Raw genomic sequence first — 125,194 nt, forward strand, 5'->3', positions numbered from 1 at the left:
TTCTGAATGATTCTTTACACAAATTTCTGAATGCCGTTCGTATGTTGGCCAGCCTGGCATATGCCGCTGATGTTATCCTCTTGATATGTGCTGCAGGAGACAGGTCTGGCGTGATATCAACTCCCAAGTCTTTTTCTTTCTCTGACTCCTGAAGAATTTCCTCTCCCAGATAATACCTTGTATTTGGCCTCCTGCTCCCTGCACCTATCTTCATTATATTACATTTGGTTGGGTTAAACTCTAACAACCACTTGTTCGACCATTCCTGCAGTTTTTCTAGGTCTTCTTGAAGCCTCAAACAGTCCTCTTCTGTCTTAATCCTTCTCATAATTTTGGCATCGTCCGCAAACATTGAGAGAAATGAATCTATACCCTCCGGGAGATCATTTACATATATCAGAAACAAGATAGAACCGAGTACAGAGCCCTGTAGGACTCCACTGTTGACTTCACGCCAATCGGAGGTCTCACCCCTCACCGTAACTCTCTGCTTCCTATTGCTTAGGTACTCCCTTATCCACTGGAGCACCTTACCAGCTACACCTGCCTGTCTCTCCAGCTTATGTACCAGCCTCTTATGTGGTACTGTGTCAAAGGCTTTCCAACAATCCAAGAAAATGCAGTCCGCCCAGCCCTCTCTTTCTTGCTTAATCTGTGTCACCTGGTCATAGAATTCTATTAAGCCAGTCAGGTAAGATTTACCCTCCCTGAACCCATGTTGTCGATTTGTCACGAAGTCCCTTCTCTCCAGATGTGCTAGCAGTTTTTTTCTCACGATCTTCTCCATCACCTTGCATGGTATACAAGTTAAGGACACTGGCCTGTAGTTCACTGCCTCTTGCCTGTCGCCCTTTTTGTATATTGGGACCACATTCGCCGTCTTCCATATTTCTGGTAGGTCTCCCGTCTCCAGTGACCTACTATACACTATGGAGAGTGGCAAGCAAAGTGCCTCTGCACACTCTTTCAGTACCCATGGCGAGATCCCGTCTGGACCAACAGCCTTTCTAACATCCAGGTGCAGCAGGTGTCTCTTGACCTCCTCTCTCGTAATTTCAAACTCTTCCAAGGCCGCCTGGTTTACTTCCCTTTCTCCTAGCACAGTGCCTCACCTTGTTCTGTTGTGAAGACCTCTTGGAACCTCTTGTTGAGTTCATCACACACCTCTTTGTCATTCTCTGTATACCTGTCCTCGCCTGTTCTAAGTTTCACTACCTGTTCTTTCACTGTAGTTTTCCTTCTGATGTGACTGTGGAGTAGCTTTGGTTCGGTCTTGGCTTTGTTTGCTATATCATTTTCATAACTTTTCTCTGCTTCTCTTCTCACCCTGACATACTCATTCCTGGTTCTCTGGTATCTCTCTCTGCTTTCTGGTGTTCTGTTATTCCGGAAGTTCCTCCACGCCCTTTTGTTCAGTACCTTTGCTTCCATACATGCCCTATTATGCCATGGATTCTTCTTTTGCTTCTCGGATTTTTCCTTTTGGGCCGGGATGTATCTGCTTACTGCCTCCTGACACTTTTGGGTGACATGGTTCATCATATCTTGTACAGACTTATCTCTGAGGTCTGTGTCCCAAGGTATTTCCCTTAGGAAGCTTCTCATCTCCTCATAATTTCCCTTTCGGTATGCCAGCCTTTTGTTTCCTAGTTTATTTTAGGGGGGATAATTCCTAGCTCTACCAGGTACTCAAAGTTCAATACACTGTGATCACTCATTCCCAACTGCTGGGGGCTGTGTTCTGGGGGCTGAGTGTGCTGGGGGCTGTGTGTGCTGGGGGCTGTGTGCTGGGGGCTGAGTGTGCTGGGGACTGTGTGTGCTGAGGGCTGTGTGTGCTGGAGGCTGTGTGTTCTGGGGGCTGAGTGTGCTGGGGGCTGTGTGCTGGGGGCTGTGTGTGCTGGAGGCTGTGTGTTCTGGGGGCTGAGTGTGCTGGGGGCTGTGTGCTGGGGGCTGAGTGTGCTGGGGGCTGAGTGTGCTGGGGATTGTGTGTGCTGGGGGCTGTGTGTGCTGGGGGCTGTGTGTGCTGGGGGCTGAGGGTGCTGGGGGCTGTGTGTGCTGGGGGCTGTGTGTGCTGGGGGCTGAGTGTGCTGGGGCCTGTGTGTGCTGGGGGCTGTGTGTGGTGGGGGCTGTATGTGCTGGGGACTGTGTGTGCTGGGGACTGTGTGCTGGGGGGCTGTATGTGCTGGGGACTGTGTGCTGGGGGCTGAGTGTGCTGGGGGCTGAGTGTGCTGGGGGCTGAGTGTGCTGGGGGCTGAGTGTGCTGGGGGCTGTGTGCTGGGAGCTGAGTGTGCTGGGGGCTGAGTGTGCTGGGGGCTGTGTGTGCTGGGAGCTGAGTGTGCTGGGGGCTGTATGTGCTGGGGGCTGTGTGTGCTGGGGGCTGAGTGTGCTGGGGACTGTGTGTGCTGGGGACTGTGTGTGCTGGGGGCTGTGTGCTGGGGGCTGTGTGTGCTGGAGACTGTGTGCTGGGGGCTGTGTGTGCTGGGGGCTGAGTGTGCTGGGGGCTGAGTGTGCTGGGGACTGTGTGTGCTGGGGACTGTGTGTGCTGGGGGCTGTGTGCTGGGGGCTGTGTGTGCTGGGGACTGTGTGCTGGGGGCTGTGTGTGCTGGGGGCTGTGTGCTGGGGGCTGTGTGTGCTGGGGGCTGTGTGTGCTGGGGACTGTGTGTGCTGGGGGCTGTGTGTGCTGGGGACTGTGTGCTGGGGGCTGTGTGTGCTGGGGGCTGAGTGTGCTGGGGGCTGTATGTGCTGGGGACTGTGTGCTGGGGGCTGTTGGCTGTGTGCTGGGGGCTGAGTGTGCTGGGGGCTGAGTGGGCTGGGGGCTGTGTGTGCTGGGGACTGTGTGTGCTGGGAGCTGTGTGTGCTGGGGGCTGAGTGTGTTGGGGGCTGTGTGTGCTGGGGGCTGTGTGTGCTGGGGGCTGAGTGTGTTGGGGGCTGTGTGCTGGGGGCTGAGTGTGCTGGGGACTGTGTGTGCTGGGGGGGGGCTGTATGTGCTGGGGGCTAAGTGTGCTGGGGGCTGAGTGTGCTGGGGGCTGTGTGTGCTGGGGGCTGTGTGTGCTGGGGGGCTGTATGTGCTGGGGGCTGAGTGTGCTGGGGGCTGAGTGTGCTGGGGGCTGTGTGTGCTGGGGGCTGTGTGTGCTGGGGGCTGTGTGTTGGCTCTGAGTGTGCTGGGGGGTGTGTGTGCTGGGAGCTGTTTGTGTTGGGGGCTGTGTGTGCTGGGGACTGTGTGCTGGGGGCTGTGTGCTGGGGGCTGTGTGTGCTGGGGGCTGTGTGTGCTGGGGGCTGTGTGTGCTGGGGGCTGAGTGTGCTGGGAGCTGTGTGTGCTGGGGGCTGTGTGTACTGGGGGCTGTGTGTGCTGGGGGCTGTGTGCTGGGGGCTGAGTGTGCTGGGAACTGTGTGTGCTGGGGGGCTGTATGTGCTGGGGGCTGTGTGCTGGGGGCTGAGTGTGTTGGGGGCTGTGTGCTGGGGGCTGAGTGTGCTGGGGGCTGTGTGTGCTGGGGACTGTGTGTGCTGGGGGCTGAGTGTGCTGGGGGCTGTGTGTGCTGGGGGCTGTGTGTGCTGGGGGCTGTGTGTGCTGGGGGCTGTGTGTGCTGGGGGCTGTGTGTGCTGGGGGCTGTGTGTGCTGGGGGCTGTGTGTGCTGGGGGCTGTGTGTGCTGGGGGCTGAGTGTGCTGGGGACTGTGTGTGCTGGGGGCTGTGTGCTGGGGGCTGTGTGCTGGGGGCTGAGTGTGCTGGGGACTGTGTGCGCTGGGGGCTGTGTGTGCTGGGGGCTGTGTGTGCTGGGGGCTGTGTGTGCTGGGGGCTGTGTGTGCTGGGGGCTGTGTGTTCTGGGGGCTGAGTGTGCTGGGGTCTGAGTGTGCTGGGGGCTGTGTGCTGGGGGCTGTGTGCTGGGGGCTGTGTGCTGGGGGCTGAGTGTGCTGGGGGCTGTGTGTGCTGGGGGCTGTGTGCTGGGGGCTGAGTGTGCTGGGGGCTGTGTGTGTTGGGGGCTGTGTGTGCTGGGGGCTGTGTGTGCTGGGGGCTGTGTGTGCTGGGGGCTGTGTGTGCTGGGGGCTGAGTGTGCTGGGGACTGTGTGTGCTGGGGGCTGAGTGTGCTGGGGGCTGAGTGTGCTGGGGACTGTGTGTGCTGGGGGCTGAGTGTGCTGGGGACTGTACTCACCTAGTTGTACTCACCTAGTTGTGCTTGCGGGGGTTGAGCTCTGGCTCTTTGGTCCCGCCTCTCAACCGTCAATCAGGTGTACAGGTGTACAGGTTCCTGAGCCTATTGGGCTCTATCATATCTACACTTGAAACTGTGTATGGAGTCAGCCTCCACCACATTGCTTCCTAATGCATTCCATTTGTCAACCACTCTGACACTAAAAAAGTTCTTTCTAATATCTCTGTGGCTCATTTGGGCACTCAGTTTCCACCTGTGTCTCCTAGTGCGTGTGCCCCTTGTGTTAAATAGCCTGTCTTTATCAACCCTGTCGATTCCCTTGAGAATCTTGAATGTGGTGATCATGTCCCCCCTAACTCTTCTGTCTTCCAACGAAGTGAGGTTCAATTCCCGTAGTCTCTCCTCGTAGCTCATACCTCTCAGCTCGGGTACTAGTCTGGTGGCAAACCTTTGAACTTTTTCCAGTTTAGTCTTATGCTTGACTAGATATGGACTCCATGCTGGAGCCGCATACTCCAGGATTGGTCTGACATATGTGGTATATAATGTTCTGAAAGATTCCTTACACAAGTTTCTAAAGGCCGTTCTTATGTTAGCCAACCTGGCATCTGCCGCTGATGTTATCCTCTTGATATGAGCTTCAGGGGACAGGTCTGGCGTGATATCAACCACCAGGTCTTTCTCTCTCTCTGACTCTTGAAGTATTTCATCTCCCAAGTGATACCTTGTATCTGGTCTCCTGCTTCCTACCCCTATCTTCATTACATTACATTTGCTTGGGTTAAACTCTAACATCCATTTGTTCGACCATTCCTGCAGCTTGTCCAGGTCTTCTTGAAGCCTCAAGCTGTCCTCCTCTGTCTTAATCCTTCTCATAATTTTGGCGTCGTCAGCAAACATTGAGAGGAATGAGTCTATACCCTCTGGGAGATCATTTACGTATATCAGAAACAGGATAGGTCCAAGCACAGAGCCCTGTGGGACTCCACTGGTGACTTCACGCCATTCTGAGGTCTCACCCCTCACTATAACTCTCTGCTTCCTATTGCTTAGGTACTCCCTTATCCACTGGAGCGCCCTACCAGTTACTCCTGCCTGTTTCTCCAGCTTATGCATCAACCTTTTATGGGGTTCTGTGTCAAAAGCTTTCCGACAGTCCAAAAAAATGCAGTCCGCCCATCCTTCTCTTTCTTGCTTAATCTTTGTCACCTGATCATAGAATTCTATCAAGCCTGTAAGGCAAGATTTACCCTCCCTGAACCCATGTTGATGGGTTGTCACGAAGTCTCTTCTCTCCAGATGTGTTACTAGGTTTTTTCTCACAATCTTCTCCATCACCTTGCATGTATACAAGTTAAGGGCACTGGCCTGTAGTTCAGTGCCTCTTGTCTGTCACCCTTTTTAAATATTGGTACTACATTAGCAGTCTTCCATACTTCTGGTAGGTCTCCCGTTTCCAGTGACCTACTATACACTATGGAGAGTGGCAAGCAAAGTGCTCCTGCACACTCTTTCAATACCCATGGTGAGATTCCATCCGGCCCAACAGCTTTTCTCACATCCAGCTTCAATAGGTGCTTCTTGACCTCATCTCTTGTAATTTCGAACCTTTTCAAGGTCACCTGGTTTGCTGCCACCTCTCCTAGCGCCGTGACTTCTCCCTGTTCTATTGTAAAGACCTCCTGGAACCTTTTGTTGAGTTCTTCACACACGTCTTTGTCATTCTCTGTGTACCTGTCCTCGCCCACCCTAAGTTTCATCACCTGTTCCTTCACTGTTGTCTTCCTCCTGATGTGACTGTGTAGTAGCTTTGGTTCGGTCTTGGCTTTATTGGCTATATCATTTTCATACCTTTTCTCAGCTGCTCTTCTCACACTAACATACTCGTTCCTGGTTCTCTGGTATCTCTCTCTACTTTCTGGTGTTCTGTTATTACGGAAGTTCCTCCATGCCCTTTTGTTCAGCTCCTTTGCTTTCATACATTCCCTATTAAACCACGGATTCTTCCTTTGTTTCTCTGTTTTTTCCTGTCGGGCTGGGACAAACCTGCTTACAGCCTCCTGACATTTTTGGGTGACATAGTCCATCATGTCTTGTACGGACTTGGTTCCGAGTTCTGTGTCCCAATGTATATCCCATAGGAATTTATTCATCTCCTCATAGTTTCCCTTTCGGTACGCTAGCCCTTTGTTTCCCAGTTCTTTTTGGGGGGTGATAATTCCTAGCTCAACCAGGTACTCAAAGCTCAATACACTATGATCACTCATTCCCAAGGGGGCTTCCAACTTAACTTCCCTTATATCCGACTCATTTAGGGTAAATATCAGATCAAGCAAGGCTGGTTCATCCCCTCCTCTCGTTCTTGTCGGTCCCTTGACGTGTTGACTTAGAAAGTTTCTTGTTGCCACATCCAGCAGCTTAGCTCTCCATGTGTCTGGGCCTCCATGTGGGTCTCTGTTCCCCCAATCTATCTTCCCATGGTTGAAGTCTCCCATGATTAGTAGCCTGGATCCGTTCCTGCTAGCCACTGAAGCTGCTCTCTCTATTATATTGATGGTGGCCAAGTTGTTTCTATCATATTCCTGTCTGGGTCTTCTGACATTCGGTGGGGGGTTATATATGATTACTACTATAATTTTCTGTCCTCCAGTTGCTATGGTGCCTGATATGTAGTCACTAAAACCTTCACAGTTCTGAATTACCATCTCTTCGAAACTCCAACCTTCTCTTAGTAGCAAAGCTACACCACCTCCTCCTCTCCCTTCTCTCTCTCTTTCCTCACTACATAGTAGCCCTGTGGAAACACTGCATTTGTTATGGTGTTTGTTAGCTTTGTTTCTGTGAGTGCTATTATGTCTGGGTTTTCTTCTAGTGCCCATTCTCTGAGTTCACTGGTTTTATTTGTAATTCCATCTATGTTAGTGTACATTGCCTTGAAGCTCACTTTCTTCAGTTCATTTTCTTGTCCCTTTCTTGGCGAGCATTCTGCTGGTGTGGGAAGCTTTTCAGTGGGTGAGATGATCTGTGAGGTGGTTTGCAGGGTTTCAGGGGAGTTTGGGGTGAGGGGTTGGGGTTTCATGGAAGGGGGGACAGGTAGGGTCACGGTCACCTGTACTGACCGGGGGACCAGTCTCGCTACCTACGCTAAGTACCTGCCATAAAGTTTGAACAAAATAACACACATAATATTACAAATATACGGCATACATATAATATTATAAATATTAAACATATAAATATATATACATATATATTGTTACAAATATACAATATACTTATAATATTATAAATATATAGATATATACAACAAAACAAGGCAATATGGGAGTAAATAAACAAATTTGTGGCCACTATAACAACTCCTTAAAGACGAAGGTAACGGGAATTGAATGTTATATCTGTAAGACTAGATTCCATTCGGCTTGTACAGGAGTGAGTAACACTACGGCACTGAGAGATGGCCACTTGCTCTGGGTGTGTAAAAATGACCTGCCAGCTTGGAATATCCTAAAAAACCTTCTAGATAACATGACGCATGAACGGAAAACATCATTCATTGGAAGCCTACCAGCCATCCAGAAGGAGTGGGAAAGGAACAACAATCCTAATATACAAGGGGCGGAGGCTATAGTCAGGGATGAAACTGAGGCTGAAACTCAGGAAGTTGTAAACTCTGACTCAGTAGGCCCGGATGTAGATGACAGTAAACTAGAAAGTGTAACAGACAGCACTGACAGCTCGATAGGTACAGACACTACGACGGTTCCCGATAGAGCAATTCAGAACAGAAGGACAGACTTATGCAAATTTTATGCAAAGAGCATATGCAGACATAGATATGCTGGTAATAAGAAAGGATTAGAATGCAGTTACCAACATCCCAAAAAATGTTTAAATATGCTTAGGAAAGGTGAGTGTCGATTTGGATCAATATGTAGGTTTTTCCATCCTGACATGTGCCAAACCTCACTGGAGGACAGAAAATGCTATGACCTCAGCTGCCCACACTTTCACGTGAAAGGCACGGAACGCTACATAAAGAGTGGCAAGCAGGATAATGAATTTGGAAGAAACTCTATAAATTTTTTTATACCAGACCGGCAGAGAATTCAAAAGGAGCAGCATGGAGAGTATGGAACTGGATGCCAGATCCACTTGCATTCCAGAATTACAGATACAATTACCCACCGAAAGGGAACTACAACTACGACAGACAACTGCCCTACAACAATCAGTACTGGTCAGAACAAACTCATTATGTCCACGAATAATGGGCTTGCCGAAAAAGTCTCCCATTCAAACTATCACTAATAGAGTAACCTCATTCATCTTTGCCAACATACAAGGACTGAAAACAAGAACAAACAACAAAGTACAGTTCATAAATGGCCTCCTCACGGAGTCAAATGCAGTATTTGGAGCTTTCACAGAAACCCATGCAGGGGAATTGTTGGACAGTGAGATCTGGATTCCAGGATATAACCTATACAGGTGTGATAGGAAAATTAGGTCACATGGAGGAGTGGGTCTGTATATTAGGGAAGACCTTGTATGCTCGGAGCTCCTTAACGTTACAAATGAGGTGGTAGAGATACTGGGATTAAAAATAGAGAAAATAAATTTAGTGATTATTCTAATATACAAACCGCCAGATGCAACGGCTGAGGAATTCACAGAACAGATAAGCAAAATAGAGAATAGCCTTGATAATTTGGAGAACCCGATACCTGATATTATCTTCCTAGGTGACTTCAACTTGCCTAGTCTCAGGTGGAAAATAGCAAACAATAATATTATACCAGGAAATCTATCAGGACCTAACCAACCACATATTACAGAACTACTTAGATTCTGTGACAAATTTTCACTCAATCAGCAGATATCGGAGCCAACGAGAAATGAAAATATTCTAGATCTGGTCTTTACGAACAATGAAGACATTATCAGAGACATTACGATATCAGATACCACATATTCAGATCACAAGCTCATTGAAGTGCAAACGACCATCAATACTCAGAATAGACCTAAAACGTTGATAAAGCGAGAGGGGCTATTCAGTAAATTCAATTTTAATAATAAAAGGATAGACTGGGAGATAATAAACAGGGAACTTACAAACATTCCATGGGGAACTGTTCTAAGTAATACAAGTCCTACAGAAGGAATAGAAAAACTGACTTCAGAAGCGTATCAAGTCTGTCTGAAACATGCTTGAGGAAAGCCAGAAAGAGATCTAACGTAGAAAGAGAACGCAGACGACACTATAAACGCAGGAAAAAAATAACGGAACTGCTTATGCAGACACGAATTTCCCGTCAAAGAAGGAATAATTTAAATAGGGAGATTGAAGAAATCGAGCGGAAATTGAAACACTCATATGAAACTGAAGAAAGACAGTTAGAACAGAAAGCCATTCAGGAAATAAAGAAAAATCCAAAATATTTCTTCTCATATGCGAAATCAAAAGCAAAAACCACTGCCAGTATTGGACCTATTCGTACAAGTGAAGGTTCATACACGGAGGATGACAAAGAAATTAGTGAAATCCTAAAAAAGCAGTATGAGGACATGTTTAGCACTCCAATAAACAACATGAAGGTGGGAGATCCAGACAATTTCTTTATGCGGGATATTCAAACCCCGGTAAATATAACTGATATAAACACGAGCGCACTAAATTTTGAAAGAGAAATTGAAAACATGCCCATACACTCGGCCCCAGGTCCAGACTCATGGAATTCAATATTTATAAAGAAATGCAAAGTGCCGGTAGCACAGGCACTCAGTATAGTGTGGAGGAAGAGCTTGGACACGGGGGAGATACCAGATGCACTTAAAGTAGCAGACATAGCCCCTCTACACAAGGGAGGGAGCAAAGCATTGGCAAAGAATTATAGACCAGTTGCACTAACATCGCACATCATAAAAGTATTTGAGAGAGTGATTAGGAGTCAGGTCACCAATTTCATGGAGACCAATGACCTTCACAACCCAGGCCAACATGGATTTCGTGCGGGAAGATCGTGCCTCTCACAGCTACTTGAGCACTACGACAAAGTCACTGAGGCATTAGAAGAGAAACAGAATGCTGATGTGATATACACGGACTTTGCAAAGGCTTTCGATAAATGTGACCATGGCGTGATAGCACACAAAATGAAGTCAATGGGAATAACCGGTAAAGTAGGACGCTGGATACTCAGTTTTCTGTCAAACAGGACTCAGCAAGTAACTGTCAACCATATAAAATCTAGTCCAAGTGCAGCGAAAAGCTCTGTACCTCAGGGTACAGTCCTTGCACCGCTGCTTTTCCTTATTCTCATATCAGATATAGACAAAAATACAAGTCACAGCTTCGTATCATCCTTTGCAGATGACACAAAAATCAGTATGAAAATTACCTCGGCTGAGGACATTGAAAAACTTCAAGCTGATATTAATAAAGTTTTCGACTGGGCATCAGAAAATATCATGATGTTTAACAGTGATAAATTCCAGGTACTCAGGTACGGTAAAAATGAGGACCTTAAACATAATACAGAGTACAAAACACAATCAAATGTACCCATAGTAGGAAAACAGCATGTAAAGGATTTGGGAATAATAATGTCTTATGACCTAACGTTTAAGGAGCATAACCAAGCAAATATTGCGACAGCCAGAAAAATGATAGGATGGATTACGAGAACTTTCAAATCCAGGGATCCCATCACAATGGTTGTACTCTTCAAGTCACTTGTGTTGTCCCGTCTTGAGTACTGTTCAGTACTCACTTCCCCTTTCAGAGCAGGAGAGATTGCTGAAATAGAGGGAATACAGAGAACATATACGGCACGCATAGATGCAATAAAGCACCTAAATTATTGGGATCGTCTCAAAGCCCTTCAAATGTACTCACTAGAAAGAAGACGAGAGAGATATCAAATAATATACACCTGGAAGATACTGGAGGGCCAAGTACCAAATCTACACAGTAAAATAACAACGTACTGGAGTAAACGATATGGAAGAAAATGTAGAATAGAACCAGTGAAGAGCAGAGGTGCCATAGGCACAATCAGAGAACACTGTATAAACATCAGAGGTCCGCGGTTGTTCAACGTCCTCCCAGCAAGCATAAGAAATATTGCCGGAACAACCGTGGACATTTTCAAGAGGAAACTAGATTTATTCCTCCAAGGAGTGCCGGACCAACCGGGCTGTGGTGGGTATGTGGGCCTGCGGGCCGCTCCAAGCAACAGCCTGGTGGACCAAACTCTCACAAGTCAAGCCTGGCCTCGGGCCGGGCTTGGGGAGTAGAAGAACTCCCAGAACCCCATCAACCAGGTATCAACCAGGTATCTAGGGTGTGGGTTAAGGAGATAGGGGGGACATGGAGGATACGGGATGAGGGGGGAGGAGGGATAGGGAGGGTATGGGATGAAGGGGGAGGGGGGAAAGGTGGGAGGGGGGACATGATGGGAATGGGGAAGGGATGACAGGGTAAGAATGGGGTGGGAGGGAGGGTTGGGTGGGGGCAGGTAGGGTGAGGGGAAGGGAGGGTTTCTATGCAGAGGGGGGGTGGTGGGGTTGCCCTCCCCTCTGGTGTTGCTAGGATGCTGGTTTTGGGTTCGCCTCTTGTCTCTAGGACTGTTGTGTTGGGGGCTGTAATTTCCTGGTTTGCTTCTCCCTCCCTGCGCTTCCTCCTTGCCTCTGCTGCCCTGGCTCTCTCCTCCTTCGTCCTGTCCCTCTGCAGGAATACTTTCTTGTATCCCTCCACATGCTGCAGTCGACTCTTCCTTTCGAGAATATCCTCCTTCGTGGTTTCGTTTGTAAACACCACCTTTACAAGTCGGTTTCTGTCCTTGTTGTACCAGCCCAACCTGAAAACCTTCTCAATGTTTCGTTCAGCCCCTTCCATCTGTAACCCCTTCAGTAGCCCATGTACTGCCTCTCTATCCTTGCTATTCCATTCTTGCCTGTTGGATCCTTCCTGTTCTTTGATGCCTACAACTACCACTGATCTTTTTCTCTCCAGCAGCTGAGTGGTGCACCTTGCTGTTTCCTGTGAGGTGGCTGCTTGCATGGCTACCTCCCTCACTGTGTCCATTGCTTCTGAGCTCTTTTTCAGTATGTCTGCAAATGTTTCAGGTACAGAGGCATTTCCTTCCAACGTAATATTCCCACCTTCCCTTTGGATAATAATCTGATGCTCGGTCTCTTTATTTTTTTCTGTGAGGGATTTGATCTCCTCCCTTGCTGATGTCAGCTCACTTTGCAGGTTGTTAATTGTAATCCTCATTTCCTGCATCTCCTTCCTGAATCCCTCCAGAACTTGGGTTAACATGTCCCTCGTTTGATCAATTTGGCTGTTCCCTGTGTCCCTGTTGCGTCCACCTGCCATTTTGCCCTTGTCAAGAGAGAGAGAGCAAGAATAGTCCTAGTGTGAGTGGGTGTGGTGGGGGGGGGGGGGTGTTTTGGGAGAGTGGGAGTGGTGGTGGGGGGGGGGAGTGTGTTGGGAGAGTGAGATGGGGGTTAAGAGATGGGTGAGGTGTAGTCTTCAGATTACGGAGGGTGGGGGAGGATTAGCGGCTTATCTGTGTTCCCAGTGAGCTCACAGTTGCTGTCCCTGTTACCTGTCTACCACGATTGTATTATTACGATTGTATTATTGAATGGAATGCAAGTGTCTATGATATGATATTATATAAACCTTGTACACTGTGTGTGCTGAGGGCTGAGTGTGCTGGGGCTGTGTGTGCTGGGGGCTGAGTGTGCTGGGGGCTGAGTGTGCTGGGGGCTGTGTGTGCTGGGGGCTGAGTGTGCTGGGGCTGAGTGTGCTGGGGGCTGTGTGTGCTGGGGGCTGTGTGTGCTGGGGGCTGTGTGTGCTGGGGGCTGAGTGTGCTGGGGGCTGTGTAAGACTCGCCTATCTGCAGGTTGACCCGTTAACAACCCATTGTATCTTGTATATAAATAAATACAATAATTAGAGAGTATAGCTGGCGAAACAACGACTTCTGGGACGCGGGTTTCTTCTCCCAACCTCTGCCCAGCTGGTTACTTCACATGCTTGTTAGAAAAATGCAAGATAGTTCTCGTGTGATTAAGCCCAAAATACCATCACAGCGTGTTGTTATACCCTTGACCTTCTACACACGCCCCCTTCCCGAGCGTGACCCAACAATGGCCCCTGGTGATTATACAACAGCACAAGAGAGAAAGAAGTCGACTACATGCTCCATCGTGGACTCGTGAGACCAAGCAGCAGCAGTTGGAGTAGTCCTTGTATTTTGGTTCCAAAGAAGGATGGAACTCAGAGGTTGGTCATTGACTACCGTAAGCTAAATGTAATGACTGTTCATGATAACCTGGTTGATACCTGGTTGATGGGGTTCTGGGAGTTCTTCTACTCCCCAAGCCCGGCCCGAGGCCAGGCTCGACTTGTGAGAGTTTGGTCCACCAGGCTGTTGCTTGGAGCGGCCCGCAGGCCCACATACCCACCACAGCCCGGTTGGTCCGGCACTCCTTGGAGGAATAAATCTAGTTTCCTCTTGAAAATGTCCACGGTTGTTCCGGCAATATTTCTTATGCTTGCTGGGAGGACGTTGAACAACCGCGGACCTCTGATGTTTATACAGTGTTCTCTGATTGTGCCTATGGCACCTCTGCTCTTCACTGGTTCTATTCTACATTCTATAACTATATTCTACATATTCTATAACTTTCCAATACCTAGATTAGATGATTGTATAGACAGTGTTGGTAAAGCCAAGTTTGTAATCAAACTAGATTTGTCAAAAGGGTACTGGCAAATTCCTTTAACACCAAGAGCTCGGGAGATGAGTGCATTTATAACTGTAGATGGCTTGTATGAATTCACTGTAATGCGTTTTGGGCTGAAAAATGCCCCAGCAACTTTCCAGTGTCTTATGAACTTAGTGTTAAAAGACATACCACAATGTAGAGCTTACTTGGATGATATTGTAATTGATCACAATAACTGGGAGGACCATATGAAAGGTTTGGCTAAACTATTAAAATGCTTAAAGGAGGCTAATTTAACTGTAAACTTACACAAAGTTTTGCCAGAGTTAGAATTTGTTACTTAGGATATGAAGTGGGAAATGGGAAAATTTTACCACTCAACAGTAAAATAAATGATATATTAGATTACCCAGAACTCAGCTGTCAGTACCCAGGGGCCTGACTGCTGAGTGGACAGCGCTTCGGATTCGTAGTCCTGACGTTCCGGTTTTCGATCCCCGGTAGAGTCGGAAAAAATTGGCAGAGTTTCTTTTAAAGTGATGTTCCTGTTCACCTAGCACTAAATAGGTACCTGGGTGTTAGACAGCTGCTACGGGCTGCTTCCTGGGGATGTGTAACAAAAAGGAGGCTTGGTCGAGGACCGGGCCGCGGGGTCACTAAGCCCCGAAATCATCTCAAGATAACCTAGTGTTGACTAGCAAAGAGGTACAAAGATATCTAGGAATGTGTGCTTATTTTAGGAAGTTCTGAAAATTTTTGTGCAGCAATTGCAGCTCCTTTGACAAACTTGCTATGTAAAAATGTAAAGTTTAGATGGTCTCAGGAATGTCAGGATGCATTTACTAAATTACAAGGAATGTTGTCATCTGGTCCAGTGTTAGCTACTCCTGACTACTCTAAGCCATTCAAACTATATATAGATGCTTCGGACTGGGGTGCTGGTTCTGTGCTAATGCAAGAAGATGATGAGGGTATTAATCATCCAATACATTATTATTCTCAAAGGTTTACCAAATGTCAACACAATCACTCTACAGTACTCACCTAGTTATGCTTCAGCTTGGAGTTGAGCTGTGTCTCTTTGGTCCCGCCTCTCAACCGTCACTCAACTGGTGTATAGAGTCCTGAGCCTACTGGTTGTTGACTAGCAAAGTAGAGAAAGAGGCTTTGTCATTATTACTAGCTGTTAAAAAATTTGACATTTATGTATCAGTCAATACTGTTGAAGTGTTTACTGACCACAACCCCTTAACATTTATTGCTAGCATGAAGAACCCCAACCAGAGAATATTAAGGTGGTCTTTATTGCTGCAAGAGAACAATCTGGTCATCTAACATATTCCAGGAAAATTAAAGGTACTAACAGATGCACTTTCTAGATTACCTAAACCTGGGGTGACTTAGGGCTGTACCACTGCAAGGAGATGTATATATTATTGTGTAAATGTGATCATTAGTTATCATATACCATTTGTGTAAAATTATTATGAAATCTATTTAGGGCGTTGAACCTATATAAAAAAAAAAGTGAAATTTATTTATGAATTTCTCATTTTGTTTTGTCCACGGCTTAAGAGGGGTATTACGGACCTAATTACCTCCTGTGGAGGTTAGTTTCTATTATATATTATTTATTAACACAAAGGAGTTGATTAGAGAATGTTTTCTTGAAAGATATCTGCAGCTGGCAGCTGGGAGGCCGCGAGTGACTATTATCACTCCGCCAGTAAAGTAGTCCCAACTGGAGATGGTTCATATATAATGTGTATTAGAATAGTCAAACTGGTTTTTTTTTTTTTTTTTTTTTTTAGATATATACAAGAGTTGTTACATTCTTGTACAGCCACTAGTACGCGTAGCGTTTCGGGCAAGTCCCTGGAATACGATCCCCGCCGCGAAGAATCGTTTTTTCATCCAAGTACACATTTTACTGTTGAGTTAAACAGAGGCTACAGTTAAGGATTTGCGCCCAGTAAATCCTCCCCGGCCAGGATACGAACCCATGACATAGCGCTCGCGGAACGCCAGGCGAGTGTCTTACCACTACACCACGGAGAGTGCTGTGTGAAGGAAAGAGTGAACTCCTGTGTGAAGGAAGAGTGAACTCAATCAAAAGACATGAATGGGGGGAATGTGGGTTAATAGAGTAATTAAGGGGTTTGATTAGGAATGTTGAAGAATAGAGTATTAAAGGGCAAGGACGCAACCGAGGGGACGGACGCCATTTTTGACCTGACGCGGAGCAGCAGCTACTTGACCGACCATTGTTTTATGAGGGTTTTCTCCAGCCGTATCATAAGATAAGACACACTGTTGTATTTACAGCGTTGCAAGGTCGAGTACAATATTCGGATAGAGCAGTTGTTTTGAGAGACTCCAGATTTCTTAGGGGTTACCTTGAGGTTACCTTGAGGTGCTTCCGGGGCTTAGCGTCCCCGCGGCCCGGTCGTCGACCAGGCCTCCTGGTTGCCGGACTGACCAACCAGGCTGTTGGACGCGGCTGCTCGCAGCCTGACGTATGAGTCACAGCCTGGTTGATCAGGTATCCTTTGGAGGTGCTTATCCAGTTCTCTCTTGAACACTGTAAGGGGTCGGCCAGTTATGTCCCTTATGTGTAGTGGAAGCGTGTTGAACAGTCTCTGGCCTCTGATGTTGATAGTTCTCTCTCAGAGTACCTGTTGCACCTCTGTTTTTCAACGAGGGTATTCTGCACATCCTGCCATGTCTTCTGGTCTCATGTGATGTTATTTCTGTGTGCAGGTTTGGGACCAGCCCCTCTAATATTTTCCACGTGTAAATTATTATGTACCTCTCCCGCCTGCGCTCAAGGGAGTACAGTTTTAGGCTCTTTACTCGGTCCCAATAGTTTAGATGTTTTACTGAGTGGATTCTAGCAGTAAAGGATCTCTGCACGCTCTCCAGGTCAGCAATTTCTCCAGCTTTGAAAGGGGCTGTCATTGTGCAGCAGTACTCTACTCTAGAGAGCACAAGCGTTTTGGTCAGCTTTCAGCCTCTGATTCTGCTACTGAGTTCAATAGGTTCTTCTCTTCCATTGGTTCATCCCTTGCAAATGATATTCCATCTTCCAGTACAGACATTAATGACTATCTTTCAGGTAACTATCCACAGTCTCTGTACCTAAAGCCTATTAATTCCACTGACGTCAATGAGATAATCCTTTCCCTTAAAACCAAGTCTGGTGCCCTTGAGGAGATACCAACTTTAATTTACAAAAAAGCCTCCAGATCTTTAGCCCCTGCTATTGCTTTGCTCTTCAACAAGTCACTTGAACTCCAAACCTTCCCAGATATTCTAAAAAAAGCGAGAGTAACGCCTGTCCACAAATGTGGTAATCTCACAGATGTTAACAACTACAGACCTATATCTATCCTGCCAAACTTGTCAAAAATTTTTGAAAAACTAATCTATAAGCAGCTTTACTCATATCTAGCCAAACTCAATATACTTAGCCCTTGCCAATATGGCTTCAGACCCAAAAAAAGCACTAACGATGCACTTATTAGTATGCTTAACTCGATTCATACAGCTCTTGATAAAAATGAGTTCTCTGTTGGGTTGTTTGTGGACCTGCGTAAAGCTTTTGACACTGTCAACCACCAAAACCTTCTTCTTAAATTACATCATTATGGAGTCAGAGGACACTCCCTGCAATACCTCAAATCCTACCTTACTGACAGGCTCCAATATGTTTCTGTGAATAATACAATTTCTCCCACCCTACCCATCAACATTGGTGTTCCCCAGGGCAGCATACTTGGCCCTCTCCTCTTTCTCATCTACATTAATGACCTTCCAAATGCCTCCCAACACCTCAAACCAATTCTATTTGCTGACGACACAACCTTCATTTACTCCAGTCCTGATCCCCTTGCTCTAAATGCCACAGTAAATACTGAGCTAAATAAAGTCCATCTGTGGCTAACTGCCAACAAACTCACCCTTAACATTGACAAAACCTTTTATATTCTGTTTGGCAATAAATCCTCTAATCAAATAAATCTCAAAATAAACAATACCCAAATTTGTAACAAATTAGATGGCAAATTCCTTGGCATTCTCATTGACCACAAGCTGAATTTCCAGGGACACATTCTAAACATATCAAAAAAAGTTTCAAAAACTGTGGGCATTCTTTCTAAGATCAGATATTATGTACCACGCCCTGCCCTGGTGACTCTCTATTACTCCCTTATCTATCCATATCTCAACTATGGTATTTGTGCTTGGGGCTCTACTACCCAAAATCACTTACGTCCTCTAATTACTCAACACAAAGCTGCTATTAGGACAATATCCAATTCTGGCCCCAGACATCACTCGGTACCCCTACTTAAATATCTGAATATGTTAGACATTAAGTCACTGCACATTCTCTCATGTGTATTATACATATATAAAACGCTAAACTATAATGCCAATCCTGATCTCAAAAGCTTCATAGAAGGTTGTATCAGAACCCATGAGCACCACACCAGAAATAAATACAGTTTTGATATTCCTAGAGTACGACTTAATCAAACTAGAAATGCTCTACAAATCAAGGGGCCCAGAATGTGGAATGACCTTCCCAACCATGTTAAAGACTGTACCTCTCTCAACCAGTTTAAGTTAAAAACGAAGCTATACCTAATAAATTCCCTGTAACCTACCTTACCCTTCTATTGTCAACCAATGTCTGTTTTTTTCTTTAAAGAGCGCTGTTTGTCGACATAATTGTATTTGTGCTGCTTTTTCATCTATGTTTTCATTTCTTGTTTTCATTCTACTCATTATGCTCAATTAGTATTAAGCTTGTCATTTAAGTTTATCATGCCCGAAACGCTTTGCGTAATAGTGGCTTTAGGCATTGTATGTACTAGCTATACCTATAAGTCAACCAATCCTTGTAAAAATTTATTGTATGTATGTACCTTACCTAAATAAAATTGTATTGTATTGTATTGTATTGTATTGTTTTGAAAAGTATCATCATCGGTATAGCATCTCTAGTGTGAAAAGTTCTTGTTATCCAACCTGTCATTTTTCTTGCAGTTGTGACGGCTACTTTATTGTGTTCTTTAAAGGTAAGGTCTTCCGACATAAGTATACCCAGATCCTTTACATTGCCTTTTCGTTCTATGTTATGATTTGCCTGAGTTTTGTACGTGGTTTCCGTTTTTATATTTTCATTTTTTCCATAGCGCATGAGCTGGAACTTATCTTCGTTAAACACCATATTATTTTCTGTAGCCCATAGAAAGACCTGATCTACATCTGACTGGAGGTTCGCCGTGTCCTCTATGTTGCCTACTCTCATGAAGATCCTAGTGTCATCTGCAAAGGATGATACAGTGTTATAGGTTGTGTTCTTGTCTATGTCCGAAATGAGGATGAGAAAAAGTACTGGAGCAAGCACAGTACCCTGGGGGACTGAGCTCTTAGGGGGTTTACATATATGTATGACACCGGCCGACAGATGTAGTCCTGGAGTGGACAGTTCCAGTGTTGGACTAAGAGCTGCATGGGGGACCTGGGGCTAGATTCACGAAGCAGTTACGCAAGTACTTACGAACGTGGACATCTTTCCTCAATCTTTGACGGCTTTGGTTAAGTTTATTAAACAGTTTACAAGCATGACAACTTGCCAATCTACTGTTGTTATTGTTATAAACAGCCTCCTGGTGCTTCGGAGCTCATTAACTGTTTAGTAATTGTAAACAAAGCCGCCAGAGATTGAGAAAAGATGTTCAGGTTCGTAAGTGTTTGCGTAGCTGCTTCGTGAATCTGGCCCCAGAACCTGTTTGGGTCATAAGAGACACGGTTGCTTTCCTTTTGAATGCATTGATTTATAAGGAATGAATTATGTAATGTATTGTCGCGTGTGTTTTATATATATACATGTCATATATGTACTTAGTTGTTTCCCTGCGCCTTGCATTTCCCTTGGCGCAAATAAAAGCTTTATTCCCCCTAGACAACATTAAGATATATGACGACCCATACGTGACGACGACCAAAAGGTGACGACGACCACAAGGTGACGACGACCACAAGGTGACGACGACCAAAAGGTGACGACGACCACAAGGTGACGACGACCACAAGGTGACGACGACCACAAGGTGACGACGACCAAAAGGTGACGACGACCACAAGGTGACGACGACCACAAGGTGACGACGACCACAAGGTGACGACGACCACAAGGTGACGACGACCACAAGGTGACGACGACCATAACGTGACGACGACCATAACGTGATGACGACCATAACATGACGACGACCACAAGGTGACGACGACCAAAAGGTGACGACGACCACAAGGTGACGACCATAACGTGACGACGACCATAACGTGACGACGACCATAATGTGACGACGACCACAAGGTGACGACGACCACAAGGTGACGACGACCATAACGTGATGACGACCATAACATGACGACGACCACAAGGTGACGACGACCACAAGGTGACGACGACCAAAAGGTGACGACGACCACAAGGTGACGACCATAACGTGACGACGACCATAACGTGACGACGACCATAATGTGACGACGACCACAAGGTGACGACGACCACAAGGTGACGACCACACGGTGACGACGATCGCGAGGAGACAAAGACAGTAGTAGTGGAAACCGGGCCATAACGTGTCCGTTTTGCTTTTTTCGAGGGACAGGTTATGGCCCCTCATGGTTTATGGCCCTTATGGCCCGAGGGACACGTTATGGCCCCTTATGGCCCGAGGGACACGTTATGGCCCCTTATGGCCCGAGGGACACGTTATGGCCCCTTATGGCCCGAGGGACACGTTATGGCCCCTGGGTTTTCAGTAACATTTGACAACGGACACGACGTGGCCCGGGCGTTTTTTCCGTTACCTCGGTCAGGAGGTAACGACCGTTCTGCATGCCCAATACAGCATGCAGAACTTAAATGTGTCAATGACCCGTAAATAATTTCTGTAAACAGTGTAGGTGGGCCTCTCCCCTCACTCCCCTACCTTGCTTCCAGAGCGGTACATACCCAGCACCATCACATGACCACACGCCCACATGTACCCACATAGACATGAGGATCTCACCATATGCCAGCAGACCACATGGGAGCGGCGTGAGCACTTTGACGGCTCGCGTTAAGGAGGTGCTATGTGTCGCACCCTCTCCTCCCCTTACCCCTTACCCCTTCCCCATTCAGGTAACAGTTATCAATTACTCGACAATCCCCCACTTCACATTTCCTCAGTCCAGCATAAACGAGGTAAAAAATAGTTAGGGAGAGTAAAAACGTTATATATGTCTCTGTATTCATATCAAATAATGTCTATAGCCCAAGGTAGAGATCTTTTAATTTCGCTTGGACTCTGAGTAAGGACCCTCATCGTGTTAAATTATCGACCCTCAAATCAAATCACCTGTTGACATCTAAATAGCATTTAGCATCAGTCAGTCACTCAGTAAAAGGAGTCACTCAGGTAAAAGTCAGTAGGCGTTTTTTACTGGTGGTAGGAGGTAGGTGTTTTCCACTATGTGGTGTGACCCTTTCGACGGGCGGCGAGGCAGTGGATATGTTGTCGTTGAGTTAGGGGCGACGACGATCGTGGGATCGGATGCGCCCCGACGTACCCGTGAAGGGTGAATCGCAAAGCCAGGAAAGGCGAAATGCCAAGCCAAAACGCGAAACGAGTGACGCCAAGCACTAGAAACTAATATGCCACACGGCAAAGCTACCCACAAAGGGAGAGGCAGAAGCACATAATAGAACAGGGCAAACAAACAGCCAGAAGGGCACACAGCATGTCATAGAGCAAATACACAAGAAATCAGAGCACATACTTGCCCGGGAACTCGGTCCGCGGGAATCTTACATTGAACGCCTTCCAGAGCACCCATTGCCAAGGGTCTCGTCCATCCACCGGGGACGCCATAACATCCGGAACCGGGGCAACAAACACCTGCAAACTGGGGACCCAGATGGTAGAACTCATGAGGCGAGAAGTCGCCACTCGCCCCCACAGGAAGGGAACTTGCCCCCTTACGAAAGCACTCCGGTCCGTCAGACAGCAGTAACTCGGCAATCTTCGACCAGTGACCCGGTGGCATCACAGACGCCGGCAACACGTCCCCCAGGGCCCCAACGCGCACCCGCACCACAGGGGTACTCGCGGCCCCGGGCACACCACCAGACGACAGGAGGGAACCCGGACGGCGCGCATCTTTCCGTAACGTCACCACCAGGCCACGCCCAGCACCAGAGTCCACACCATCCCTGGCAGCGGAAGCCACCACCCCCCACTGTGGAGAGTCCCCCCCGGCGGAGAAAGAACCGAAGGCACGTCCGAGACACGGGCACCAGCACCGGCAGGCACATGGACCTCCGCCACCACGAACCGCGGAGACATCGACGCATCCGTATCCACACTGTCAACATCCGAAGCCCCACAGTCACTGAAGTCACCAACGTCGGCCCAGGAAGAAGACGAACGCCGGGAACGTTTGGGCACCGGCCGGATATCGTCAGAGCCGGTAAGTGATCCAGAAACACGGGTACCACGAGCCGAAGGAACCGACGCCCGACACAGAACGGCAGCAGCCTCTACCACAGGGGGAACCGGGCCACACACAGCAGGAGGCTCCGCAGCCACCCCAGCACCAAGCACATCCGGGACCCGAGTCACGGACACAGGGCCAGGCGCAGCATCAGAAGACGAGGGAGAAGACAGCGACGTCACACAGGGAGCTCCAGGAAGGCCCACGGGAGCAGCTGGGACAGCGACAGGATCAGGCAGACCAACCGACGGTACCTCAAGAACCGGAGGAGGGACGGCAACAACCGGAGGAGGGACGGCAACAACCGGAGGAGGGACGGCAACAACCGGAGGAGGGACGGCAACAACCGGAGGAGGGACGGCAACAACCGGAGGAGGGACGGCAACAACCGGAGGAGGGACGGCAACAACCGGAGGAGGGACGGCAACAACCGGAGGAGGGACGGCAACAACCGGAGGAGGGACGGCAACAACCGGAGGAACAGCAGGCGCCGCCGGGGAAGCTGCAGCAGTGAACGGGACGCTCACCTCCTCACCCCTGGAGTCCTCTTCCAGAGGGAGCGGCGGGAAATCCTCCTCACGGAACAAGTTCACAGGAGCGACCGGATCAGCAGTACACCCGGCAGCCTGATGCCCCAACAAGCCACACCGGAAGCAAGTGCGGGGTTGCGGGCATAAAACACACGCACGTAGTACCCCAACAGCCGGACAGAGCACGGTATGTCCGACCTCGGTCGCATCCCGAGGGTCCGAATGTTGGTCTTCACACCCGAATACGTGCCAGACGACAGGGAGTTCATCCGCACACTGACGACGGAGCCGTACCTCTGGAAGAATCGCCGGAGGAGAGTCTCAGGAAACTCCATGGGGGCGGCATGAACACTGACATACGTCACAGCACCACTATGGTCTGAAATGGTCACAGACCCGGTGCCGTCCTGTAACTGCAAAGTACGTCCCTCGTACCTCCGTAAGAAAGCACGGTACACCGCCTGACCCACAAACTTGATAACAACACGGTGAGCAGTTACCAGCTCACTGCCATATACGTCCCCAACCGGGACACGAAGCATGGCACTCAACACCACGTCCACCAGCGGGTAACCAGCACGGCCAGTAAACTCCAATCCGATGGAGTTTAACCGCACGACAGCGGGAATAGGGCCGCCCATCGCAAAACACGCCACGTCTCCACCACCAGGAACAGCAGGGAGGGTAAACACCCCCACACCCCCTGCTGGCGAAAACGGCAATGACCACAAACTGCCGGAGCGGACAAGCGACACGTCCTCACTCAACGGCAGCGCAGGTGGACCGAGGCAGTGGATACATGATTGTTGTGACCGTATTATGACACCATTAGCCGGGTGCCCAATATTGTTACTATGGCGGTGTGTTCACTCACAGGATGAGTGACGCTGCCCAATATTGTTACTATGGTGGTGTGTTCACTCACAGGATAAGTGGCGCTGCCCAATATTTATTTATTTATGCATATACAAGAAGGTACATTGGGAATGTGAGGATACTGTGACGTGAAAGTGTTGGAGTGTTGATGTTCGGCAGTCCTCCAATGGCAGGTGTCAAAGCCTGGTCACACTTAAAACAAAAATATAGACTGCTTGCCTGTTGTCTGTGGTAAGTTAGAGGGAGGAACACGTAAAACACAAAGTATGAACAATGAAACTTTAATATATTTACTTTAAACATAAATGAAAATAAAGACAAATCTCAGGGGAATAAAAGTTCAATGAAATAACAAAGATAAATGCAAAGACAATGTGAGACACAATAGTACAAAAGTGAAATGTTAAAATGGTGCTGAGAATATCGGCTATGGCTGAAACCTCCCTTCGTATACAAGCCAATAGCTAGTATGCCAGAGAGAGATGTCAACTCTAAGAGCACAAAGAATATTCTGAAGTTGATAGCTGGTCAGGCTCCGACATCGACTCAGGTAGATGGCGCGGAGGTGCAGTGTGCAGGTGTGCGGTCGGTGAGTCACCAACCAGGAGCAGGCAGGCTGGAATGAGTAGTTTGCTGGTTGACGACAAGCCGACGTGGGGGGTGTGTGGAGTAGGGGGTTTCTTGGGTACGTTTTGCCTCCTGGTCAAAACGTTTTGTGCTACCGGTGACGTATCTTGAATGTAGCATCTTATACTTGTATAATTGACGTAACTTGAGGTAGGGAAGAGCAGGCTCAATCTCTCTAGAAAAAGATTATAGTCACAATACATAATATGGTAATTACAGTCTTGTAAAGCCATTAGTACGCGCAGCGTTTCGGGCAGGTCCTTAATCCAAAAAAAAATTAAGTAGGTAAATACTTGCAAAATTTATAGAAAAAAAAATGATAACAGTTACATGGCAAGAAAAAAAATGAGAGAAAATTGTAGGTACAGTATATTAAAGCACATAGGTAGCTAAGATTGATTGCAATGACAGCTTGAATGGTAGTTGACAAAAATTGGTAGGCACAATACAGTGTTATGTGTTCACTCACAGGATGAGTGGCACTTTCCAATACTGTCACTATGGCGGTGTGTCCACTCACAGGATGAGTGGCGCTGCCCAATATTGTCACTATGATAGTATGTTCACTCACAGGATGAGTGGCACTTTCCAATACTGTCACTATGGCAGTGTGTTCACTCACAAGATGAGTGGCGCTGCCTAATACCATCACTATAGCGGTATGTTCACTCACAGGATGAGTGGCACTTTCCAATACTGTCACTATGGCACCGTATCCACTCACAGGATGAGTGGTGCTGCCCAATACTGTCACTATGGCGGTGTGTTCACTCACATAATGAGTGGCACTTTTATTATATTTGGTGGTGTTGCGGCCCTTCCAGGCAACCCACCAAAATCTCTAAAGAGTGCTTATACTCTGGTCAGGAGAGCACCCTGTATACGCTTCCTGCTCTTGGAGAGGGGCTCTGCGTCACACATTAAGGGGGTGCGGCTCCAACACTGGCCTTGTTGTTACGTGCACACACCCAATTCGAGCCGCCGTGACTCCCCACTCTCTCCTTATTTGGTATGACCTCCTCAATCCCCCTTTCTTTGAATTATAGTTCTGTACCACCCCGTCCACAGCCCTGGTTCTTTTTTCTCTCTCTCTTTCTTCTACTTTCTGGGAAGCCTCACTAGGACAAGGGCCAACACCTGCTGGTCATAAACATTTAATATACAGAGAACATATACAACACACACAAGATACAATAATAGCTCCAACACTCTATGCTATTATAGTCAGGTTGCATTCCACTACCATCAGGACTCTATCAGCTGCTTGTATCAAGTGGTAGCCCAACTCCTGGCTCACCACTTATGCTACCAACCTCACCAAGTGGGTTAAATCTTGCAATACAATAGGGCACTATCAGCCCTAGAATATACACAAGGAAATCCAGCCTATGGCTGTAACACTATAGACACCAGTATAAACATTCCTCTATACCAAAAATAGTCACTCACCTCCCACTGCGTCATGCACGCCAATGACACTCAAACACTCCATCAACTCCCTATAGGTAAACAATAATAACCTCCTCTCTACGCCTGGAGGTTCACTACCCTGAACGTCTTGAGGCTCCTCTACAATTATCTACCAGGGTCCTCTACAGCTCTTCCAGGCTGCTACACCATGAAGTTTCCTCCAACAGCACTGGTGTTTCACCACTGGTATTACAGAAGCACGTGACACTCCTCCTCACAGCTCGAGGTCCTACTATTCACTGTGGAGCTACTCTTCCTCAGAGTACACTACTCCTTCAACAGCCTTGGAGTCTCTTCCACTAACTCCCTCTACTGGCTCAAAGTTCTCAGCAACTCCTTCCCCCAGACAAACCAGCAACCCATTGACATGCCAATAAATATGTTTCTCTACAAACATATAACTAAAATATACTACACATAATAAATGTCTCCATCCGACATCTCCCTGCATCCCACATACTGTGAGGTGACTCACCCACATTTGGACGGGTCCATCCTCCGCCCTGGAAGACTTGCCAGGCGCTGGCCGCTCAGTTGCCTCCATGATCTTGAATGGAGAGGACGCGCAGTTCCTCCCTCCAGCTGTCTCCCTTATCTTAATTCCCTTATTTAAGCTTTCTGCCTTATTAAAACATGCCTAGTAGGCATCCTTCAGTCTCTGGAGACTATGGAGTTGCGCCCTAGTTGTCAATCCTGGTGCAGCGTCTGGTGTGACTGATGAGGCCAATCCGAGAGTGGCAGTCCATCCCACACCGAGCACAAACGACGTCCGATTCTGGTCTGTCTTCCTGGCTACCGGCTTTCCTTCTCTGTCTCTTTGCCTCCAATTTCTTGGCAAGTGACTCCTCGAACTTGGAGAGACCTCTTTGAACAGAATGCCTCCAGGCTGAACGGTCTGCAGCCAGTGTCTCCCATATAGCACTATCGACGTCCATGGCTTTCAGGTCCCTCTTGCATACGTCTTTGTACCGTAGCTGGGGCTTGCCTGTTGGACGCTTTCCCTGCATCAGCTCTCCGTACAGGAGATCCTTGGGGATCCTGCCGTCGCCCATTCGCACAACGTGCCCGAGCCAGCGCATTCGTCTCTGTTTCAGCATTGTGTACATGCTGGTGATTCTTGCTCTCCCCAAGACGTTGTTGTTTATCACCTTGTCCTGCCAGGTGATGTCCAAGATGTGTCGAAGGCAGCGCATGTGGTAGGCATTCAGCTGTCTTTCCTGACGGGCGCGGAGTGTCCAAGACTCACTGCCATAAAGGAGAGTGCTCAGGACACAGGCTCTGTAAACCTGAATCTTTGTATACTCAGTCAACCTGTTGTTGGCCCACACTCTCTTTGTCAGTCTGGACATGGTAGTAGATGCCTTACCGATGCGTTTGTTTAGCTCCGTCTCAAGATCTAATCAAATAATCCGCCTCTAATCAAATAAATCTCAGAATAAACAATACCTAAATTTGTAACAAATTAGATGGCAAATTCCTTGGCGTTCTCATTGACCCAAAGCTGAATTTCCAGGGACACATTCTAAATATATCAAAAAAAGTTTCAAAAACTGTTGGCATTCTTTCTAAGATCAGATATTATGTACCCCGCCCTGCCCTGGTGACTCTCTATTACTCCCTCATCTATCCATATCTCAACTATGGTATTTGTGCTTGGGGTTCTACTACCCAAAATCATTTACGTCCTCTAATTACTCAACACAAAGCTGCTATTAGGACAATATCCAACTCTGGCCCCAGACATCACTCGGTACCCCTACTCAAATCTCTGAATATGTTAGTTTCTGACCAGGGGGAGAAAGATACTGGCAGTATGGGGCGTTAAAGTTTATTGAAGATTAAATTCTGCAGAACATGTAAATATATAAAGTAAGTAATTATATAAAGTTTATATTAAACACGGTTTGTATTATAGTCTTATAACAAAGTTGATATTATATTAAACTTAATATTGAACATGTAAATATATAAAGTTTTCGAATATAAATTAAGTAAATATATAACGTTTATATTAAAATATATAAAGTAAATATAAAGTAAGAATTAACAGTAACAATTCCAAGTCCGAGGACTAGAATTAACTTAAAAGGTACACCCGTAGTAAGTATGAGACCTTAGCCTATAGTGACATGGAAACTAATTCTGCAGAAACCTAAAGGTTAACTGGTACTAGAATTAAGGCAGAGTGCAAATGTGTAGTAATTATATAACACTAGGATATAACAGGCAGGACACAAAGAATAACTAATAAGTGAGAGACCACATAACACGTAATGTACCCGGCCAAGAGGCCGTAAAAGACCTAATGGATAAGGAGAAGGGGGTTGACTACAAGTAGGGCTTACTAGCACCTAGACTGGGCAAAGTATTAGCTGCGGACAGCGGGACACTTGGGGACCGGCGCTGCACCCCCACCGCAGGCCAGCGGCCGGACCCCCCCCCCCCCCCCGAAGGGCGAGTGCCAGCTGGCCGCGTGAGGCACTCAAAGTAGCAGAGCAACAACGTCCCGTCTGACGTAGGATGTGAGCACTACTCTTCCGCCTGCCGTCTGCCATTATTTCTGATGTGGCGAGCCCGTCCCGAGACAGCTGGGTGCGGAGCGTAGTCATCTGAAGTCAAGCCTAGCGCCGAGAGGGCAGCGCGTAGGATCCTGGAGAAATCTCGCCTGGTGACAGGAGCGCTTGTAGGATCTGTGCTTGTAGGATCCGAAGAGTGTTGATTCCTGACCATGTAAGCGATACCTGGTCCAGTCGGAGCGTGCGTCGATTTTTTGTCGCGTAGCTCACCTCCCCCGGGCTGAAAGATATAAGGCAGTAAGGGTGGGCAGAAGCGGCGTGCAGTGTTATCGTGACAGGCAAGAGCACAGACGAGAGGGAAACCCTAGCTGAATCAATACGGAGACGAAAAAACGGGGGAGGGAGCCCGGCAGCAGGAATTAAGAGAAACCTTAACTAACAATCCTGGATGAATAAAGAGCATCCGAGAATTATACTGTAGCAATGAAGGGGGCTAACAATTCTAAGAATCTTCCAGCAAACGGAAGGGGGAAGTACCTTTGCTAAGAGCAAAGGTGGGAGAAAACCAGTAGGAGAACAGCAAGGAAGCACAAAGCAACTATAACAGGGTAATACGAAACACTATAAATCTTGAATATAAACAATACATATACCAAGAACTGGTATAACAACTAAGCAACATATACATAAACAATAAAATGGAATAAGAACCAATTCTTAAAGCCAAATCTATAACATGCTTGTGTCCTAAGCGGATGTAGAATGTGAGCGGGGAACATTACCCTTGGTCTCTATCCCATCTCTGCCTCCAGACGGGTGATTGGGCTGGATAGAAGCCAAGGAGTCTGCCTTAAGTGGCCGCTGAGTGTAGTCTTGTGTTGTCAATGAGCGTCTGCGAGCCGCAGCTAGTGCGCCGTGAACTTCGTCAACATCTTTAGAACAGGAGCAAAGTGAAATCGACGGCAGGGAGCTGCCATTCAGTAACTGTAATAAGGATAATAATAAGAATACAATGTCGTAAATAATCGTACAATGAAGAATACAATGTAATATCGTAAATAACCGATGACGGCAAGTGCCGCAGAATGGAAGAAATTAAGAAAGCAACGCCAAACCATAATAACCATTTATATTTTAATAAAATAATACTGGAATGACAGTAACGATACGGAATAATATTAATACTATCATATAGCCCAGCAAATAAAGGGAAGAAATAGTATTAACGTAGGCCCTGGGCGGCTGCATCCCGGCACCGCTGCGTGCGTTGTAATGGTGATCAGAGGAATATCCGGCTCGCGTTCTCTTCCTCGCCGCAGTAGGGTGTGGAGGGGGGGGGGGGGTTCCGGCTTGTCGTGGCTGCGAATAAAGGGAACAGAAGAAGCCGGCGTTGAGCGCCAAGCGGGCAGAGCGCAGTGGAAGGAATAGCGGTTGGAGGTAAGGGCCCCTAACCTAATGATAGATGAGGTAAAAATAAATAGAATACTATTACGTAGTAGGAAACAACAATGGCGAAGGAACAAGAAGAGTAAAATAGCCCAGAAGGCCGGATGGCCAAAGAACGTTAGCGACCGTATGGCCAACAGCATGCTGGCTGCGCTGGCCAACAACAAGCTGGCCGACGTCATGCTAACCGACTGGCTTGAGCTTGCCGAAAGGAAGGCCGAATGGCCAGGTTTTTGCATGACAGCGTGCGCGAGGCCATGCTAAACTTCTCGGTAGCATCCGAATGTAACTTAATGTACTGTCGATACGATGAAGAATGGGTGGTCAAATATAATGCACAATATTCAGAATATAGAATGTGGGAACGAGTGTAATAGGACGAAATAACCGGAGGAAAAAAAAAATTTGTGGGGGGGGGCCCCACCCGAATGCACTGCAACTAGCGTACCCTAGCTGAAAATAGCTTAAAGGCCCAGAGGCAAAGCAATAGATTAATACAAATCCTAATTGATAGTCCCTTAATAACAAATTGAACGTGAAACTTAAACAGAGTACATTGCGGGAGAAAATTTGCCGTAATAAATACAAATCAAATTGCGAGTCCAACAATAACAAATTTAGCAGAACGCAGACGTAGGAGGAACCAAGGGGACGTTTCCCACAGTCGAGCCCGCCCGGCTGGGGGGGGGGGGGCGGAAATGACAGAGGGCCGAAGAGAAGATAACGTCGCCGAGGCGCGCTGGACGGCACACAACCCGGTCTGAGAAAGGACATAGGCCCAAAAGCGAGAGGCGATAACGTAGAATGGGATGGAAGAATGCGGAAGTAAGCGGGCGAGACCGAGTAAACAGGGAACCAGGGGGGGGGGCGACCGATAAGCCGCGGCTCGCGCACCGCTAGCCATACCTAAACATACCTAGACAGGAAGGGGAGAAGCATAAAGGTAACCCAGCAAAAGACTAGTAATTAGTAATTAGTAACTCTGCAAATAGCACATCCTAGCTGACTTTACTTAATAATTTACTTAGTAACTCCGCAAATAGCACATCCTGGCTGACTTTACTTAATAATTTACTTGGTAACTCTGCAAATAGCACATCCTGGCTGACTTTACTTAATAATTTACTTAGGAACTCTGCAAATAGCACATCCTGGCTGACTTTACTTAATAATTTACTTAGTAACTCTGCAAACAGCACATCCTGGCTGACTCTACTTAATAATTACATAGTAACTCTGCAAATAGCACAGCCTGGCTGACTTTACTTAATGACGTAAGGCAAGGAAAATGAACAAACATACTGAACACAGCAACGCAAAATAAACAAGCGACATGAGCAAAGCATCAACTGACGGAGTAAATTAAGGTAGGCTGTTTGGGAAAAGGAATCCGTGGTAAACTGAAAGCAGGAGGCATGTTAGTGCTGAAATGTAGAACGTAATTAAGAGGAAAGGCAAGGCATGTCGCGAGATGTCTGCCAGTACAAAATTGCGAGGGCAGCGGCGAGGGCAGGCGGAGTGAGGCAGAGCCCCATTGTGCGTCCGTATTTATACGGCCCCAAACTGCCCGCGCAACGCCGCGGGACGCGCTGCGCAATTGTTTCTTTCTCCCCCGCCAGAAACATCCCCGCTTGCGACTCAAGCATGCAGTGACCATATATTAAGTCACTGCACATTCTCTCATGTGTATTATACATACCTTGAGGTTACCTTGAGGTGCTTCCGGGGCTTAGCGTCCCCGCTAAGCGTCCCCGCTAAGCGTCCCCCGTTGATCAGTCCTCCTGGTTGCTGGACTGATCAACCAGGCTATTGGACGCGGCTGCTCGCAGCCTGACGTATGAGTCACAGCCTGGTTGATCAGGTATCCTTTGGAGGTGCTTATCCAGTTCTCTCTTGAACACTGTGAGGGGTCGGCCAGTTATGCCCCTTATGTGTAGCGGAAGCGTGTTGAACAGTTTCGGGCCTCTGATGTTGATAGAGTTCTCTCTCAGAGTATCTGTCGCACCTCCGCTTTTCAACGGTGGTATTCTGCACATCCTGCCATGTCTTCTGGTCTCATGTGATGTTATTTCTGTGTGCAGGTTTGGGACCAGCCCCTCTAACATTTTCCACGTGTAAATTATTATATCTCTCTCCCGCCTGCGCTTAAGGGAGTACAGATTTAGGCTCTTTAGTCGGTCCCAATAGTTTAGGTGTTTTACTGAGTGAATTCTAGCAGTATAGGATCTCTGCACGCTCTCCAGGTCGGCAATTTCTCCAGCTTTGAAAGGGGCTGTCATTGTGCAGCAGTACTCCACTCTAGAGAGCACAAGCGTTTTGAAAAGTGTCATCATCGGTATAGCATCTCTAGTGTGAAAAGTTCTTGTTATCCAACCTGTCATTTTTCTTGCAGTTGTGACGGCTACTTTATTGTGTTCTTTAGAGGTAAGGTCTTCCGACATGAGTACACCCAGATCCTTTACATTGCCTTTTCGTTCTATGTTATGATTTGCCTGAGTTTTGTACGTGGTTTTCGTTTTTATATTTTCATTTTTTCCATAGCGCATGAGCTGGAACTTATCTTCGTTAAACGCCATATTATTTTCTGTAGCCCATAGAAAGACCTGATCTACATCTGACTGGAGGTTTGCCGTGTCCTCTATGTTGCCTACTCTCATGAAGATCCTAGTGTCATCTGCAAAGGATGATACAGTGCTATAGGTTGTGTTCTTGTCTATGTCATATATAAAACGCTGAACTGTAATGCCAATCCTGACCTCAAAAGCTTCGTTTTAGGTTGTAACAGATCCCCTGAGCACCACACCAGAAATAAATACAGTTTTGATATTCCAAGAGTGCGACTTAATCAAACTAGAAATGCTCTACAAATCAAGGGACCCAGAATGTGGAATGACCTTCCCAACCATGTTAAAGACTGTACCTCTCTCAACCAGTTTAAGATAAAAACGAAGCACTACCTAATAAATTCCCTGTAACCTACCTTACCCCTCTATTGTCAACCCATGTCTGTTTTCTTAAACAACGCTGTTTGTCGACCTAATTGTATTTGTGCTGCGTTTTCAGCCATGTTTCCCCCTTTTTTTCTTTATTTTTTTTTGTTCTCAACACATTTTATTCTTTATACTCAATTAGTATTAAGTTTTAGTCATTAATGTTTTTCCTGCCGGAAACGCTTTGCGTAATAGTGGCTTTAGGCATTGTATGCACTAGCTCCATCTATAAATCGATCAAATTATGTAAAATCTCTTGTATGTATGTACGTTACCTGAATAAACATTTTATTTTATTTTATTTTTTTTTATTTTTTTATTTAAGAGAGAGGGAGTCAGAGATTGTGGAGCCCAGGTACACGAAGTCGTGAACGACTTCCAGTTTGGAATCAGAGATGCCGATGTCAGGTGGGGAGTCCACTCCCTGTCCCATGACTTGTGTTTTCTTCAGACTGATGGTGAGTCCGAAAGCCTGAGAGGCCTCGCTGAAGCGGGTTATGAGCCGTTGGAGGTCTTCAGCTGAGTGGGCAGTGACTGCTGCGTCGTCGGCAAAAAGGAAGTCGCGCAGACACCTCAGCCGAACCTTCGTCTTGGCTCTCAGCCTGGCGAGGTTAAAGAGCTTTCCATCCGACCTGGTCCGGAGGTAAATGCCTTCCGTGACAGATCCGAAGGCGTGCCGCAGCATAACTGCGAAGAAAATCCCGAATAGGGTTGGAGCCAGTACGCAGCCCTGCTTTACTCCACTTCGGATGTCAAAGGCGTCTGATGTTTGGCCATCAAAGACCACGGTGCCCTTCATGTTCTCATGGAAAGATCTGATGATGCTGAGGAACCTGGGTGGGCATCCGATCTTGGGGAGAATCCTGAACAGGCCATCCCTGCTGACGAGGTCGAAGGCCTTCGTCAGATCTATGAAGGCTGCGAAGAGTGGCTGCTTCTGTTCTCTGCATTTCTCCTGCAGTTGTCTGAGGGAAAAGACCATGTCGATGGTTGACCTGTTAGCTCTGAATCCGCATTGTGATTTTGGATAGACTCTCTCTGCAAGTACTTGGAGCCTCTTCAATGCGACTCGAGCAAACAGCTTTCCGTCAATACTGAGGAGGGAGATTCCACGGTAGTTGATGCAGTCGCCCCTGTCACCTTTATTCTTATACAGCGTGACGATGTTGGCATCCCTCATGTCCTGTGGCACCTCTCCATCTTCCCAGCAGAGGTAGAGAATTTCATGCAGCTCCATGAGCAAGTTACCTCTGCAGCACTTTAAGGTCTCTGCAGGAATGCCATCTTTGCCGGGAGCTTTGCCAGAAGCAAGGGAGTCTAGGGCATCGCTGAGTTCTTCCAGGGTAGGTTCGCTGTCGAGCTCCATTAACACAGACAGGCACTCAATGGCGCTCAGGGCGTCTTCGGTGACCACATTGTCCCTGGCGTATAGCTCAGAGTAGTGCTCGACCCAGCGCTTCAGCTGCAGTGTCTGGTCCTGAATCACCTCGCCAGTGGCAGATTTCAGAGGAGCGGTCTTCCTCTGGATTGGGCAGAGGGCCTGCTTGATGCCGTCATACATTCCCCTTACATTGCCTGTATCCGCTGCAGTCTGTATCTGGGAGCAAAGCTGGAGCCAATAGTTGTTGGCACATCGCCTGGCGCTCTGCTGCACTTTGCAGCGGACGGCCCGAAGGATCTGTAAGTTGCGCTGACTTGGGCAGGCTTTGTAGGCTGCCAAAGCGTTTCTCTTCTCTTCGATGACAGGTGTCATCTCTTCCGAGTGAGCCTCGAACCAGTCTGCCGACCTGCTGGTCTTCTTGCCAAAGGTGGAAATGGCAGCGTTGAACACAGCGTCTCTAAAGTGCTCCCATCTTTTACGGGCAGTGACCCCAGCTGGGTCAGGGAGAGCTTCCTCGAGCACGTGTGCAAAATCTTCCACCTTGTCCTGGTTGCGGTTCTTGGTGGTGTCGATGCGAGGTCTGCCCGCCTTTTTCGAGTGATGAATCTTCTTTGGTTGCATCTTGACCCTGCTACATACTAAGGAGTGGTTGGTGTCACAGACAGCACTCTGGCAGCTACGCGTAATCTTGACGCTGGGTAGACTTGCACGCCTGGTAAGAATCAGGTCAAGCTGGTGCCAGTGCTTGGATCTGGGGTGACTCCAAGATACTCGGTGTTGAGGCTTTGTGCCGGTGAGTGTTGGTGACACAAAGACCATGAAGGCAGCAGAGTTCTAGCAGACGTTGCCCGTTCTCATTCATCCTCCCTATGCCGAATTGACCCAGACTAGTGGGCCAAATGTTGTGATCGGCACCCACTCTGGCGTTGAAGTCGCCGAGGATGAACAGTGGCTCCTTTATAGGGATTCTCGCTATGACTCTGTTGAGGTCATCGAAGAATTTTTCCTTTGCCTCTGCTGGAGAAGTCAGGGTTGGTGCATATGCACTAATTACATTGACTGGTCTTGTTTGGGAGTGCAGTTACAGAGACAAAATTCGTTCGGTTTCCCCCATCGGTGGCCTAATGTTTCCCAACAGTGCATTCCTGACGTCAAATCCCACACCATGTTCTCTGGTCTCATCTGGAGGTTTTCCTTGCCAGAAGAAAGAGAAGGTCCTCTCTCTCACAGATCCTGATCCTGGGAGCCTGGTCTCTTGGAGAGCAACAATATCCATCTGCAGCTTGCTCAGCTCCCTATCGATGATTGTTGTTTTTCGGACGTCATTGATTTCTTGCAGGTCGTCAGAGAAACCTGGTGTCAGTGTCCTGATGTTCCATGTGCCCAACTTTAGGGCAGTTAATATTTTCTTTTTAGGTTTGGTATTGCTTGGTGCAAAGTTGTCGGGCCGCTTGTCGGTTTTCACCCTAAACCCCACGCACCCAGTGAGGTTAACGGACCGTGGCGAGGCAACACCTTATTGGCTGGGGTTTGCCCAGCTTGAGGCGGGCAGTAGCTGCCCAGTGGGGCAGCTACTGACCCCTCCCACCATCGGAAGCAACCCCTGGCGTCACACTCTTTGAGATTCAGATTCAGATGTTTATTCAGGTAAGGTATATACATACAAGTGATGTTACATTAATGGATTGATATATAGATAGAGCTAGTACATACAATGCCTAAAGCCACTATTACGCAATGCGTTTCGGGCAAGAAAAACATTAATATCTAGAACTTAATACTAATTGAGCATAAAGAATAAAAAGTGTTGAGAACAAATACAAATAAAGATAAAAAAAGGGGGAACATGACTGAAAAAGCAGCACAAATACAATAGGTTGACAAACAGTGTTGATTAAAAAAAAAAAAAGAAAATAACAGACATGGGTTGACAATAGAGGAGTGAGGTAGATTACAGGGAATTTATTAGGTAGTGTTTAGTTTTTATCTTAAACTGGTTGAGAGAGGTACAGTCTTTAACATGGTTGGGAAGGTCATTCCACATTCTGGGCCCCTTGATTTGCAGAGCATTTCTAGTTTGATTAAGACGTACTCTAGGAATATCAAAACTGTATTTATTTCTGGTGTGGTGCTCATGGGTTCTGTTACAACCTTCTATGAAGCTTTTAAGATCAGGATTGGCATTATAGTTTAGCGTTTTATATATGTATAAAACACATGAGAGAATGTGCAGTGACTTAATATCTAACATATTCAGAGATTTGAGTAGGGGTATCGAGTGATGTCTGGGGCCAGAGTTGGATATTGTTCTAATAGCGGCTTTGTGTTGGGTAATTAGAGGACGTAAGTGATTTTGGGTAGTAGAACCCCAAGCACAAATACCATAGTTGAGATAAGGATAGATAAGGGAGTAATAGAGAGTCACCAGGGCAGGGCGTGGTACATAATATCTGATCTTAGAAAGAACGCCCACAGTTTTTGAAACTTTTTTTGATATATTTAGAATGTGTCCCTGGAAATTCAGCTTGTGGTCAATGAGAATGCCAAGGAATTTGCCATCTAATTTGTTACAAATTTGGGTATTGTTTATTTTGAGATTTATAAGACTAGAGGATTTATTGCCAAACAGAATATAGAAAGTTTTGTCAATGTTAAGGGTGAGTTTGTTGGCAGTTAGCCAAAGATGGACTTTATTTAGCTCAGTATTTACTGTGGCATTTAGAGCAAGAGGGTCAGGACTGGAGTAAATGAAGGTTGTGTCGTCAGCAAATAGAATTGGTTTGAGGTGTTGGGAGGCATTTGGAAGGTCATTAATGTAGATGAGAAAGAGGAGAGGGCCAAGTATGCTGCCCTGAGGAACACCAATGTTGATGGGTAGGGTGGGAGAAATTGTATTATTCACAGAAACATATTGGAGCCTGTCAGTAAGGTAGGACTCGAGGTATTGTAGGGAGTGTCCTCTGACTCCATAATGATGTAATTTAAGAAGAAGGTTATGGTGGTTGACAGTATCAAAAGCTTTACGCAGGTCCACAAATAACCCAACAGGGAACTCCTTTTTATCAAGAGCTGTATGAATCGAGTTAAGCATACTAATAAGTGCATCGTTAGTGCTTTTTTTTGGGTCTGAAGCCATATTGGCAAGGGCTAAGTATATTGAGTTTGGCTAGATATGAGTAAAGCTGCTTATATATAAGTTTTTCAAAAATTTTTGACAAGTTTGGCAGGATTGATATAGGTCTGTAGTTGTTAACATCTGTGGGGTCACCACATTTGTGGACAGGCGTTACTCTCGCTTTTTTTAGAATATCTGGAAAGGTTTGGAGTTCAAGTGACTTGTTGAAGAGCAAAGCAATAGCAGGGGCTAAAGATCTGGAGGCTTTTTTGTAAATTAAAGTTGGTATCTCCTCAAGGGCACCAGACTTGGTTTTAAGGGAAAGGATTATCTCATTGACGTCAGTGGAGTTAATAGGCTTTAGGTACAGAGACTGTGGATAGTTACCTGTAAGATAGTCCTTAATGTCAGTACTGGAAGATGGAATATCATTTGCAAGGGATGAACCAATGGAAGAGAAGAACCTATTGAACTCAATAGCAGAATCAGAGGCTGAAAGCTGACCATCGTTATTAGACAGGAGAGTCGGTTTGTTATTTAAAGATTTCTTTGATCCCAATATTTGTGAAATTGTGCTCCAAGTTTGTTTAATGTTGCTCTTTATTTGAGTAAATTTATCTTCGTAGTATTTAGTTTTGGCTCGTCTAATTATCTTAGATAGCAATAATGAGTAATTCTTTGAGAATTCTTTGGAGACAATTCCTAACCTATACTTCTTCTCAAGGTCGTGTTTTTTGTTAATGGATTTCAGTATTCCCTTTGTAAGCCAAGGATTGTTAAGCCTTTTGCTTGTGACTTGTTTTGTAAGCCTAGGACAGTGGGTGTTATAAAGGCTAAGAGTTGTTTGTAGAAAAGATTGCACTGCTAGGTTGATGTCCCCTATGTTACCTAACTCGGACTCCCAGTTGACATTATCAGCAGCAGTTATAAAATTGTTTATAGCAGTTTCATTGTGCAGCCTAAAGCTTAACTCCCTTGTTTCTAGAGGTGGTTTGCTAATGTTAGTTAAGAGAAATGTGGGGTAGTGGTCTGTAGTGCTATCGGTGATTATACCTGAAGTAAGCGGAGAGGTTATGTTGGTCCAGATGTGATCTAGAGTCGTGGCAGTGCTATCAGTGATTCTAGTAGGTCTAGTGATTAAGGGTATGAGGAGGCAGGAATTCATACAGTTGAGGAAGCTAACAGCAGTAGGGTTTGCCAATCGAGCAGAAGACTTAAAACCGGTAGACTGTCGCTTCCTGTGTTGGTTCGACGCTGTGAGGCGAAGCTGGAGTGTCCTCTCCAGGGCGCAAAGCCTGGGTAGGTAGATATGGAGGAGAAGCTGTTACCCATGCAGCAGGTCCCCCTCTCCACATTGCTGAATTTATCCAATGGAAAGGCAAATGCCAATACACATTGTTCCAGCACCGTCGCAGGAGCTACCAGAACAAGGTCGAAGTCAACAACGAACTGCCTGAGGGGCTCAAACTCCGGATTTTTCCTCGAGGTTGACTCCTGAAGCCTTTCCCAAAAAAAGGGATATGACCGCAAGGTAGCGGAGCTTTAAAATCAGGGTTTTCCTTCCCCTAGATGGGCTGCCTTCCCAGGCTATCGAGTCCCATCCACCTGGAGCAGCTGGTTTTAAGGCTCCAGAGGCACGCCCTCGCCCCTTCTTCTGTCGGTAAAAGCAGTTCCGCCGGACTTAAAGACTAAGCCACCCGTGCAGGCCAGGAGTTGGACTTGGTTGTCAGAGGCTATTTGAGATGCACGCCATATAGGAGCTTTTTATAGGTCATGGGAGCTCATCCCCCATTACCACCCCCTGGCTATGACAACCCCTTGGAACCCAAGGGGTTATCATAGCCCCTTAGGGTATACCCATGTCAAGGGTATACAAGTCAACACCAAGCCAAAACAAAGCAGAACCACAAAGTTGCAGCTGCCCAAAGAGTCCTGCCATAGAATCAGTCGGGCCACAAATAAAAGCCTGCACCAGCAAATAGACAATTAGAGCAAACCACACACACACACACACACACTTAAGGTACACATCATCATTTAAGAATCTAAACACAGAGGTTTTCAAGTCCTTACAAACTGCCTGTGAGACCATTACTTGAGGTTTGCAACTAGATTAGTACCAGAATTGAGAGGCCTCAACTATGAGGGCAGATTGAGAGAACTCAGCCTCACAACATTAAAGGAGAGAAAATAGAGGGGGGATATGTTAACTACATACAAGATCCTGAGGAACACTAGACAAAGTGGACAAAGGAAGCATATTTAAATTAAAAACGAGGTTGGACTGGGGGAAATCAATGGAAAGTGGAAATGCAATTGAGTTGATGAGATGTAAGGAAAGTCTCATTCCTTGTACAGGTCGTTGGCAAGTGGAATGCATTGAACAAAGAAGTTGAAGGCAATTCCATCCAGAACTTTAAGTGATCTAGACAGCTAGACAGCTGGAGTGGTTCAAACACAAGTAGTCTGGTACAGGATTATAACAACAACAACATTGCATATACAGTGGTACCTCGGAATGCGAGTGTCCCTGTATGCGAGTTTTTCGGAAGACGAGCAGGATTTACTCCAAAAATATGTCTCGGAAGGCGAGGGTTACCTCGGGACGCGAGTTTGTTGATACGTGTACAGGCCGACTGGCGCGTGGTGGCATGGCGATCGCGCCTCAGTTTACCAGTGTCTCGTGTCCTGTGACTATCCCACCTGAATTCTTCACAAGGATTTACAGTTTTTTATCGTTTTTTTGGCCATTTGAGCATAAAAGTTGTCATTATATATCTTGCCATGGGTCTCAAGAAAGCCATTGGTAAGGTTCAACCTAAGAAAATAGCTGTGACTAGAGGCAGTAGAGGATGTCCCTTCTTGATTAAGAAAATGTGTGAAGTATGGGAAGAACTGCAAAGTTTTGTTGAAAAAACTCGCCCAGATAAAGCTGTAGCAGGCTGTTGCATTGACCTTTTAAATGATAATGTGATGTCTTACTACAGACAAGTGTTAAAATGTAGGGAAAAACAAGTGTCATTAGACAAATTCTTAGTAAAACGCAAAATGTATGCATGCAAAATGTGGCAGAGTGTGCATACCAGTGAAGTCCTCACTGCCTGATGTGATAATGGAAGGGGACTCCCCTTCCAAACAGTAACTCCTCTCTTCCTCCCACCTCCTCACCATCTTCCATACGCCTACAGCAATCAACAGCAAGGTAAGTAATAACTTGAACATAGTTTTGTAGGTTTATTTAGATGAATTAGGTATAAAAATTTAGTTTGATGTGGGGTTTTTGGGGTAGTCAGGAACGGATTAATTCATTTCCCTTTATTTCTTATGGGGAAATTAGCTTCGGAATGCGAGTTTTCGGAATACGAGGCGTTTCCAGGAACCAATTAAACTCTTAAACTGAGGTATGCCTGTACAGTAGTTGAAGAATTTGATATCGTGTCTACTGACATATCAGTCAAAGGCTTGTATTTTGTATATCAACATACACATTAGTTTAGGGATTTTAATAAATGGTTTTACAAAAAACTTAAGATTTATTACTTATTGCTTACAATATTACAAAGATGCACAAGTTTGTGACTAGAATTACAGAGCAGTAAAAATTAAATTTCGCTGACCAAATTTAACAGTTTGGCATTGTGGAGCGGAGGGCAGGTTTGCCCCTCTTCTTGTAGGTCACCCTCTTCGGCCGCTCGCTCACTAACAAATTCAATAATTTAACGCAGTTTCTATATGGGCACCTAATTGTGGGGTAACACAATGTAGTGTGAAAATGTTCAGATACAGATATTCTGGACACAAAGGACCAACAAAATTGAATAAACAGTGTTGCAGGAGAGGCACTAATCACTTTACATAACTTTATAAACATTTCAACATTGCACAGTTATTTATACTCGTAAATAATTGTTTATGTAAATGCAACCCATCCTCTTGTTTAGATAGTACCTAATGTTGTGATGATCGTCAATAGTCAGAATTCGTACGTTTGTAGCTTTTAGATAGTAGTATACTGACTAGTAAGGAATTCTTTAAAAATAAATGAAGCTAAAACACAAACTTAAATATTCCTAGGCCTAGTATACCATACATATGTACTATATTAGGCATCAAATATCGTGTATTAGGCCTGGGAAGGTTAGGTTAGTTTAGTTTGTCAAAGCAACACAAGTAAAATATAGTTTTCCTGTTTGTCCAACTCAATAGTTCAGATTTCTACGTTCTAATTTCATTGTACGTCGGAATATATACATCGTTACTTTAAGTACTACCAAAACACAAGGACGGGCTGGTAAATGTGCACAAATTATCAATGTTTTACCGTAGAAGGAATGTGAAAATTATATGAACAATGTTTATTCAATTGTGAAAGTAAGGTCAATTTTGTGTGGCAGCATCACCTGCAGATGCTGCAATATATCACTTGTACACATTGCATGTTTGCAAGACTATTTACTGCCAAAGAAATATCAATGATTTTAGTTTCAAACTGTTTAGATAGGAACATACTAAGAGTGTGAGTGCTGTCAAAATATTGGATAAACATTGCCGGGTGTTTGAGGCACCGCTGTCAAAACTTGATAAACTTTCATACATTAGTTATTTATAGGCATAACACATTTGTTTTATATAACTATGCACATAGGATTGAGCCTATATTGCTCTAGAAAATGAATTACTTGAATAAAGTTCATTCAATCCCATTTAAAGTGAACCATAATTCATGTGCGCACACAACAACTGCAGCTGGCAAAATGTTAAAATATTTATACTAGATTTTGGTTTGTGGAACTATTTAAAGGATTAGAACATTGATTATGGTATCAAAATGCTTTAAAATGAACAATCTTCAGATGCAGTAAGAGATCACTGGAACATGGACCAAAATGTAGCAGGTGATGCAGTTACGTGTCATCGGAACACCAAAGTCTCAAATATTCCAACATAAATAATAGGTCCATTTTGTACAATGCTCTCCTTAAATGGCAGCAAATATCAACCAAAATTTTCTAGTTAGACATTTCATCCACTGCACAACAGTTTTTCCATTTAAAATCATCATGCAAAAAATTAAAATAGCCTTCAGTGTTTAGCATGGGCTTAGTATATGAGTCCACACCATGAGGAACATATTTCATTATAAGCATAGAAAAATACCTGTTTCCACACACTGTGCACAGGTGTATTACGCACTGCAGAATAACACCTTTATCGTTTAAGCGTTATGTTACTACATCAAAAGAAACAAAATACCTTTCTCAGTTGATTAAACAGTCCTGGCTCAGATTCCATACACTACATATTTACATTATTTCTAAAAGATGTTTCATATCTGATTTTCACCCATTTTGGTAATGCCCAAAACAACACAAATTTGGCATGTGGAAATAAAAAAAATGGCATTTAAACTGGGTCAGTTCTTACTTTATAAACAGAATACCCTGGAGGAACTACAGCTACACAAATAAGTTATGATCTAGATGTCCTACAGATATAACTATGCAAACAGTGCAGTATGGACCATCCTCATGCATATATGCCACTCAAAATAATGACAATATATAAAAAATTTCACTAAGGGTAAGAAGTTTGTTCACCTACAAATGCCTCTACAGCAATGAATCATACAAAAAACCAACATTGAATGTAATGAAACACCATTTTCTGGGTAAGTCCCAGAGACTCCCCGGAGCTATCCAGGCTGACATGGATATCAGCTTTCTGACATCAGTCAAAGTGCATGGAGTTCGGCCTACCGGGGACCATGAGCCAGAACCTGGCCCTCTCAGATGACCCACAAAGAGCAATAGCCTATAAAAAAAACAATGCGGTTGGGAGCATTCTATGTCTGCCATCGACCGGGTCTGGCACCCAGAGAGGTAGGCGCCCCAAAACAAACCCCTATTCTGGTGAAAATATAGCTACCGAAAGCCGAACGAGTGGACAGAACTCCCCCAAACAAAAAGTAGCAAACAAGCATGACGTTATCACATTGCCAAACTGCTGTCTGCGCAACCCCCCCCCCCCTCCCCGGGAGGCGGAAGGGAGAGTCCCAGTCCCCTTGCGCTGGCAATCCAATCGACAGTTCTTAAGCTTGATGTCAAAAACACGCAAAAAACACCGCCAACCGGACGGTCCTGAAAAACCACGAAAGGAAGGACAAAACAACCATAGCAGAGACCAAAGTACACCTACGCAGGATGGAAAGCCGGAAGGACCGTTAGGAAACTTCACACTGCCGCCGAGACGAAGTATGCAGGTGGGAGACCAACAACGAAGCCACCTGCGCCCCATACCCGATGATGATAAACCCGAGTCAGAAACTCCAGACGCGAAGACTCAAGGAGAAGAACGAATCAGCCTAGTACTGGGCTGGACCGATCTCCTAAAAGAAGCAAAGCCGCGGGAAAACCCTTGGATTCGGACACTGAGCAAGCAGTGTCTGAAACCAAGGCTAGGCAGGCCACTAAGGAGCCAGAACAACAACTCTTCCCCCTGGTAAGTCTCCGAGCGAGCCAGGACCTGGAGCAACAGCCGAACCAGGGGGAAAGAGGTATAGGTAACCCCACCTCATCCAGTACAGCCAGAAGGCGTCGACCCCAACAGCCTCGTAGTCAGGGAAGGGCGCCATGTATACTGGGAGACGCCTTGACAATGCCGATGCGAAGAGATCCACTTCCGGAGGCCCGAACATCCGGCAGAGCCAACTGAACGAGTCAGCATCGACTGTCCATTCCATGGAAAGGGGAATGAACCGGGACAGGCTGTTCGCCAGGACATTGGACACCCCACAAACGTGAACCACCAAGAAAGCCAAACCCCGAGAACTCAGCAGACAAGTCACCTGAAGCGACCAGCCCCAAAGAGCCAAGGACTGCAGCGAACCCCCGCAGTTCAGGCAATGAACCACTGGGGAACAATCCAAATGTAGCCTGATCGTCGATACACGAGAGACCTGAATCCTCCGGAGTCACATCCACATAGCCATGAACACCCGCACCGTGCTGTGAGCTCGACTGAAAAACAGACCCCAACATTCCTGGGCGGACTGAACAGTCCGTGAACACATCGATCGAGAGCTCGGGTAGGCGCCAGGGCACTGAACCCCGAAAAACCCAAAGAGGAAGCCGGCAACTCAGTAACTGATGCAAAGCCCCAGGTGGCCGAACCCAGCGGTCGCGAGAGGCGGAAATCACGAAAGGCACACAAAGCGTGGGACCAGGCACGAGCAAACAAAGCGAGCCCCAACCCCGCACCGCCCTGTCAATAGGACGAACAACAAAAGGGCCGACGCATCTTACAAGCACCTAAACAGCACACTGGGCAATCTCCATGCCAAACAGAAACAGATGGCACCAAAGGTTGCGCCGGCACCGAATCTGACACCACAGGCCTACCACGATGGGAAAACCACGAGCCCACACACTGAGGACCAACAATTCCTGACATAGGACAGCAACTAGCCGAAGCTGCCTGCAGATACTGCACAACAGCAAACTCTGCAAACAGCAATGGACAAAAAGGGAAGACAGTCTGAGTTAGGGCCCAAGCGGATTCAAAGGAAGAAACAAGCACTGCCTGCTGACACGCGACTCAAGAAGCAAAAAAACTCAAAACCACATCCTGCAGGAGCTGCACGAACAGCTTCAACAATGCAGGCGACACACTCGCTGCCGAGGGCAACGCACCAGACCCAGAGGCGGCCACAAGAACCTCCACATCCACCTGAAGCCAGTCCGAGGACAGTTCAAGGAGGGAGAGGAAACGCAGGGCCGAAGCCAGCAGGCCATGTGTACGTGAATCCTCGTCGACCAAAGCAGCCGAAAGGAAAGGAACCTGAACATAAAGCTGCATCACCCCAACATCCAGTGGAACGGGAGGGGCAAACAAGCACGCATTAAAATGCTCAAATTCACCCCCCAGGAAAACCTGCAAAGCCGTCTGAGCCTCCTGCCACTCAAGCGTACGGGATCGACAGACTGTATGCCATGCCTCCAAGAGGGAAAGTGAGGGCAGTCTGCAAACCAGGACTCCTGAACTTCATAACGAATTCAGGAAGGACACGAAGATCCATACACGAAGGAATACGGATCCATCACGAAAGCATAATGTGGGTCGGCAGGAGGTATGGCACATGCAGCCCGAATACTGTGGAACATTACTCCTGGCTCACACACCACCTGTAGAGACGGACCACACCACAAGGCAAAGAAACTGAGACCACTTCAGGAGCCAGAGGCACATGACCTGCCAGTATCACATCAGTCAAGAACTGTCAGTTGGATCGCCAGTGCGAGGGTCTGGGGCTTCCCCCTCCCGGGATGGGGGCCATTGCGCAGACAGCGTGGCGTGGCAACGTGATGACGCTATGCTCGATTGCTACTTTTCATTTGGGGAGTTCTGTCCACTCATTCGGCTTTCGGTAGCAATATTTTCACCAGAATAGGGGTTTGTTCTGGAGAGCCAACCTTCTTGGGTGCCAGATCCAGTCAATAGCAGACATAGAATGCTCCCAAACACATGGGGATTTCAATAGGCTATTGCTCCTCGTGCCTCGTCTGAGGGGCATGAGCCAGAACCCGAGCCAGGTTGTGGCTCGTAGTCCCCGGTAGGCCGAACTTCATGCACTTTGAATGATGCCAGAAAGCTAATATCTATGTCAGCCTGAATAGCTCCGGGAGAGATGATGGAGCTTCCCCCAGAAAACTAGTGTTGATTTCTAATATTTAATATATTGCTGAGAAATACTTTACAAGTTCACATGGAAATATTTTAAGAGTATGAGATACTCCTCATTATTAAAAAAACTAGCATTGAATGTAATGAAATGCCATTTTCTGGGTGAGTCCCAAAGACTCCCCGGAGCTATCTGGGCTGATATGAATGCATAAGACCTTGGCATCAGTCAAACGAATGAAGTTCTAGGCCTACCGGGGACCACGAGCCACAACCTGGCCCGCTCAGAGGCACTAGGAGCAATGGCCTCCAGAAACCCCATGTGGTTGGAAGCATTCTATGTCTGCCATCGACCGGGTCAGGCACCCAGAAAGGTAGGCACACCAAAACAAACCCTATCTGGTTAAAAATTTGCTACTGAAAGCCAAACTGTTGAGCAGAACTCCCCAAACTAAAAACGAGCAAACAAGCATGACGTCACAACCGTCACCACACCATTGTCTGTGCAGCTCCCCCCCACCCCGGGAGGGGGAAGGGGAAGCTCCAGACCCTCCTCCCCTCGCTGGCTATCCACCCCCATTTCAGAGGCTGGATGTCAAAACCACTAAAACTGCCAACCGGAGGGAGGGAGGGAAGGTTGTGGGAAGCCTCTGGGTCTCACCCAGAAAATGGCATTTCAGTGACATTTTCAGTGGCATTTTCACCTAGAAAATGGCATTCAATGCTGGTTTTTGAGGGAAGCCCCTTCAGCTCCCCAGAGCTACTTAACCAAAGATAAAACAAAAGGGACTTACCAGGGAAGCGGTTGCCACTCGCTCCTCAACTGGAAGTTGAGACAACTGGCTGCAACCCCTGACCCAATGCGACGCACGCCCGACTAGGGCCAGAAACATTAACTAGGTAGCGAGCGGCCAGGACCCTGTTCGACCTCCAAAAACCCCCGTGTCTGAATGTCACCCCAAGACATATTAGCAAAGACGGCAGTCTATGCAGCAAACTTACGATTGTCATGGGCACGAGGATAGACTACAGGCTGGCTGGACCAAATAATCCTGCAGACGACCTGGGACATCCTAACCCCTGGAACAGGGAAGAGGAGAAACTGGGTCAACCCAAAATGCGTCCCCGGTCACCGAGGCCGTGGCGCGCATGTAACGCTGAAGAGCCGCAACCGGTCACAACACATGATGCATCCCCGGCCGAACCACCTAAGCATCAACAACCCAAGAATCCCTCCGGAAAGCAGGCGTCTCATTCTTTGCCAGAAAAGACGGAGACGGCTGCAACCGAACAAACCTATAACCACGACCAAAAGAGCAGAAACCCCTGCGCCGGAGAAGAGCATGAAGCCCTGCAACCCGACCCCCAGAGGCCAACGCCAACAGGAAAAGAGCCTAAGAAAAACAATCCTGAACTGAAGGGGCCACAACAATCTGAGAAGAGAGAAAAGAGAAAAGAGAACACCCTATCTAATGACAAGGACAGCTCAGGCAGTGCATAAGCAGGCCAGAGAAAGCTTGCAGAATGGAGCAGAAGTAACTTTCACCCTGAATGCAAGCTGAAGCGGCTCCGCCAGAGCAGAAGGATACGAGGTGACAGTATTTGACATTAGATGACGGTCCTGGAACAACCAAGAAAGGAAGGACAAGACAACCTAATCCGAAACTGAAGAAAACCTACGGCTAGACAACAAATAACGAAAGAACCGACAGGAAACTTCATACTGCTGCCGAGATAAAGCACGCAAGTGGGACACCATCAATGAAGCCACCTGCTCACCATACAAGTGGTGATAGACCCGCGTCAGAAAGACCAGACGCGAAGACTTGAAGAGAAGATCGAACCCGCTATGTAATGAACTGGCCCGATCTGCTGAAAGAGGTGGAGGCGCCGGAAGACCCCCAGCTTCGGACACTGAGCAAACAGCACCTGAAACCAAGGCTGGGCTGGCCACCAAGGGGTCAACAGGACTACTTTCCCTTGGTAAGTCTCCAAGCAAGCCAGGACCTGGAGCAAAAGCGGAACCAGGGGAAAGAGGTACAGGTAACCCCACCTGGACCAGTCCTGCCTGAAGGCATCGACCTCGACGGCCTCGCAGTCGGAGAAGGGCGCCATATAATTTGGGAGATGCTTCGGCCACGCCGATGCGAAGAGGTCCATCTCCGGGAGCCCGTACCTCAGGCAGAGCCAATGGAACGAGTCAGCGTCGACCGTCCATTCTGTGGACAGGGGCATAAACCGTGACAGGTCATCCGCCACAACGTTGGACACCCCTCGAATGTGAATGGCCAAGAGAGCCAAACCCTGAAAACTCAGCAGACGAGTCACTCGAAGCGTCCAGCCCCAAAGAGCCAAGGACAGAATCGAACCCCCGTGGTTCAGGCAATAAACCACAAGGAGAATGGAGCCGTATCGTTGAATCTCGAGCGACCTGAACCCTTTGAAGCGACGTCCACATGGCCGTGAACTCCCGCACTGTGCTGTGGGTCCGCTACCCGTTCTCGCAAATTTAATAAGTCAATATTGACTTATTTAATATGTGCATAGGTGACATACTTAACATAATAGATACCCTTAAAAAGATTCATAGAAAACACCGACCTTACCTAACCTTGTTAGTATCTTAAGATAAGCATCTTATTGCTTCGTAATTACAATTATTACCTAACCTATAATAGGTATAATAGGTATAGGTTAGGTAATAATTGTAATTACGAAGCAATAAGATGCTTATCTTAAGATACTAACAAGGTTAGGTAAGGTCGGTGTTTTCTATGAATCTTTTTAAGGGTATCTATTATGTTTAGTATATCACCTATGCACGTAGTTAATAAGTCAATATTGACTTTACGAATTTGCGAGAACGGGTTGGGGTCCGATGGAAGAACGGGCCCCACCGCCCCTGGCCGGCCTGGTGAGCACTGGTTACAAAGCCCCAGCCAAGAGACGACGCATCCGTGAACACATCGAGTGAGGGCTCAGGTAGGCGTCAAGGCACTGAATTCCAAAAAAACCTGAAGAGGAAGCCAGCGACACAGCAGCCTACGCAACGCCCTCGGAGGCCGAACCCAGTGATCGCGAGAGAGGCGGAAGGGACCAGAACACCTGACGAAGCCAAACCCGGCCCAGCAAGTAGACCAACATGGCAAAGTTTAGACTCCTGCACAAACCCAGGGACACCATCCAAGCATCTGGCCCTAAAAGAAGATGGACCTGGGACAGAGTTCTCTTCTGAAAGGAGGGGCAATAGACCCAGGGGTTCAGGTGGAACAAGTCTAGAATGAACGGCAGGTCCATGCAGTCCTGTTTCAGAACTGGAAACAGGCGGGAAACCTACCTGAGGGACGAGGACATTTCGACCATGCCCAAGCGAACCCTGTTAAAGATGACCCGACAGAGTGCAGAAGAGGCCCGCCCCGCCAGCTCTGAACCCCCTGAAGGGGAAGGGGCCCACTCATCACCACCGCAGGCCACAAGAAACGACCTAACAAGCCCACAAATCGTGAGACTAGGTGTGAGGAAACAGCGTGAGCTTCCCCTCCAATTGCCCCGTCAATGGGATGAACTGTGAAAGGGCGGACACCCCCTTACGAGAAGCCGACCAACAAGCAGAGCGAACACTGCACCTACCAGATGTCGCCGGTTACGAAGACTGTACCGGCTCAGAAACTGGCACCACTGGCAGGATGCGGGAGGCCGAAAACCTTTCGAAGAAAGGGACTGAAGAACCCAAGGGAACCTGGAACCGAACCTGGGTAGGAGCCGATGCTATATCAAACTTGTACAGGAAAGTTAGATAATAAAACCCCACCCCCAGTAACAACAAGCCCTGCTCAGAGGGTACCATCACCCAAGCAGGGTCAAATGGGTGCCCAAGCCCCACCAAGCCAGCCCCTCCCCCGCCTCAGGAACCTCCACACCAGGACCCGGGGCTGGGCCGTCCTCCTAACTCTCTGCCTCAAAAGAAAAAGCAGAGTCCACTGGAAAAGCAGGAAAGAAGGGGGGGCCCCACTGGTCAGACCCAGAAGCATCGGCTAGAGTAACAGGCTCAAATGACTCCATCGCAACACCAGATGGGCATCCCCGAAACTGCCTGAGTCTCACCACCAACTAAACCCTGCCTTGACTCCAAAAACATCAGATGCTTCGGAGCCGGGTGCAGGGGGGGAGGAAGAGGACGAACAAAAGCAGGGGAAGGACAAGGTCAAGGGATGAAACCAAAGTTGAGGCAACTAATGCCCCCCCAAGTCCGGGTCTCTATAACGAAAATGGGGCAGCCTCGGGGCATCTGTGTGAGCAACCAAGTGCCCTACAGCAATCTAAAACTCGCGTGTAACGCCAAAGCTTCCTGCACGAAAAAATCAAGACAGTGGATTTGATAAACTGAAGTACAAGCAAAGAACTCCATTCACAGCCCTCCGGGTCGAAGGTGTGATTGTCACCCTGAGACAAGGGGACAGAGCAACCTTCAAACTCACACAAAGTGAGATAGAACCCAGGGGATGTATCCATTGGATGATTGAGCCCCAGTGGGGTTTTCCAAGGCCTGTAGACGCTCTGCTAAGGGAAGCCCAGGCAAGGTACTGCTAATTGGCGCCCCAAACTACCAAGCAAACTACTAATTGATGAACCCATGTGACGTGTACACTCACTGGGACCTAGTGGAGGACCACCAAGAATATAAATAAGGGTCAACAACATCAATGGTCAGAACCCCCACCAGGCAGCAAACAAAAATATACGAAAAACCCTGAAAGAGTACAATGTCTCCAGGCGGAACAGAGCCAGCCGCTATGTTATGGTGAAAACTTGCTACATAGCACCTTGCATACTACCAGTGACGAAACTACCCCTACCCAGAGGCAGACAGACACATGAAACACCCCAGCTGACTCCAAGTGCTCCAATCTCCGAGCAACAAAATACCCCATGAAGGTAGGTCCCAAGCGACTTGTGGAAGGTAACCCCTTCCACAGTAGAATTTACAGGGCACCTAGGGAAGGTAACCATAGGTGCATGCAGCCCGAGTACTGGTGAAATTACTCTTGGTCCCACACTACCACAAGACCAGACCACACCACAAGGCACAGCACTGGACAATGCCAAGGACCAGAGTCGCACGACCACCAGGTCTCACATCAGCCTCAGAACTGAGGGTGGATGTGGACGAAACGCCCGCTCGTGAGGTCTGGAGCTCTCTCTTCTCTCCCCCTGGGAGGGGGGAAAGATGTGCAGACAGCGATGTGGTGATAGTTGTGACATCATGCTTGTTTACTCGTTTTTAGTTTGGAGAGTTCGGCTTTCAGTAGCAAACATTTAACCAGATAGGGTTTGTTTTGGTGCGCCCACCTTTCTGGGTGCCTGACCTGGTTGATGGCAGACATAGAATGCTTACAACCACATGGGGGTTTCTACAGGCAATTGCACCTTGTGCCTCTCTGAGGGGGCCAGGTTGTGGCTCGTGGTCCCCGGTAGGCCTAGAGCTCCATTCGCTTGACTGATGCCAGGGTCTAATACATTCATATGAGCCCGGATAGCTCCGGGGAGCTGAAGGGGCTCCCCCCAAAAATCTCTTTCCATTTGTTGACCAGACTGAAATGATTTATTCAATTAGTTGTGATGAAGAATATACAAGCGAGAAAGTCTTGGGCAAATATTACCATGGTGAAAGTGACCACAATAAATGGCATTACTTAGCGGTGGAAATGCAAGACATGCAGGCACTAGTGTGCTGCACTCAACACCATCATCACTGCACAGCTGACTAAACATACTATTCTCATCAAGGATCTCTAGGAAGCTAGCATTGTATACACTTAAATTATTTAATGTAATTAAACCATATTTAGAATGAGTATGAAAGGTCTCCCTATCAGATTTTTATGACAACTGTCATAAAAAATTATGAGTCCCGGTAGTATAGTTGGGTTTGTTCTCAACTCCCATTCGAGAATTCCAGGCGTGACAGAAATGGCTCGGTGCACTTTCTATCACCTAATGCCTCTCTTCACCTAGCAGTAAGTAGGTACCTCAGGAGTTAGTCAGCTTGTTGTGGGGTTGCATGCTGGGAGGGGGGGGGGGAGGGTCTGTAATTCCACCTCTGGACCTCGATATAAGCCTAACGTGTATAAACACACCCTGACTGCCTGTTCTCTGACACAATGAATTATTATAATAATACTCATTAATACTAGACCTTAAACATGTTTGCAAGTTATATACACTTTAATTGTTTTTTTTCTGGAAAACCTGTTAACCTCTTTGCAGACTGGATATTTTTTTTAGCATGAATAATATTCAAACAAAAACTTGCTTATACTTAAGTTCATGTGGTAAGTTCACCAAGCAACCAGACACCTTATTTACTCAGTACTCATCTTCTCAGACACTGATACTGTTAACTGGAGGTGCAATTATTTGAAGCCGAGTTTGTTTCCCGGGCAGGACGAGATGTTTAGCCACATTTGCTCGCACTAGTAGCCTCTGTTTACCTAGCAGCATATCAGTACCCAAGAGTTAGGTGACTATTGTCAGTTGAGTCTTGATCTAGGCGGACCTCAATGAATGTAACAGACTTGTGTTACCGACACTGGGAAATAGGAAAGCCATGCCAATAAGATAGATCCAATAACACTAATGGAACGGAATTTGTCCCAACATTCCTAACAGAAATAGATATAACTTGACTGCTGATATTTAGTTTATAATTTGTATTGAAAATAAAAGTTGTGGATTTACCAGTATAAGAACCATTTCATGTATTTGTGGTTATGCTTTACATGTAACTGAGCTCAATATTTGACAGCAGCCAATAATGCCCTTTGACAGGTATTTGATGCATCATACTGCAAAAAGTTGATCATTCTTTGATTTGGTATGAAAACTCTAATTGATATTTACACTTTATATTTACACAATGGAGAATATACATGCAGGCAAAATGTGGTGGTGCCACGAGGGATCTCTTCACATGTGCGTGACACAGCTGAGGAATTTGCGCACGACTCCACTATTCTATATACAAGTAGCACGAGTTCTGTAATAAGTGTGCCCCCCATGGTTGTAATAGCTGTCACTACACTACTCCAATGACAAATTGCCAATAAGAAAACTGACCAGTTTTTTTACAGTACAAAAATATATATTTTTAACATTAAAGTGAACTCACGAACATGATGTATCTCTGTATAATCCCATACAATAACGTTGTGTGTGTATTTGCAGACATAACAAGATACACACAAATATATACACTTGCAGCCTTCCTGCGCATCATTGCAGCTTTAACTATTAAGTAATATTTAAGACAACAAATCATTTAATTGTGCATCAGTCAACTGTCTATAGAGAAACCTATTAACTTGACCTTTAATAGCAATATATTCAATCTTTTGAAAACTGTGTCAGTTTACAGATGCATAAATTAGGAGTACCAGACCAGTGTACAGTGAGCCAGACTGTACCAGACCAGTGTACAGTGAGCCAGACTGTACCAGACCAGTATACAGTGAGCGAGACTGTACCAGACCAGTGTACAGTGAGCCAGACTGTACCAGACCAGTGTACAGTGAGCCAGACTGTACCAGACCAGTGTACAGTGAGCGAGACTGTACCAGACCAGTGTACAGTGAGCCAGACTGTACCAGACCAGTGTACAGTGAGCGAGACTGTACCAGACCAGTGTACAGTGAGCGAGACTGTACCAGACCAGTGTACAGTGAGCCAGACTGTACCAGACCAGTGTACAGTGAGCCAGACTGTACCAGACCAGTGTACAGTGAGCCAGACTGTACCAGACCAGTGTACAGTGAGCCAGACTGTACCAGACCAGTGTACAGTGAGCGAGACTGTACCAGACCAGTGTACAGTGAGCCAGACTGTACCAGACCAGTGTACAGTGAGCCAGACTGTACCAGACCAGTGTACAGTGAGCCAGACTGTACCAGACCAGTGTACAGTGAGCGAGACTGTACCAGACCAGTGTACAGTGAGCCAGACTGTACCAGACCAGTGTACAGTGAGCCAGACTGTACCAGACCAGTGTACAGTGAGCGAGACTGTACCAGACCAGTGTACAGTGAGCCAGACTGTACCAGACCAGTGTACAGTGAGCCAGACTGTACCAGACCAGTGTACAGTGAGCTAGACTGTACCAGACCAGTGTACAGTGAGCCAGACTGTACCAGACCAGTGTACAGTGAGCCAGACTGTACCAGACCAGTGTACAGTGAGCCAGACTGTACCAGACCAGTGTACAGTGAGCCAGACTGTACCAGACCAGTGTACAGTGAGCCAGACTGTACCAGACCAGTATACAGTGAGCCAGACTGTACCAGACCAGTGTACAGTGAGCCAGACTGTACCAGACAGGTGTACCACGAACAAGACTGAACAGACTGCATGCTTCATCTCTTCCTTGTGCACAAGCCAAAAAGAATCTTTCTATGTTCAAGATAAAACCCGTTAAATACTGTACTGTAGTTAAACTCTCTTACATTTACCAATGAAAAATAATAATTTAGAAGACAGGAATACAATAGATACATATAATAATTACACCATGAAAAGTGGCATATTTCAATGGAAAAGATTGTGCATGACTTCCACCCCTTTATGCTAGAATACAACATAAAGATAATCCAGGCCAAATATACAAAATTTAATAAAAATCACTAAAAAGGATTGTACAGTGCGCACAAACTTGCTGCTAAACATTTCACATGAATTCTTTTACAATTCTCTAATTATTTTACATAAATATTTACGAGGTTATTTACGATCCAACTTAAATTGATTGGAAAGGAAGAATTTCTTAAAGTTATTCAATTATTATTTACAAAATGATTGGGAGATCAATAAAAGATTTATTAATATTATCCTTCTGACCACACCTTACAGTATGGCAGTCTTGTATAGCACTGTCACACTATATGGCAGTGTTATATAAGGTGGCAATGTTAGAGTTGCCACACCATATAGTGTGACAGTCCTGTACAACACTGCCACACCATATAGTGTGACAGTCCTGTACAACACTGCCACACCATATAGTGTGACAGTCCTGTACAGCACTGCCACACCATATAGTGTGACAGTCCTGTACAGCACTGCCACACCATATAGGGTGACAGTCCTGTACAACACTGCCACACCATATAGTGTGACAGTCCTGTACAGCACTGCCACACCATATAGGGTGACAGTCCTGTACAACACTGCCACACCATATAGTGTGACAGTCCTGTACAGCACTGCCAGACCATATAGTGTGACAGTCCTGTACAGCACTGCCAGACCATATAGTGTGACAGTCCTGTACAGCACTGCCACACCATATAGTGTGCCAGTCCTGTACAACACTGCCACACCATATAGTGTGACAGTCCTGTACAACACTGCCACACCATATAGTGTGACAGTCCTGTACAACACTGCCACACCATATAGTGTGACAGTCCTGTACAACACTGCCACACCATATAGTGTGACAGTCCTGTACAACACTGCCACACCATATAGTGTGACAAAACTGTCAGTCGTGAGGTCCAAGAGCATTTCACTCCTTTTCTTATGTTTTAAAAGAAGTAACTCCTCATAAGGTTGAATATACATCTTTACCAGGCAATACATACACACAACTCATCATCTATCATCAGTATACATGGTCAAGTAATACATTATCTATGATCAGTATACATGATCATCTATGATCCGTATACATGATCATCTATGATCCGTATACATGATCATCTATGATCAGTATACATGATTATCTATGATCAGTATACATGATCATCTTTGATCAGTATACATGATCAACAAATAATAAAGGCAAGGTGTAGTGTATCTGGTACTATGTTGTACTCTGTATTAAAAACTGACTAACAATATTTTTCTTAGGCAAAAGGAAATCAACATTGATTGGTATAAAAAAAAAATAAAAAAAGATGATGATCAAGATATTCAATAAATCATAACAAAAATATATCCCAACTTATCACGGTAAGTCAACCATCAGAGTAGTTATTTTAATCCTTTTAAATCTTCTTTGATTCTCCACTGCATCAGTTTCATGCAGGTGAGAGCGTCCTCAGCACTGTCGTGGCCTGAAACTGTAAGGCAACAAGGATTACTAAATATTGTCACAGGCTGCACAATTAATGGCCCAAAATGCTGTGGCTTTTGTTTTGGCTTTAGTCATAGTATATATACCAGCTCTATCTATAATCCAACATTATGTATCTAACTTAACCCTCAAACCGCTAGGGGCCCAAATGGAATTCACACCCACAGGCGCAACAAAAAAAAAAAAAATCCAAAAAATTCTTTCGTCTTATAGAAGTGTTCATTTTTGTTCCCTGATCACGGAAAAAATAACAAAAAAATCGTAGGTGGCATATTTTAGTCGCAATAGGGTAGGGAAGTGTGGCAAAAAACCAGCGTTGAATGTAATGAAACGCCATTTTCTGGGTGAGTCCCGGAGGCTCCCCGGAGCTATCCCAGGCTGATATGCTAATGTCAGACTTTGGCATCAGTCATGTGTATGGAGTTCTTAGGCCTACCGGGGACCACGGCCAGAACCGGGCCCCCTCAGAGAGGCAAGGGGAGCAATGGCCTATAGAAGCCCCCGTGTAGTTGGAAGCATTCTATGTCTGCCATCGACCGGAACAGGCACCCAGAAAGGTAAGCGCCCCAAAACAAACCCCTATTCTGGTGAAAATTGCTACCTAAAACCGAACTAGTGGATAGAACTCCCCAACCGAAAACAAGCAAACTAGTGTGACGTCACACACTGCCGCGCCGCTGTCTGCGCAGCTCCCCCCTCCCCGGGAGGGGGAAGGGGGAGCCCCAGACCCCCCGCGCAGGCTACCCACACCTCAGTTCTTGAGGCTGGATGTCAAAAACGCGAAAAACCGCCGACCGGAGGGAGGGAGGGATGCCGGGGAGCCTCTGGGACTCACCCAGAAAATGGCGTTTCATTACATTCAACGCTGGTTTTCTGGGGGAAGCCCCGTCGGCTCCCCGGAGCTAACTACCCACAGACAGAAAAAGAGGGACTTACCCGGGAGGCGGTCGTCGCTCACCCCTCAACTCGAAGCCGAGACAACTGGCTGCAACCGCCGACCCAAAGCAACACAGGCCCGACGAGGCCCAGGGACATTCACAAGGTAACGAGCAGCCAGGACCCTGTTCGGCCGCCAAAATCTCCGCGCCCGAATATCAGACCAAGACATATTCCCAAAGACGGCAGCAAGAGCCGCGAACTTACGAACGTCATGGGCACGGGGATAGACCGCAGGCTGGCTGGACCTAATAACCCTGCGGACGACCTGAGAGACCCGAACCCGCGAACAGGGAAGAAGGGAAACCGGATCAACCCACAGCGCGTCCCCGGACACAGAAGCTGTGGCGCGCAAATAACGGCGAAGCGCCGTAACCGGACACAAAACATGATGCACCCCCGGCCTGACCAACCAAGCATCAACCACCCATGGACCCCTCCGGAACGCAGCAGTCTCATTCTTCGCCAGAAAAGAAGGAGACGGCTGCAAACGAACAAAACTATCACCACGACCAAAAGAGCAGAAACCCCTGCGCCGGAGGAGAGCATGAAGCTCCCCTACCCGACCCCCAGAGGCCAAAGCCAACAAGAAAAGTGCCTTGGAAAAACAATCCTGGACCGAAGGGGCCACAACGAAACGAGGAGATGAAAGGAAAGCGAGCACTCTGTCCAAAGACCAGGACGGCTCAGGCGACGCATGAGCAGGCCGGAGGTGAAACAATGCACGAGACAGCTTGCGAAACGGCGCAGACGTTACATCGATACCGAAAGCAAGCTGAAGCGGCTCCGCCAGTGCCGCACGATACGAAGCGACAGTGTTAGGCATAAGATGACTGTCCTGAAACAACCACGAGAGGAAGGACAAGACCACCCGAACAGACAAGGAGCTAACACGACGAAGACGCAAAAAGAAACGGAAGGACCGCCAGGAAACTTCATACTGCCGCCGAGAAGAAGCCCTCAGGTGGGACACCAACAAGGAGGCCACCTGATCACCATAGAGATGATGATAGACTCGAGTCAAAAAAACCATACGCGAAGACTCGAGGAGAAGATCGAACCAGCTACGTGACGTACCGGCCCGATCTGCTGAAAGAGGCAGAGCCGCGGGAAAACCCTCGGGTTCGGACACCGAGCAACCAGCGCCTGAAACCAAGGCTGCGCCGGCTACCAAGGGGCCAGAAGGAGAACTCTCCCCCGGTAAGTCTCTAAGCGAGTCAGGACCTGGAGCAACAGCCGAACCGGGGGAAAGAGGTACAGGAACCCCCACCTCGACCAGTCTAGCCGAAAGGCATCGACCCCGACGGCCTCGCAATCGGGGAAGGGCGCTGCATAAACAGGAAGACGCCGCGACCATGCCGACGCGAAGAGGTCCACTTCGGGGCGCCCGAACGTCTGGCAAAGCCAACGGAAGGACTCGTCGTCGACCATCCACTCCGTGGAGAGGGGAACGAAGCGAGACAGGGCGTCGGCCAAGACGTTGGACACGCCCCGTACGTGAACCGCCAGGAGAGCCAAACCCCGAGAACTCAGCAGACGAGTCACCCGAAGCGACCAACCCCAAAGAGACAAGGACCGCATCGAACCCCCGTGGTTCAGGCAATGAACCACTGGAGAGCTCCAGACCCTCCTCCCCTCGCTGGCTATCCACCCCCATTTCAGAGGCTGGATGTCAAAACCACTAAAACTGCCAACCGGAGGGAGGGAGGGAAGGTTGTGGGAAGCCTCTGGGTCTCACCCAGAAAATGACATTTCAGTGACATTTTCAGTGGCATTTTCACCTAGAAAATGGCATTCAATGCTGGTTTTTGAGGGAAGCCCCTTCAGTTCCCCAGAGCTAGTTAACCAAAGATAAAACAAAAGGGACTTACCAGGGAAGCAGTTGCCACTCGCTCCTCAACTTGAAGTCGAGACAACTGGCTGCATCCCCTGGCCCAATGCGACACACGCCCGACTAGGGCCAGGAACATTAACTAGGTAGCGAGCGGCCAGGACCCTGTTCGACCTCCAAAAACCCGTGTCTGAATGTCAGCCCAAGACATATTACCAAAGACGGCAGTCTATGCAGCAAACTTACGATTGTCATGGGCACGAGGATAGACTACAGGCTGGCTGGACCAAATAATCCTGCAGACGACCTGGGACATCCTAACCCCTGGAACAGGGAAGAGGAGAAACTGGGTCAGCCCAAAATGCGTCCCCGGTCACCGAGGCTGTGGCGCCCATGTAACGCCGAAGAGCCGCAACCGGTTACAACACATGATGCATCCCCGGCCGAACCACCTAAGCATCAACAACCCAAGGATCCCTCCGGATCGGGGAAGGGCGCCGCATAAACAGGAAGACGCCGCGACCACGCCGACGCGAAGAGGTCCACTTCGGGGCGCCCGAACGTCTGGCAAAGCCAACGGAAGGACTCGTCGTCGACCATCCACTCCGTGGAGAGGGGAACGAAGCGAGACAGGGCGTCGGCCAAGACGTTGGACACGCCCCGTACGTGCACCGCCAGGAGAGCCAAACCCCGAGAACTCAGCAGACGAGTCACCCGAAGCGACCAACCCCAAAGAGACAAGGACCGCATCGAACCCCCGTGGTTCAGGCAATGAACCACTGGAGAGCAGTCCGAATGGAGCCGAATCGTCGATCCGCGGGCCACCCGAATCCTCCCCAGAGCAAACCACACCGCCGCGAACCCCCGCACCGTACTGTGAGCTCGACGGAAGGACGGATCCCAACGCCCCTGGCCGGCCTGGTGAGCACTGGTCACAAAACCCCAGCCGAGAGACGACGCATCTGTGTACACATCGAGCGAGGGCTCGGGTAGGCGCCAAGGCACTGAACCCCGAAAAACCCGAAGAGGAAGCCGGTGACGCAGCAACCGACGCAAGTCCCCCGGGGGTCGAACTCTGCGATCGCGAGAGAGGCGGAAGGGGGAACCCCGAAGGAACCAGAACAGCCGTCGAAGCCAAACCCGACCCGGCGGTTAGACCACCATCGCGAAGTTCAGGCTCCCGCACAGCCCCTCGAGCAACCGCCGGGTGACCCGAGGGCCCTCCAGAAACAGACGAAGGCGGGACCGCAGCCGCAGGAGAGACTCCGGAGGGAGAGACAAAGAGGCGGTTCGAGAGTCCCACACGAGACCCAGCCAAGTCCGAACCTGAGAGGGAACCAGATGGGACTTCCTCCAGTTCACCAAGAACCCGAACCCGGCGAGCTGGGAAAGAACCAAATCCCTGGCTAGCAAGCAAGCTGACTGGCTGGGAGCCCAAACCAGCCAGTCGTCGAGGTAGGCCAACACCCGAACACCTAGGAGACGCAAACGAGCCACCACAACCCGTGTAAGGCGTGTGAACACGCGAGGTGCCAGGTTCAACCCGAACGGGAGACAACGAAAGCAGTAACTCAGACGCCCCACTACAAAACCGAGCCAGTTCCTGAACCGCGGATGAATCGGGACATGCCAATAAGCGTCCCGGAGGTCCAGGGACACCATCCAAGCTCCCGGCTCCAAGAGGAGACGAACCTGAGACAGCGTAGTCATCCGAAAGGAGGGGCAATGAACCCAGGGGTTCAGACGGGACAAGTCCAGAATGAACCGCAGGTTCATTCCTGAGGGCAAACCCATCTGAGGAACGACATCGTTTCGACGACGCCCAAGCGTACCCACTCCAAGACGACTCGACAGAGCGCAGGGGAAGAAGCCTGCCCTGCCAGCCCCGACCCCCCAAAGGGAGAAGGGGCCACCCAACGCCACCGCAGGCCGCGAGACACGACCCGAAAGGCCCACGAATCGTGGGACCAGGCGCGGGCGAACAGCGCAAGTCGCCCCCCCATCGCCCCGTCAAGGGGGCAAACCACGAAAGGGCCGGCGACCCTTACGAGACCCAGAACCCCGCACAGCGCGAACACCGCGCCGACCAGACGAGGGAGGGTCCGCAGGAGGAGCCAACCCCAAACCTGACACCAGAGGCCTACCACGACGAGAGGAACCCCGAGCCCTGGCACGACCTTTCCGGGAAGACCCACCCCGGGCCCCCCGGAAAACTAACAAGTCCGACATCGGACGACAAGCCGCCGACGCAGCCTGAATAAACTGCGCCACGGCCGACTCCCCAAACAGGAGAGGACAAAAAGGTGAAGAACGCCTAAGAGCCAGAGCCCAAGCAGATTCCACGGAGGAACCCAGCACCGCCTGCTGACACGCGAGACGGGAAGCATAGAACAGGGAAACCGCATCCCGCAAAATCGGCGTGAACAGCTTCAACAAGGCAGCCGACGAACGCGCAGCCGAGGACAAGGTGCCGGACCCCGGGACGGACCCAAGCGTCCCCACATCCTCCACGAGCCAATCCGAAGACAGCTCTAGGAGGGAAAAGAACCGCAAGGCCGAACACAAAAGGCCCCGGGCGCGCAAGTCCTCCGCCACGAGCGCCGCCGAAAGGGAGGGAACCTGCACATGGAGCTGAATAACGCCCACATCGCGGGGAAGGGCAGGGGCAAACAAGCACTCATTCAGGTACTCAAGTTCACCCCCCCAGGAAAACCTGAAGCACCGTGGAAGCTTCCCGCCACTCCAGCGTGCGGGAACGACAGAAGGAATGCCAGGAATCCAGACCAAACAAGGGGCAGTCTGCTAGCCAGGACGACTCCGGAACCTCGTAACGGAGCCAGAAAGGGAACGAAGTCCCAAACCTGAACGTGGACGGATCCATTTCCGAGGCATAATCCGGGTCACGCAGGAGGTAAGCTGCAAAGGCCGCTCGCACCACACCAGGTTGGATGCGATAAGCCGAAAACCTCCGGAAGGACGGAACCGACGTACCCGGGGGAACACGGAACCGAACCCGGGGAGGGGCCGACACCAAATCCAACTCGTACGCAGAGGGGGGAAAAGAAAACCCCACTCCTTGTAACAATAAGCCCCGCTCAGTGGGAAGAAAAACCCAGGCGGGGTCCAGCGGGGCCCAAGGCCCCCAAGTCAGCCCCTCCCCAGCCTCGAGGTCCGTCACCACAGGACCCGAGGCCGAGTCCTCTCCCCAAGCCCCGACCCCACAAGACAAGGACGGAGCAGCCGGAAAAGCTGGAGGAAGGGGGGCCCACTGGTCAGACCCTGAAGCTTCGGCCGGGAGACAAGACTCGAATGCCTCTGCCGCCCCCCCGGAAGGGGCAACCCCCGAAGCTGCCCGAGTCTCGAGATCAAGTAACCCCTGCTCCGACCCCGAAACCCTCAGACGCTTCGGGGCCGGAAGCAGGGGCGGGGGACCAGAACGAACAGAAGGGGAAGGACGAGGAGGTGCGGACTGAACCAGGATCGAAGCGACCCCCACCCCCAAGTCCGGGTCTCGAAAAGCAAAGCGGGGCAGCCCCGGGGCATCCGGGGAAGCAACCAACCGAGCGCGTTGCAACAGATGAAACCTAGACTGCAACGCACGTGCCGCCCGTACCCGAATAGAATCATCAGAGGATTGGGTAAATTGAGTCACAAGCAAGCAGCAACACTCACAGGACTCAGGGTCGAAAGTATCACCGACCCAACAGGCAGCGTGGCAGAGGCAAAAACAATGAGGGTCACCCTGAGACAAGGGGACCGAGCAACCCTCAAACTCGCACACAGCGAGTGGGGACTCCGGGGTCACATCCATCGGACCCACGCGCCCCCTAGGGGATTCCCAGGGTCCTGAGCGTTTACTTTAAGAGGACTCGCGCTCAGGTAGTCCCAGGCAGGGTGCTGCAAACCGGCGCCCAAAACTACCAAGCAAACTTCTAAAGCTGAACCCCAGGGACGTGTACACTCACGGGGACCTAGCAGGGGGCGCCACCGAGGAGAACAGTGGAAGGGCAAAAACAAACTGAATAAAATGACAGAACCCCCCACCAGGCAAAAACAAAAAGAAAAACAAAACCCCGCAAGAGGACAGCGAACCCCAAGGAACAGAGCCGGCCGCGATGTCGGGAAATACAAGCTGAGCAGCACCCTGCGCCCCTACCAGTGCAAACTGCCTCTTACCTGCCGGTAACAAGGGAGAACAGAACACCCAAGAGCCCAACAGGCGGCCGAAAAACCGAAAGGTAAAACGGACCAGCAGAGGCAGACCCGAGGAGCCTGTGGAAGGTGGCCCCAAGCCCCAAGGGCAGTACTTACAGGGCACCTAGGGAAGGCAGCCCTAGGCGCATGCAGCCCGAGTACTGAAGATAACTCCTGGCTCTCGCACCCACAAAACTAACACCACACGCAAAGCACAGTGCAGTAGCGACACCGGAGCCAGAGCACACGACCATCGCCTATAGCATCAGCCTCAAGAACTGAGGTGTGGGTAGCCGGCGCGGGGGGTCTGGGGCTCCCCCTTCCCCCTCCCGGGGAGGGGGGAGCTGCGCAGACAGCGGCGCGGCAGTGTGTGACGTCACACTAGTTTGCTTGTTTTCGGTTGGGGAGTTCTATCCACTAGTTCGGTTTTAGGTAGCAATTTTCACCAGAATAGGGGTTTGTTTTGGGGCGCTTACCTTTCTGAGTGCCTGTTCCGGTCGATGGCAGACATAGAATGCTTCCAACTACACGGGGGCTTCTATAGGCCATTGCTCCCCTTGCCTCTCTGAGGGGGCCCGGTTCTGGCCGTGGTCCCCGGTAGGCCTAAGAACTCCATACACATGACTGATGCCAAAGTCTGACATTAGCATATCAGCCTGGGATAGCTCCGGGGAGCCGACGGGGCTCCCCCCAGAAAAGGGGCGTTGGCAGAGCCTTCGCCAGACGAGGTCTACTCCGCCCGAGCTGTCAGACAGCAGTTGCCACAAATATATTATTACCTAATTATTTCAATGTCTCTGATTGATTTTTTCTTAGTTTTTTTTGCAGTAATATTATTCCATACAGTGAATTGTGGTATATTTATATTATAAAATGTGTGAACCATCGCTGTACTCAAAATTATGGTGTGCATATTAGTGATTCAATTATTATGTTCTTAAAACAATAAACAAATAGTTTTGCTGTTGTTACACTATATACACAGGTTATATATAAGTATTTGCATGTTTTGTACACCATAACGAACTACTAAGTTGGTCTTGTGAGTCAAAAGGCAACGAGGAGTGACCGCCAAACACCAGCGAGCCACTCACTGCCACTCCCTCCCTCAACACCTCCTCACTCACCCTCATTTACCTCCCACAATACTCTTTCTGTATTTATTCACTATACACAGACGTTATATATACGTATTTACATGTTTTGTTCACCATAACTGTACATCTAAGCTTGTATGGTGAGTAAGGCCATAAGACGTAGCTACTCACACAGTCAGCTGATCGGTGGCCGCCCTCAAGGCCAGACGCACTAATATTTGTCCTCCAACAATATTGTTTGTGGTGTTATTACGCTATAAACACACATTATATATAAGTATCTACCTGTTTTATTCACCATACCTGAACAAATAAGCTGGTATGGTGCCCAAAGATCATAGTGGCCACCAGTAAACAACATGCCAAGTCGTGCAGACGACGCTCCTCCCTCACCAAAATGGCGGCTCTCAACCTACTCCTCTCTCGGTTATCTCACACTATACACACGTTATATATAAGTATCTACATTTGTGTTCACCATATCGAACCACTAAGCTGGTATGGTGAGCGCAGTCAATAAATGGTGGCCACACACAGTCAGAAAACGACGCCACAACCCTCCCTCCCACAGCCTTACTCCTCCCTCCATGGAGCACAGCGCTAAATACCACCACAATCCTGCTATTATCAGAATCCTGGTCAGTTTTATCACAGTCAGGGGTCTTCAGTAATACTATCACTGCTAAATAATAGCAGTATCATTTATATTATGGTATTTGTAGGTGATGCTGTGGTCACATGCTGAACAGCGGTGCTGTGAGCTTGTGCTGCGTGCGCCAGCCTTGGTGGCTTGCTCAATACTGACGCTGTAACACCCAAGAATGTTGGCCTGGATTTTTTTTCTAGGTGGCATCTGGCAACTATCGGTCGTGGCTGTACTATAGCTGCCCCTATCCCAGGCGGGGCATTTAAATTATAGTGCTAGACACGAAATCATATATAAATGATGTGCGCGGTTTCGGTTTTGTCACTGATATCATTTATATATGATATGCGCGGTTTGAGGGTTAATATGTATTTATGTACTTTTACCTAAATAAACTATTTATTAATTTATTTATAATAATTAAAAGGATCACCAAGCCGGCAAGATTACTTAACATCTGGGAGCAATATATATACAGTATATTCAAAGGGTTCTATGAATCACTGATGATCTCAATATGAGAGCAATACACCAGCATTAAATATAATTAAACACCACTTTCTGATGGGTCCTTGGTACCAGCTAACTACCCAATTCAATCCATGCCAGGTCCTTTTCAATCAATGTTAGCCTAACAAGTCCCAGAGGCCACAACCCTCTAAAGCAACCTGTCCTCTTACAAAGAATGCCGCATTCCAATCGTATGTATTACATAAGGCCAAAAAACCAGCGTTGAATGTAATGAAATGCTATTTTCTGGACGAGTCCCGGAGGCTCCCAGGAGCTATCCAGGCTGATAGGGATAGTCCTAACTTTTGGCATCTGTCGATGTGGGTGGAATTTTAGGCCTACCGGGGACCACGGCCAGAACCTGGCCCCCTCAAGAGGCACGAGGAGCAATGGCCTATAGAAACGCACATGTGATTTTGGAGCATTCTATATCTGCCATACACTTGGGCAGGCACCCAGAAAGGTAAGCGCCTCAAAACAAACCCCTATTCTGGTGAATCCAACAAAAATAAGAAAACAAGGAGACAGAACTACCCCAAGGGAAAACGAGCAAAAAGCATGACGTCACATGAGCAGCGCCTTATGTCTGCGCAGCTACCCTCTTTCCCAGGAAGGGGAAGGGGGAGCCCCAAACCTCTGCGCCCGCGATCCTCATCTCCAGTTCCGAGGCTGGATATCAAAATACGTGAAAACCGCGGACTGGAGGGAGGGAGAGTTGCCCGGAAGCCTCCGGGACCTAACCAGAAAATGGCATTTCATTACATTCAACGCAGGTTTTCTGTGGGGAGCCCCCCTACAGCTCCCTGGAGCTTCATACCCAAAGAGAAGGAAAAGAAAGGGCTGACCCGGGAGGCAGTCGCCACAAACTCTGCAACGCGAAGCTGAGACAACAGACTGCAACCTGTGACCCAAGGCAACAAGAATGCACAGGAGCAGATACGGGCATAAAGAATGGGCGACCAAGAACCTGTGCGACCCTTACATCCCTCCACCTATAATGAGCCCTAGACGTCACCAACACAGCAGCGAAAGTTGCAAATGTCCGAACAGCATGGGCGTAAGGACAGACCGCAGGCTGGAATACTTAAAAACTCTGCGGACGATCTGGGGGACCCGAGCCCTGAAACAGGGAACGAGGGGAAACGGATCAACCCAAAGCGCATCCCCAGACACAGTACGCAGGTAGCGGCAAAAAAGCGCAACCGGACAACACAGGACACACCCCCGGCCGAACCAATCAAGCATCAATAACCCAAGGACCCTTCCGGAAAGCAGCCGTCTTGATCGTTGCCAGAAGGACGGAGAAAGGCTGCAAACATACAAACCTACCACCAGTACCAAAGAGCAGAAACCTAAACCGAAGGGGCTACCACAAACTGAGAAGATAAGAAGGCACCCTGATCAAGGACCAGGACGGCTCAGGCGACGCATGAGCAGGCCGGAGGTGAAACAAAACACGAGAAAGCGTACAGAACGGGACAGATGTGACATCCACCCTGAACGCAAGCCGGAGCGGATCCGCCAGCGCCACACAAAACTAGGCGACAGTAAGAAACGTCAAATAACTGTAGTCCTGAAATCCCAAGAAAAGACAAGACAACCCGATGCGAAAAAGAAGACAACCTATGAAGAGCAAGAAAAAAGGTGCATAGAAACACCAGGAACGTCATACTGTCGCCGAGACAAAGCTCGCAGCTGGGACACCATCAACAAAGCCACCTGATCACCACAGAGATGGTGATACCCGCATCAAAATACCAGATGCAAAGAACCGAGGAGAAGGCCGAACCAGTCACGTACAGGACCAATCCGACCTGCCGAAAGAGGTGGAGCAGTGGGAAAACGCCCCGGGTGGGACACCTATCAAGCAGCGTCTGAAAATAAAGCTGGGCCGGCCACCAAGGGCCAATGAGGACTACTCTCGTGGGAAGGGCTCTAACAGAGCCAGAAACCGAAGCAACAGCTGGACCGGGAGAAGAGGAATAGGTACCCCCACCTCGAACAGTCCTGCCGAAAGGCATCCACCGTGAACGCCTCGCAGGCGGGTAAGGGCGCCACATAGAATGGGCGATGCCTAGACCACGCCGACTCGAAGACGACCATGGCCAGGAGTTCATACGTCCGGCAGAGCCAATGAAACGAGTCGGCGACGACTGGCCAATCCGCGAACAGAGGAATGAACCGAGACAGCTGTCCGCCAGGACGTAGGACACACCCCGGACATGAACCTCATGGTTAGCCAAACCCCGAGAATCCAGCAAACGAGCCACTCTAAGGGACCCCAAAGGTTAAACACCTAACAGAAACCCTGTGGTTCCGGCAAAGAACCGCCAGAGAACAGTCCGAATGGAGCCGAATGGTAGAGCACCGAGAGACCCGAACCCTCCGAAACGCAAACCAAACAGCCACGAACTCCTGAACCGTGCTGTGAGCCCGACGGACGGACAGACCCCACCATCCCCGGCCGACCTGGTGAGCACTGGTCACAAAGCCTCAGCCGAGAGATGACCCATCCGTGAACACATCGAGCGAAGGCTCGGGGAGGTGCCAAGGCACGGAACCCCGAGAACCCCAAAGAGGAAGCTGGTGACACAGCACCAACACAAGATCCTCGAAGGAATGAACCCAACGATTGCAAGAGAGGCGGAAGGGGAGGCTCCGAAGGAACCAAACAGACGCCGAAGCTAAACCCGACCCTGCGGGCAGACCAGCACATTGAAGTTCAGACTCTAGCACAACTGCTCGAGCAACCCGGGACCCCCTCATGAACAGCCGAAGGCGGGACCACAGCCGCAGCAACACTTCTGGAGAGAAGGACAAGGAGCGGCCCAAGAGCCCTAAACAAGACCCAGCCAGGTCCGAACCCGGGACGGAAACAGATGGAACGGCCTCCAGATCACCAGGAAACCAAACCCGGTGATCTGGAAAGAACCACACCCCTGGCGAGCAGACAAGCGGACCGACTTGGAGCTCACACCAGCCAGTCGTTGAGGTAGGCCAGACACCGAACCCCAAGCAGACTCAGACAGGGCACCAAGATCTGGTAAAGATGCGTAAATACACCAAGTGCCAATTACAAAATAGCGGCTTGCCGCAACAAAAGCGGCAAGCCTGAAGCCCCACTGCCAACTGTGCCAGTTCCGGAAAACTGGAGAGGAATGTGCCAAGAATTGACATGGAGGTCCAGGGCCACTATCCAGGCACCCGGCCCCAACAGAAGCTGGACAGGAGACAACAGTCCTTCGATGAGGGCATAGAATCCAGGGCGCAGACTGAAGAAGTCCAGAAGAACCGCAGATTCGCCAGGCCCGTGTCTGCATAGAACAGACGGGAACCCCAGAAGGATGGGGCGGATCGACCACGTCCAACGCACCCACTAAGACGACATGACGAAGCGCATGGGAAGAAGCCCACCCCGCCAGCCCTGAACACCCCAAAGGGGGAGAAGCCGTCCGCCACCGCCACTAGAGGGCGGAAGAGCCCACTAACAGCAGGACCATGCGAGAGTCAACAGAGCAAGCTGCTCCCCCAGCGCCCCGTCAACAGAGCCCCTTCCGAAAGAAAAAGTATACATACATATACACACATACATATATATTATTTATATACACATACATACATATATATTATGTATATACACATACATATATATACATATACAAGCACACACAAGGTGTGTTACACACACGTGCGTATGCACATACACATGTGTGCGCACACACTCACACACATTTCACATACGCGTGAAAAGAAAATTACAAGCCGCCGACCAGTGGGCAGAGAGCACCACGCCGGCCAGGCAAAGAAGGCACAAAATTGCATCAAAAGGCCCACCTCGACAACAAAACCCTAAGTCCCAGCACGACCACAACACGTGCCAAAACCCAAAAGATCAGTCTGCAAGCCAGGAAGACTCCGGAACCCCAGAAGGCAGAACCGGGTCACAAATGAGGAAACAAAGCCCCCTGAACCCACAAAGGGGGCCCAGGAGGAAGTAAACCTCCGGAACGAAACAAAAGAACCCAAAGGAACCCGGAATCGAGCCAGGGGGAGCCCAAACCACCACATTTGCCGGTGGAGATTGTTATGATCTCAGCCTGCAGGAGAAACGAGTCTCCCTTCTTGAGAGTTATTCAGCAAGCCTGACCTAACTAGAAGGTCTAGCAAGTATTGAGGTGATAACGCATATGTAAAAGAGTTGGTTGGATATGTGTAACAGTTTGAGATTATGGGCAATGCAGAAGAAAATAGATAAATGACGGGCTAGGAGATGTGGACATTTTGCTGGAGGCGTGAGGCTCGCTTCTGGAGGACCTTGACCTCACTTGAGTGCCAGACATCGCAGGGGGAAGCCGCGCTCCGTTGAGCTCCCGTCAGAAGGGAACCCCTAGTGATATATCTCTAAGAGAAGAGAAGTGTGCAGACGTGCCAGCTGTGGAATCGAGCTGGGGACGTGTGGTCTCAAGTCGTGGACGATAATTAGTGAATATTAAGCCGCCCGGAGGCATTATTGTGGGCCGTGTGGAGCGCCCTGACCAGACGCCGTCAGAGGGAAAGCGCCCTCGATCAGTTAATCTGTGGTAAGCACAATGTACGCCAGTTCATAGTGATCGCTTGTAGTTGGTCGTGTGCCCAGCGACAGTAGCAATGTTTATTTATAAGTTAGACATGTTTTAATAAGGCAGAAAGCCTGAAATAAAAGAGTGGAGAGGGAGGAACACGGAGCGACGTCCGCCCCCTCTGAGCGCTGGCGGACGACTGAGGGAGCCTGGCTCCGGATGGAGGAAGACCCTCCAGCGAGTGAGGACCGCCGCCAGGCGAGGTGGAGTATGGACCCGCCCAAAACGGGGGAGTCCACTCTCACTGTATATAGAGGACAGATAGAGGTTTGAGGCAAGCATATTGTGTGGTTATTTTTGTTTATGTGTTAAAGGGGAACATTTTATTGGAACGTCGATGGGTTGCAGGTTTGTCTTTGGGGAAGAAGTTGCTGAGAACTTCGAAGCCAGCAGATGATGTAGCTGATGAGACTCCAAGGTAGTGGAGCAGAGGACCTCGAGCTGTGAGGAGAAGCAGCAGTGAAGAGGAGTGTCACGTGCTTCTGTAGAGGTGGTGTAGCAGCCAAGAGAGCTGTGGAAGAACCTAACAGAAGGGTGAAGCACCGTAGTTGCACAAGGAAACTTCATGATAGCAGCCTGGAGGAGCTGCAGAGGATCCTGGTAGTGAAGCCCGGAAGAACCTAAGGATATTAGGGTAGTGAACTTCCAGAGGTGGAAGGGGAAGTTCTGGTGGATTACTTGTAGGGAGTTGATAGTGTTTGGTTGTCAGTAGCGTGCAAGACGCAGTGAGAGGCGAGTGACTGTTGGCATTCTTATGTCAAGGAGTTTTTATACTGAAGTTTAGAGTTGCAGTCGTAGGCTTGATTACCTACAGATGTATGTGCATGAGGACTGACAGTGATCGATTAATCATTGTTGTGTATCAATGAACATTTATACTGATATATGTTATTGCATTCAAATGCTGGTTTTCTATATATATATTATCTTGCTGATAGTGCAACAGTGTATGTAGGTTTGACCAACTTGAGGAGGTTAATAGTATCAGGTGGTGAACCAGGAGATAGGATACCACTTGATAAGCTGATAATAGAGTTCTGATGGTATTGGAGTGCAACCTGATTGTGATTATCGAGTATAGGATTCATTATTATTATATGTGTGTATGTATCGTGTATGTGCTTTGTCCAGTAAATGTGTCACAATTTGCTGGTGTTTGCCCTTGTCCTAGTGAGGCTTCCCAGGAGGTAGTAAAGAAGGAGAGAGAGAGAGAAAGAACCAAGAACCACTGCTGTGGACAGGGTAGAAGGTAATACTAGTAAGTCATAGGGGATTGAGGAGATCACATCTCATAAGGAGAGAGTGGGGAGTCACAGCGGCTCGAGTGGGTGTGTGCACGTGACAACGAGGCTAAGTGTTGGAGCCGCATCCCCTAAACGTGTGACGTTGAGCCCCTCTCCAAGAGCCAGAAGCGCCAAGGGTGATCTCCTAGTATAAGCACTCTGCCGAGTTGTGGGTTGGGTTGTCCATAGAGAAGGATCAACGACGACAACACCAACCAACCCACAGTCTATAATAAATTGGGGGCCTGTGTCCGGAAGAGTGAACTGACACACCCACACCCTGTCCAAGAGTGGATTTGTACACCCCTGCTGAGATAAACTGTGTGACCGCAGGTGTATACTCTCTCTCTTGGGAAGACTCACAGGACAAGATGGATAAGGTGCAAGCATTTGTGGAGTCAGGCAAGCCTGAGGACTTGGAAGGTTGCACGAGGGATCAATTGAAACAAATAGCAGAAAAATGTGGCATCAGGTTGAAAGCATCTAAAGTAGCTGGGATGAAGGATGAGATCCTGAGGCAGTTAAGAGCCAAAAATGAAGCGGCAGAACAAGGAGCCCAGAAAGGAGCTGAAAGTGGAAAGGAGGATGATGGGCAGGATGAAGTGAGATCCCAGGGATCGAGTAGGAGCAGCAAGAGTAGCCGCAGTAGTAGGAGTAGCCGAAATAGGAGCTTGGAGAGATTCCAGTTAGAGCTCCAAATCCAACAACAGCGTGAGGAGAGACAGTTCCAGCTGGAAAAGATGAAATTGGAACTCCAGATGAAAAATGAAGCCGAGAAGGAAAAAGAGAAAACCAGACTGGAAATAGAAAAAGAGAAAGCAAGACTAGAGGTGGAGAAAGAAAAAGAGAAAACCAGAGTAAGAGAACTGGAGTTGGAACAGGAGAAAGAAAAAGAGAAAGCAAGGCTAGAGGTGGAAAAAGAAAAAGAGAGAACAAAACAAATACAGATAGAAGCAAATAGAACCTTGGCTGAACAAAGGATTGAACATGGGTTGCCAGAGAGCACCACCCAGGTATCACACCCACCAGATGTTAGGGTTAGGGAGAAGGACATTCCCTTGTTTGTGCCCGAAGAGGCAGAGAGCTTCTTCGAGCATTTTGAGAAAGTAGCCAGTATCAAGGAGTGGCCACAGGAGGAATGGGCCCAGCTGGTCCAGTTAAGATTGACCGGTGCAGCCAGGGAGGCATACACCCAATTGTCACTGGAAGAGTGCCAGGATTATGCCACAGTAAAGAGCAGCATATTGCGCTCGTTTCAGTTAACCCCAGAAGCTTATAGAAAGCGCTTCAGAGAGATGATCAAAGTTGGAGCATGTACATTTGCTGAGACAGCAAGAGATCTGGAAAGACGATTCCAGAAGTGGATTGAGGCTGCTGGAGTTGGATCTTATGCTGACCTGAAGCAACTGATGGTCATGGAGAAGTTCTTGGAGATGATGCATCCCGAAACAAAGTTCAAGATCCAAGAAGCAGGGATAAAGGAGGTGAAAGATGCCGCAGATAGGGCGGATATGATTACTGAAGCGTACAAGAGCTTAAGGGAGAACAGAGTGAGAAGCGAGGCGAGACGCAGCAATAGCAGACCCAGTGGAGTCTGGGGAGGAAGAAGTTTTGGGGGGCAGACAAGCAGACCAGCTAGTTTTAAGCCCCAGGAAGGAAAGTTGCCGAGTCCGCCTGCTGGAGGTAAGCAGGAAAATAAAAGTGTGCAGAGGAGACAAGAGTCCAATGAAGCTCCACAGAGTATGAGTAGTACATCTGGCCCGAGGAACTCCAATACGAGTGGGCAGAGTCAGAGCTACTCGGGGGCGTATAGGAGAGATTTCTCCCAAATGAGATGCTACAAGTGCAACAGATCAGGTCACATGATGCGAGATTGTCGGCAGGGCAAGAGAGTCGTGACCCTGACGACATGTGATCCCCGGAAGAAGTACGTTGATGTACAACAAGACAAACCACAGAAGGTAGATTTGATGAACGAGCGGTATAGGCCGTTCATTAGTAAAGGTTGGGTCGGCATAGAAGGTCAACCCGAGGTGGAGGTTAGTATCCTCAGGGATACTGGAGCCAATCAGAGCTTGATTCTGAGAGGCCTAATAAGAAATGATCGACTGTTAGCTGGCAGTAGGAGGATAAAGGTTCATGGGTTGTTGTCTAAGAGTGACATGCCCGTATGTGCTGTCCAGTTGAAGTCAGATTATTTGTCGGCGGAGGTGATGTTGGGAGTGTGCCCCAACATTGGGTTGGGAGTGTGCCCCTGTTCCAGGAGTCCAAGTGATCCTGGGGAACGACTTGTGTGGGTCCAAGGTGCTGCCAGAGCTGATAGTAAAAGCTGTGCCGGAGGTGAACCAGAAGGACCGCGGTACAAGTGGAACGCCGGACAAGACAGATCTAGCCAGCATCCTTGAAGATGAGGCAGAGGACAGTCAAGTCATCGTATACCCGGCCTGTGTAGTGACAGAGTCGGACGTAGCCGCCGAGGAAGACATTGGAGATGATATGGCAGTGTCGACTCCACCAAGGGAGGAGGTCAACATGGACATGTCTGGGCTGTTCGACGAAGATCGAGCTCAGAAGAATGAGGATTCGAGGAGACAGGAAGTGAAAATGACCCTACCTGAAAAGTTCAGCGTGAACCGAGCGGACCTGATTAGGGCTCAGAAAGAGGAGTTTATAGATCTAATCAGGGAGGCAAAAGGGGGAAATTCATGTCCGGAGTCCCCCGTGTATTACTACTTGGACGATGATGTACTAATGAGGAAATGGCGACCGGACAAAGCCGGCGCAGATAAGGTATGGTTGGAGAAGCACCAAGTGTTAGTGCCGAAGGAGTTTAGGGCGGCTGTGTTAGAACTAGCCCACTCCGTAGATATGGCAGGGCACTTGGGGGTGAAGAAGACCTTAAATAAGGTGCAGGAGCACTTCTACTGGCCGAACGTATGGAAGGAGGTAAAGAAATATTGTAGGACATGTTTGGCGTGCCAACGTGCAGGTAAGCCGGCTCCGGCTATACCAAAGGCACCCTTAAAGCCCATACCGGCATTTGGCGAGCCTTTTGAGAGAGTCTTGATAGACTGTGTAGGTCCGTTGCCGAGGACCAGAAAAGGCCACGAGTACTTACTGACCATAATGTGCACGGCCACCCGTTTCCCTGAAGCAATCCCCCTGAGAAGAGTGACGTCGAGAGCCGTTCTGGATAGACTACAGAACTACATTGCGTGGGTAGGAATGCCCAAGGTTATCCAGACGGACCAGGGGAGTGTCTTCCAGTCGAAGTTGTTTAGGGAAACTGTGAAAGGATGGAGAGTAGAGCAAGTGCGCTCGTCACCGTATCACCCTCAGTCGCAGGGAGCATTGGAGCGTTTCCATGGAACGCTAAAGAGCTTGTTGAGGATATACTGCGCTGAGGAAGGGAGTAGTTGGGACGAGGCATTACCATCCGTGTTGTTCGCCATCAGGGATGCGGTAGTAGAATCACTCGGATTCACCCCATTTCAACTGGTGTACGGACACTCCGTGAGGAGCCCAGTGGGCGCGCTGAAGGAGCAGCTCACCGTGGATAGGCCTAAGGTGGATGTGGGAAAATATGTGAAGACTTTTAGAGAGCGACTCTCTAGGGCAAGAGATTTGGCCAAGGAAAATTTGAGGACATCCCAGGCAGAGATGGTAAGGTACCACGACAGGAAGGCGAAGGGCAGGAAATTTCAAGAAGGAGATCAGGTGTTAGTCTTGCTACCGGTAAAAGGAAGTATATACGAGTCGAGATTTTGTGGACCATATACCATCCAGAAGGCATTAGGGGATGTGAATTATGTAATCCACATGCCAGATCGTCCGAGGAAGTCACAGGTTTGCCACGTGAACATGATAAAGAGGTACTATGACAGAGATAAGCCTCTAGGCGATGAAGAACCGATGGAAACCCCATTGCAGGCGACGGTGCTGTGTGGAGGAGACGGCAAAGGAATAGAAGAGGAGAACTGTAAGTTAGAGAGGGCCGGTGGCGCGAAGATATCAAATACAGAAAGCCTGGCCAAGATAGGTGAGCGTCTGGGTCATTTGGAGGATGACCAACGCCAGGAGCTAGTGGAGATCCTACGGAGGAATAAGTCGTTATTCACGGACGTGCCTAGAAGACACCGCGGAACGGTGCACGAAGTGAATGTGGGGAGTGCTGAGCCCATCAAGCAGCACCCTTACAGAGTTAACCCGGAAAAAGCAGCGGCAATGAGAGCAGAAGTAAAGTATCTGCTAGATAACGACTTGGCAGAGGTTAGCGACAGTGACTGGAGTTCGCCGTGCCTCCTCGTGAAGAAGAGTGACGGCACGTACCGGTTCTGTACCGATTATAGGAAAGTGAATGCACTCACGGTCGCTGACTCGTTTCCGATACCGCGCATTGACGATTGCATAGATCGGATTGGGAGTGCACGGTATGTCTCGAAGATAGACCTGTTGAAGGGATACTACCAGATTCCCCTGTCTGAGGAGGCCAAGAGGATCTCAGCGTTCGTGACTCCCGACGGCTTGTACCAATATAAAGTGGTGCCGTTCGGAATGAAGAATAGTGGTAGTTGTTTTCAACGAGTAATGAATCAGGTATTACAAGGCGCGACCGGATGTGCAGTGTACATCGATGATATTGTGGTGTTCGCTGATTCCTGGAAGGATCACGTGGATCGACTTTTAGATTTGTTCGATCGTTTGGAGAAGGCCAACATGACGATCAACTTGGCAAAAAGCGAGTTCGGGAGAGCCCGCCTGGAGTACCTTGGATAGTAGGGCAAGGCGAGGTTGCTCCGGTAAGAACAAAGGTGGAGGCCATTGACAACTTCCCGGTGCCCAGGAGTAAGAAAGAATTGTTGAGATACCTCGGTATGATTGGATATTACCGGAAGTTCTGTGAAAATTTCTCCACCATAGCCGCTCCTATGACGAGTTTGCTATCAAAGAGCAAGAAGTGGGAGTGGAATGGAACAGCACAAGAAGCGTTTGAGAAGACCAAAAGACTGTTGACTGGGGCACCTGTACTAGTGTCGCCAGATTTTGAAGCGCCATTTACGTTATTTGTAGATGCCAGTGATATAGGGGCCGGAGCTGTACTGACGCAGCAGAATGATGGAATTTACCGCCCCGTGTCCTTCTTCTCGAAGAAGTTCGTTAAGCACCAGAGGTCGTACAGTACAGTCGAGAAAGAGACTTTGGCCCTGGTGATGGCATTGAAACATTTTGAAGTGTATGTGAGTGGGGGAGGACACCCAGTAACGGTGTATACAGACCATAATCCCCTAGTTTTCCTGAAGAAAATGAAGCATGCAAACCAGAGATTAACCAGATGGTTTTTATCGCTCCAAGAGTATGACCTGGTGATAACGCACATAAGAGGGCGAGACAATGTAGTGGCTGATGCGTTATCTCGAGCCTAGCCACTAGAATAACTCTCAAAAATAAGGGGAGGGGAGTGTTATGATCTCAGCCTGCAGGAGAAACGAGTCTCCCTTCTTGAGAGTTATTCAGCAAGCCTGACCTAACTAGAAGGTCTAGCAAGTATTGAGGTGATAACGCATATGTAAAAGAGTTGGTTGGATATGTGTAACAGTTTGAGATTATGGGCAATGCAGAAGAAAATAGATAAATGACGGGCTAGGAGATGTGGACATTTTGCTGGAGGCGTGAGGCTCGCTTCTGGAGGACCTTGACCTCACTTGAGTGCCAGACATCGCAGGGGGAAGCCGCGCTCCGTTGAGCTCCCGTCAGAAGGGAACCCCTAGTGATATATCTCTAAGAGAAGAGAAGTGTGCAGACGTGCCAGCTGTGGAATCGAGCTGGGGACGTGTGGTCTCAAGTCGTGGACGATAATTAGTGAATATTAAGCCGCCCGGAGGCATTATTGTGGGCCGTGTGAAGCGCCCTGACCAGACGCCGTCAGAGGGAAAGCGCCCTCGATCAGTTAATCTGTGGTAAGCACAATGTACGCCAGTTCATAGTGATCGCTTGTAGTTGGTCGTGTGCCCAGCGACAGTAGCAATGTTTATTTATAAGTTAGACATGTTTTAATAAGGCAGAAAGCCTGAAATAAAAGAGTGGAGAGGGAGGAACACGGAGCGACGTCCGCCCCCTCTGAGCGCTGGCGGACGACTGAGGGAGCCTGGCTCCGGATGGAGGAAGACCCTCCAGCGAGTGAGGACCGCCGCCAGGCGAGGTGGAGTATGGACCCGCCCAAAACAGGGGAGTCCACTCTCACTGTATATAGAGGACAGATAGAGGTTTGAGGCAAGCATATTGTGTGGTTATTTTTGTTTATGTGTTAAAGGGGAACATTTTATTGGAACGTCGATGGGTTGCAGGTTTGTCTTTGGGGAAGAAGTTGCTGAGAACTTCGAAGCCAGCAGATGATGTAGCTGATGAGACTCCAAGGTAGTGGAGCAGAGGACCTCGAGCTGTGAGGAGAAGCAGCAGTGAAGAGGAGTGTCACGTGCTTCTGTAGAGGTGGTGTAGCAGCCAAGAGAGCTGTGGAAGAACCTAACAGAAGGGTGAAGCACCGTAGTTGCACAAGGAAACTTCATGATAGCAGCCTGGAGGAGCTGCAGAGGATCCTGGTAGTGAAGCCCGGAAGAACCTAAGGATATTAGGGTAGTGAACTTCCAGAGGTGGAAGGGGAAGTTCTGGTGGATTACTTGTAGGGAGTTGATAGTGTTTGGTTGTCAGTAGCGTGCAAGACGCAGTGAGAGGTGAGTGACTGTTGGCATTCTTATGTCAAGGAGTTTTTATACTGAAGTTTAGAGTTGCAGTCGTAGGCTTGATTACCTACAGATGTATGTGCATGAGGACTGACAGTGATCGATTAATCATTGTTGTGTATCAATGAACATTTATACTGATATATGTTATTGCATTCAAATGCTGGTTTTCTATATATATATTATCTTGCTGATAGTGCAACAGTGTATGTAGGTTTGACCAACTTGAGGAGGTTAATAGTATCAGGTGGTGAACCAGGAGATAGGATACCACTTGATAAGCTGATAATAGAGTTCTGATGGTATTGGAGTGCAACCTGATTGTGATTATCGAGTATAGGATTCATTATTATTATATGTGTGTATGTATCGTGTATGTGCTTTGTCCAGTAAATGTGTCACAATTTGCTGGTGTTTGCCCTTGTCCTAGTGAGGCTTCCCAGGAGGTAGTAAAGAAGGAGAGAGAGAGAGAAAGAACCAAGAACCACTGCTGTGGACAGGGTAGAAGGTAATACTAGTAAGTCATAGGGGATTGAGGAGATCACATCTCATAAGGAGAGAGTGGGGAGTCACAGCGGCTCGAGTGGGTGTGTGCACGTGACAACGAGGCTAAGTGTTGGAGCCGCATCCCCTAAACGTGTGACGTTGAGCCCCTCTCCAAGAGCCAGAAGCGCCAAGGGTGATCTCCTAGTATAAGCACTCTGCCGAGTTGTGGGTTGGGTTGTCCATAGAGAAGGATCAACGACGACAACACCAACCAACCCACAGTCTATAATAAGATACACCACAGAAAGGCAAAGCACAGCCCACAGACAGAATCCCCAAGGAAATGGTCAAAACAGACCAAAAACCGAGGGACAAAGTGTGGGAGCAAGCATAACAGACAGGGACACCGAGCCCAATCCCTAGGGCCCAGACCCAAAACATACAAAATGGAAAACCCGGTGTAAAATCAACACTCAAATGTTCCCAGAGGAACAGAAAACAGGCAGAAAACACCAGAAAAGCAAAAAAACAACAACAGGAGAATAAAACACCTGAAAAAGGTGAAACTCACCTAAGACGCTCGCTCGCACACCCAGGCGCATGTAAACAAACCTCGACGCCGCCCTGGTGGCCACGCTGGGAAACCGGCAGAAGAAAAATGGCCACCAGAACAGAGGGCTGTGACCGACGCAAAAGATACGAAAACATGCCAGCAAAAGCAGAAAACCCAGGCAGGGGCAAACTGCCCCAGAAGTGCTAGCAGGCATTCCCCACAGCACTGGGAACCCGCAACAGAGGCCCCGGGGCAGAGCCGTCCTCCATGCCCTCCACCCTTAAAGAAAAGGAAGAGTCCATGGGAAAGGCAGCAAGAAAGGGCCGCTGGTAAGACCTAGAAGCTTTGGCAGGAGGAACAGGCTCGAAAACCTCCGTCCCCAACCCGAACGTGGGCAGCCCCGAAACCGCCCGAGTCTCTGCCCCAACTAAACCCCGCCCCGACCCCGAAACCCACCACGGTCCGGAGCCAGGAACAGGAAGGGAAAGGGGCGAACAGCACCTAACCAAAACAGGGCGGCCCTCGGGCATCCGAGTGGGAAACCAACCTAGCGTGTTGCAGCAACCTAACCTAGCTTGTAACACGGATGCCGCCTGTACTCTGAACAGTAATAACATCAGGAGAGTACTGGAGAACAAGCAGAGAACATCTCTCGCAAGACTCCGGGTCAAGGTGTCAGTGACCCAACAGGCAACATGACGGAGGGAAAAGTGGCTGTCACCCGGAGACAAGGGCACAGCAACCAACGATCCCGTACAAGACGGGTTGGAACCCAGAAGACACATTCAATGGTCCACCTAGCCCAGACAGGGGTTTCCAGGACCCGTAGGGGTAACAACTACGGGAAGCCCGGGCAAGGTGTTGCTAACCAGTTAAACATCCAAAAATAACAAGGAGAGTAGAGGACAATACTGAAAACCCCTGCGACGTGTACAATCATGGGGGCCTAGCAAAGGGCTACCAAACACTACCAGTGGAACTATAGCCACACTAGGCAGACTGCCACGAGGCAAATGAAAAGAAAAACAAAAGAAAACCCCCGCAAAAGTACGCCGTCTCCAGAGGTAACAGGAACCAGTCGTCGCTTAGGTGGCAGGTCGCCCAACACCTTGACGCCCTAACCAACACAATACCAGTCCCTACCCCAGGGCCAAACAAGGGCCCCAAGCCCCAGCTGGCCCCAAGGGTGAGGCAAATGCTGAGCAGCAAGAACCTCTACGGAATGGTTCCCGAACACCCCAGGGAAGATAACCCTGTCACGCAGGAGCAGTACTCACAGTGTGCTTAGGGAAGGAAGCCCCTAAGCGCATGCAGCCCTGGTACTGATGAGGAACACCTGGCCACCGCACAACACAACACACGGCAGTGAACGCCACACAAGGCAAACACTGCCTAGGAAACTGAGGCCAGAGAAGCGTCTATCCCGGTTGACATTAGCTTACGAACTGATGCTAGGCAGCCGGCGCGGTGAGGTCCGGGACTCCCCCCTTCCCCTCTCAGGGCAGAGAGGGCTGCGCGAACGATTGGCGCGGCAGTAAAGTGTGATGTTTGCTTGTTTGTTTGTTTGTTTCCTTGGGATTGTAGGGAGTTTCTACCTCTGTTCGTTTTTTTGTTTTAGTTTTTTACCATGTGGGGTTTGTTTTGTTATGCCTACCTTTCTGGGTGCCTAAACTTGGTCGATGACAAATAAGGAAACCCCAACCACAAAGGGGTTTTCCAGGGCCATTGCTCCCTGAAACCTCTCTGAAGGGGCCAGGTTCTGGCGCTGGTCCCCTGGTAGGTCTGAACTCCTTAGCTAATGTCCCGGTCTAATATAACATACATTAGCCGGATAAGCTCCAGGGAACCGTAGGGGCTCCCTACAGAAAACTCCAGCTGACTCCAAGGGCAGGCAATCACCAAGCAGCAAAAGAACCCTGCAGAGTTAGTCCCCGAATAGTTTGTGGAAGATAACCGCAAACTGTAAGGGCAGTACTTACAGGACACCCAGGGAAAGTGACCTGCTTGCTTGATGGGGTTCTGGGAGTTCTTTTATTCCCCAAGCTGCCCGAGGCCAGGCTTGACTTCTGAGAGTTTGGTTCACCAGGCTGTTGCTTGCAGTGGCCCGCAGGCCCACATACCCTCCACAGCCTAGTTGGTCCGATACTCCTAGGAGAAAACTATCTCGTTTTCTCTTGAAGATATCCACGGTTGTTCCGTCAATATTTCTTATGCTCACTGGGAGGACGTTGAACAATCATGGACCTCTGATGTTTATACAGTGTTCTCTGATTATGCCTATGGCACCCCTGCTCTTCACTGGTTCTATTCTGCATTTTCTTCCATATCATTCACTCCAGTATGTTGTTATTTTACTGTGTAGATTTGGGACCTGGCCCTCCAGTATTTTCCATGTGTATATTATTTGATCTCTCTCTCTCGTCATCTTTCTAGCAAGTACATTTGGAGGGCTTTGAGACGATCCCAATAATTTAGGTGCTTTATTGCGTCTATGTATGCCGTATATGTTCTCTGTACTCCCACTATTTCTGCACTCTCTCTTGTTTGGAAGGAGGAAGTGAGTACTGAGCAGTACTCAAGACGGGACAGCACAAATGATTTGAAGAGTACAACCATTGTGATGGGATACCTGGATTTGAAAGTTCTCGTAATCCATCCTACCATTTTGCTGGCTGACGCAATATTTGCTTGGTTATGCTGCCCAAAACGTTAGGTCGTCAGACATCATTATTCCCAAATCCTTTACATGTTGCTTTCCTACTATGGGCAAATTCGATTGTGTTTTGAACCCTGTATTATGTTTAAGGTTCTCATTTTTACCGTATCTGAGTACCTGGAATTTATTGCTGTTAAACATCATGTTATTTTCTGCTGCCCAGTCAAAAACTTTATTAATATCTGCTTGTAGGTTTTTCAATGTCTTCAGCAGAGGTAATTTTCATGCTGATTTTTGTGTCATCTGCAAAGGATGATACAAAGCTGTGCCCTGTATTTGAGTCTATATCTGATATGAGAATAAGGAAAAGCTGTGGTGCAAGGACTGTACTTTGAGGTACAGATCTTTTAACTGCGCTTGGACTCGATTTTATATGGTTGACTGTTACTCTTTGTGTCCTGTTCGACAGAAAACTGAGTATCCAGCATCCTACTTTACCAGTTATTCCCATTGACCTCATTTTGTGTGCTATCACTCCATGGTTATATTTATCGAATGCCTTTGCAAAATCTGTGTATACCACATCAGCATTCTGTTTTTCTTCTAGTGCCTCAGTGATTTTGCCGTAATGGTCAAGTAGCTGTGAGAGGCATGATCTTCCCGCTCTAAATCCATGTTGGCCTGGATTGTGGAGATCATTGGTTTCCATGAATCTAGTGACCTGACTCCTGATCACTCTCTCAAATACTTTTATTATGTGGGACGTTAGTGCAACTGGTCTATAATTCTTTGCCAATGCTTTGCTCCCTCCCTTGTGTAGAGGGGCTATGTCTGCTGCTTTAAGCGTATCTGGTATCTCCCCCGTGTCCAAGCTCTTAATCCACATCCTAGGCACGTGCTGCCCCAGTACAGTAGTTCTTGAATTACATCTGGCTCACGCACACCACCACACAGCAGCACTGCTCAAGGATTGGAGCCACAGTCGATCAAACCGTCACTCAACACAACAGCCTCAGAACTGGGGTCGGCTAGCTGGCGCGGGAGGTCTGGGACCTACGCTTCCCCCCCTCAAAGGGAGGAGGAGGGAGCCACGTAGACAGAGGATACGGCGGCTGCGGTGTTATGCTTGCTTGTTTTCTGATTGGGGAGTTCTGCTTGCTCGTTCGGTTTGCAATTTTTAACCAGCTGTACTTTGTTTTGGGATTCCTACCTTTTTGAATGGAAGCTACGCTGGCCGCAGTGCGCCCCACCTAGCAGAAACCCACTCCCTACCAGAGGCAAGACGGGAAGCCCAAGACCCCTGGCGGACCCCAAGGGTGAGAATACCACCAGGCGATGAAGCTCTCAAACGGGAGTGAGACCCAAACGTCCCAGGGAAGGTAACCCTGACATGCAAGGAAGTAATTACCGGGTTATCTTGAGATGATTTCGAGGCTTAGCGTCTTCGTGGCCTGGTTCTCGACCAGGCCTCCTTTTTGTTACGCATCCCAAGAAAGCAGCTCGTAGCAGCTTGTCTAACTCCCAGGTACCTATTTACTGCTAGGTAACAAAGGTATCAGGGTGAAAGAAACTCTGCCCATTTGTTTCTGCCTCCACCGGGGATCGAACCCGGAACCTGAGGACTACATATCCAAAGCGCTCTCCACTCAGCTGTCAGGCCCCTGAGTGCTTTATTGGCCCTAGGGAGCATAGCCCTAGGAGCATGCAGCCCAGTATACTTAAAGAACACCTGGCCACCACCAAACACACAGCTGGCAAAGCCACAAATGCCAAAGCCAGACAATAATTCGAGGTCAGAGGAGACTTGTGGACATGAGCACATCAGTCAACGAACTAGGGTGGTACGGCCGGCTCGTCTGAGCGGGCTTTCCCCTCCCCCCGACCATGCGTGCTAGTTGGATGACAATTGATTGTTTCCTTATTTTCTTTTTGGGGGGAGTTCTTTAGCTTTATTCGGACATAGGTTGCAATTTTCACTAGTTAGAGGTTTGTATTTGTTCGCTTACTTTTCTGGGTGCCCTCCCCGGGCGATGGCAGACACGACAAACCCTATATTTAGAGAGCTCATATGGCCATTGCTCCCTGCGCCTCTCTGAGAGGGCTACAGGTTCCAGCTCGTGGCCCTCATGAGGCATACAACTCCAAGGACTGATGGCAGCAGACTAATATGGCACATGTCAGTTTGATAGCTTCAGGGAGCCGATGGGGCTCCCCACAGAATACCACCCTAAAACTACACAAGCCCAGCACAGACCAGGAACGTTCACAAAGTAAAGAGCCACCAGTGCTCTGTAGGATCGTCTAAATGGCCCGAGCCCGAATATACGTCCAAGACAAATTTGAAAAATCCACGGACAGAACCACAAACTTAAGAGTATGAGAGGTCTTTTAGCAGCTTGAAGGCTGATTAAACTTGATGACACTGTGGCCAACCTGGGACACGGCTTATCTGCCACTTCCTTTAGAACTTTGGATTAATTCAACTTTGGATTTGGTCGGCTCCCAGCCGGTCGGCCGAGCGGACAGCACGCTGGACTTGTGATCCTGTGGTCCTGGGTTCGATCCCAGGCGCCGGCGAGGAACATTGGGCAGAGTTTCTTTCACCCTATGCCCCTGTTACCTAGCACTAAAATAGGTACCTGGGTGTTAGTCAGCTGTCACGGGCTGCTTCCTGGGGGTGAAGGCCTGGTCGAGGACCGGGCCGCGGGGACACTAAAGCCCCGAAATTATCTCAAGATAACCTCAAGAATTCCATCTGGGGTTATAACTCCTTTACTTTGTCAATGCTTTTCCTGCATGTTTTGGTAATATCCTTTAATTCAGTCTCTTGCCCTGCTTCAAACATTTGTCTGGGGTATTGGGATAACCCTGAGGGAGAACTATCAACATCAGAGGCCTGAGACTGTTCAACACGCTTCCACTACACATAAGGGGCATAACTGGCCGATCCCTCAGAGTGTTCAAGGAAGAACTTGACAAGCACCTCCAAAGGATACCTGATCAACCAGGCTGTGACTCATTAGTCAGGCTGCAAACAGCCGCGTCTAACAGCCTGGTTGACCAGTCCAGCAACGAGGACGACTGGTCGAGGACTGGGCCGCGGGGACGCTAAGCCCCGAAAGCAACTCAAGGTATGTTGTCTAATGTCTCTAGTGTTAACACTCATGTAATGTATTCATTCAGAATGTTGGCTGCACTTTTATCAATTGTAACTTGGTTGGTTTCGTCTTTTAAGGATCCCAACGAGTCTCATCTTTGTTTTACTTCTTGTGTACACATAACACTTTGGAGACTTCTTATATTTTGAGCAAGTTTTCTTTCATAGTTCCTTTTGGCTCATCTTATTTCCTGAGTATATGAATTTAACGCCCATCTGTATATCTCATAATATATGTTGTTGGTGATGCACTCATACTTCTTCAAGAGGTATGTTATACCAGTCTTGTTATAGCTCTTTATACTGCCCCCGTCATCCACCTGGTTCTTATGTGTTTCCTTCTCCTTCTCGGTACATATTCTTTACAGTTTCAGTGATGACCTTTCAGAAAGTTTCCCATGAAGCTTCCATGTCTTGATCTATTAACTCCCATCAGAAGGTATTTTACCATTCCTGTCTCATTCTACCATAAGTTTCCTCACAGGTAGCCAAGAAAGTCATCATCCTGGACCTTTAAATAGGTTTCAATAATTATATTCCAGGTTAGAATATTGTGGTAACATGAAATGATGAGCTCTCTCTCTCTACCTGGATTTGATTGATCACGCCCTCTTCTGATGTTAGTACAAGAACTACAATGATAATGCTGTACCTTGGGTGGGCTCTGTCACATGCTGCATGAGAAAGGAGTCCTGTGCCAGGTCAAGAAATTGTTCTCTCTCTCTGCTTGTGAAGTTAAATTAATCCACTCTCATATCTCAGGGATTAAAGTTCCCCATTATAGGAACTTGGGCTTCAACAGCCGCATTTAGCACATTGTGAAGATCTGTAGCTTCTTCCGAAGCTGTGTCTGCCCTGTAGCATACTGCCACTGTCAGTTTGCTACCATTCTGTGCTAGAAAATTGCACCATTCAGATTCTGAGGGTCCCATGTTGTTTAATTCCTCATTGTGCAGTCAGGTCCTCTTTGGTATATAGTGTCATCCCATCTCCTCTTGTTGTTCTTTCCTCTCTAAAAAGTGGGTGGTACCCTGGAACATGATATTCTCCCGTCAATTATATCTTCTCATTCCCATGTTTCGCTGCTGCCAATGATGCCTGGAATCTCAGTTTCAATATATATGCACTCATGGCATCAAATGTATTTACTAGGCTTCTGTACTTATATTAACTGGTTGGTGGCAAGTACCAATATGTTGTGATGGAACACCACAAAGTTGACCTGTATTCTTCAATTTGGAAGAACATGAATTTTTTGTAACTGCAACATGAAAGTAAGACCTAACCTAACCCTGCAATCCTAGGCCTAATACTGTACATGCCAAATTAAGCCTAATACAGTACAGATATACTAACAATAAGAATGTTTAGGTGTGTTTTTTTAGCTTTAGTTTTCCAAATTATATAAAATTAAAAGTACAAAAAGTGATTTACTGGAGGTCCATTACTACAAATTCCTACTTTCCACCAAATAATTACTGTAAGTACTATAATTTCAGGAGGATGGTTCTCTATTTTAACTATGGAACTAAAAGCTTACTTAATGGCAATTATATAATCGACTTGCTGAGTCAACGTCCAGCTCTTGTACCCTGAAGTGTGTCCCTGCTGACCTGCTTCCTCTGGCAACTGTCCCTGTAGTCCCTGCTGACTTCCCCTAGCCTGAGTGTGTACTTTGGTACTCTGAAGTGTGTCCCTGCTGACCTGCTTCCTCTGGCAACTGTCCCTGTAGTCCCTGCTGACTTTCCCTAGCCTGAGTGTGTACTTTGGTACCCTGAAGTGTGTCCCTGCTGACCTGCTTCCTCTGGCAACTGTCCCTGTAGTCCCTGCTGACTTTCCCTAGCCTGAGTGTGTACTTTGGTACCCTGAAGTGTGTCCCTGCTGACCTGCTTCCTCTGGCAACTGTCCCTGTAGTCCCTGCTGACTTTCCCTAGCCTGAGTGTGTACTTTGGTACCCTGAAGTGTGTCCCTGCTGACCTGCTTCCTCTGGCAACTGTCCCTGTAGTCCCTGCTGACTTTCCCTAGCCTGAGTGTGTACTTTGGTACCCTGAAGTGTGTCCCTGCTGACCTGCTTCCTCTGGCAACTGTCCCTGTAGTCCCTGCTGACTTTCCCTAGCCTGAGTGTGTACTTTGGTACCCTGAAGTGTGTCCCTGCTGACCTGCTTCCTCTGGCAACTGTCCCTGTAGTCCCTGCTGACTTTCCCTAGCCTGAGTGTGTACTTTGATTTGAAATCCTTCAAAGGCATCTCAGATGGCAAGAAAAGTTAAGATACCTTTTCAAAGAGCTGTTGAAACCACTAATATAAGATACTGTATAGACTGATCTATCTGTTATTTATATATAAAATATATATATATATATATATATATATGTATGTATGTATGTATGTATAAAAGACCGGATGCATCTTCTTGCACCGAGGCCTAACACTAAATGTATTCCTTTCTTGTTACATTTCTTTACCTAGAACTAGCTAGCACAATGAAATCACAAGAGCATAATATATATATGAGAAGATATTGTGGCAGTACAATGGGATCAAACCTACGTCTCTGGACTCGCCAGGCATGCAGGATATTGCCTTCCAACCTTCATGTGCTCCATGTAGTGAGCTTCAGGTTGGGACACTTGTATCTCGTCATGGTTTAATCAGTAGTGCTTGTGACTGGCAAGTTCACGAATATGACTTTGATCCTATTATATTGCCCCAATATTTTCTCATAAAACTACCCTGTTACGCTGGAGACAACTAAATTTAAGACACAAGAATGAAAGATACGACTGATTTCCTCTTTCAACAAAACACAGATTCCGAGCATTGCATTAAAAATCTAAGTGAGAATTAACCAAAAGTGATTCAATATACATATGATAAATTTACTACTGATAAGCAAAAAATAATAAACACAAAAGATCTTACCATCATTCTGAATAATTGTTTTAAGAATCTCTGACGCTAAGTTGCGAAGTGCACGCTTATAAGGGGCGCCCATCTTGTGTGGGAACACAACGCTGGTGTCCACAACTGTTTCATGGATCAGCTGAGGGATGACAAGCACTCTCGTTAATATCATATTGGAACTCTTCAATATGTACAAGTTAAAACTGAGACAGCTTTAATATTAGGCATAATTAGGCAGGAGAGCCAACCAGTGTATGGGCAGGACAAGAATATATACAGGATGAGGCACTCTACAGGGGAAGCATGGAGGGTAAGTACCCAGTATATGGGCAGGACAAGAATATATACAGGAAGAGGCACTCTACAGGGGAAGCATGGAGGGTAAGTACCCAGTGTATGGGCAGGACAAGAATATATACAGAAAATGGTATGCTACAGGTGGAGCATGGCTTCGATCTGCCCCCCGACCAAATCCATCAGGTACCTACAAGGTACAGCTGACCACGACTGCATCCACCTAACAGGACTACATCCATCAGGCATGACTATATCTAACTGCTCCGAACACTTACATCTGGGTAAACGTCATTCATTTGGCCTGAACTACATGCATCTGGCACCATTCACTACACACATCCAGGCTGTAGCTGCAGCTCCAGCCTGGAGTCCATACCTAGTTAAACACAAGACAAAGTTAGAGAAGATTCAGAGGTATGCCACCAGACTGGTCACAGAACTGAGAGGAATGAGCTATGAGGAAAGGCTACGGGAGATAAACCTCTCGTCCCTGGAAGACAGAAGAATAAGAAGAGACATGATTACCACTTACAAAATTATCAGAGGAATTGACAGGGTGGACAAAGACAAACTATTTAGCACAGGTGGAACACGAACAAGGCGACACAGGTGGAAACTTAGTACCAAAATGAGCCGCAGACACATTCAAAATAATTATTTCAGTGTCAGACTAGCTAACAAATGGAATGCTTTAAGCAGTGATGTGGTGGAGGCAGACTCCATACAATTTCCAATGCAGATTGATAATAGCCCAATAGGCTCAAGAATCTGTACACAGATTGATTGACAGTTGAAAGGCAGGATCAAAGAGCCAAAGTTCATTCCATGCAAGCACAACTAGGTAAGTACATCTAGCACCACTGAGCACCTATAAGTTGGAGAAACAAGCTGGAGTAAGTGGTAAAGTGCTCCAATGGATAAGGGAGTACCTAAACAACTGGAAGCAGAGTTACTGTGAGGGGTGAGACCTCAGACTGGCATGTTGTCACCAGCGGAGTCCCACAGGGTTCTGTACTCGGACCTATCCTGTTTCTGATATACTGTACGTAAGTGATCTTCCAGAAGGTATAGATTAATTCCTCTCAATGTTTGCTGATGATGATAAAATTATGAGATGGATTAAGACAGAGGAGAGCAGAAAGAGGCTACAGGATGATCTGGACAAACTGAAGAAATGGTAAAACAGATTAATTACTAGAGTTGATTGACAGCTGAGAGGCAGGAGCAAAGAGCCAAAGCTCAACCCCCTCAAGCACAACCAGGTAAGTACCAACTACACCCACCACCCAACACAACTAGGTGAGTACAGTCTACACCCACCATGGTCTACATCCACCACAGTCTACACCCACCATGGTCTACACCCACCATGGTCTACATCCACCACAGTCTACACCCACCATGGTCTACACCCACCATGGTCTACATCCACCACAGTCTACACCCACCATGGTCTACACCCACCATGGTCTACATCCACCACAGTCTACACCCACCATGGTTTACACCCACCATGGTCTACACCCACCATGGTCTACACCCACCATGGTTTACACCCACCACAGTCTACACCCACCATGGTCTACACCCACCATGGTCTACATCCACCACAGTCTACACCCACCATGGTTTACACCCACCATGGTCTACACCCACCATGGTCTACACCCACCATGGTCTACACCCACCATGGTCTACACCCACCACAGTCTACACCCACCATGGTCTACGCCCACCATGGTCTACACCCACCATGGTCTTCACCCACCATGGTCTACACTCGCCAGTCTACACCCACCATGGTCTACACCCACCATGGTCTACACCCACCACGGTCTACACCCACCACGGTCTACACCCACCACGGTCTACACCCACCACGGTCTACACCCACCATCGACTACATCCACCACAGTCTACACCCACCATGGTCTACACCCACCATGGTCTACATCCACCATGGTCTATACCCACCATGGTTTACACCCACCATGGTCTACACCCACCATGGTCTACATCCACCACAGTCTACACCCACCATGGTCTACACCCACCATGGTCTACATCCACCATGGTTTACACCCACCATGGTTTACACCCACCATGGTCTACACCCACCATGGTCTACATCCACCACAGTCTACACCCACCATGGTCTACACCCACCATGGTCTACATCCACCACAGTCTACACCCACCATGTTTTACACCCACCATGGTCTATACCCACCATGGTCTACACCCACCATGGTCTACACCCACCATGGTCTACACCCACCACAGTCTACACCCACCATGGTCTACACCCACCATGGTCTACACCAACCATGGTCTACACCCACCATGGTCTACACCCACCATGGTCTTCACCCACCATGGTCTACACCCACCATGGTCTACACCCACCATGGTCTATACCCACCACAGTCTACACCCACCATGGTCTACACCCACAATGGTCTACACCCACCATGGTCTTCACCCACCATGGTCTACACTCGCCAGTCTACACCCACCATGGTCTACACCCACCATGGTCTACACCCACCATGGTCTACACCCACCACAGTCTACACCCACCACGGTCTACACCCACCATGGTCTACACCCACCGTGGACTACATCCACCATGGTCTACACCCACCATGGTCTACACCCACCATGGTCTACACCCACCACAGTCTACACCCACCATGGTCTACACCCACCATGGTCTACACCCACCATGGTCTACACCCACCACAGTCTACACCCACCATGGTCTACACCCACCATGGTCTACACCCACCGTGGACTACATCCACCATGGTCTACACCCACAATGGTCTACACCCACCATGGTCTACACCCACCATGGTCTACACCCACCACAGTCTACACCCACCATGGTCTACACCCACTATGGTCTACACCCACCACAGTCTACACCCACCATGGTCTACACCCACCATGGTCTACACCCACCATGGTCTACACCCACCATGGTCTACACCCACCATGGACTACATCCACCATGGTCTACACCCACCATGGTCTACACCCACCATGGACTACATCCACCACAGTCTACACCCACCATGGTCTACACCCACCATGGTCTACACCCACCATGGACTACATCCACCATGGTCTACACCCACCATGGTCTACACCCACCATGGTCTACACCCACCGTGGACTACATCCACCATGGTCTACACCCACCATGGTCTACACCCACCATGGTCTACACCCACCATGGACTACATCCACCACAGTCTACACCCACCACAGTCTACACCCACCATGGTCTACATCCACCATGGTCTACACCAACCATGGTCTACACCCACCATGGTCTACACCCACCATGGACTACACCCACCATGGTCTACACCCACCATGGACTACACCCACCATGGACTACATCCACCATGGTCTACACCCACCATAGCCTACACCCACCACAGTCTACACCCACCATGGTCTACACCCACCGTGGTCTACACCCACCGTGGTCTACACCCACCGTCGTCTACACCCACCATGGTCTACACCCACCATGGACTACATCCACCATGGTCTACACCCACCATGGTCTACACCCACCATGGACTACATCCACCATGGTCTACATCCACCACAGTCTACACCCACCACAGTCTACACCCACCATGGTCTACACCCACCATGGTCTACACCCACCATGGTCTACACCCACCACAGTCTACATCCACCATGGTCTACACCCACCATGGTCTACACCCACCATGGTCTACACCCACCATAGTCTACACCCACCGTGGTCTACACCCACCATGGTCTACACCCACCATGGTCTACACCCACCATGGACTACATCCACCATGGTCTACACCCACCATGGTCTACACCCACCATGGTCTACACCCACCACGGTCTACTCCCACCATGGTCTACACCCACCATGGTCTACACCCACCATGGTCTACAACCACCATGGTCTACACCCACCACAGTCTACATCCACCATGGTCTACACCCACCACAGTCTACATCCACCACGGTCTACACCCACCATGGTCTACACCCACCATGGTCTACACCCACCATGGTCTACACCCACCACAGTCTACACCCACCATGGTCTACACCCACCACAGTCTACACCCACCATGGTCTACACCCACCATGGTCTACACCCACCATGGTCTACACCCACCACGGTCTACACCCACCATGGTCTACACCCACCATGGTCTACACCCACCATGGTCTACACCCACCATGGTCTACACCCATCATGGACTACATCCACCACAGTCTACACCGACCATGGTCTACACCGACCATGGTCTACACCCACCATGGACTACACCCACCATGGACTACATCCACCACAGTCTACACCCACCATGGTCTACATCCACCATGGACTACACCCACCATGGTCTACACCCACGATAGTCTACACCCACCATGGACTACACCCACCATAGTCTACACCCACCATAGTCTACACCCACCATGGACTACATCCACCATGGACTACATCCACCATGGTCTACACCCACCATAGTCTACACCCACCATGGACTACATCCACCATGGACTACATCCACCATGGACTACACCCACCATGGTCTACACCCACCATAGTCTACACCCACCATGGACTACATCCACCATGGACTACACCCACCATGGTTTACACCCACCATAGTCTACACCCACCATGGACTACATCCACCATGGACTACATCCACCATGGTCTACACCCACCATAGTCTACACCCACCATGGACTACATCCACCATGGACTACATCCACCATGGACTACACCCACCATGGTCTACACATACCATAGTCTACACCCACCATGAACTACACCCACCATGGTCTACATCCACCATGGACTACACCCACCATGGTCTACACCCACCATGAACTACATCCACCATGGTCTACATCCACCATAGACTACACCCACCATGGACTACATCCAAAATGGTCTACACCCACCATGGACTACATCCACCATGGACTACATCCACCATGGTCTACACCCACCATAGTCTACACCCACCATGGACTACTTCCACCATGAACTACATCCACCATGGTCTACACCCACCATAGTCTACACCCACCATGGACTACATCCACCATCGACTACATCCACCATGGACTACACCCACCATGGACTACACCCACCATGAACTACATCCACCATGGTCTACATCCACCATGGACTACACCCACCATGGTCTTCACCCACCATGGTCTACACCCACCATATACTACATCCACCACAGTCTACACCCACCATGGTCTACACCCACCATAGTCTACACCCACCATGGACTACATCCACCATGGACTACATCCACCATGGACTACACCCACCATGGTCTACACCCACCATGGTCTACACCCACCATGGACTACATCCACCATGGACTACATCCACCATGGACTACACCCACCATGGACTACACCCACTATGGACTACATCCACCATGGACTACACCCACCATGGACTACACCCACCACGGACTACACCCACCACGGACTACATCCACCATGGACTACACCCACCATGGTCTACATCCACCATGGTCTACACCCACCATGGTCTACACCCACGATGGTCTACACCCACCATGGACTACACCCACCATGGTCTACACCCACCATGGACTACACCCACCATGGACTACACCCACCATGGACTACACCCACCATGGGACTACACCCACCATGGACTACACCCACCATGGACTACACCCACCATGGACTACACCCCACCATGGACTACATCCACCATTGACTACACTCACCACAGTCTACACCCACCATGGACTACATCCACCATTGACTACACCCACCATTGACTACACCCACCATGGACTACATCCACTACGGACTATATCCACCACGGACGACATCCACCACCGAGCCACACACAACATTCAAGCAGAGAACATATCCTTACCTTGAGTGCATGAAAATCGGACTCGAGACTGTGGCCGATGAGAATAGTCTTATCTGAGAAGAGTGTGAGCAAGGCGGCTTGGACATCTCTTATTGTTGTCTTCACATCCTGCATGTCACTCTCACTAATTCCAGAAAACCTAAATGAACAACAAATATAGAAAAATTAGGACAAAATCTAAGATGATTATTAACATTAAGTTCCTGATGAGTCACAAGACCACTTCTGTCTTATGAAGTTCTTCACTTTACAAATTTAAGAAAATTACTTTTTACTTATAGGTCCCTATAATTACCAAATAATATACTGTGTAAAAAAAACTACTTTGAAAGTAATGAAATGCCATGTTCTGTGTGGATCCCCGGAGGCTCCCTGAAGCTATCCGAACTGATGTATGCTATATTAGTTTGTGGTCATCAGTCACAGGAGTCCACTGGCAACCGGGGGACTACGAGCCAGAACCTGGCCGTCTCAGAGAGGTGCAGGGAGCAATGGCCTATGAGCATTTACTTCCTGCACCTCCCTGCACCATTGATGACACATAATTGCCATCAACTTGAGAAGGAGCAGAAAGGCAGGTGAATCAAAACAGACCACTGTCTGGATACCTGTGCAATTTACATCTGAAAAAGATCAAAATAACTCCCATAGAAAGAAACCAAACAAGCATCTCTTCATGTGAAGGGGGAAGCTGGCAGCCCACCACTCCAGTTCTTGAATGATGAAAAATCGCTGACCAAAGGGAGGGAGAGAGGGAAGGGTTGTCATGGAGTCTCCAAAGCTCACCCAGAAAATGGTGTTACATTACATTCTATGCTGGTTTTCTGCTGGAAGCCCTGACGGCGCCTTGAAGCTAACTACCCAAAGATAAGTAAAAGGAAGGAGCTACCCAGGAGGCGGCAGCACCACAGGTCTCAAGACGAAGAAGAGACAGATGGCCGTGACAGGCACCCCAAAGCCACACATGGCCAGGAAGGAACCAGAATGTTCATTAGATACCCCCCTTAATTGGGGAGGGGGTCGGGACGAATTCAAATCAAACTCGTACATGGTAGGGGGAATACGAAAACCCCAGCCCTACAACAGCAAACCCCGCCCTGAGGGCACCAAGGCCCAGGCAGGATCGAACAGGGCCCAAGAGCCCCAAGATGACTTCCCTCCAGCCCTGGTAGCCTCCATTCCAGGCTCCGGGGCAGAGTCATCCTCCACGTCCTTCACCCCTCGAAGAAAAAGCAGAGTCCAAAAGAATGGCAGCAAAGAAGGGGATCCGCTGGGAAGACCCAGAAGCCTCGGCAGGAGGAACAGGCTCAAAAAGTCTTTGTCATCATAATGAATGGGGGCAACCCCCAGAGCTGCCCGAGTCTCAATCCTAACTAAACCCTGCCCAAACTCCGAAACCCTCAGGCGTTTCAGCTCCTGAGGGTTTTGGAGTCTGCTTCTTTATTCCCTCCTGCAGCAGGGGTAAAGGAGCAGGGAGAACCACGCCAACCAGGGAATGGCTCGAGGGCGCGGGCTGAACCAAAGCCGAAGCGACCAACGCCCCCATGTCTGGGGGCGTTGGTCCAAAACGGGACAGCGCCAGGACATTTAGAGCAGGCGACCACCTAGCATGTTGTAACAACAAAAACCTACCATGCAACGTGACAGCTTCTTGACCCCTAAGACCTTTCAAAGAAGAATTGGCAAATTGAGAAACGTCTTGCATGACTCTGGGTTGAAGGTGTGTTAACTCAACAAGCAGCATGACGGAGGCAAACAGATGATTGTCACCCTGAGACAAGGGATACGAACACCCTTCAAACTCGTATAATGCGAGAGGGGGACTCGTGAAGCCATATCCATAGTAACCCCAGCCCCGATGGGGCTTTCCAGGGCCTGCAGGTTAATGTGTCCCTACTGGAAGCCCAGGCACTGGTACTTCAAAGGCTGGTCAAACCCTGTCAATAACTGGGCAAACTGACCCCTGTGAAACGTGCAACCTCGGGGGCCCAGAGGAGGACCACCAAAAGGAACCTAGGTGTACTTAATCAGAAGCCAGGCAGCCCTCCACCAGTCAGGAAAGAACTCGAAAAGAAATGAAAACAAAACCCCGAAAGCACACAACAACAGGAGACGAGAGAAACACGGCTGCTGCTAGGTATACGAGCTGCTCAGCACTGTGCGCCACAACCAACTACAAACACTCCCTACTCAGGGCCAAATGAAAGCACCAAGACCCCCATTAACCCAAAGGGCGAGGACAATGCCAAGCGACAGCAACCCCTACGGGAGTGAGAACCCAAAAACCCCAGAGAAGATAACCTTAAGACTCCAAGGGAAGTACTTACAGGGCACCTAGGGATGAGAACTCTAAGCGCATGCAGCTCGAAATACAGCTCTCTCCTGGCCACCGCACCATCCACACAGCAGGCATAACTCCAAAGGCAAAATCCTGAAAGGAGATTGAGGCCAGAGGTAATGTCAGCCCCAGTCGGCTTCAGTCAACGAACTGTTGGGCAAGCAGCGGCTCTGGTGAGCAGAGCTGCTCATTCGCCTCCCCCCCCCCTTCTGGAAAGGGAAGGAGGCGACTGAGCAGCGGCAAACGAGATGACATTTTGCTTGTTGCATTGTTTTTCTTGGCGGGAGTTCTTGGGCTCTGTTCGGACTTAGGTTGCAATTTTCTACCAGTTTATTTGGTCTAATTTGGGGATGCCTACCAAATTACCTCCTAATAGGGATGCCTACTTATTCTCATATCAGATATAGACAAAAATACAAGCAACAGCTTCATGTCATCCTTTGCAGATGACACAAAAATCAGCATGAAAATTACCTCTGCTGAAGACATTCAAAAACTACAAGCAGATATTAACAAAGTTTTCGATTGGGCAGCAGAAAATAACACGATGTTTAACAGCGATAAATTCCAGGTACTGTACTCAGGTACGGCAAAAATGAGGATCTGAAACACAATACAGGGTACAAAACACAATCGAATCTGCTCATAGTAGGAAAACAGCATGTCAAAGATTTGGGAATAATGATGTCCGATGACCTAACGTTTATGGAGCATAACCAAGCAAATATTGCAACAGCCAGAAAAATGATAGGATGGATTACGAGAACTTTCAAATCCAGGGATCCCATCACAATGGTTGTACTTTTCAAATCACTTGTGCTGCCCCATCTTGAGTATTGCTCGGTACTCACTTTCCCCTTCAAAGCAGGACAGATTGCTGAAATAGAGGGAATACAGAGAACGTATACGGCACGCACAGACGCGATAAAGCACCTAAATTACTGGAATCGTCTCAAAGCTCGCCAAATGTACTCACTAGAAAGGAGACAAGAGAGATACGAAATAATATACATGTGGAAAATACTGGAGAGCCATGCCCCAAATCTACGCAGTAAAATAACAACATACTGGAGTGAACGATATGGAAGAAAATGCAGAAAAGAACCAATGAAGAGCAGAGGTGCCATAGGAACAATCAGAGAAAACTGTATAAACATCAGATGTCCGCGGTTGTTCAACGTCCTCCCAGCGAGCATAAGAAATATTGCCGGAACAACCATGAATATCTTCTAGAGAAAACTAGATTGTTTTCTAAAAAAAAGTGCTGGACCAACCAGGCTGTGGTAGGTATATGGGCCTGCGGGCCGCTCCAAGCAACAGCCTGGTGGACCAAGCTCTCTCAAGTCAAGCCTCGCCTTGGGCCGGGCTTCGTGAGTAGAAGAACTCCCAGAACCCCATCACTGGCAAACATGAATATACTCTCAAAGAGTGGAGTTACATTGGCCATTGCTCCCTGTGCCTCTCTGAGCGAGTCAGGTTCTGGCTCGTGGTTCCCAGTATGCAAAACTCAATGTGACTGAACCCCCAGACTAATATAACATATATCAGTCTGATAGCTCCAGGGGAGCCTATGGGGCTCCCCACAGAAAGAGAGAAAGGAAAGAGCAATATATATACCCTGAACATGGAAGGCAAGGCAGAGAATTAGTCACAATAATGTGGCAGATAAATAATAACCCAACACACACTCACATGAATGTTGAGATCAGAGCTAAGCTGACAAATACATGGAGTGGTATTTATGTAATAATTCTGGATGTTACACCTCAACATAAAAAAAAAAAAAACAGCATTGAATATAATGAAACCCCATTTTCTGTGACTCTGCGACTCTGGGTGAGTCCCCGAGTGCCACACAAAATCCAGCCAAGACCGAACCTGAGAGGGAATCAGATGGGACTTCTTCCAGTTCACCAGGAACTCGAACCTGGCGAGCTGGGACAGAACTAAATCCCTGGCAAGCAGACAAGCGGAGGATGCAGATGGGCCACAACGACCTGGGTAAGGCGTGTGAACACGCGAAGTGCCAGATTCAAGCCGAAAGGAATGCAATGAAAGCAGTAACCCTGACGTCCCACAACAAAACCTAGCCAGACCCTAAAACCCACGTGAATCAGGACGTGACAATATGCATCCTGGAGGTCCAGGGTCATCATCAAGTGCCCAGCTCCAAGAGAAGCCAAAACTGGGACAGAGTAATCATCCAAAAGAAGAGGCAATAGACCCAGGGGTTTAGACAGGGCAAGTCAAGAATGAATCTCAGATCTGCACAGTCCCGTTTCAGGACTGGAAACAGACAGGAAACCCACTTGAGGGACGTCATCGTTTCGACCATGCCCAAGAGCACCCACTCCGAGACGACTTGACAGAGCGCAGGAGGAGAGGTCTGCCCCGCCAGCCCCGAAACCCCCAAAAGAGGCGAGGCCAACACCATTGCAAACCATCGGAAACGACCCGAAAAGCTCACAAATCGTGAGACCAGGCTTGAGCGCACAGTACGAGCCTTCCCCCATCGCCCCGTCAATGGGACACCAACCAGACGAAGTCAGGTCCGAGGGCAGCACCGAAACTGGCGCCATTGGCCTACCCCAGGAATTATCAGGAGGAACCACAAGCCCTGGCATGACCCTTCATGGAAGACCCCCCCCCCAACCCCCGGGAGAACCAACAAGTCCAACATGGGACAGCAAATAGAAGAAGCTGCCTGCAAATACTACACCACCGCAGAATCCACAAACAGCAAAGGACAAAAAAGCAACGAAAACCGAAGAGCCAGGGCCCAAGTAGATTCTAAGGGGGTTGCGAGCACCGCTTGCGTGCACCGAGACATGAGACTACAAGCAAAAAACCAGCGTTGAATGTAATGAAACGCCATTTTCTGGGTGAGTCCCGGAGGCTCCCCGGAGTTATCCAAGCTAAATGGATACGTATAACTTTCTGGCATCAGTCAAAGTGCTAGGAGTTCTTGCCTACCGAGGACCACGAGCCAGAACCTGGCCCCCTCAGAGAGGCATGAGGAGCAATGGCCTATAGAAACCCCCTTGTGATTGGGAACATTCTATGTCTGCCATCGACTGGGACAGGCACCCAGAAAGGTAGGCGCCCCAAAACAAACCCCCTATTCTGGTGAAATTATTGCTACCGAAAGCCGAACAAGTGGACAGAACTCGCCAAACAAAATTATCAAACTAGCATGACGGCATCACGTCGCCGCGCCACCGTCTGCGCAACCCCTCCCTTCCCAAGAGGGGGAAGGGCGAGCCCCAGACCCTCCATGCCGGCGATCCAACTGGCAGTTCTTAGGCTGGATGTCAAAATACGCGAAAAACGCCGCCGACCGGATGGAGGGAGGGAGGGATGCCGGGGAGCCTCTGGGACTCACCCAGAAAATGGCGTTTCATTACATTCAACGCTGGTTTTCTGGGGGAAGCCCCGTCGGCTCCCCGGAGCTACCTCACCAAAGATAAGTAAAACAGGGAAGGAACCGGGAGGCGGATACCACACGTCCTAACTGAACAACCAAAACCAGAGACAAAACAAAGACCAAAACAAGAAAAAACCACCCAGGCCAACGACCAGGACGGCCCCAAAACTCAAGAGCAGGCCAGAGGGGAACAACGCCCAGGACAGCATGTGGAATGAGCAGAAGGAACCACAACACTGAACGCGAGCAGGAGCGGCTCTGCCAGCACCACCCAACATGAGGTGACAGGACAATCCCAGACAAGGGTCCCAGAACAACCCCGAAGGGAAGACAAACCAACCCTATCAAAGACCGAAGGACCCTTCGCAGTGACAGGAAAACCACACACCGCCCCCGAGACGAAACACGCAGGTGGGAGACCAATAACGAACCCACCTGTGCCGACACAAATGACGAGAAACGAACACCACGATCGAAAGCGCAAAACGCGAATCTAAAAACAGCGACCCCGCAACCCAAAGGAGAAACAGAACCAGCTCCAGCAGGGAAGAATGATACACACATTCCCGAGGCATCCAAGAGGAGAACTACCGAGGACGAGAACCACAGGAAAGCAAACACACCAGGTCTGGAAAAGGAACAAAGAAAAACTGAAACCAGGACCAGAACCCAGCAAACCCGGTTCCAAGAAAAGGAACCAGGAAGGCAGGAGCGGCAGACCGAAAAGTCCAATAAATAATAAATGGAATGCACTAGGAAGTGATGTGGTGGAGGCTGACTCCATACACAGTTTCAAATGTAGATATGATAGAGCCCAGTAGGCTCAGGAATCTGTACACCAGTTGATTGACAGTTGAGAGGCGGGACCAAAGAGCCAAAGCTCAACCCCCGCAAGCACAATTAGGTGAGTACAGGAGCACCAAACAGGATAATCAAGAAGCACTGACCCAGATACACAAAAAAGTGTAGCATGGGGGAGGAAAAACGGAAATAGATAAGGAAAACCATGAATACGGCCCAAGGAGTGGCCGGGAATTAACGCACACGACCAACCACAAAATGTGTAGAGGAGCGCGTACATACCTGAGGGACCTTACGGACAGTAGGGTGCAGTCAGGCACCGAAGATAGGCAAGGAAAGTGTCCAGACAGGGAAAAGACCCAGGGGTCGACAACGAAAACAAAAGCACCGAAATGCGGGGCAGAGCCCCACAGGACAACAAAGAACAAAAGATGGACAAAACAGGCACTGAAGACACAAGCAAGGTGACCAAACACCACACCAAACACCCCGGTCAGGAGCCATCGACGCAATCCCGCCAAGCGTGGAAGAGTAAACAAGGATGGAACAGTGAACAAGGGTGGCGGAGTGAGTAGAGTATCCCAAGAAGATACTCGCTCCAAACGCATGAGCCTAACTAGAGAAGCAAAGCTCTACAAAGTACCAACGATGGAACTCAAACCGTTCCATACGTCCAAGGAAAGGTCCTGCCAACCTGTGGAGAACTGTGAGGCGGCGCCCAAGCATATAACCAGCAGAGTAGCGAAGAATAACTAGACTACCTGCAAGTGTGGTCTAGAACAGACATGCGAGACACCGTACCGACACTCAGAGCGCCCAACCCGCACCATTGCCCGCCAAAATATCACCCGCAACTACTGTATACTGTTATGATCTCAGCCTGCAGGAGAAACGAGTCTCCCTCCTTGAGAGTTATTCATCAAGCCTGACCTGATTAGAAGGTCTAGCAAATATTGAGGTAATAACCCATATGTAAAATAGTTGTTTGGATATGTATAACAGTTTGAGATTATGGGCAATGAAGGAGAAAACAGATAAATGACTGGCGAGGAGATGTGGACATTTTGCTGGAGGCGTGAGGCTCGCTTCCGGAGGACCTTGACCTCACTTGAGTGCCAGACATCGCAGGGGAAAGCTGCGCTCCGTTGAGCTCCCGTCAGAAGGGAACCCCTAGTGATATATCTCTAAGAGAAGAGAAGTGTGCAGACGTGCCAGCTGTGGAATTGAGCTGAGAACGTTGTGGTGTCAAGTCTTGGACGGCGAGGAGAGTTTAATAAGCTGCTCAGAGGCATTTTCGTGGGCTGTGTGGAGCGCCCTGACCAGACGCCGTCAGAGGGAAAGCGCCCTCGATCAGTTAATCTGTGGTAAGCACGATATACGCCAGTTCATAGTGATTGCTCGTAGTTGGTCGTGTGCCCAGCGACAGTAGCGATGTTTATTTATAAGTTAGACATGTTTTAATAAGGCAGAAGGCCTGAAATAGGAGAGTGAAGAGGGAGGAGCACGGAGCGACGTCCGTTCCCTCTGAGCTCTGACGGACGACTGAGGGAGCCCGGCTCCTGACGGAGGAAGACCCTCCCAGCGAGTGAGGACCGCCGCCGGGCGAGGTGGAGTATGGACCCGCCCAAAACGGGGGAGTACACTCTCACTGTATGTAGAGAACAGATAGAGGTTTGAGGCAAGCATATTGTGTGGTTATTTTTGTTTATGTGTTAAAGGGGAACGTTTTATGGAGTGTCGATGGGTTGCAGGTTTGTCTTTGGGGAAGAAGTTGCTGAGAACTTCGAAGCCAGCCTAGATGAAGTAATTGATGAGACTCCAAGGTAGTGAAGCAGAGGACCTCGAGCTGTGAGGAGAAGCAGTGAAGAGGAGTGTCACGTGCTTCTGTAGAGGTGGTGTAGCAGCCAAGAGAGCTGTGGAGGAACCTAGCAGAAGGGTGAAGCACCGTAGTTACTCAAGGAAACTTCATGATAGCAGCCTGGAGAAGCTGCAGAGGATCCTGGTAGTGAAGCCCGGAAGAACCTAAAGATATTAGGGTAGTGAACTTCCAGAGGTGGAAGGGAAGTACTGGTGGATTACTTGTAGGGAGTTGATAGTGTTTGATTGTCAGTAGCGTGCAAGACGCAGTGAGAGGTGGGTGATTGTTGGTATTCTGATGTCAAGGAGTGTTTTATACTGAAGTTTAGAGTTACAGTCGTAGGCTGGATTACCTACAGATGTATGCATTCCAGGACTGACAGTGATCGATTGATCATTGTTGTGTATCAATGAACATTTATACTGATATATGTTATTGCATTCAAATGCTGATTTTCTATATATATATTATCTTGCTGATGGTGTAACAGCGTATGTAGACTTGATCAACTTGAGGAGGTTGATAGTATCAGGTGGTGAACCAGGAGATAGGATACCACTTGATAAGCTGATAATAGAGTTCTGATGGTGTTGGAGTGCAACCTGATTGTAATATTATAGAGTATAGGATTCATTATTGTTATATGTGTGTATGTATCGTGTATGTGCTTTGTCCAGTAAATGTATCACAATTTGCTGGTGTTTGCCCTTGTCCTAGTGAGGCTTCCCATGAAATAGTACAGAAGAAGAGAGAGAGAGAGAAAGAACCAGGAACCACTGCTGTGGGCAGGGTAAGAGGTAATACTAGTAAGTCATAGGGGATTGAGGAGATCAGATCTCATAAGGAGAGAGTGGGGAGTCACAGCGGCTCGAGTGGGTGTGTGTGCACGTGACAACGAGGCTAAGTGTTGGAGCCGCATCCCCTAAACGTGTGACGTTGAGCCCCTCTCCAAGAGCCAGAAGTGCCAAGGGTGATCTCCTAGTATAAACACTCTACCGAGTTGTGGGTTGGGTTGTCCGTAGAGAAGGATCAACGACGACAACACCACCAACCCACAGAGTCTATAAGAATACGCAACAAAAGATAAGTAGTTCCTTAGTGTTTGTGTTTATTGACCAATCCCCACGAAACAATAGAAACTGGGATAGTGGCACAAGCCACCCTTGTGGCACATTGTGAGCACGAAACAACGGGCATAAAAGGGATAAGTGCAGAATCAGGAAAGACCGGAGGAATGACAGGCACGGTAACAGGCCCGGTGATGCGCGGAACCAATTACCACGTACCGTGGTGGTGGGGCCCCACGATTGGTGCACGGGCGGGTTGGACATGTATGTTTGTGGGAATGGATAGTAAGAAACAGTAGCTGCCTCGCATGGGCCAATAGGCCCTCCGCAGGTCCACTGTACTTCTGTCCATATGTTTGCACGCGCAAGGGGACACAGGAGGTAGTGAGCACCCAAAGGAGCCACAGACACTAAAAAGAACGTGATTAATGTCAGAGGGAAAGGAAGCAAAAAGCACCAAAAAGCCATGTGGAGGAGGCAGACGCCACCCACAGGAGCAAACGTGAAGACAGAGCCCAGAAGGCTCAGGAAACTGCACAACTGTCAACTGACAGAAGAGGAGGGGCCCAAGAGCCAGAGCTCAACCCCCGCAAGCACAACTAGGCAAGCACCCCACCAAAAGTGAGAACCAGCACTAGGCCAACAGAAGCGCCAGACATGACAACCTCACCTGCAGAGCAGACACACAACCATACCACAACACAGGCGAGCCAAGTAACATACTAGGAGCAGCGCTAAAGGTGTGCCCGAAAGCCATGCATACTCGAGGCAGTAGGCATAGTATGTACCGTTACCTGAATAAAATGCGAAGTCAAAGGAGAAATACGGCCAGAGGCGCGCGCCCTGCAGAAGACGAAGCAGTACAGAGGGTGAGGCGGCGCCACGCCAATCCATCCCACATCAAGAAGCAGAGGAAGAACAAAGTGACACCCCCAGATATAAATCCAGAACACCCTCAGCATCCAGAGGGCCACGACTGGAGGAGAAACGAGCAAGAAGCCATAGAAAACCATGAGAAACGACGCGAACACACGAGCATACCGCCCGTAAACAAACGCACACCGCGGCCCCAGCACACGAGGTACGAAACGCACCACCCGTCCACCGGGAGGCGTGGCTCGTACACCAGGCGGACACACAAATCTTACACACAATGTACAGACATCGTACAAACACCAGGAAGGCATGCGGAACGAAGACAAAGAACGCCGAAACTGGAAGTAGAGACGACGCGAAAACAAAACAAGGCGAAACGAAGCAAAAGAAAATAGATGATGGAAGGGAACCAACAAGGCCGACAAAAGACCCGAGGGAAACCACATCGAAAATCAACAGACGTTCCAATAATATTGGAAGGTACGAAGAGACTCGCGAACCAACGAGAACCATGACAAGCACCCCTGACCAAGGAACATGCAGGGACAACGATACAAAGCGGTTTAGGCACTATGTACTAGGTCAATATAGAAATCCATCAATGTTTGTTTCACACCTTGTATGGATGTACCTTACCTGAACACTTTTTTTTTTTTTTTTTGAACAGCATTGCGACATAAGAGCGAAAAGGGTAAGGAAAAGGGGGTGAAACACACCCCCATGAACGACGGAACCGACGAACCCAAAGGAACACGGAACCGAACCCAGGGAGGGGTATACCCGAAAACAACAGGAACACAGAGGGAAGGAACAATCCCACTGAGGAACTGCCAGCCCCACACCAAAGGTACAAAGACCCAAGAGGGGCAAATGGGGCGAGGCCCCCCAGGCAACCCCTCCCTAACCCCAGGAACCTCTACGGCATGACCCAAGGCCGAGCCGCACCCCCAAAGCCCCAGCTTAACAAGGAAAAGCCGGGGCAGCCGTGCAAACACTAAGGAAGGGAGCCCACTGGTCAGACTCATACGGCACGGCTGGAGGAACCGACTTGAATGCCTCTGCCGCCACCCCGGAAGAGGAAAACCCCCGAGACCGCCCGAGTCTCAACCCAACCAGACCCCGCCCCAACCCCGAAACCCGCCTATGGTTCGGAGCAGGAAGCAAGGGAGGAAGTGTGTAGAACAGAAGGGGAAGAACAAGAAGCGGAAGGAACCAGAGTCGAAACGACCCCCACCCCCAAGTCCAGACCCCAACCACCAAAACGGGGCAGCCTCGGGGCATCTGGGGCCGCAAACAACCAAGAGCGTTGCAGCAACCTACATCCAGCAGCCGCCTGCACCCGATTATCAAGACCAGTGGCCTGGGTGAAGGAGAACGCGTACCGACAACAATCATCGGACGACTCCGGGTCACAAGAACAAGGACCCAACAGGCAGCATGGCGGAGGCACAACCGGTGAGTGTCACCCTGAGACAAGGGGACAGATCAACCGTCAAACTCACAGGACGCGAGGGGGACTCCGGGGACACACCTAGAGGACCACGGAGCCCCCGTGGGGTTTCCCAGGGCCCTTAGCCTTTGGTACACGCTAAGGGAAGCCCAGGCAGGGTACCGCGAACCGGTGCCCAAAACTACCAACAAACTGCTAAAGCTGAACCCCCGGGACATGTCCACTCACGGGGGCCAAGCGGGGAGTACCACCAACAGACGCATTCGAAAGAAAATCACCTAGAACAGGAAAGGGGGACCATAGTAAAGGCAGACCCCCCTCCAGGCAAAAACAAAAACAAAAGAAAAACCCCGAAAGAGGACAACGTACCCAGGCGGAACAGAGCCGGCCGCTGTTAATAGTGAAAACTAGCTGTGCAGTACCCCGCGCCCCTACCAGTGACGAAAACTACCACCTACCCAGAGACAAACCAGGGCAACAAAACCCCAGCCGACTCCAAGGGTGGCCCAGTACCAAGCAGTAAAGGACACAGCGGAGGTAGAATCCAAGGCGACTTGTGGAAGGTAGCCCCAAGCCCCAAGGGCAGTACTTACAGGGCACCTAGGGAAGATAGCCCTAGGCGCATGCAGCCCGAGTACCGTGGAATCTTACTCCTGGCTCACACCCCACCGGTAGAGACAGTCCACACCACAAGGCACAGAACTGAAACAAAAACCGGAGCCAGAGGCACTCGACCAGCCAGTAATCCCATCAGCCAAGAACTGCCAGTTGGATCGCCAGCGTGGAGGGTCTGGGGCTCCCCCTTCCCCCTCTCGGAGAAGGAGGGGGGGGGGGTTGCACAGACGGGGGTGCGGCGACGTGATGACGTCATGCTAGTTTGATAATTTTGTTTGGGGAGTTCTGTCCACTTGTTCGGCTTTCGGTAGCAATAATTTCACCAGAATAGGGGGTTTGTTTTGGGGAGCCTACCTTTCTGGGTGCCTGTCCCGGTCGATGGCAGACATAGAATGCTCCCAATCACAAGGGGGTTTCTATAGGCCATTGCTCCTCGTGCCTCTCTGAGGGGGCCAGGTTCTGGCTCGTGGTCCCTGGTAGGCAAGAACTCCAAGCACTTTGACTGATGCCAGAAAGTTATACATATCCATTCAGCCTGGATAGCTCCGGGGAGCCGACAAGGCTCCCCCCAGAAAACAGAGACACCAAATCCCGCAGGATCAGCGCAAACAGCTTCAACAAGGCAGATCACACACATGCCGCTGAGACCAAGGCACCAGACCCAGGTGCCTTGGGGTCCACATCCTCCTCAAGCCAATCCAAGAATAGCACCAGGAGGAAAAAGAATTGCAAGACCAGAGCCAACAGGCCACAAGCGTGCAAATTCTCAGCAGCCAGTGCAGCTGAAAGGGTGGGAGCCTGCACGATGCCGACATCCCGAGGAAGGGCAAGGGCAAACGAGCATGCATCGAGGTGATCAAACTCGCCTCCCAGGTAAACTTGGACCACTGTCAGAGTCTCATGCCACTCAATCATGCGGGACCGACAGAATATATGCCAAGCCTCCAATGAAAAACCGGACATTCCACTAGCCAGGACGACTCCGGAATCTCATAATGAACCCAGTAAGGAAATGAAGTTTCAAACCTGAATGAAGATGGATTCATTAAGGAGGTGTAATCTGGGTTGCACATGAGGTAAGCCCCAATGGCGTCCCGCACCTCATGAGGCAGGATGCGGGAAGCCGAAAACCTCTGGATGGACGGGACCGATGGACCCGAAGGGACACGGAACTGAACCCGGGAAGGGGCTGACACCGATGGAAAACCATGACATCAAGGAAAACACCTTTCCTTGTAACAGCAAGGCCTGGTCAGAGGGTACAAAAACCCAAGCGGGGTCCAACGAGGCCTAAGGGCCCCCGAGTCAACCCCTCTCCAGTCCCGGGGGAGGCCTAAGGGCCCCCGAGTCAACCCCTCTCCAGTCCCAGGACCTGGGGCCGAGCCATCCCCCAAAGTCCTAGCCTAAAAGAAGAAGCCAGAGCAGCTGGAAAAGCAGGAAGGAAGGAAGGGGGCCCACTGGTCAGATCTAAACGCTTCGGCAGGAGGAACCGGCCCGAATGCCTTCGTCGTCACCCCGGAAAGGGCATCTCACGAGACCGCCCGAGTCTCAAAACCAACTAAACCCTGCCCCGACTCCGAAACCCTCAGACGCTTTGGAGCTGGAAGCAGGGAAGGGAGGACCATAACGAACCACAGCAGAGGAAGGATTAAGGGACGCGGACTGAACCAAAGTTGAAGCGACTAACACCCCCAAGTCCGAGTCCCTATAACCAATAAGGGGCAGCCTCGGGGTTTCCAGGACAGCAACCAACCTAGCATGCTGCAGCAACTTAAAACACGCATGCAACGTTTGAGCTGCCTGCACCCGGAAAGTGTCATCAGTTGACTGGGTGTACCGAGTCACAAACAAGCAACAAACTCGCAGGACTCCGGGTCGAAGGTGTCACCGACCCAGCAGGCAGCATGATGGAGGCAGAAACGATGAAGGTCACCTGGAGAGAATGGAGACTCTTAGATGGAACTCGCTCTAAGGGAAGCCCAGGCAGGGCACTGCGGTACTGCTAACATGGCGCCCAAAATTACTAACAAAACGTTTAAGGCTGCCCCCTCCCCCCTGGGACATGTACACTCACAGGGGGCCTAGCAGGGGACCACCAAGATACAATAAGGTGAGACCAAAATCAAGGGGGAGAACCATCCACTAGGCAAGTAAACAAAAATAAAAGATCCCGTAAGAGGACAACGTAGCCAGGCAGAACAGAGCCGGCAGCTATGAGAGGTGACAACTAGCTGCACTGTACCCTGCACCCCAACCAGTGACGAATACTACCCGCTACCCAGAGGCAAATAGGGGTGAATGGAACACCCCCAGCTGACTCCAAGGGCGTCCAATCACAAAGCAGCAAAAGACCTTGCGGAGGTAGCCCCCAAGGTGACTTGTGGAAGATGGCCCCCAAGCCCCAAGGGCAGTACTTACTGGGCACCTAGAGAGAGTAACCCTAGGCACATGCAGCCCGAGTAATTGTGAATACATTGGAACCTCGAGTGACGAGCGACTCCAGTTATGAGCAGTTTGAGTAACGAGCGAGCCACTCGCAGAAAATTTGTCTCGATTGACGAGCTTTCGCTAGATTAACGAGCAAACCATATGGTGCTTCCTAGCTTTCCTGCTAGTTCTCGGACACCTCCGACGACGGTGTTGTTGTTTCGCAAGACGAGCGTTTCACATGACGAGCTCGGTGCCAGAACGGATTAAATTTGTTAATCGAGGCACCACCGTATACTCCTTGCACGCTCTCCACCAAGGACAGCACCACACCACAAGGCACAGGACTAGAAATCGGGAGCCAGATTTGCACAACCTTGCCAGCCTCACATCAGCCTCAGAACTGGGGTGTGGATAGCCGGTGCGGGGGTTTGGGGCACCCCCTTCCCCCTCCCGGGGAGGGGGAGCTGCGCAGACAGCGGTGCGGTGACATCATGCTCGTTTGCTCATTTTCATTTGGGGAGTTCTGTCCACTAGTTCAGCTTTCAGTGGTAATTTCTGAACCAGAATAAGGGTTTGTTTTGGGGCGCTTACCTTTCTGGGCGCCTGACCTGGTCGATGGCAGACATAGAATGTCTCTAACCACACGTGGGGTTTTTATAGGCCATTGCTCCTCATGCCTCTCTGAGGGGGCCAGGTTCTAGCTTGTGGTCCCTGGTAGGCCTAGAACTCCATGTGCTCTGACTGATGCCAGGGTCTAATACATTCATATCAGCCTGGATAGCTCCAGGGAGCTGAAGGGGCTCCTCCCAGAAAATACACTAGCTTATTGAAAATGCATACAATATAGGGACATGGGAATAAAGTTTAGGACTGCTGAGGGCCAAGACAAAGGCAGTCGTAAGAAAGACAAAAAGATTTACCTGGTATTGTAATCAATAATTGGGTTTTCAGGCTTCACTAAATGCTCATAGACTGTCTCTCCCTCCGTGTTGATGACTGTTATGCGGGTGAGCTCGTTGCCAGCCGTAGTGTAGCACATCTCACAATCTTAAAACAACAACTATCTCAGTTATGTGAACCAATCACAAGCAGAACAAAAAATAAAGAAAACACAAAGACAAATTCAACAAATATATAAGGCAAGTAAAGGAATAAAACACCTTTAAGTCCCTCTAGATATCTTTCCTCAAGTGTTTCATCAGGTTCACCTGTATTTTAAGATGGCATATAAACTGTTTATCACGTGCTCACTATCACTCATATAGAGCTACATCTCACTCCACTGTTGACACTGATAAGTAAGCACACATATTAACATGTTAGGTACAGTGGCTACCTTGCTCTCGTACACTTACTGTATTTACATGTTAGTTACAGTGGTTACCTTGCTCTCGTACACTTACTGTATTTACATGTTAGTTACAGTGGTTACCTTGCTCTCGTACACTTACTGTATTTACATGTTAGTTACAGTGGTTACCTTGCTCTTATACACTTACTGTATTTACATGTTAGGTACAGTGGCTACCTTGCTCTCGTACACTTACTGTATTTACATGTTAGTTACAGTGGTTACCTTGCTCTCGTACACTTACTGTATTTACATGTTAGGTACAGTGGTTACCTTGCTCTCATACACTTACTGTATTTACATGTTAGGTACAGTGGCTACCTTGCTCTCGTACACTTACTGTATTTACATGTTAGGTACAGTGGCTACCTTGCTCTCGTACACTTACTGTATTTACATGTTAGTTACAGTGGTTACCTTGCTCTCGTACACTTACTGTATTTACATGTTAGTTACAGTGGTTACCTTGCTCTCGTACACTTACTGTATTTACATGTTAGTTACAGTGGCTACCTTGCTCTCGTACACTTACTGTATTTACATGTTAGATACAGTGGCTACCTTGCTCTCGTACACTTACTGTATTTACATGTTAGGTACAGTGGCTACCTTGCTCTCGTACACTTACTGTATTTACATGTTAGTTACAGTGGCTACCGAGCCTCACACATCTCATACACTTCAAGTTTCCTCTCAATGAGAAAATCAGTAGGAGCAGTGAGGAGGTTTCGAACCTATGGTTTGAGTACTCCCAAGCACACGTCTTAGACCACTACACCACGACATGGTAAAAGCATTTCAGCCTTGGATTCAACTGAATCCTCTAAGGTTGCTGAGGCTTCCACTGAAGCCAGAAATCAGGGTTTCACGTAATGCCCCCATGTCGGGTTTGCCGTCTAGGAATTGTACCTCCAACGCTTCCCTCCAAATGCACAAAGAAATCACATTAATTTAATGTGATTTATCAATGAGAAAATCAGTAGGAGCAGTGAGGAGGAGAGAGGATTCAGTTAAATACCAGGTTACAATGCTTTAACCATGCCGTGATGTAATGGTCTAAGGCGTGTGCTTGGGAATACCCTGAGCATAGGTTCTAATCCTCCTTATGGCTCCTATCAACTTCTTTGTGTATTTCGTATCAATGTAAATACTCGACTGTCAGCTACTCAGAATTTTTTTTTTTCAATACAAACAGTGGTAAATTTTTTGAATATATTTGGAAGACATTAAGAAAGCTGAATGTAACTGTAGAACATGGAATACGCACAGTGATTTAACTAATCATGAAATTAGTACAAAATTTTTAATTGAAATTTAACAAATTGAAGGAAACTAAGTGTTTGGTAAACGAAAGGAGTTTATAGTGGTGCATATGCTAGGGAATTACTCATATCTTATCTACCCACAAAACAACTCGTTGAAGCATTTGTCAAAACAACAGTTTTATAATATTTGTCATCAGAGAATAATATTTGTTAAAACAACAGAGTTTTGGTCGAGAGAGCCAGTGTATAAATGGTAACAATTGTCGGGGGTGACTTGAATAAGCCAACACCCGTAAACACTAAGCCAGGCCACCAATGTGTCAATACCAGCACCTGTAAACACTAAGCCAGGCCACCAATGTGTCAATACCAGCACCTGTAAACACTAAGCCAGGCCACCAATGTGTCAATACCAACACCTGTAAACACTAAGCCAGGCCACCGATGTATCAATACCAGCACCTGTAAACACTAAGCCAGGCCACCAATGTGTCAATACCAACACCTGTAAACACTAAGCCAGGCCACCAATGTGTCAATACCAGCACCTGTAAACACTAAGCCAGGCCACCAATGTGTCAATACCAACACCTGTAAACACTAAGCCAGGCCACCAATGTGTCAATACCAGCATCTGGTCAACTGGTGCCCATAACACTTTGCATATTAGTGGCTTTATTTCATATATATAATTTATCTACCAACAAATAAGCCACTGTTCCATGTTTCAATGTATATTGTATAAATCAAAACTAATATTATTAATGTATTATATATTAAGTAAACGAGTCCTAAGCTGTGCATGTTAAGAGTAATATCAGGAAAGAGGGTTAAGAGGAATGAAGAGCCTTAACATGATCATTGCTCATACAACCTGCCACATGCATGACCGTTACAGACAACAAATTACTCACAGCAACCCAAGAAAACCCATGAAAACAGGCTGTTCGTGCTGCTGTCAAACTGTATCTCTTCCCGTCCCATTTCTCCACCCACAATTTCACCGAGACAATATCCTTCCCTACAAACTATCTGTATAAATCCCAAGAGCTTCCAACACATCTCTCTCTCTCTCCACAATTATTTCAATTCCTTTCTCTCTCTGTATTGCCATTACTTTGCTTTTATATATTCAGTCTCATACTCACATACCAAGTAAACTTTCAACACAGCTATTTAAGTTTCTACTAGAATGCCTGCATCTCCAGCATACATCAACATTAACATACTCCATATACTGGCTACTCTCATAACCTTCTTTATTTAACAATTATTGAAAATGAAAACAGCAAGGAGGATAAAAATCCTACACTAATACTCGGTTCAATAACTACTCAAAATCCCTCGCAAATAAATTTTAGTATACAATGACAAATGTCAATTATGAAATCATTTATAAAAACATTGCCAACTATATAAGAAGGCACATCTATTGATTACCTAAGGCATATACTCCATGGTCATTTCCTCTGGTGTCTTTGGGAAGAGTTCTGACGTAACCACGCAGGTCGTTGGGATTATAGTTCTGGGAAACGTGTGTAGTGGCCTGACAACATCCTTCAGATTCCAGATCTCCTCCACAACAGGAATATCGCGCCTCAAAGCCGCTGTAAGTTCTGCGTTTGTACGCACGACCCCAGTGATGAACGCAGGGACCCGTGCACTTGGGAAAACCCCATTTGTCAACCATGTAGAGAACAGAACAACGATCACAATAACGTTCAACGGAACTTGGACTCACTTTCTTGCGGGTGTCAATCTGCATTGAGAAAACACGATTAATTAACCCATTCCATAATATAGGAAGGATTTATCAACATTACCTAAACAAGTGGACCACAGCATTATTGAATACTTATTGTAAACTCATAAACATGCAAAATACTTTAAATGTTCTAAATACCATTTTATTATATAAACATATACTGTAAAAGTTTTAAGTTAGGCAAGCTGCTGTTATCATAGAATTAATAGACCACATTTTCATGGATTACTACAGTATAAAGACAAATCAGATCCAGTACAAGTATCATTTTATCTTGGACATTGACTGATAAATAGAAAATGGAGTACTATATTATAGCATACAGTACAATCATGCATGTTTGGTTCTAATATTTTTCCCTGCCAGAAAAGGAGGAGCCAGCTGCACCACCACCACTAGGGGGCCAAAAGAACAAAACCCTCATCACTGGGGAAGAGCATAAAGCTGCCAAACTCTATAAACTAAGATGAAGGAAACCAAAAACAAAGCCTTGAAGAAGCAATCCCAGACTGAAGAGGACATGGTGAAATGAGGAGGAGAAAGAAATGAAAGAACATTGTCCAAAGAGCATGCAGGCTCAGGTGACGCATGAGCAGGTCAGAGGTGAGACAAGGTGTGAGAGCCTGCGAAACGGAGCAGCGGCAGTGTCGACATTCTAATATAGGCTTCACTGGCTCTGCAAGTGCCACACGATTTTAGCTAACAGTATTTGGCATAGGACGTTGATCAAGAAAGACAGAAAAGAAAGACGAGCACCACCTGGCGAAAAGAGTGCCAAGAAACCACAAACTGCCATCTCGAGGAACCTCGCAGGTGGGACGCCCTTAATTGCCATATACAGTGGTGCCTCGATTAACGAATTTAATCCGTTTCAGCACCGAGCTCGTCATGTGAAACGTTCGTCTTGCAAAACAACAACAACATTGTTGTCGGAGGCATCCGAGAACCAGCAGGAATTCTAGAAAGCACCATGTGGTTTGCTCGTTAATGAAGCTAAAGCTCGTCAATCGAGATAAATTTTCTGCGAGTGGCTCGCCCGTAACTCAAAATGCTCATAACTGGAGTCGCTCGTCACTCGAGGTTCCACTGTATAGGATGATATCAGAAATAGCAGATGCATAGAGTGAAGGTCAAACCAGCAAGGCATGTCATTGGGCTGGCCCTCTGTAAGAGGCAGACACAGGAAAACAACGAAGGCCACCAGGGAGCCAAAAGGAGAGCCCTCCCCAATTTGGACAACAACCTGAACAGAATCCAGAGCAACAGCCAGACTGGGAGAAAGAGGTAAAAGGAACCCCTCACTGTAACCAGTCTAGCTGAAAGGCATCCACCACAAGAGCCTTGCAATCACAGAATGGCACCTCGTACAGTGGAGGGTGCCGAGACAAGGTTGACGCGAACCAATCCGTGGCCCCCAAATGTCCGACAAAGCCACAGGAAGGAAACGGCATCAACAGCCCACTCTATGGAAACAGGAAGGAAATGGGACTGACCGTCAGCAAGGACGTTGGACACTCCCTGCACATGAACTGCATGGAGAACCAAACCCTGAGAAGTAAGAAGAGGAGCAATCTGTAGGGTCCAGCTCCAAAGAAGCAGGCACCAAATTGAACCCATCAGGTTGAGACAATGAACCATGGGGGAACAGTCCGAATGGAGCCAGAGGATAGAGCCCAATGGAATCCAAACCCTCTGCAGTGCATACCACACAGTCGCAAACTCTCTGACAGCAATGTGCACCCAGGAAAGTAGAGGGGACCATTGCCCCTGACCAGCTTGATGAGTGCTGGCCACAAAGGCCCAACCGAGAGCCGAGGCATCCGTGAAAACATTAAGCGAGGGCGGAGGAAGACGCGAGGGAACTGAATCGCTAAAAAACCTGAAAAGGAAACTAGTAACACAGCACAAACCAGGCAGTGGCGAATGAGGCTGCCTTGGAGGGACCAGAACAACCTCTGGTGCTAAACTCTGCCAAGGGTAAACAAGGCAGGCAAAATTGCGGCTTCCGCAGAGCCACTCAAGCAACTGCCGAGTCATCTTGTTACGGACTCGTCACCCTTGTCAGGGGGTAGAGTGGCAGTTCCAGCACCATCTACGAGTCCGTACCCGAACTGTCCCGGAATCGTACGTAATATGGACAATGCCATCTGGTGGTGGCTATCTAAAACTTGCAAATGGCTAAAGATTCCTGCTTGGGTCAGCCAGAGGGGTCGTTGTGAGTGACCTCTGGTGAGGTGACGCATCAAGACCAGTGCCACCTAGTGTGTGCTACAGAGCACAATGTCAACTCCCCAGTGGGTTAGTAGTATTTCCTAGTTCTCCAGTACCGGTAAGGTCATTGATGATGTTTCGTGTCCACAGAGGTGACGTCTGGGGCAGCAGTACTGGAGAGGGCAGTTCATCTTGGGCAGTCCACGGTCTCCCCACATGGTCCTGGAAACGACCAAGTAAGCCGCCGCCGATGAAGCAGTGTGGTAGCTGCTAGTGATTTAGTGTTGAAAAGGATCGGCGTACCTTTGAGACTGGATTAGGGGAGAGACTGACAACAGGGAGGTGCCTGTTGAGTAGTGCTGCTAGCTGGTTGCTAGAGACTGCTGCCAGGGGATCGCTACCCCTGTATTGGTTTATGACCCCGCTCAGCGTGTGGCTGAGCTGGAGAGCGGTCGTTGGGGTACAGGCACCTCATAACACTGTCAGTGGGCTGGCCCATGTATAGGTGAACTCGCCGATGTTCTTCCCAGTAAGGTTGGATACGCTACTGGACAGTGAAGAAATACTGGGGATTGATGAACTCTGCACGTGAACACGTTTGATATCCTGAGCAAAAGGATTGTACATAGGTGTAGTAATAGCCAATCTGTTCTTTATATATTATTTATGGTGACGGTGCACATATATATATATACTTAAGGGTGGTGGAAAGATATTTAATACATTGACGAAAGGAACAGTGTTTTGTTCATCCCCTCCTTTTTTTATGCACTACATAGCCACTTTCTTGAAAGCGTACTACCGACTTGGGGTCGGATACTATCATTTTGGTTCTACCATCAAAGAACCCGGTTACGACCCATAGTGGCCGTAACACACCTCAAGCCAACTCAATACCAACAGACGGTGCCACTGCAGCCATGTCAAAGCTGCTGGAGGCAGGACGAGAGAAACCGACCAAGTCTCAAACGAAGCTCAGCAAAGACTGAACGTGGGACGGAACCAACTGGCACTTCCGCCAGTTCACAAGGAATCTGAACCTGGAAAGCTGGGAAAGAACAGCTTCTTGGCTAGCAGACACGAGGACTGGCTGGGAGCCCAAACCAGCCAGTCGTCGAGGTCGGCCAAGACCTGAACACCCAACAACTGAAGACGGGCAACGGCAATCTGAGCCAAGCATGCGAGTCCAAAAAAGTAGGACCTGAAAGAAGTAGGCCTGAAGCCCCCACAACTAAACCCAACCAATCTCTGAACCTCGGATGTATTGGGATGTGCCAATAAGCATCCCGGAGATCCAGGGAAATCATCAAGTATCTGCAATGAACTGTCACTCGTTACTTGTGCTTCTGGTCCCTGGTAGTCACAAACAGTTGCAAATGCAACTGATTAGACCTAAAGTATTAGAATGGAACAATTTCTGTGAAATAGCTTCACGGAGCCACTAGGAGAGTCCCCTGCATATGGGGGTGCTCTCCTAATAGCTTCACGGAGCCACTAGGAGAGTCCCCTGCATATGGGGGTGCTCTCCTAATAGCTTCACGGAGCCACTAGGAGAGTCCCCTGCATATGGGGGTGCTCTCCTAATAGCTTCACGGAGCCACTAGGAGAGCCCCTGCATATGGTGGTAGTGCTCTCCTAGTGGCTATTAGGATACTGAGCAGCCTAGGGGGTTAAGGCTTCCCGTTCACATATTACTCCCCTAAAATAAGTACAATTTAAAATGTATAATTGCTGACAAAACCAATAACTAACAAGTCACCAGTGTTTGAACATCTTTCCTAAGCCACCCTTTCCTTGCCATATACAACAAAATGTTAAGTATACCAATAAAGAGAAATAAGGTTGTAGTACAAGTGAGACAAAAGGCTCATACCGTCTTTATAATGGCCTTGCCCTTCTCCTCGGGGTCAGGATGTGGGTAACCATTCTGGTCAAGGAGCTCAGTCGACAGCAAATACTTTAACAAAAGCTTGTAGAATGCTTCTCCTAGTCATACATGGGAACACAACATTAATCAATTTATACACATTGAACTGGGAAATTTTATTCTTTGAAATTTTTATAAAGTTCTGTTAAAAAAAAAATTATCATACATGAAATCACTATAAACTGTAATTCTTTATAAACAGGCATTTAAGGTTTATAACATTTATAACGCTCAAATTGGCAGTATGCTATATCAATACAGTAGGTCACTTTTCAAAGTTATAATACTGAAGAAGGATAAGGACTTTCAAACTGACCTTTTAGACAGTCTTGGATATCAGATGTATTCTTTTTGGGTTTCTCAATGCTCCAGGAACCTCTCTGTCCTCCTCCTGCCAACACTGTGAAGTGAGACAATCTCACGTGGTTCGGGTTAGTAGGATGGGACTTTGTAACTTTGGACTGTGAGGGCGCACTCGAGGTTGAGGGATTTACAGATGATGATGATGGTTCTTCAACACACAAACTTTCAGCAACTGCAGAAAAGAAAAAAAGGCTTTAAATGTAATAATATGCCTCTTTCTTGAGGAGCCCCTGTGGGTTCCCGAAGCTATCTTGCCGAGACTGATTCATACTACAAGTCACATCAGTCATGGAAGTTGAATTTGGCCTTTCAGGGACCAGAGCCAGAATCTGGCCCCTCACAGCGGCACAGGGAGCACGTGACACTCTGCCCCCACCGGAAAAACCCTCCAGAAAGTCAGCGAAGCTTTACAAGCAACTGGAGGGTTGATAAAAAATTAAGCCTCAAAACCACCAAACAACTCTGCTGATAAATTCTGGTGCTGATGAACAATGCAACAATGAACCAAGAAGCCTAGAGGAAGGGAGGGGGGGGGGCAAGGAATCATGGAGCCACCCAGGCTCCTCTAGAAAGAGGTATTTCATTATATTGAGTGTTGAGTTTTTAGAGCTAGCTAACTAACCATAGAGAACAACCCAGTCCGGGAGACGTGGCCCAAAGCCAAACACGATTGGCTGGGACCAGAAACATTGACTAAATACCAGGCTGCCTGAACTCTGTTTGAGTGCCAAAAAACCCCTAAGTCTAAATATTAGCCAACGACATGTAGGTGACGACTGTAGCCAAAGACACATATCTGTGAATATCATAGGCCTGAGATGATGTTGAGCCACACTAGTCCCCTTCATGGAAATGGAACGGACGCTAGATAACCCATCCAAGAGAACATTGGGCACACCCTGCAAGTGAACCACATGAAAACTAAATCCCGAGAAGTCAAAAGCCAAGCCTCCTGAAGCATCCAGCTCCACAGGGAAAATGACCAAACTGACCCCTTTTGGTTCTGGCAACGAACCACCAGAAAGCAGCTGAGTGAAGCCGGAGCACTGAACCCAGAGGAAGCTGAATCTTCTTCAGGGGTGACTCACAGCCACAAACTCGACTACAGACCCTGGGTGGCCCTGTTGAGTTCTGGTCAACAGAACCAGAGACCTAACTCACGAGACTAGCCAAATGTGAACATACTGAGCAATACGGGAGGATGGACCAAGGAACTGAACCTCAGAAACCTGAAAGGGAAGCTGGCAAAGAAAGAGCCAATGTAGGGTGAGTGGGCCCCAAACCCGCTCGTCCCGGCTCGTTTAGGGAGCTGGTCGGCCGAGCGGACAGCACGCGGGACTTGTGATTCTGTGGTCCTGGGTTCGATCCCAGGCGCCAGCGAGAAACAATGGGCAAAGTTTCTTTCACCCTATGCCCCTGTTACCTAGCAGTAAATTAGGTACCTGGGTGTTAGTCAGCTGTCACAGGCTGCTTCCTGGGGGTGGAGGCCTGGTCGAGGACCGGGCCGCGGGGACACTAAAAGCCCCGAAATCATCTGAAGATAACCGTCCCAGGAGGGGCAATACAATGAACCAATATTCATTGGTTCATTGGTAATAAAGGAACCAATACAATGCCTGGAACCAAACCCCTGCCCAAGGGAAAGACAATGCAGGCAAAGTTCAGGTTCCTGCACAACCTCTCAACCAACTGGAGTCACCAAGGGCCTAGACAGTGATGAAGCTTCAGGCAGAGTAAAGCTGCCAGAGGCAGAAACAGGGAAAAGTGACCAAGTCCCAAATCAGGCCCAGCCATGTCTGAAGCTGGAATGGAGCCAACTGGGACATCCTTCAGCTTTCCAGGACACTGAACCTCGTGAGCTGGGACAGAACCAGATAGATCCCTGACCAGTTGACATGCAGACTGGTTGGGGACCCCACACCAGCCAGTTTATGAGACAGACCCCCACACACAAACCCACATGAGATGAAGCTGGGCCATAACGAACTGTGTCAATCTAGTAAGCACACTGGACGCCAGATTCAAACTGCAGGGAAGAACCCTAAAGAGGTAAGCCTGGTGCCCCACAACAAAATCTAGCCAGTCCCTGAACCCAGGATGTATAGGGACATGCCAATAATCATCCTTGAAGTCCAAGAACACCATCCAAGCTGCAGCCTGTGATAGCAGGTGAACTTGGGCCAAAGTGGCCTTGTGTATGTTCGGATAAGGAATTAAGGTGCTTAACCCAGAAAGATTGAGGATGTACTGTAGATCTGCATGTTGTTTTGGGACCGAGAAGAACTCGGACACCCACAGAAGGGACGTGGCCACCTTGATCACATCAACCAACACACAATGACACAAAGCAATGCCAGGGAGGACTCCTGACTCGAAAGACCCGACCCAAAGAATCAACTCTACTACGGCTGCAGGAAAAGACCAAAAAAAACAGCGTTGAATGAAATGAAATGCCATTTTCTGGGCGAGCCCCGGAGGTTCCCTGAAGCTATCCAAACTGACATGTGCCATATTAGCTTGGTGTAATTACCTAAGTGTAATTACCTAAGTGTAGTTACAGGATGAGAGCTACGCTCGTGGTGTCCCGTCTTCCCAGCACTCTTTGTCATATAACGCTTTGAAACTACTGACGGTCTTGGCCTCCACCACCTTCTCACTTAACTTGTTAAGTTAGTGTCATTAGTCCCAGGAGTTCTTCATGCCTACCAGGGACCACAAGCCCCTGAGGGGGACCTGGTCCCCCCTCAGAGAGGCGCAGGGAACAATGGTCATTATGAGCATTCTACATTTAGAGTATGTCATGTCTGCCACCCACCAGGGAGGACACCCAGAAAGTTAGGTAAACAATACAAACCCCCAACTGGTAAAAATTGCAACCTACGTCCAAAAAGAGCCAAAGAGCTCCCCCCTCCCCAAAAGAAAACAAACAAGCAAATCGTCACCCAACTAGCGCGCCCGCTCAGGCAAACCAGTGGCCCACCACCCCGGTTCATAGAATGATGAAAACCGCGGACCGGAAGGAGGGAGGGAGGGAGAGTGTGGCAGGCAGGGAGCCTCTGGGGCTCGCTCAGGGCTCAATCTCAATCCTAGGGCTTCATCTCTGGAGTTCAAGATGAAGACGAGATTCCAAGCCGCAACAGACGTCCCAAGGCCACACAAGATCGGAGAGGGCATGGAACATTCACAAGATATCTGGCAGCCAGGATTCCGTTCGATTACCAAAATCCCCGTGCCCAAATGGCAACCCAAGACATATTCCCAAAGACAGCAGCGAGAGCCGCATATGTCCTCACATATTGGGCAGGCTGTCTCGCCATCGCAGTCTGGCTAGACTTGATAACCCTGCGGACAACCTTAGAGACATGCGCCCTGGAACAGGAGACTAGGAAACCAACCTATAACGCGTCCACTATTACCGAAGCAGTGAAACTCGGGTAGCAATGTAAAACCACCCCCGTATACAAAACATGATGCACCCCCTACCGAACAAACCAAGCATCAACCACCCACAGACCCCTCCGGAAGCCCGCCATCTCATTCTTTGCCAGAAAAGAAGGCGGCTGCAAACAAACAAAACGACCACCAGGACCAAAGGAGCAAAACCCCTTGCGCCGGAGAAGAGCATGAAGCTTCCCAACCTGACCCCCAGAGGCCAAAACCAACAAAAACAAGACTTTCAGAAAACAATCCCAAACCGAAGGGGCCACAACAAACAGAGAGGAGGAAAGGAGAGAGAGCACCCTGCTCTTTCTTCTTTCCTTTCTTTGCTCTTACCAGCACAGAGTGGCTGTGCTGGTGAAAGAGCACCTGAAGGTAGGAGAGTTAATACTTGACGACCTTCGAGAAGTTGACATAATGGCATTGCAGGTTTGGAATCAGGATGATAAGCTGATAATTGTAAATGCCTACAGCCCACCAGCAAGCAACACATGGACAAAGGAAGAACTGGATGACAAACAAAACGGCCCTCATAATGGTCATGAGAGAAATTGTTGTACTGTACAAGCAGATAAAGATACATCACAACTGTTGATACTGGGGACTTCAACTTTAAAGCAATAGACTATGAGGCCTACAAAGCAAGAACGGAGGACTTCTGGACAGACAGATCTGTAAACCTCATTCTGGAGACATCCTTGTATCAACACGTCAAGTAAGCCATACATGGACAGCGATATACTAAAGAAATTGTTCACGACTTTTGTTAGGCCAAAGCTAGAATATGCAGCGGTTGTGTGGTGCCCATATCTTAAGAAGCACATCAACAAACTGGAAAAGGTGCAAAGACATGCAACTAAGTGGCTCCCAGAACTGAAGGGCAAGAGCTACGAGGAGAGGTTAGAGGCATTAAATATGCCAAAACTAGAAGACAAGAAAAAGAGGTGATATGATCACTACATACAAAATAGTAACAGGAATTGATAAAATCGATAGGGAAGATTTCCTGAGACCTAGAACTTTAAGAACAAGAGGTCATAGATTTAAATTAGCTAAACACAGATGCCGAAGAAATATAAGAAAATTCACTTTCGTAAACAGAGTGGTAGACGGTTGGAACAAGTTAGGGGAGAAGGTGGTGGAGGCCAAGACCGTCAGTAGTTTCAAAGCGTTATATGACAAAGAGTGCTGGGAAGACGGGACACCACGAGCGTAGCTCTCATCCTGTAACTACACTTAGGTAATTACAAGAATGAGGGAAGGGGATGTTCCGTCATTACAGGGTACAATATTCACAAGGAAAGAAGAAGAAATATTTGACATCCAGCACCTTCCTCCCTTGGGAAAGAGTGATCATGTCCTGTGGGGCATTAAATATGCCTTAAGATATAATTTAGAAGAAAATGGAGACATTGAAACGGTTGTTAAACTCGATTTCAATTGAGGACACCATGGAGAACTTCAAAAAATTTGAATGGGTGTAATTAGATAGACTTGTTGCTAGACAGGGAAGTAAATGAGATGTGCGCCCCACATCTTTAATTACTTGTTTCCTTTGGGGAGCTCTGTTGCATTAATTTTGCAAAATATACGATGAAGGCATCCAAACATTCATACCAAAACAGAGATGCAGGACTAGGACACAGGATTGGTTCAATAGAACTTGTGAGAGGGCCAGAGACCAAAAGACACAAAAATGGAATCAATGTAGGAACAGACCAAACCCCCTAACATTCCAGCAATACAAAGATGCGAGAAACAACTACACGGCAGTGAGGAGAGAGGCAGAAACAAATTTTGAAAAAGGGATTGCAGACAAATGTAAAACAGAACCAGGTCTATTCTATAAATTCATAAACAACAATTTTTTTTTTTTTTTTTTTTGAGATATATACAAGAGTTGTTACATTCTTGTACAGCCACTAGTACGCGTAGCGTTTCGGGCAGGTCCCTAGAATACGATCCCCTGCCGCGAAGAATCGTTTTTTCATCCAAATACACATTTTACTATTGCGTTAAACAGAGGCTACAGTTAAGGAATTGCACCCAGTCAATCCTCCCCGGCCAGGATACGAACCCATGACATAGCGCTCGCGGAACGCCAGGCGAGTGTCTTACTAATACACACCGGAGACTGCAGGTAAAGGATAATATTCAGAGGTTGAAAATGGGAAAAAAATTCACGGAAAATGAAATGGAAATGTGTGAAACATTAAATGAAAAGTTCCAAAGTGTGTTTGAACAAAAGGACATCTTCAGGGAACCAGACACAATAAGAATTCCAGAGAACATAGAGACACAGTGGAAAGGAGCTAAGTAGGAACAAAGCAGTTGGTCCAGATGGAGTTTCACCATGGGTTCTGAGTGTGCATCTGAGCTCGGTATTCCACTTCACTTGATTTTTCAGGCATCCCTGTGTACAGGAGTCGTAGCAGATGTGTGGAAAAAGGCTAACATAGTTCCAATCTACAAAAGTGGTGGCAGGGAAGACCCCCTTAATTAGACCTGTATCATTGACAAGTGTAATAGTCAAAATATTGAAAAAATAATTAAACCTAAATGGTAGAACACCTGGAGAAAAACTAAGTAATATCAAACAGACAGTATGGTTTTTGATCTTGAAGATCCTGTGAAACGAATTTACTCGGTTTCTATGATAGAGCCACAGAGATTTTACAGGATAGAGATGGTTGGGTTGACTGCATCTATCTGGATCTAAAAAGGCTTTTGACAGAGTTCCACATAGGAAGTTGTGGAACGACCGTAGGCAATTCTCGATACTCAAGTGTGCATGCCAACAGGATGAATGCCAAGCCCCCCAACGAAGAAAAAGCAGTCAGCCAGTCAGGAAGACTCCGGCACCTTGTAACGCACCCAATAAAGAAAAAGAGGAGCCAAACTCAAAAAGAAGGCTTCATTATCGAGGCATAATCCGGGTCTCGCAGGAGGTAAGCCGCAAGGGGCCTCCCACACCTTCCTAGGTGGGATGAGGAAAATGATGAGGAAAGCCAAAAACCTAGAGGAGGGAACTGAAGAACCCAAAGGAACTCGGACCTGAACCCGGGGAGGAGCCGAACTCATAACAAAATCGTGTAGGGCTGTAACAAGCCCCACACCGAGGGTACCAAACACCCAAGCAGGGACCAGTAGGGCCTCAGGCTGCCAAGTCAACTCCTCCCCAGTCTCAGAATCCTCTACGTCAGGACCCGGGGCCGAGCCGTCCTCCAAACCCTCTGCCTTAGGAGAAAAAGCAGAGTCCACCCGAAAAACAGGGATGAAGGGGGCCCACTGGCGTGGCCCAAAAGCTCCAGCAGGAGGACCAGGCTCGAGTGCCTCCGCCACCGATCCAGAAGGGGCACTCCCCGAAGCCACCCGAGTCTCACAACCAGTATATTTCAGCGGGGCAGCTGCGGGGCATCCAGAAAGGCCACCAACCTTGCACGTTGCTGCAACTTAAACCTTGCATGCAATGGTAAAGTTGCCTGCACCCAATATCAGTCTCAGTGAATTGGGTGAATGGAGTACAAGCAACGAACACCACTCGCAGGACTCCAGGTCATAGGTGTCACTGACCCCAACAGGCAGCAAGGCGGAGGCAGACGGTGAGTGTCACCCCAAAACAGGGGGACAGAGCAACCTTCAAACTCACACAAGGCGAGATGGGACTCAGAGGTCTCCTACAGTGGACCACTGAGCCCCAGTGGGGGTTTCCAGGGCCCTTAGGCTGACTGCTAAGGGAAGCCCAGTTGAGGTACTCCTAACCAGTTATCCCAGAGTTACCAAGAAAACAATCTAAATGCTGAACCTCTGTGACGTGTGCAAGCACAGGGACGTAGTGGAGGGCCACCAAAAACCTACCTGTGGTCCTACCGCCACACCTGGCAGACCCCCACCAGGCAAAACAAAACAAAAACAAAAGAAAAACCCCGCAAAAGCACAACGTCTCCAG

The 125,194-nt window shown here is 48.4% G+C and overlaps 1 protein-coding gene across 1 annotated transcript; it reads right to left on the reverse strand.

Moving 5' to 3' along the window:
• Positions 1–54,341: 54,341 nt before the first annotated feature.
• On the reverse strand, positions 54,342–121,661 carry LOC138357726 (RNA exonuclease 1 homolog). Its single transcript, XM_069314718.1, has 8 exons — positions 121,637–121,661; positions 117,761–117,979; positions 117,391–117,503; positions 112,982–113,300; positions 109,846–109,972; positions 94,067–94,205; positions 87,835–87,955; positions 54,342–56,194 (listed from the first exon to the last, which is right to left on the reverse strand). Exons 1-8 carry the CDS (start codon positions 121,659–121,661, stop codon positions 56,106–56,108), a joined length of 1,152 nt encoding a protein of 383 aa, XP_069170819.1. The 3' UTR covers positions 54,342–56,105.
• Between the last annotated feature and the right edge of the window lie 3,533 nt (positions 121,662–125,194).

The sequence above is a fragment of the Procambarus clarkii genome, chromosome 79, assembly GCF_040958095.1.
Source record: "Procambarus clarkii isolate CNS0578487 chromosome 79, FALCON_Pclarkii_2.0, whole genome shotgun sequence".
Classification (NCBI taxonomy): Eukaryota; Metazoa; Arthropoda; class Malacostraca; order Decapoda; family Cambaridae; genus Procambarus; species Procambarus clarkii.

What these genes read in the sequence shown, in the direction of transcription:
- LOC138357726 (XM_069314718.1), bottom strand. Translation starts at nt 121,661, where the DNA reads ATGTCAACTTCTCGAAGGTCGTCAA. An exon ending in ATTATTGATTACAATACCAG is followed by an intron (nt 94,206 to 109,845) that starts GTAAATCTTTTT and finishes TTGTTCATTTAG; the next exon opens with GTTTTCTGGAATTAGTGAGA. An exon ending in AACAATTATTCAGAATGATG is followed by an intron (nt 56,195 to 87,834) that starts GTAAGATCTTTT and finishes GTTGCCTTACAG; the next exon opens with TTTCAGGCCACGACAGTGCT.